At 40.0% G+C, this 136,454-nt stretch overlaps 10 protein-coding genes across 15 annotated transcripts in view; 3 read left to right on the top strand and 7 right to left on the bottom strand.

The window, feature by feature from the left end:
* The window catches only part of LOC308393733 (sushi, von Willebrand factor type A, EGF and pentraxin domain-containing protein 1-like), a gene marked incomplete at both ends in the record, with an annotated part of 20,808 nt that extends 14,692 nt beyond the window's left edge, over window positions 1–6,116 (top strand). Inside the window, 18 exons of the mRNA XM_080877688.1 lie at window positions 1–55; window positions 475–630; window positions 716–907; window positions 1,409–1,594; window positions 1,702–1,887; window positions 2,004–2,189; window positions 2,301–2,486; window positions 2,629–2,814; window positions 2,942–3,127; window positions 3,239–3,424; window positions 3,569–3,754; window positions 3,882–4,067; window positions 4,179–4,364; window positions 4,492–4,677; window positions 4,832–5,017; window positions 5,166–5,354; window positions 5,431–5,619; window positions 6,052–6,116. The exon at window positions 1–55 is cut by the window's left edge and continues 53 nt beyond it. Of these exons, the coding sequence (XP_080733814.1) occupies window positions 1–55; window positions 475–630; window positions 716–907; window positions 1,409–1,594; window positions 1,702–1,887; window positions 2,004–2,189; window positions 2,301–2,486; window positions 2,629–2,814; window positions 2,942–3,127; window positions 3,239–3,424; window positions 3,569–3,754; window positions 3,882–4,067; window positions 4,179–4,364; window positions 4,492–4,677; window positions 4,832–5,017; window positions 5,166–5,354; window positions 5,431–5,619; window positions 6,052–6,116 (3,078 nt within the window). The remainder of the gene's footprint in view (window positions 56–474; window positions 631–715; window positions 908–1,408; window positions 1,595–1,701; window positions 1,888–2,003; window positions 2,190–2,300; window positions 2,487–2,628; window positions 2,815–2,941; window positions 3,128–3,238; window positions 3,425–3,568; window positions 3,755–3,881; window positions 4,068–4,178; window positions 4,365–4,491; window positions 4,678–4,831; window positions 5,018–5,165; window positions 5,355–5,430; window positions 5,620–6,051) is intronic.
* A 1,878-nt stretch (window positions 6,117–7,994) lies between these two features.
* Window positions 7,995–18,431, bottom strand: lmx1a (LIM homeobox transcription factor 1, alpha). Its single transcript, XM_080879152.1, has 9 exons — window positions 18,085–18,431; window positions 17,950–17,995; window positions 17,408–17,588; window positions 12,169–12,389; window positions 11,589–11,767; window positions 10,912–10,989; window positions 10,463–10,544; window positions 8,693–8,872; window positions 7,995–8,521 (listed from the first exon to the last, which is right to left on the bottom strand). Exons 2-9 carry the CDS (start codon window positions 17,975–17,977, stop codon window positions 8,379–8,381), a joined length of 1,092 nt encoding a protein of 363 aa, XP_080735278.1. The 5' UTR covers window positions 17,978–17,995; window positions 18,085–18,431; the 3' UTR covers window positions 7,995–8,378.
* An 809-nt stretch (window positions 18,432–19,240) lies between these two features.
* rxrgb (retinoid X receptor, gamma b) lies at window positions 19,241–43,025 on the bottom strand. The gene is made up of 10 exons (XM_080876845.1): window positions 42,868–43,025; window positions 28,177–28,412; window positions 25,466–25,610; window positions 24,926–25,105; window positions 24,333–24,493; window positions 23,486–23,615; window positions 22,866–22,998; window positions 22,466–22,557; window positions 21,391–21,496; window positions 19,241–19,758 (listed from the first exon to the last, which is right to left on the bottom strand). The coding sequence occupies exons 1-10, from the start codon at window positions 42,896–42,898 to the stop codon at window positions 19,611–19,613; spliced, it is 1,362 nt and encodes a 453-aa protein (XP_080732971.1). The 5' UTR covers window positions 42,899–43,025; the 3' UTR covers window positions 19,241–19,610.
* A 6,779-nt stretch (window positions 43,026–49,804) lies between these two features.
* On the top strand, window positions 49,805–78,705 carry atf6 (activating transcription factor 6). The gene is made up of 16 exons (XM_080877746.1): window positions 49,805–50,037; window positions 51,110–51,198; window positions 51,547–51,625; window positions 51,889–51,986; window positions 52,643–52,766; window positions 53,048–53,251; window positions 54,800–54,969; window positions 64,092–64,277; window positions 64,373–64,464; window positions 65,955–66,104; window positions 67,600–67,695; window positions 67,783–67,885; window positions 68,646–68,716; window positions 69,491–69,602; window positions 72,717–72,801; window positions 77,992–78,705. The coding sequence occupies exons 1-16, from the start codon at window positions 49,938–49,940 to the stop codon at window positions 78,186–78,188; spliced, it is 1,956 nt and encodes a 651-aa protein (XP_080733872.1). The 5' UTR covers window positions 49,805–49,937; the 3' UTR covers window positions 78,189–78,705.
* On the bottom strand, window positions 78,597–88,805 carry olfml2ba (olfactomedin-like 2Ba). Of its 2 annotated transcripts, none has more exons than XM_080877744.1 (9): window positions 88,224–88,805; window positions 87,841–88,104; window positions 87,464–87,571; window positions 86,490–86,648; window positions 85,584–85,745; window positions 84,264–84,492; window positions 82,997–83,995; window positions 82,500–82,676; window positions 78,597–82,409 (listed from the first exon to the last, which is right to left on the bottom strand). In XM_080877744.1, exons 1-9 carry the CDS (start codon window positions 88,389–88,391, stop codon window positions 81,793–81,795), a joined length of 2,883 nt encoding a protein of 960 aa, XP_080733870.1. In that variant the 5' UTR covers window positions 88,392–88,805; the 3' UTR covers window positions 78,597–81,792. The 2 variants fall into 2 exon arrangements, with proteins under 2 accessions (XP_080733870.1, XP_080733871.1); XM_080877745.1 differs by having other exon boundaries at window positions 87,841–88,033; window positions 88,224–88,357.
* Window positions 88,806–88,949: 144 nt separating this feature from the next.
* Window positions 88,950–94,253, bottom strand: LOC308393768 (torsin-1A-interacting protein 2-like). 3 transcript variants are annotated; one of them, XM_080877752.1, is made up of 10 exons: window positions 94,139–94,253; window positions 93,442–93,517; window positions 92,849–93,022; window positions 91,621–91,755; window positions 91,435–91,515; window positions 91,299–91,346; window positions 91,042–91,200; window positions 90,624–90,770; window positions 90,321–90,449; window positions 88,950–90,214 (listed from the first exon to the last, which is right to left on the bottom strand). In XM_080877752.1, exons 2-10 carry the CDS (start codon window positions 93,473–93,475, stop codon window positions 89,451–89,453), a joined length of 1,671 nt encoding a protein of 556 aa, XP_080733878.1. In that variant the 5' UTR covers window positions 93,476–93,517; window positions 94,139–94,253; the 3' UTR covers window positions 88,950–89,450. The 3 variants fall into 3 exon arrangements, with proteins under 3 accessions (XP_080733878.1, XP_080733879.1, XP_080733880.1); XM_080877753.1 differs by lacking the exon at window positions 90,624–90,770 and having other exon boundaries at window positions 94,139–94,249; XM_080877754.1 differs by lacking the exons at window positions 90,624–90,770; window positions 91,042–91,200 and having other exon boundaries at window positions 94,139–94,249.
* Window positions 94,254–94,293: 40 nt separating this feature from the next.
* LOC308393769 (uncharacterized protein) lies at window positions 94,294–99,270 on the top strand. 2 transcript variants are annotated; one of them, XM_080877755.1, is made up of 8 exons: window positions 94,294–94,503; window positions 95,697–95,828; window positions 95,949–96,122; window positions 96,701–96,802; window positions 96,884–97,036; window positions 97,128–97,232; window positions 97,328–97,378; window positions 97,477–99,270. In XM_080877755.1, the coding sequence occupies exons 1-8, from the start codon at window positions 94,431–94,433 to the stop codon at window positions 98,274–98,276; spliced, it is 1,590 nt and encodes a 529-aa protein (XP_080733881.1). In that variant the 5' UTR covers window positions 94,294–94,430; the 3' UTR covers window positions 98,277–99,270. The 2 variants fall into 2 exon arrangements, with proteins under 2 accessions (XP_080733881.1, XP_080733882.1); XM_080877756.1 differs by having other exon boundaries at window positions 94,294–94,497.
* A 2,620-nt stretch (window positions 99,271–101,890) lies between these two features.
* Window positions 101,891–106,651, bottom strand: LOC308393734 (uncharacterized protein). The gene is made up of 12 exons (XM_080877689.1): window positions 106,512–106,651; window positions 105,031–105,214; window positions 104,728–104,870; window positions 104,558–104,649; window positions 103,831–104,419; window positions 103,666–103,719; window positions 103,496–103,558; window positions 103,187–103,270; window positions 102,998–103,089; window positions 102,853–102,911; window positions 102,572–102,715; window positions 101,891–102,476 (listed from the first exon to the last, which is right to left on the bottom strand). Exons 1-12 carry the CDS (start codon window positions 106,536–106,538, stop codon window positions 102,304–102,306), a joined length of 1,704 nt encoding a protein of 567 aa, XP_080733815.1. The 5' UTR covers window positions 106,539–106,651; the 3' UTR covers window positions 101,891–102,303.
* A 9,545-nt stretch (window positions 106,652–116,196) lies between these two features.
* On the bottom strand, window positions 116,197–117,664 carry LOC308394642 (chemokine XC receptor 1-like). 2 transcript variants are annotated; one of them, XM_080879049.1, is made up of 2 exons: window positions 117,527–117,664; window positions 116,197–117,430 (listed from the first exon to the last, which is right to left on the bottom strand). In XM_080879049.1, the coding sequence occupies exon 2, from the start codon at window positions 117,411–117,413 to the stop codon at window positions 116,436–116,438; it is 978 nt and encodes a 325-aa protein (XP_080735175.1). In that variant the 5' UTR covers window positions 117,414–117,430; window positions 117,527–117,664; the 3' UTR covers window positions 116,197–116,435. The 2 variants fall into 2 exon arrangements, with proteins under 2 accessions (XP_080735175.1, XP_080735176.1); XM_080879050.1 differs by having other exon boundaries at window positions 116,197–117,449.
* A 12,655-nt stretch (window positions 117,665–130,319) lies between these two features.
* On the bottom strand, window positions 130,320–131,345 carry xcr1a.1 (chemokine (C motif) receptor 1a, duplicate 1; the record flags this gene model as incomplete). The annotated part of the gene is made up of 1 exon (XM_080877690.1): window positions 130,320–131,345. One exon carries the CDS (start codon window positions 131,343–131,345, stop codon window positions 130,320–130,322), a length of 1,026 nt encoding a protein of 341 aa, XP_080733816.1.
* Window positions 131,346–136,454: the final 5,109 nt, after the last annotated feature.

A 136,454-nucleotide genomic window follows, 5' to 3' on the forward strand; every position in this document is an offset into this window, starting at 1 on the left:
GGAAGCCACATCTGCAAGTGCCATCCTGGTTTCCGAGGCCTACGCTGTGAAGAGGGTAAGCTGATAAGATCTGTAGAATATTGCAATATGCAATCCAAATATACAACTATTAAATTAAAATAACCAGCCGGGATTAGCCTGATATTTCATTCTGACCACCTCAGACTTATTTAATGAAGTTACCAGACAACTAAGCCACAAGAGTCCCCATAACAAGTGATTGATTTTGAATAATATTGACCATCTTTAAGTCTTCGTTTTATATCTGAATGGCATAGAACCTCACTGTAGCAGTCCATTTAGGGTTCGATTGTTATTAATTTGTCCCTCATTTGTTCCTCGGGAACTTCTGTATTTTAGTTTTAGCCTACTGACAATTGTTAAAGATATTTTTGCAAACCTAAACAAAAGACATGAACTAATTTTTATTTGTTTTATCTTCAGCGATCACATGCAAACCTTTTCCGCATCCAGATCAAGGGTCTCTCCGCTGTTCTAATCCCTATGGGTCTAATCATCTTAACTCTTCCTGCCATTTTCTCTGTGAAGTTGGATTTCGGTTAATAGGCGCGCCTCAACTGATTTGCCAAGCCAATGGGCTCTGGAACCACCCTGTTCCTCTGTGTCAAGGTATGGCAACAGGAAACCAGCTGTTTTTAAAAACTGATATTTCAGATGGCAAAGTTACAAAACATATTTTGACTGCTTATCATAGTTGCACAGTGTCCAAATTTGAAATACACCAACTTCAGCGCGAGTAGCATGAACTGCAGCCACCCCATCGCAGCCTTCAGCTACAACTCAACCTGTGAGTTCAGTTGTGATGAAGGCTATGAACTGATTGGGCAGAACCAGATCATCTGTGACCACACTGGCCAATGGACAGCCACTGTTCCAGTCTGTACAGGTAAAGTTGTCATTGCCTTTGAATTTAAATCATTCTGTATGGTGGTTAATTAGTTTACTCATTTTTATTTTTAGTTAAATTGATTATAGCTTTCATTTTGTGTGTCTGTGTGTGTATTTGAGTGTCACTTACTTTTCACAGAACTTGTGTAATACTTGAACCCTTTTTACAGATTTACTTTCGAGATATACTACTGCATAACTGCACTCAGTCCACTTTCACATCCTGTCTGGACTGTGCAGCAGATTAGCTTTAGGTCACGCCTGTCATCACTCCACTTCACACTCATTTAAGTCCGTGCTGGACAAACACTGATTTTTTTTTCATGGGTCGGTAAACTGTTTTTTTGTTTTTTCTTTGACCGTAAATGATCTCAGCATGATGATTAAGCTATGTTTGTGAAAGCACAGTCATAACATACAGTTGTTCAAACTGACATTTTATATAAGAGCACTGATCTGCATTATGTGAACTATGAGTGATATCTGTGTCTCACCACAGTGAGAAAATGCTCCCCAGTTTTCTCTCCTGCTATGGGCCACATGACCTGCGTTGACCCTGTGGAGCCTTTCTCTTATGGCTCATGGTGTAACTTCACCTGCAAGGAGGGTTACTATTTAACTGGGGACAAGGTACTCAGCTGTCTGACCTTGGGACAATGGAGCAAGCCTACACCTACATGTACAGGTGTGTCGCAAACTACTCTGCTGTACCACAAAGCAGCACACGCTTTCTGGATAGAAATAAAAATTGCATGCTGTGATGTTGAAAGAACAGTGTTTCCTCTTTTCTAGTGGTACAGTGCAACAGTCTTCAGGCTCCACCTCATGCCTATCTGCAATGCCATGACCCTATAAACAAGCACAGCTACACCTCAATATGCACTGTTCAGTGTGAAGAAGGATTTGATCTAATTGGTACAAATGTGACAAAATGTTCTTCACAGGGTAACTGGAGTCATGCACTTCCTGTTTGCCTGGGTATGACTAAATGCTGATATACATACTATATAATTTGAAAACTTTTTTTTTTTACTGTTTTGAATGTGAACCACAGGTTAAGAAGCTGCCTCTTCTTATGTCTGTCTTTCTTTAAGCTAAGAAATGTACTCCAATTAGTTCTCCTTCTCATGGCTCCATATCATGTTCTGACCCAAATGGTTCCTTCAGTTTTGGTTCTGTGTGCACATCAACATGTGATGAGGGCTTTCTGCTGAATGGGACGTCCAGCACTGAGTGCACCTCCATGGGCATGTGGAGTACAGACATTCCACCTTGCTTGGGTAAAGAACACGCTAAAAGCTTGTAGTCTCATGGTTCAGTTTGCATTACAACAATTTTTCACTAAATCAACTTAATACCTTGTGTACATCTTTCCTTTTGTTCATCTCCAGCTAAGAAATGCCCCACACTGAACTCTCCTGCTCACGGATCCATAATTTGCTCTGATCCTCATGGAGAGTTCAGTTTTGGTTCTCGTTGCACGACAACCTGTGATGAAGGTTTTATCTTAAATGGAACTGCTGTCACTGAGTGCACGGCTATGAGCAACTGGAGCACAGACATCCCACATTGCTTGGGTAAAAAACATTCTAAATCCATGCTTCTCAATTGTTTAGTTAATAAAAGAGCTTGTACTTTCAAGGTTCACAGAGGGTCCAATTACCACTTGATTAAAAAACGTATTGCTGACCGTCTATCCTGCCTGTTCCCTCCCTCCAGCTAATAAATGCCCCACACTGAACTCTCCTGCTCACGGATCCATAATTTGCTCTGATCCTCATGGAGAGTTCAGTTTTGGTTCTCATTGCACGACAACGTGTGATGAAGGATTTGTGCTGAATGGGACAGCTGACACCGAATGCACTGCTATGAGCAACTGGAGCACAGACATACCTCAATGTCTGGGTAGGAAAAAACCCTCCATCAATAATAAGTGATCAGACAATCAAAGATAAATGCTTAATTTAAAGGTTTCAATGGCATGATGCCTTTTCTTTGTCTTGGTACCTCTGTGTCTTCATTCCTCTTGCAGCTAGACGGTGTCCCACTCTGAACTCACCCTCTCATGGGTCCTTAGTCTGCTCTAATCCCCACAGAGAGTACAGTTTTGCTTCTGTGTGCACATCAACATGTGATGAGGGCTTTCTGCTGAATGGGACGTCCAGCACTGAGTGCACCTCCATGGGCATGTGGAGTACAGACATTCCACCTTGCTTGGGTAAAGAACACGCTAAAAGCTTGTAGTCTCATGGTTCAGTTTGCATTACAACAATTTTTCACTAAATCAACTTAATACCTTGTGTACATCTTTCCTTTTGTTCATCTCCAGCTAAGAAATGCCCCACACTGAACTCTCCTGCTCACGGATCCATAATTTGCTCTGATCCTCATGGAGAGTTCAGTTTTGGTTCTCGTTGCACGACAACCTGTGATGAAGGTTTTATCTTAAATGGAACTGCTGTCACTGAGTGCACGGCTATGAGCAACTGGAGCACAGACATCCCACATTGCTTGGGTAAAAAAAACATTCTAAATCCATGCTTCTCAATTGTTTAGTTAATAAAAGAGCTTGTACTTTCAAGGTTCACAGAGGGTCCAATTACCACTTGATTAAAAAACGTATTGCTGACCTTCTACCCTGCCTGTTCCCTCCCTCCAGCTAATAAATGCCCCACACTGAACTCTCCTGCTCACGGATCCATAATTTGCTCTGATCCTCATGGAGAGTTCAGTTTTGGTTCTCGTTGCACGACAACGTGTGATGAAGGATTTGTGCTGAATGGGACAGCTGACACCGAGTGCACGGCTATGAGCAACTGGAGCACAGACATACCTCAATGTCTGGGTAGGAAAAAACCCTCTATCAATAATAAGTGATCAGACAATCAAAGATAAATGCTTAATTTAAAGGTTTCAATGGCATGATGCCTTTTCTTTGTCTTGGTACCTCTGTGTCTTCATTCCTCTTGCAGCTAGACGGTGTCCCACTCTGAACTCACCCTCTCATGGGTCCTTAGTCTGCTCTAATCCCCACAGAGAGTACAGTTTTGCTTCTGTGTGCACATCAACATGTGATGAGGGCTTTCTGCTGAATGGGACGTCCAGCACTGAGTGCACCTCCATGGGCATGTGGAGTACAGACATTCCACCTTGCTTGGGTAAAGAACATGCTAAAAGCTTGTAGTCTCATGGTTCAGTTTGCATTACAACAATTTTTCACTAAATCAGCTTAATACCTTGTGTACATCTTTCCTTTTGTTCATCTCCAGCTAAGAAATGCCCCACACTGAACTCTCCTGCTCACGGATCCATAATTTGCTCAGATCCTCATGGAAAGTTCAGTTTTGGTTCTCATTGCACGACAACGTGTGATGAAGGATTTGTGCTGAATGGGACAGCTGACACCGAGTGCACGGCTATGAGCAACTGGAGCACAGACATACCTCAATGTCTGGGTAGGAAAAAACCCTCCATCAATAATAAGTGATCAGACAATCAAAGATAAATGCTTAATTTAAAGGTTTCAATGGCATGATGCCTTTTCTTTGTCTTGGTACCTCTGTGTCTTCATTCCTCTTGCAGCTAGACGGTGTCCCACTCTGAACTCACCCTCTCATGGGTCCTTAGTCTGCTCTAATCCCCACAGAGAGTACAGTTTTGCTTCTGTGTGCACATCAACATGTGCAGAAGGTTTTGTGCTAAATGGTACAGCTATCACAGAGTGCACCTCCATGGGCATGTGGAACAGAGCTGTTCCCCATTGCTTAGGTAAAAACACTCTTTGTATCAATATCCAGTGTATCAGAAACAGACCGATAAACTCCTTTTTCCATAATTTAAATTGCACAGCTACACTTTTTTCTTAAAGAAGCTAATAATCTGCTCTGTTCCTCTATGTGCTGTGAGTTTTTTTCCTTTATAGCTGAAAGGTGTCCTATTCTCACTCCTCCTTCTCATGGGACTTTAGACTGCTCTCATTCTCATGGCGAGTTCAGTTTTGGCTCTAGGTGCACATCAACCTGTGAGGACGGCTTTCTGCTAACTGGAATTCCTGACACTGAATGCACCTCTGCGGGCACATGGAGCACAGAAATACCAGGCTGTCAGGGTAATAAACCAAAACATGATACGGTTGCCATCCACATAAAGTCCTTCTTAATCTGTGTCCATACATTAAATAGTTCCAAACTCTACACCACCCGGAAAGTCAAAAGTGAAGCTGTACTGAGCCTATACTGTTTTTATGTTATCCACAGCACGCCAATGCCCCCTGCTGGCCAAATCACCACAGCATGGGAGGATGAACTGCAGCCATCTGAACTCTCCTTTCAGTTATGGCTCACAGTGTGACTTTAAATGTAATAAAGGTTTCTGGCTGAAAGGAAGATCTTCTATGATGTGCAACACCTCAGGCCACTGGAATCAGGATCCACCCACCTGTCGACGTAAGTGCATAGCAATACTTTGAATGTTATTACATATTCATTGATCTTATGTAATTGTAGTTGCTGTCCTTTTTAGCTGTGCAGTGTAAGGCCATCCGTGCCTTCTCCTCAGACCTGTCTATGAATTGCTCTCATCCTCTGGGGAATTTCAGCTTTAGCTCTGAATGCGTTTTCAGCTGTAAAGATGGATTCACCCTCAATGGCACAGCAGTGATGTTTTGCTCTGCCACTGGGATCTGGAATGACAGCCTGCCCAGCTGCACAGGTAAATTATTCTCTGTAGTTTAAAATGTTATTTCCCCCGTAATTTATAAATGACACCATTTTCTAAGATAGGAGTCTTCTCTTGCACACTGTGTGGTGTGATACAGGCAAAACCCAAACTAATATCAACATACACTATAAAACAATGACTTCTGCTGGCCATGAAGTATACACTGAGAACAGTTCCCTAAAGCTTCATTAAAATCTTTATGTGATCCCACGCCAGGTATGTCGATAGGGACTGCCATGTTGCTGTACACTGGCGCAGGGGCGGGAATTGCTGTTGTGATACTTCTCCTGATAGGACTGACTGTGTTGATCATGAAACAATTTAAGAAAACAGGTGAAACTTACTGTAGTGATGCACATTTACACATACAGTGTGGTGTAGCAGGGTGAGCACACTTCTAATCCCATCTTTTCATCTTTGTAGGAAATATGATCACTTCTGATGTCCCGACATGGGGTGAAAGAGAGAATCCAGCATTTGAGTTTTGACCTCTTGTTCCTTTTTTGAGATGTGATTTTACTTTTTGCTTGTTATTATTATTATTCTAAGAAGCTTGGTAGTTACTGCATCTACTTGCTCTCGCTTAAGCAATAGCAATTCATATGACAGACTTCATCCACGATACATAAAGTATGTCTACAGCTGTTGCATTAGGTCCTCCCTGAAAATTTCCAAAAGTCAATAAAATTTTAAAAAATCTCAGAAAACTGTTGTTTCATTTGCTTTTTCATTGTTTTATGTTTACTCTTCCCCGACTCATTCAGTCCCATTTTACTGCTGGCATTCTTTCAGCTATGTCCAGTATCATGTGGTACAATCTGGAATAACCCTGTCCTGTCAGGTCGTCATCAGAAATTCATATTTTACACATTTGGCATTTGAATGCTGTGGGGTCAATTGGGAATGTTCCCAGAAATCTCTAGGCTTGCCGAAATGCCGTTAACTGTCAATTTAGCACATTTGGTGACCAGAAAGCTCCCATCATAGGATATGGTGAGGAGGTGATCAACTCAGTGTCAAAATGGGCACTGATCCCACAATGACTACCCCCACCCATTACACTGATTATTGAAATGTGTGTCATATTTGTGAATATGTAAGTCCAGTGGCTGAAATGATACATTTCCATGGTATGGCTGTATCTACTGCATTAAACCTTGCTGGTCTATGTGTGCAAACAGACTTTATTTATAATCTGCAAGCATCCTTTGGAGTACGTTCAGCAAAGCGTGTGCATCTGTCTTGGCACTGCAACAGCATGAAGCCAATTATAGCAGTTAAAAGACAGAGGGTTTGTGGCCTGTGGTTGGCATGGAGCGTGCAATAAATAACCGCACTGTTGACAGGAAACTGTTTGGCTACCATCGGAATAATAATGAGGTTATTGCTACCCGCTGTGACCGTATGATCACAGTGTGAACTTTTTTTTTGGTCTTCTCACCTGCTACGTATGCCAACTGCACACAGACAAGAAGGTAAAAGGCTCCCCCAGGTGACCACCTTGGCTTTCTTCCCCGATATTTAAGCCTTTTTCCCCCTCTTTTCATTCACCTATAGATACAAGGAATACATTATGTTATGTTAGGCCCTACAACAAAGAGTGTTGTTCCATCTAACACATGAGAATGAACACATGCACATGCCAGCAGACGCTCAGAGCAGATACAGAAACAGATACTGAGGGACTGCGAAACACAGACGTACTGTAGGTATACTCTGCTGCTTGCTTCTTTAGCTCTGGTTGGCAGTAGTGTACTACGGTGACAGACAGTTAGATTGTTCCTGACCATTGACTTGAGCTCTCTGCTTTGCAAGGTCTGATTTCATAGTGGGAAATATGAGATGGGTCCAGGAGAGGGTTCACGGCTGGGGCAAGGAGGCACTCCATACAGTAGGGCTTCATATCTCCGTGTCACCCTGGGCATTCTCCCCTGACACAGCTTTCAGCCACTCCGTTGTCTGAAGCCCCCTCCATGGGTTTTTGCAACCTCCCTTCCCATGATTGGTGCATTCCAGCTGGGCACAGCGCCTGGGTGGTCCCCCACCTCCCCCTCCTCCCATCCTCTTTGACTGAAGGAAGGAAAAGGCAGAAAAATGCAGCAAAGGCCTTTGACCAAGAAAAGCACAATGTGAGCGTTGATGATGGCGGCGTGGATGTGATGCTTACCTGCCACTGACCCATACGGCTGTCATAGCCCAGCATTTTACAATCTGACGATCCATTCAACAGCCAGGAGAAGATGTCTCACTGACCCGTCACCTAGATCGGACTGATAAGCACTGAGGATGGACTGACCTGCCTCTAACCCTCAGCATGAATATCCCATTTTCATATGGACAAATCACCCCGTGGTTTGTAGTAACACCATAGTGAACAATCACCGTTTCATGTTTATTATTTTCTGATTATTGTTAATTCGATCGAGATGAACAGCATACACACACATTTGGAGAATAAATACAAATACACACCCAGTCAACTATTTACATGAGTAGATGCAGTTACGCTCTCATAATCTGGCATTCAAACATAATGAGAGTTCAGTGTCATGCACGTACAGGAGACTCCGAAGAGATTTTAAAGCATAAGAGGCAGGAGTGTAATTGGGTTTGTATAGAGGTGAACATGGTATAGTATTGCATGGTATCACTGTGAGTGTACCCCTGTCCCCTTCTAACATTTTACGTCCACGTACCAAATTACCACATTTCTGAGATAAATTCAGTCTGTCTGAATCTGATAGCCACCCTCACGAGGTGAAGTACGAGTCCTGCATGGAGTAGAGGCGGTCAATAGGAGTGAGTGGCGAGGAGTTGCCAAGAGAGAGGCAGTCGCCGTCAGCCATATGACACAGCGGGTCTCTGTCCACATCGCCATACAGGCTCTTGAAACCTTAAAAAGATATAAATTATTATTTTGTATCTCAACTACTATTGGAAGTTTAAATTAATACCAGCAATATCAAAAGTACATTTTTTTACTTTTAAAATTATGTTTATTTCATGTTTGTTTTACAAAAGGCTTAAAATAAGCTGAGGATTTGACTGCGTTGAGATCTTTTACCATAAGGATGCATGTGATCCCCTGGCATCTGAGGCGGGGTCAGGCCCTGTCTGAAGGGGTCCATGTCCCAGTCCTGCTGTTCCAGTGTGGTCATTCCCATCTGCTGCTGCTGCAGTTCAATATGGACATAAGAGGACCCGAGGTGCTTCATCTCAGAGGTCACACTGCCACTGGAGGGCGCTATGAAGCATAGGAAACCAAAGGAGATCACAGAGCTGTGTGTTTATGAGTTAATGTAGTTAAAGTAACAGAGTTCTCTGTTAATGATTTTAGCCTGTTTTAACTGCAGAAAGCCCTTCAAAACAATTAAAAGCTAAATTTTAGCTCTAAACTTTGGAGTCTTCTCACACCCCCGTTCTCTGCGGCCTGCTGGAGCGGGGGGGCTGGGAGGAGAAGTTGGCCGTCCGATTGGGGTCTGGAATGTGGGGCCTCCCTGCTGCTGCCGAGCCGGGGCAGTCTGCTTCTCTCCACCCCAGGGAAAAGGGTAACACTACCTGGGTCTTGGTGCAGTTTCCCCCTCCAGGGGCAAGGGTACCTAGACCTGGGGCTTAGAGTACGCTTGGGGAGTGTGATTGTGTGTACAGTTTCTCTTTATGTCTGTCTCCACGTTGGGTGAGTGTTGAGTAATTGCATATGAGAGCATGAGGGTGGGAATGGATGTTTGTGTCTGTGTGTGCCTGTATGTCTGTGTCTATATGTCAGATTGGGTATCAGACGCCACCTCTCTGGGGACATCTCAGGCCCTCCAAGGTTTGGAGGGCCTGACATCAGACATCGGTGCGTTGGTGGTTCTTTGTGTCTGTGGATGGGCGTCCAGGTACACACCGGCTCACTCCTTGGTGGCTGCTTGTCGGGGCCTGGAGCCTGGGGCTCGCTCGGGCCACTTCGGGGGTGGGGTGCCCTCGGCCTCTCGGCCTGGGGCTCGGTCACTCAGGCACAGCTGGCTGCCGGCAGAGCTCACGGGCGCGTCACTGCAACTCCCCCTGGCTTCTGCTCCGCGGCTGCTGAGTGACCCCTCATCTGGGGCTCTCCTCAGCTCTTTCTGGGACAGTGGCGCGGCTGCCCCTCTGTTGGTCTTCCTTGGTCTCTTGTGTTCTGAGGGTCTCTGGATGTCTGGAGTTTTGATCTCCTCCACACCTGCTTCATGCCCTGGAGGACGGGGCTGTGGCCCCCCCACACCCTCTAGCAGATCATTATTTGAAGGAACCTTTTAAATACAAGCGCGCTCATGATAACAGGTGTACACACGGGGACTCACACACACAAACTAAACCCTTTTTGACTCCTACCTCAAAGCATACTGTGTGCTGTCGATCTTACGTGCTGCACAATAATGTTTAATATTTAGTATTTACAGTTATATTCACATAGATCATCGCGATGTTGTTTATTATGTTGCTCTTTTTTCTTCTGCTTGTTTTCTCTTTTTTCTTTCTCAACAGGTGATCCAGGTGATTGATAGATGTATTTTTTGTCTGCTTATTTTGTTGTTGTTGTTTTGGGTTTTTTTGCCCTTTATCCCCGTCCCTCTTCCCCGCTGTTTTTCTTTCCCTCTTTCTTTTCCCCAGTCTGTCCCGTATCAAACAAGTAAAAATAAAATAAAATAAACAATAAAAAGGTAAAAAAAAAAAAAATTGAACTTTCTATAACTTAAAGGCTGAATAAAATCTTTAGTCAAGGTATTTCCCATTACCTATTAGAAACTGATAAATAAATAGAGAAAACGGTACCTTTTCTTACAGCGAGAACAAAAGCAATTATGAATAATACCTGTGTGATGCGATGGGTGTTCACACTGTTCCTGAGTCTGTTGCTGCTCCTGCTGCTGTTGTCTCCTGGCCAGTTTCTTCATCTAAAAACATGCATCGAGAGACATTAAAGCTCTTTAATGCCTCAGTGCAGTCAAATCCTCAAGTCTACTGTAAAAAACTGTCCTCCCACTCCACAGTCCATCTACCACCCAGGAGTATGCTTGTGTTCACTCAGTTGTAAAGTATCAAGAATGAAGTAGAGGGCAGCCACACATGAGCCCAAATTGTGAGGAAATATTGGGTTTAATCTACAGTGATCTCTCCATGAGATGTCATCAGTTTCCTGTATGAACAGATAACCAGGCTGATTTCCACTCTGGCTTACGAATACAGTGCAGAAAGAAGGCTTTTATTAGCAGTGCATGAGTGTGTGTGTGTGTGCGTGCGCGTGTGTGTACTTTGAATTACTTTGGCTCTTTGGTTCTGGAACCAGACCTGCACCACCCGGACACTCAGACCAGTCTCAGCTGCCAAGGTCTCTCTTACCTTGGATTAAGATTCAGGAGGGCAACACAAAGACAGAATGCGAGGGTAAAAAAAAAGAATGAGGAGGTCATTTGAAGGATAATAAAAATCTGCGTCACATCACAAATTTAGCAAAGAGGCAGAAACTGCTTAAAGAAACACTCATGATGCTTATTTGTTTTGTGAAAATAACTGCTATGTTTTCAAAAATCTTTACTTTGGTACTTTTAAAGTCAGTTCATGAGGAATTTAGCAATGTCACTTATAACAAAACTGCCCAACTACCCACCCGCAGTACAGTGATAATAATGTACAGAAGATACATGAAACCATGTCACATATTTTTGAATGAAGTTTTCTCCTTTTTTTGTTCATTCTGTCAAGGTGACACATGGTACAAGGGCTTTCTTTCACAATATGAGGTAAAAGGGTCTCTGGATTGTACAAGCTAGTAAAAGGCTTAGCCCTTGCACCTTGTTTTAAACAATGAATAAAATAAGTGTAAAGATGAGACAGTGCTGTATGAAAATTTCTAAAATGTCTATGTTAGGTCCTCATATGAAATAGATTCATAGTTTTAACTTGAATGCAAAGTAACAGAAGATATTTTTTTTGTTTACCTTTCGACAAGGCTTGGAGGAGACCTCAAAGGATGCTTTAAAGGTGCGTCTTTGCTGAGTGGTCAGAATAGTGCGAGGTCTTTTGGGGCGTTTGCTCTCCACATCATCTGATTTAACTTTTCTGCCTGCAATCCTTCCAGATTCCTCCTCAACTTCTTCATCTTCATCATTACTTTTACCTAGAAGACAGGCATAGATATGATTGAAAATATTCACATAAAAACAGGAAAATTCATGCCTGCTAATGTTTAAATATTTTTTTATAAGAATTTTAGTTTTTGTTTAAAATGCAGATACTTTACATCAACCTGGCTGATGTCGGGCTGAGTTTTGGGCTTTTCTGTGTCTCCCAGGATGATTTTTATGTCCCAACTTGAACTGGTATTTTACCACTTCACTTGAATCATTATTTTGGCAATGTTTTTATTGCACTGTTACAGTTAGTTACTCAAACTAAAATGTGCTTATTTTACCCAATGCTGGACAGAGTTTGAATTCTTAAAGTGGGATTTAATCATCAAAATGGATTGTGAATTTATTACAAATCAAAGAGCAGCATGAAAGCATGCAATTTCTGTACCTGTTTCAGAAGAGCTAGGACTGGCCAGACATTGGTGGTAGCCCTCTCTGGCACATAGTAGCTGTCCCTCCCTGAGAACGCAGCGATCTCCTGTCTGCAGGCGGCAGGAACAAACGCTGCAGGTGAAACAGCGCAGGTGGAACACAGCGGCCCCCGCACGCATCACCAGCTCTGCGGGAGAGATGGCTTCTGTGCACCCTGCACAACGCACTGCAAACAGACTGAACAGTGGAGGAAAGCAAGCGCACAGAGAGAGAAAGTGTGAGAGCTGAGTAAATAACAGAGAATAGGGATTTTGTTTTCTTTAGACACTTGAGAACCCCCTCACACATCAGTAAGATGGGACTCTATGAGAAAACCAAAAAATGCTGGGTAGACTTTGAGAATGTTGCTGAGTCGAGCTGTCACTCAAAACAACCGCCAGCCTGACTTCTCTCGCCTTTCCCCCCCTCCTGCCCGGACCACTCAGACACATACCCTTAGTGTGTCGGGTGTGTATCTTAGCGCCTGGCAACCAGCACTGGTGAGCTTAGCCTCAGAGACTGTTGCCGTGGCTCCGACTGCCGTGTCCAAGGCTGCGCTCCTGGGGAGGCAGGAGAAAGGCTCTCGGCAGGCCATGGCTCCAGGCAGAGGGGTGGAATCAGATCTCCTGGTGGGAGAGACTGAGCCACTGGTCCCAGGAATTATCCGTGGAATTATCCGTAAGTCTGCTTAACCAGAAGTAGACAAAGACAGAGCCAGCCCTCAAGCAGCAGGACCATTGTCCGCTGGCTGGCACCTCCGCATTTTGGGTCTGTCACGCAGGATGATGCGTCATCATTCTGGAGCTGGCGTTTGTCTCCAGACTTGACTAGGTCACCAGAGCAGTCAGCACAGAGGCATGAGAAAGTGACAGCTTTTCCCCTTTTTTGTTTCCAAATAAAAATACTCCATGTGCCTCATGAGAAAGTCTTTTTCTTGATACTGTGAAACCATCAGAAAATAGGAGCATTGGAGGTTATTCTAACACTGTGCATGGACACATTAATAACCACAATTATTATTCTGTATGTCCTAATCACATTGAATCTATTTTATTTACTTTAATAAGTTAATTTGAATAAATTGTGTAATGTTGTTTTTATTAACTTTCTTCTTAATAGTACAAAGATACTGAAATTTTTTACACTACCTAGAAAAAAAATACACCCAAACTTAAGCAAATTAATTAATTTTTGGATATATTTCAAATTCCGAATGAGAACAATATTTCCAAGCAAATAAATTTTTAAGTTGAAAATAAAACTAACAGCCATGTTGACATAAGATAAGATAAGATAGAACTTTATTAATCCCTCGGGTGGGTTCCTCTGGGAAATTCGACTTCCAAAAAGCACAGCAATGACCGAAGTTACAGTTACAGAATTGTTATATATATATATATATATATATATATATATATATATATATATATATATATATATATATATATATATATATATATATATATACACACACATACATACACACACACACACACACACACACACATATCCCTGTCAAAGGCTCCGGAGCTCGTACGTCCTAAAGCCAGACATTGCTAAGACCTCTTACTGTTGCTCTGGGGTCACTATGGCGATGGTAAGAGCCCCTTCCCAGAAGCTCAGGAGGGTCGGTCTGCTTGACCCATCTGAGTTGTCTGCCCCACAGCTTCAATGGTATGTGCTTTAATATGGTCAACATACCGTCTGTGGAATGTGCATTCCTGTGGCAACACAAGATGCATCAATCAAATATTTCAAAGGAAGTGTGGCAGAGGAAATACCCTGAATGTTTCTGGGTCTCTGAGATACCGCAAAGCATTTGATTTGACATCTCAGTATGATGCTAATGCCAGCGGAGAAGAAACTATGGGCATTAATGTTTTGAGATCATTCGTGTTTCGAGAAGCGCTTTTCCATTATACGCCTTATCCAGTTCGTCTAATTATCCCCAGTACTCTTAAGCGTCGTTAATGCAAAGGTAAGAGTACCTCCAATACTTATGGAGTGGCTCAAGGTGTTTAATATTTCAGAGTTTCCGCTGACATGATTGGCCCAGAGGCTCGGCCAGGAGAGCGGGAACACTCAGTCACGCTGGATTTAGACATGGCAATTAGTGACAAGATCATTACAGAGGAGTAAGTCAGCAAAATTTTGCACTCCTCCACACTGACATGGTCTGGGTGAGGCACTCCTAATGCAGAAGCACTGTATAAAAAGATGAGTGTTTAGCAGAAATGTACACAGACAAACTCACAGTTTTCCTCAAGTCCTCCTCTTTCATTGTTCTTGCTCTGACTTCAGTGCTGACCTTTGGCAGTCAGGCATTCAGACTGCTGGTCTAGTGGACAAGCAGAGAGGCAGATCTTGTTTCTGGATCAGGTTAACTTAGATCCATTGCTGAACGCACACACCAGCGGGAGCTATGTATCAGATACAGATCGTCAGGTCAAGTGCACAGCGAGTCACACCGAAGATCTGACGACCAATCTGCTGTCCGGTCCACCTGCCCGCTGAACCGTTTAGTTAACCTAAACCAAGCTGAAGACACGCTGTCAGACAGGATTCTGCATTCGGCTTCAGAAAACTGGAGTCACTACAGGTCAGACAGCCAATGTATAAACTATGGAATAAAACAAGCATTATTAAAAACAACTGCATTCAGTCGTCTAAATGAATCAGATTATTGTAAATTAATGATTACAGTTAGAAAAGCTTCAGCGGCTTCTCTAAAATGTGGGGAAATGACTGCAAGCTAATACAACACATACTGCCGATGACTTTATAATTAACGCTTAAATACTGTGTTTTTTCAATGCAACCCTCAGGTTGGATAAGAGGAAGAAAAACAGATGGATCCCCCCCACGCTTGAGGTGCAAAAACCCCTCTGCTCAGCTGGTCTTTATAAAAAATTTAATTCAAAGTGTTTTGATATAATCAAAAATTACATTAAAGAGGAAAAAATGACTATCAGAAAGTATTATGATATGAAAACATGTTGAATTTATTTATTTTTGTTGTGATGACTTTCTCAGATACTGAATGAGTTTAAATATGCTTAAGTTAGTCTTGTCTGCCACAGTAACTGGGACAGACAATGAAAATCAGTAAAGTTCTGTTAAAACAAAAATGTTTTTATGCATCTTGTTTGTTATATCACACATATTAGATCATCCAAAAAGAGATAAACTACTTTAATTAAGTTAATTTTTTAATTTTCAACCCTTTTTTAATGTTATTATTCCTTTGTGGCACATATATTATATCCTCATGTTCCTACTTGTTATTAAAAAGAAACATTTTAGATGCATAAATATATATAAAACTGAAATCTGTACGGTCCTCTGGTACTGGCAAATATTAGCATTATTGTCTTATAAACCACATGAATGGGCCAGGCTTCATGGTGAAACAAAGGTAAAAACAAAGCAAGATTCAGTCAGACGATGCAGCATGTGGTAAAAGACAAATGTTGTCACAGTATGGAATAATCACACTTGTTTTGCATCAGCCGAACGGGGGAGCAGGACATAGTTTGTTGGTGAGAAGAAAAAAAAAAAAACTGGCACAGTTTTAAAACCCTCATTGTGGTCAAAAGTAGTGCTCATGTGTTATTGGGTGTCGTAACTCCAGACAGGACAGCAGGGGTGGAAGGATGACGGGTGGACTCAGAGGTGGAGCTTTGGCACCAGGCCTCCTGCTAATTGATCAGGTCAGATAACTCACGGTCGGCTGGGCGTTGTCCCATTGCTCAACACAGGGGCTGCTGTGTGAAGAGCTTTCCAGATGCCACGGCGCATAACGCCAGGGCTCATGGAGCGCACTGTCCCCCAAAATAAGTTCACACCATCCTCACCGTCCCTCTTGTAGGGATGCACCAGACCTTCTGACATATGGCTGTGCACTCCTAATTACCTCTCAGTACAAGTCTTTACTACGTGTTTTCGCCAAGTGTTATTATCTCCACTGAAGACACTAAGTACATTAATTTTTTTGTTTTGTTTTACAGAAATTAAATCTACATATTTTTCTAAAACACTCCGTCTCCTTTAAAGGTATATGTCTCCAACATGAGTGTGTTGAAACATTTCCTTGCTTCCCTGTGTGCTTGGCAGAACAGCCATTACCAAATTGTTCAAAAATAATGTGAGTTGTTGCCTTTTAGGGTGTGCAGAGTGTATTTGGAAGCTGAGGGGGGATGAGCTGGTGAATGAGGTAGGAGGGCATGAGCAGTAGGTGATTTTTTTTTTTTGTGTGTGTGTGGATGGGTGGGGGACCATATGTTGTCCCCAGCTTGCAGTTGCCACGTCAGTGGGCCTCAAAATTTTAACACATTTTGACAATGTGTCAGTTGAGCCTTACCCCTGGTTGTGCATGAAGGTGTGACCACATTATTGTGTGTGTGCATGTGCATGTACGGACGAACGCAACACAATACAATAGTTTTCTTACATTCCAGCTCCCTTGCCACCCCTTCCTCCTACAGTCACCTTGTTCTCTCAGTGCACTGTGCCAAGTTTACTGGAAGTCATATTACGGCATATACACACATTTAAACACAACTGCACACAAAATGCATCCATGTCTACCCAATACAACACTAAGAAGGATTAGAAATATTTATGTTGGCCTTATGAGAAAGTTATTTTCTTTATCTCTCAGACACACACACACACACACACACACACACACACACACACACACACACACACACACACACACACACACACACTTTCTTAGTCAAGGTCAAGTCTGGACAAAGCTGTACTGTTGCAAAAATGACCTTAATGATACACCATCAGGTTTGGCCCTCAGAATAAAATGATCAAAACTGAAGTCAAATAACATAGTTGTTTTTTTTAATGGCAGAAAAGGTCATATATATTTTTCTATATCATGATTATATTTTTGCAGGAGGCTGCATAAAACGACTACTACCTTATTTAGAACTTTATTAGTTTAGTGTTGTGTTAAAACGCTTATTCAAACATTTTAATGGTTAGAGTCGTTTAATATGTTTTTTTTTCTTTTTTTTAACTGTATGAGAAATATTAGGTAGTTTTTTCTTAACATGCCTGCGTGTGTTGCATTATATGTGCCCAAGTTGCAAATTTTATTTTGTCACGTCTTGGTTAAAGTTGAAATTGGTGATTTCCCGTGAAAAAGGAACTACTACTTACGCCACCTATGAACCAAACAGTTATAAATAATAACTCACTCAGCATAGTCCCGTTTGCAGTAAAGTTTGCGGTCCCGCAGAAAGCAGGAGTTCGTGAGCGCGTCCCCGCACGCTGCGCACCGCACGCAGTCCTCATGCCAGAGGCCGTCAGTGACTCTGAGCAGGAATCTGTCTCTGATCAACCGATGGCATCCTGCACACACTGCCCTCCGATTCACATCTGCAATGCACGGAAATCCTTTAATTGGTAAATATTTTGGTTCAGCGAGAAGGATAAAACTGAAGAAATGAAAATTGGCAAATTTTGTTGTTTGCGTAACCAAGTGGCTGAACTAGACGAAGGTTGGCAAATTAACCAAACTTTTCCTCTTTTATAATCAGAGGAAATGTGTGCGTGTGTTTTATAAGAGCGATATACATTTGAACAACTATTTTAAAGTTAGCACTTTTTTAAAATTTCAAATTGTTAAATTCTAGCAACTGAGTAATTCTGTTGAGCTGATAAAAAACAACAACAAATGAAGTTGCTTAAAATAAACGAATCTAATCTCAATATATTGATAAAATACATGTTTACTTACCTAAGGATGTATCCGGTATATCCACCATTGCTGTTCCCTGAAGAAGCTGCGAAATATATTTTCACCAAGGTTTAATTTAAGGAAAACATTTTTCTAAGATTTTTTTCTTAGAGTTTTCTAAGAAGAGTGGCATACCTGTAAAATGCGAGTTTCCGGTCAGCAGCGAAGGATTTTGGTTATGAACTCCCAGTCCTGCTCAGAGCATCTCCGCCACTCAAAGTTCCCCTGCAACTTGCTCCTCGGAGCAGAGAGCAGCGCATCAAAGTTTCTGCTTAGTGCTTCCAGCGACCTCGCTGAGTCCACAGTTATTGACTATTTGGGCTGTCTATCAATTATCCTATTAGGGGTGAACGGGAAAGAGAGTGAGAGAGAGCGAGCGCGAAACAGAGTAAGACTTCCTCCATGTGCAGGTGCAGGTTACCTCTCTCTCTCTCCTTCTCTCTCCTTCTCTGCCAGGCACTCTCTCTCCTCCCTCGGTCACTTGCTCTCTCCCCCACGCTTGTGTGTCTCTCTCGCCAAGCCTCAATGCCAGTAGTATTCAAATTGTGATTTGATAACACAGTAAACTGCAGGTTAAAAGGTCACACACTTAAGTGATGATTCCCCCCCACCCCCAAAAGCTTTAAATAATCAGTTTGGTTTTTCTGCGAATTAGTGGCTTCACAAAGTTTCACTTTAGCCCAGTCTTGGCAGTAAATGGGATCATAGAGATTCCAATGATTTTTGCAAAATAACAACATCTATTTTTCCTATTGAAACATGTGAGCAAGATATGGCTGTATGCTATTTTATATTCTAGCTCCAGTTGCAACTATTGCGGACAACTGCAAACCCGTGCGGATTTTGTTACATATCAGCCAACATACTGACTCATTCCAGTATAGGCACATATTCCGACGTAGATTTATTTTCTTTTTTGTTCTCTCTAGATTCCTATTTCTTCGTGGATTATCTTCACCAAGAAGTCTTAATGAAATCAAAGGTCTTTGTGATGAGGTCCTGGCAGTTCGTGATGCTGAAGCCTGCAGAGGCCCTGACGAGTCATGTAACTCTGACAGACCGTAGCCACGAGGAGGATACAGGAATCCGTGCAAACAGCTCTAAAAAAAAAAAAAAAAAAAAAAAAAAAAAATGCTGTGAAGCAGCGTCTCTCGTCTTGATGGCACTCTGTGGACGCCATCTGGTGGACGAGGAGTGAAAATAGCAGGTTCACTTTATATTTGATACCAAACACAGCTAATAAAAGAAAATGTGATAAGGCATTAACACAATGCACAAAATATTTCATGTACATTTTTAAATAACTTTATTCTGTAAGAATTCTCAGACACGTTTAAGAAATTCAGGCATGGTTTTTGTTTTATACAATTCTGCTTTGAATAAAATATGATTTTTTTTCTTCAAATTTTGCATTTGGTGGCTTTTGAAACAAACACCTGAAATTAGCTATTTACAAAATTCCAAACCAACTTTATTGGAATTTATCGAGTTATGACTCCACCATCCCCACAACCACATTTTTTTTAAACATTTTAATTGCATTTTTTTTTTTAAAATGGGTACAAAATAAGCTGTTTTACATTTCAATCAAGTCTTTTTAATTCCATCATCATATTGCTTATGATGCGGGAGTATGTACAAGGGAAAGGGGAAGACGTGTGTCATGTGATCTGATGCGGAGCCTCCAGCATCTCCATCAAAAAGGTGTCAATAGGCGTGTCCCCAATTAGCTTGAAGAAGAACAGATGCTCCAAACATTTGAGGCCGATGGAGCGCAGGGCAGGCAGGCGCAGCAGCAGTTTGGCAAACCTGAGAATAATAAAAAGTCGTGCCAAATAGTGAGGCGAGAACAACTGAGCTTAAAACTCACTTCCACACATGTTCAAAGTTGTTTAAAAAAAAAAAAAAAAAGCCATATTTTACACACACTCACTAGCCACTTTGTTTGATACACCTGTTCACCTGCTTTGTAATGCAAATATCTAATCAGCCAATCACATGGCAGCAACTCTGCATTTAGGCATGTAGACATGATCAAGATGACCTGCTGAAGTTCAGGACGAAAGGTGACAATCATCTATACGGTTTGCAGAGAATAGTCCAAAAAAGAAAATACATGCATAAGATAAGATAAGATAAGATAAGATAACTCTTTATTGTCATTGCACAGTCATACATAGTACAGTAGTACAATGAAATTGGAAAAACTGTCCTGCATGGGAGCATCTCTGAATGCACAACATATTAAACTTTAAAGCAGATGGCCTACAGCAGCAACAAGACCACACCGGGTCACCTGCTAAAGGACAGAGCGCCACCTAAATTGAACCACAGAGGAATGGACAAACAATGTCTCATTTGATAAGTCACAATTTTTACTGTGACATTAGAATAATAGGGTCAGAATTTGGTGCAAACACCATGAAAACATGGATGCACTCTGCCCTGTATACAATTCAGGCTGCTGTTGGTGGTAGTGTGGTGGTAGTGTGTGTGTGTGGGAGATATTTTCTTGGCACATTTTGGGCTCCAACTGAGCATCGCTTTAAACATCACTGCTTATCTGAACATTGGTGCTGACTATATCATTATTGATCACAGTGTTCCCATTTTCCGCTTTTTCCAGCAGGATAAAACACCACAGTCACCGGATCTCAATCCAATAGAGCACCTTTGGGATGTGGTGGAACGTGAGAATCCCATCATAGACATGCAGCGATCATATCGATATGGCCCAAAAGGACTAGCAAGATGTTCCTAATAAAGAATATAGTGAGTGCATATCAAGATTTTTTTTTTAATATTGTAAACATCTCACTTTTCATGAGACAACATACCGTACACAGTAAGCCATTTCAAAGAAAGTCAAGCTAGTGTTACATTTACCTTTCAAAAATCAATTCTTTGCTCAGAGATTTATGATTTAGATTAATGAAAACAAACAAGAAAAAGTATTACATGTTGCAGTGGTGATCTTTTTCACTGCCGGGCTGTGGCATGCTAGTTTCACTTCAATCATGTGCACTTTATGTCATAATTTCACCATTAAACGTTTTTTCAGTGAGGTGAAATATTCATGGGGTAATAATAATAATAACTGTGATCTCAATAGTGACCAAAATATTCTTAAGCGTTCTTTCTGCATCTCAGCTGTGATGTGTTGACTTTTCAGGAAGTTTGCAGTGTCTGCTTTTACCTCTAATACCTGTTGCTCTCAATCAGCTCCCAAATAAAAAATACAGTCAATGGCAACAATTTGCAGTTACAAATAGCGTTATCAGCCTACATCCTTTTAAATGCAATGTTGTGGTTAGGCAAAAGTTTTTTACTTGCATAAGAGCTGTGTACTAATATAATGCAAGCTGCCATCCTTATTATTCTTTACATCCAGTGCAGCAATGTGTTTAAAAATGATCGATGTTGTAATGGAACAGTTCCTACCTGCCAGGCTGGTCCGGGTACTTCTGTTTTGTATACGACTCCAATGAAGCATAGACCTTTTCTCTCAGCCCCTCAACCTCTGCTGGGTTAGACAAACCTTTTGCATCTGGAAAAAAAGACCCAAAACAAAACACACAAGTCATTCTGCTAGTTTGTGATCGAATGGAGTCAATTTTCTGCAGTCTGTTTGTGATAACATGGCTGTTAACTGTGAGCAAAAATCATAAATCTTTTGCTGTCTAACAACACAGAAATTCTGTGTATTCCATTTGAAGCTGTAAGTCTGAATTTCAGCGTTCTCAACTTTCAATCTGTGAAAATACTGTTGTACATATTTGATTCGCTAAATAAGCCATATACAGAACACCGTGCAGGCTCGAACCATAAATGTGTTGCTGTTGTGTTTTTCAGTTAAAAAACAACAACAAACCCAAACAAACATCACCTTGTATCCCCATCGTGGTATGAATGGCTCTACTTGCTAAGGAACAAAATAAATCCTGTTTTTCTGACTTCACTACTGGAACACACTCAACTTGGGAGTGATGTCACTCCCAGCCCTGCTTCCAAGGGAAACTGAATGCATCATTACATTTAGAGTCCAGCCAGAACCTCATAAATTTTAAACAGAGATTCAGAAATTCCTCCACAAATAGTGACCTAATTGCTGCAGGATGGTTAATTGACTGATTTATATGACACAGGTGCTCAGCAAAGCTGTTTTCTTCTACCAAGACACCTGTGCAATTGAAAATGGTTGCTGCAACTACTTACAATCAGCAAAAAGAATCCGGGCAATCACTAATTTTTCTTGATATAAAGTAGATTACTATCCTATTTTTAGTCTAGTCTGACTGAGCCATTAGGAACGCATGGGTGCACAGTAAAATCTCTCCAACTAGCCATAATATTATGATGACCAACATTGCACTTGACAAATATGTTCACATGAATTTCATGAATCCAGTATAGTGATTCTGCAGTTACTAAAATAAGCAGTGAAATAACACAACTGAAATGTCGGTGAAAATGTTGTTTTGGGTGGTATGTAACAGTCTCAAGAGGCCAGACTGACCTGGATTGAAGAGGACAATTGCTCGCAAGCAGCCGAGCTCCGTCTTATCCATCTTCATATCTTTCATTTTAGATACTAACTCTGTGAGTACTCTGCAGGAAATCAAGAAAGAAACAATGACTAGTCACAAAAATAGGACTGAATTAAATCAGTACAAGAATTAGAATAATTTCTCAGTAAAGAATTTGCATTTCTATGCAAATATGTACTTAGCTTAAATGACAACACACTGAAATGAATGCAGTTAAGACATTAGTAACATTTACAGCCAGTTAACGGTGGTGTTGGGGGGGGGGGGTTGCCTCCAACCACAAAATATACAGAATTAAGAGGTTAATCATGAAGGAGTCTAAATGTCACATTATTTTATCTTTTTGTCTCATCTTTCAATCCTTCCTACCTGTCAAAGATGGAGCCAACTCCAGCACTGTGGGCGCTGCTTCTGTGGACGTGAAGACCTGTTGCCAGCAGGATACCGTCTTTTACCGTGACCGAGCGATGCGAGAATGATGCAATTAGTAGCTCGTTCCAGCCTGGACACAAAAAAGGAACAAGAAAAACGAGTGACATCTCGATCCACTCGTCTCTTTAAAGCCCGTCTTTAGTTTGTGTAAATTAAATACACAAAACATGTTCTGTGATTTCCCTGCTTGCTTAAAATTAATTATCCATTTTGTGACTTTTTCACTTTATCGTCCTGGCATGTGTTAAATCTCCTCCCAGCAGAGGTCAGCACTGGCAGCAAACTGCACTGCTGGGACTTGCAAATGGTCCAGTTATTTTGGTTTCACTGCTCCATTAAACTAGATGTTACAAAAAAAAAAAAAAAAGACTTAAATAGACTGCTTGACATCGGCTCGGCAACTATGCTGAATGAAAATACTACACAAAAAGTGAGGGGGGAAAGGGAGGATAAAGGACTGTTTACCCTTGCAGGAAACTGCTGTGTATGAGTGTGTGGTCTGATATTTGTGTGAGCATAAGCTTGCCGCATGCACTGGTTTGTGTTTGCGTGTCTACCTGCTCGTAGTAAGATGACCTGGTCATCGAGGGGGAGCTCGGAGAAGTGCGGGATCCTTTTCGCCCACTCCACCAAGGTGAAAAGCTGCTTGTCTGCTGCTTGGCAGATATTGGTGACGGGGTCATTGGTCTGGAGAAGAACATGTAGGACAAGTGCCAGACCGATTTAATGTGATTGTAGGCACTGTTAGTGACATCTAAATCTTTTCTAGCAACAGCTGGTAACCAGGTGCAGCAGTGGCTATTTTTGACTCTTTTTAAACCAACAATTTCTCTCGTTGCTTGCGGTAGTTTTAATACAATCCTAAATTCTACATACCAAAGAAGGGAAATATCTTGAAGCACAATTCAATTCAAGTTCCGCACAGCTTTTAAATTGTGGCTTTGTTACCCAACCTCTAGGTTTTAAAATTCATTTAAGTGCTTGAGCTCATACCCAGTAAATTGCTAAATCAGTGTTTACTTAATTTGTTTACTAACTTGTCAGATTTAAGAGTTAGTTTTGGACCAGAGCAACTCGGCAGCTCGGCTACATTATCTCAACATATTAACCCAGGAGATTATGACAACTGCACAAAGTAGCTTGTCAGAATTTTGGAGCAAAGCCTAGATTTATTCCCATAAACTCCTCAGCTTGTGTTATTTATATTCAACTGACCCAATTCCATCCGGTCTCAGCTTCACACTCAAAACTATTTAGCCAAGCTTGTGTGTTTATGTTTATAATAAGATCAGTATATCTTAATAGCACAGCACATCTTGGCATCTAGTTTCTCCCCAGAAAAACTGCCTCAGATTCATAATACAAACAGTGAAAGAGACATGGACCAGTGTCTGTATTAATTACCGAGTTCCCGGGGCTGCCGTCGCTGTACGTCTCTGTTTTGGGTTCTACAGCCAACTCAGCATCTAGGATCTTGTCCACAGGCATGTCCTCATTGAAACTGCTGGTGGATTCTACCTCATTCTCACCCCGCTCTTTCCCACGCTGCCTCTCCTCCTGCACCGCTGCACACAGACACACAAAAAAGCCACACAGCATTTAAACATCCTGAATTGTTGACTAGAAAATCCGTAATATTAGCAGATAACTCAAAACCCGTCCAACCGGTCGCGACAGATAGCCGCGCCTCCCTGAGCCTGGTTCTGCCATGAGGTTTTTTTCCTTCCCACTTTTGCCGAGTACTTGCTCACAGGGGAACGTCTGAATGTTGGGATTTTCTCTATTCTTGTAGCGTCTTCATCTTACAATATTAAGCGCCTTGAAGCGACTCTTGTCATAATTTGGCGCTATATAGAACATTCAATAAACAAAACTGAATTTACCTGAAAATTATAGTTTTACTACAAGACAAAACCACATGTGATTTTATTTTAACTGCAAAATGTCACATATTGTTAAAATTTCGAACCAACCTTTTTCTAACCCTCCATACACACCTTCTCTTTTCATGCCCATGGCCAGGCACTTCTGGTAGCGGCAGTATTGGCAGCGGTTTCGCTGGCGCTTGTCAATCAGGCACTCCTTGTTATCTCGACAAGTGTAGCTGAGATCTTTGCGCACGGTCCTCTTGAAGAAACCTTTACATCCCTCACAGCTGTATACACCATAGTGCTTTCCTGAGGAGAATAAAGCCACAGGATCAATATTGATTAGGACCACTATTCAGCTTGCGTCACAGTGCATAAAGCGTCGCACTGGCTTGTAGACTAATTTCTGGGCACATCTTTAGAATTAGGATTGGAAATGTGTTAACTATTTTCTGTATGATAGACAACCTACTTGTAACAACACACCGATAAAAGATATTTGCAGAAACATACGGCACAAATCCTGACAAAATACTTAACAAATGACTTCAAACAAGTCCGTCTTTGTCTACTATCTGTTCTCATCTGGGTGGGGGGAGTTGTGGTGGTGAGTGGGAGTGTAAATATGCTTGCCCATCCCTCTCCTCCGTCCTTGCATGCTAACATTACCTGAGGAGCGGTCCCCACAAATGGCACAGATGTGCTTTGACATCCCTCCCGGGCTCGTACATTGGTAGTTGATGTTTCCCAGATTCTGTAGGCCCGGCGGAGGCTTGATGTCCTCTGAGCTGCTAACACTGTTCATAGAGTTCATCTGCAGATGACAGGAAGAGAGAAGAGAGAACAAAGAATTAAAGCTGAGGTGGCCAGAGCTGAACGGAACAGAGCAGAGGAGGAAGCAGAGGGGAAGTAAGAGTGAAAAGTTTGTGGTAGTCTCATGACACTCTCTCCCTTCCCCTATTTTCTCATTTTGTCTTCCGCTCACTCATATTTTTTTGTTCCCCCACCCACACACTTTATTGTGAAAGTGTCTTGGTATGATCACATGCTCAGCCTGTAGGAGGGGCTGAGGCCTGTCATACAGGTTTTTTAATGTTTGCAGACAGGGAGAGTCGCAGGAAGGGGGAGTCACGTGGAGCAGGCGCAGTTCTCAAACTCAGCAGCAGAGGGAACTCATGGTGAATTTTATGCTTTGTGATGACAGTTGGCATTTCTGTTAGACCTCCAATGAAGGCCAAATGTATTTTATCTGCCATTTTTTTTATATCATAAGCAGTGCTTACAGCAGCTTTCAATCCCAAGTAGATGCACAATAATGTACACTTCAACTGACATGATTTATATCTCTTACTGCAGCGTAGGGTTTCGCACCTGATCCCAAGGAACCCCACGAGATATACGAGTAACTCCCAAATATGGTACATCAAGACTCCAAACCACTAAGTATGGCCAATTTAGAAATAATGTGTAATATAATATGTTTCCCAAAAAAAGAGCAACAAGTTAAGCCTCCTTTGATTTCTTCATATCTGCTTCTTTCTCTTCTTATCATCGTCCAGCCTGTCGATCCTCTCTCAGAGAGACACATGGAAAGCATATTTGCTTGATCTCCAGATTCCAACCAGAAAAAAACAAGCCTGGCCTACATATACCTTGTACTATATGATGCAGCATGATATACAGTATCGGACATCCTTCTGACAGATCCTATCACTTATTTACAAAGTGCACTCTCAATATTCTCCAATGGCAGTCTGAATTTGGGACTCTATATCCATGAATTTGCAGCAGAGACCATCACACAAGAGTGTTTCTTTTTGCCGTCATTCAGTTTAATGTCAGCATGCTGGCTGCCTGCAGGGAGGCGGTCACACCCTAAATAAGCTTTCAGCAACAGCGTGCTCGCTTATTGGCGTGTCTGTAGTGAGCAGCTATTCAGCGTAGCATAGAGTTTTCATAATTAATTTTGCATGATCTAAAAAAATAAGTGTTTTTAAACTGTCGTTTAGACAACATGCAGCTTTACACAGACAACAGGATGCTGTAGAAAACGGCTACGAGCACTGCATATGGATTATTGATGCTTCATACATTTTTTATTCAACACATGGTATGAAGAAAATACTGCATGAGACATGCAAGGTTTACTGAGTGATGCACGTGTTTGTTTTTTAAATCTATATGTAAAGATTTCTGTAAAATGAAATTGATTTTTTTTGAGTAAATTTTTGCTGATTGATGAATTCATTAAATCGCTGATTATTTAACTGATCAGAAAATCAGTTATCAGCTACTCCAAAGCAAATGTGATGATGTAAAACAAAGTCAGTCACAATCATCCAAATAAATCAAATTTACACATCATTTCTCCTTGTAATTAAAATAATGATTTCATGTTGCCTCATGTTGCTAACACTGTCATGTTCGTAATCTTCACTCCATGAAAAACATACATTACATGATAAAAAACCTGCCAGCAGCTTTGTTTTTGGCATGCAGCAAAAAAGCCAAAATCTCTATCATAAAATGTATATCATCGCCTGCTATTCCCAACAGCACGGTCCTGAATCTAGCCTTGAAAGCACCATGTGCATCCAAACATCTTTGTTTCTGTTTGTATGGCTGACTGTCAAATCACTGAGCTTAAAAAGTGCAACAGAGCTCCTGTGACGTAAAGAGCCTTGGTATTATTAGTATATGCCTAAATGAGCACATAAAAGTAAAACAAATAAATAGAAATATCCGCAAAGGAAGAAGGAGAAACCAGGAAAAATTAGGCTGCCCTTTCTCCGTCTTTCAGGAATCCATTAATAGTCATACTGTGTCTTATATGTCCAATTCTATGAGTGTAGTAATTCAGAACTCATGGATGACCTTTAGGGAGAAAAGTTTAAAGGTCAGCAGAAGGGTAAAAGAGTGAGAGTAAAGCCAAGCTATGCCTGCCAAACACATTGGATATGGCTAACCTTCAAAGTCCTGTCTGCTGGAGGAGATCCCAAGCAATAAAGGCACATGACCACCGAAAAACATGTTATTTAATACATGTGCACCTTGCCAAAAGTAACAGTTCTAGCAAGTAGTATTTGCATTCTTCACTACCTTAAAACACACAAACTCTGCTTCAAAACACATTCTCTGGCATTTCCAAATGGGGTTCTGAGTGGTGCATTTTTTTTTTTTTTTACTTACCTGCCTTAAGAGTTCGCTTTGACAGAGAATGGTGAAAGAAGAACAAACATTTCAAATATAAATGCAAAAATAATAATAATCCTGTCATGATAATTTCATGGATACATAAAAGCAACTTTATACTCGAGCCATTTAGGGAAATAACAATTCATTGTTATCTTCTGACGACCAAACACCCCCACATGTCTCACCTGTGGACTGCTGAGTGGTCCGAAGTTCATGTTGGGAGTAGACTGCAGCGATACAGAGGGCGAGCCCAGGGAAGATGTAATAACTGGATAGGGAGAGGCCAGGCCGTTCATTGGTGAGCCCAAGGTGGACATGGGGGACGGTAAGGGCCTGGAGGTGCTGATGACTGATGGGTGACCCACCATGCTGCCCATCAAAGGGGGGTGGGTGTGGGCTGTACTCATCGGCCCTGTAGAGTCTGGAAAGGAAGAAGGTGCATGTTGAAAAGAACAAGCAAATACTTTGGATTTAGGAGTTAGGAATAAAAGAATTAGGAAGGTACACCTACACAAACAAATGCATCCATGCTACCACACATGCTTTCTTTGCGAAGTTGTACTTTGAGCAGACACTATCTAAAGCCACTTGAACAGCAGACTATTCAAAGGTGATTCTAATATTTATGTATATACACAGCGGCAGAATAACAGAAACATTATATAACCCAGTACTGTATCTCTGCTAACTTTGGTCCTAGGAAGGACCTATTAATCTGGGAATTTTGTGTATTACGAAAATCAAAATATCCACCCAAGGCCAGTTTTTAGCTGCATCCAAAATAAACTGCTTGAATCTAAAATGCATGACTTTCGGGGTATTGGGTGACAGTGTAACAAGTTTGAAACCAATACCGACTTGTCTGACTTCATGAAGCTGAACTCGACACCACAGATTTGCTGAATCACAGATACAATAGACATAAAACTAATAAACAGAGGCGAATAAATTAAAATAAAATTCAACCACATCAAACCCTTGTTAGCTACCAAGTCTCCACCAACTAGGAGAAAAACGAAATAAATCTGGCTCCACTATAGTTTGTCATTTGGTACTGAGCCGATGTGTTCAGTGTTTTTTTTCTGAAACAATATTTATAGAACGAAGACCTGAACAGTAAAGTTGTGGAGGATAAAACCAAACTGATGATCAGGATGATGCTCTACAGTCAGATGACGGAAATCAGTGGATTGTTCAAAAAGGACGTCTCTACATTACCATTAGTCATTTGATACATTTGTATAAAAATTAGCTTCAAGGTTCGAAACAGTTTAGAGGTTCCACATGAATGGATACACTAAATAATCACACTTTAAAACGTAAAGTCTAGCAACTGTCAAAATGATGATATTATCTAATTAGAATCCAGGTTTGGGTTATATATTGTTGGCCAGTGGTGCCATGTGTCCTTTTGGAGTGTAAATTTAGCGACACACAGTGAAGCCCATCTGATTTTGGTCACAGGATGCTGACTTTGCTCAGCGGCCATTGATGTAAACTGACAGGCTGGCATTTACATAGATGACCTACTTAGAAAAGCTGTCAGTCAGCTGGGTAACAGGGCATGGTGTGTAATTTCATGCATGTGTTGTAGCTGCGAGTAATACAAATTCAGCAAATACCATCATATACATATGGTGTGTACGAGCAAGAGACCAAGACACATCTTTACACAAATGCCAAAGGCTATCATAATACAGACAGATGCAATAAGCAGTACCCCTCTGGGCTAATGGTGATGACTCAACGACGCGAACAAAACTGGGCTTTCTTGAGTAAAATGCTACTGATGAAGAGTGACAGACCACCATATGCACATAAATATTTGGATAAGCCTGCAGAAGTTTTGGCTTTTTTGTCAGTGTATATCCCCTGCCTCCATTTACACACACAAACACACACACAAACTCAGCGTGATACTGGGCTTTGCACCACTGTTCTTAGTTAAATGTCACATTCTTGTGTCCCATGTGCGTCTATAAAGCTGGGTTGTGGCATGATTGCACAGACACGCAATGAACAGCACCTGTGTTTTGGGTTTCTTATAATCTTCAAAGTCCTTTTTTTTTTTCCTGAATCAAAGCTGAACCGGGTGCCCGGAGAGAGCCCCAAGGGAGGGTTTGATGTCTTTTTGTCACAACTACTAATAACCTAGATCTCCAATGTCAAAAAATACACTTATTTAACTTAAAAGTTGAAAGTTTAAAAGATGATTATTGATTGTGCACTTTCCAACAGATAAGAATGGAGTCTTTTATCACTTGAAAGTTCATTTAGTAGAGATTCATGGTTGTAAACAAATCTGAGTTGCTAAAAATACTGTAAATAACAAGAAAATGCTAGTGATCAATTAAAATCATGAGTCAAAAACAGCGTGACTACAGCATGACCCTTGAGATGCTGGAGATTAGCTGGGCAGCAAGAGCTCCATGAGTTGATTTGTTTGCTTGGTTTATTGTGAAGTCTCATTTAACACAATAAATTGCAGGTTCTAGCTTCTCAAAAGTGAAGAATTTGATGCTTCCCCCTTTCTTATGTGACAGTAAACTGATTATGTCCAAGGATTGCGGGACTGTTGACCAGACAAAACAAGACATCTAGAAAAATCTTGCGAGATTTAAAAGAAGGGAAAGGGACATTTTCACCATTTTAAGAATGATTTACCACAGAAAAGATTCTGACAACTAATCAACAGTTCAAAAAAAAAAAAGAAAAAAAAAAAGGATCAGCTATGACCTAGACCTCGCTGTGACTAGTCTGTGTGATAATCTTAAATCTAAAGAGCCATCTCAGCTCCTCCTGTATGTCATAATTGCACAAAATCTGAATTGTATGTACTTGTCAGCACTCTTTCAAAAGCATGTTCTTTTTCCTGACTTAAATTTATTTAGTGCATTTTAGATTTCACCAAAAATATCAGCCTAAAACAAGAGTTTTCCTGCTCCCACTGAATGAAAACATCCTATACATATGGTTTGGTCTGTAATTATGATTTCTAATCTCTGCTTTTGAAGTTCGCATCATCTTATTTATTTTGAATTTCATTGCTGTCATCGCTTTTTCTGCAGGCCCCTTTACTAACATGGTCACTGTGACTTGAAATGGAACACACAAATATAAATTAAACTTGGTTTTCCTTATCTGATCTGATAAAAATGTGTCAAAATTGCTAAACGCTAATGCTGCTAATCTGTTTGTTTATCTGACTCTGGGGGAAAAACTGTCACAATTTGTTTTTGACCTTTTAGACCTGAAAAAGTTTGTGACTTCAGTTTTAAGGCTTTACTCAGAGCAACTTGTCAAACATTTTGAAACAGTTTTGAAATGTTGCTGTGATATTTAACCTTTAGCACCCACTTATACCACATTAAAGGAAATGGTGACTGAGTAATGAAAGACCATTGCGCTGAAATATGAAGAAATTGTGAAAAAGGGAATAATGTCATGTTGTCGGGCTGGACGCAGCACTTTCTGCACAAAGACACACAGTAAGACACAGCTGGCCATTCACTCCCTCTCTGTACGCAAAGGAACAGATGTTGTGCAACTTCCTGTTTAGCAGTGAAACTATATCCTCCACCCCCTTCTTTACTCGCCCACTTTCTCCAGCCCTCCACAAGTGATCCCTGGCAGGCAGAAATGGATTGGGGCCTTCCTCTCTCTCCCACAGAGCTGAATGGATAAAAGAAATATACTTCACACTCCAGGCTGTTACAAAATGCACTACATAGATTGAAATTCAACTATGCGGCATTGTTCCCAACTTTCCCGGGTGCATTTTCATCCAATCAACACTCTTATGTAATAGACGTCCACTGTACAACATGTTCTGTGTCTGATTTCGTGCAATGGCCCCTCTTTTATGTGCATGACAAATTCCCTTTGGGGTTCATAAAGATCCATTCTATTCTAGTACAGAGTGGGAGATATGGCAACAGGGTACTCTCCAGCAGCCAATAGTTTAGCAACATGCTCTGAAGACCAACAAGACTAGATGTAAAAGATAATATGAGGATGAAAATATGGAGAGAAATGAAAAGTAAAGTAGGTAGATCGGTGGATAGATCGGTGCAGTTCTATTTGTGACCTGAATGTTCAGATTTCCTGCTTGTCTGGAGACAGGGTCCGTTTAAACTCTGAAAAACAACATACATGTTTGACACAACACTAACGACAAATCTTCGCCCAGACCTGAGTGTGTTCGTGGCTGCATTACACAGGGGAAAAGAAAAGCACACGGACAGTCAGCTGGTGGGATGCCTAAAAGGGAATTGCTAGAGAGGTGAACATTTGGGAAGGGCGTGTGCGAGTTTTGTGTCCGTGTGTAAGAAGGCCAACATGCTCAGTGGAGGAAGCACAAATGGGCCCCGAGCGGCTCAAAGAAGCCTATCCTTGAATGACCCGCCTCAACTGGCAGTCCAATCTAAGTCACTTGCACAACAAAGACTCTTAAATGCACAGACTATATTTGACCATAATCCATCCATTCATTTCGTGGCACAGAAATGTACGTTAGCAGTCTGCAGCATTCACAAATATGTCGTTTGACTTTTCCCTCTCAGTCTTGTCTAAACCTATGCAACGCTTCAGCAACTCAAGCATCTATCTGAGAGCAAACAGAGCAGTGAAGGGCACCTTTGAACACTAGTGTCGCAAATCAAAGGTCACTTGTTACCAAACTCCTGAGCCAAGTTCAAAAGAGTTTTCTGTCTGCAGCAGCGCAGGTCTCTACTGATCGTTCCCAGAAATTACTGCACTGAGGGCGGATGCAGGACTCGCACAATAACCTGCTAAAATGCAGCTTGATCTGACTTTGCGATGAAAGGCTCCTAAAAATTGACCCAGTGTAAATCACAGCTACTTTTAGCAAGAAATGTAACCCATAGAGTTTTACAGCACATCAGCCTATTTTCATATTAGCTCCCTTTTGATATGCTTATTGTGTTTGAAAGATCTTTGAATGTAGAGTGATTGCACAGTTATCAACAATAACAAACCAATCGCGGTAGTGTTATATTAAACTAACCTGTGCCAACCATGTCCACACACATCAAGATTGACTCTTTTTGCTGTAGTCTTTGGAAAATTGGGATTAGTACTTTTTGCCTCCAAGGCATTTTTATAGACTAACCAGTTAACCAGACCAGTGAATACTAACAATAATTCTTAATATGACCTTTACTGAGCTTAACAACATCACATTATTCTGTTCCCTTGCATGCAAAAGATTCAAACATCCTCATCAAACTGCCTCTGCTGTGTCAGATGATCATATTTACTTTGAAAGCCAAAGGAAGGAATACCCAAAGCCACAAATACATCACATTGATCTGATGATCAACAGGTTTAAAAAAAACATCACAAACCACAAACCCTCTAAATCCCTTGCAGTTAATTACTGGGTTGTAACTGGATGGAGCGCTGCACTGAGTAGTAATTCAATAAGACCAAACTAATAATAGCTCCCGTCTGGAGAGCAGACCAGCACTGGGAGTGCACAGTGAGGGGATGACGGGGTGGGAGCAGCAGGAGCAGCACTCCTAAATGACAACATAAACTTCAAAATCTATCACATGAACCCCAACAAAAAGGAATCCTCAGCATGTGCATGGATTCGTTCAATAACCGTCTACTCTATATGTGTTTTTATGCAAAATGAGTTAAAGTCTGTAGATGACAGTGCCGTGACCAAATGACATAGAACAGAATGCATCCTAAAGTAATCAGACGGACAGCCTGAGGAGCTCATTAGATTCAGTGAACATGTAATTAAGAAATCTCCGCGCTGCCAGTCCGGCTCATTTGCGCTGGCTGCAAACCATCACACTCACTCCTTGCATGCGCACATACTCGCTCACACTAAAAGAGGGGGGGAGAAACCCCCCCTCAAATTGTCTGCACACACCAGCATAAAAATCACCACCCTTTTAACATTCATTTCTTGACTAAATGAGGTTGATATCTGATCAATTGTGTCAGTAAATCCTCTTATCCCCGGGTAAGTATGTGCAGCTCAGCAGGCCAGCTGTCAAGAAGGTGGGAGGCCCGGGGAGGAGGGGACTGAGAGCCGAATAGACCCAGGGAGGAAGAAGGTAGCAACGGATGGCTGGCTGGATGGCTGGGGGAGGGCACTGCTCTCCTTCTCTTCCCAGCCCTCATGACTGCACTAACACTACCACCACACACTCCTAATCGCCCTGCCTGTGCGAGGACATTAGATCATGAGTTGAGAAAAGCCCCTGTTTATTTTCTGCACAGCTGTGATTTTAGGAGATACGAATGGTTGCTGGTGATAGAAAATAAAGATACAGTCCACTGTTACATAAGCAGCACTCTGTCCAAAGCTGCTTCAAGGACACCTGTTCCATTTTCGTACTGCTTTGTCAGCCAAAATTAATACCGCTCATTTTACAAGCAGAACAGATGTTACAGCTGTGTATCATTCCTGTCTTGCTGGAAACATAAAGAAAAGTGTGTGGGGGGGGGGGAGTTGTGTCCATAAAGGCTTACGGCTGTGACAACATAAAGGCTTCAGATAGCAAACCTCTCTGACCCCAAATTCTGCCCTGTGAAACCCTCCAGTGAAATCAAATATACTTCTGAACAGAAGAGGAATAAACTCTTTCCCCCATTTCTTTCAGTTTCCCTATAGCAAGCATTCATACAAGCAAAGCAAATTGTTTGGAAAGTACATATATTGTTTTCCCACAGGCGGACCACGTTTGTAGTTCTCTTAAATCAAACACAGACCTGCCACTTTTGGTTTTTTTTGGGTTTTTTTAAACACAGGCCCACAGAGAATCGATGAGCCCATAACTGAGACAGGGACAAGATAAAGACTGTTTTGCAAGTGATAAAAGTTTGGAACTTAAACAACACGAGCTAACACAGAACAGGCTGACCAAGCAGTCCTGGAAAACAAACAAACAGCTGGGCCGAAAGTCCCAATGCAAATCGGGCATCCGCCCTTTTGGCTTCGCCTGCTGAGGTAACTCAAATTAGTTCCTAGAAGTAGTCATTCACTGTTAAAGGGGGCAATGGAGATATAGCCATGTGCTGTTGACATGCACACACGGACACACAAAACACACACAAACCCATTCATCTCATGCTGCGACCAGGCCGACCTGACCTCGTGAACTGAAGACAGATCCTAGAAAGAGGACGACACTTACACCAGCTTTCTGGATCCTAGAAAGACAGTCGGACTTACACCAGCTTAGCAGCTAGAGTGAACACAGACAGTCTGGTCTTGGGGTACCGTATCACATGAAAAACAATGTGTTCCTTGTGGTCATATACAGAAACATAAAAAGGCCAATCGGGAAATGAGAAGAAAAATGCTAAATGACAAGAAGCGAGGTAGTGATAGGATTAAGCTTCTAAGCCATAGCCATGCTAACGGCTTTGCTTTAAGTTAACTGCTAAAGTCAGGCAAGCTGCTGGTTATTCGGACATGATGCTAGGAGGTAGCACATTTAGCACAACAAAACAAAGTTTTCAAAAAGAAGGATTCGCTCCCTCAGAATAACTACACCGTACCCCTTTAACTACAAGAGGCATTTGACGATTTTCCTTTAATCTTCTAAAAATTATTCTTAGCTATGATTTACTCCACATTGCCAAAGCAACTAAAATGTGAAAATCAAACAACAGAAATATCTTTAAAGTTAACATGGGATCAAATTTATTTAAACCCAGTGCTTGGTTGCTTTAAAAGTTCCTATAAACTAATCGCTGTTTCAGACAAGGAAAATCATTATGAAACCATATGGTGGCTCCGGTTTAATGCCACATCTATCAATTTGTACTGGACTGTTGAAAAACATGCAAAACTGCCAGCATTTATTAAGCTATAGTCCTGTTGTTTGTTTAAGTTTTATTGAATTGCTCCTGATACTAAATAGGCAACACTGTATTTCATCAACATAGCTGAAGCTGAGCATAATATGGATTTAATCACAGCTTTGTCGAATGTCCTGCGGTGCTTTTAATGAATGATCAGAACAGAAAGAGCCAATAATAAGCATAACCATGAACATAAAACACTTTGACTGCCAGGTTTGAAAGTCGGTATTAGACTATATTACTGTCCTCAGACCATACTTCCACCCAGGCCAAGAAAATCCACTGAACAACTTTAGTATTTTCAGAAGAATTTGTTTCTCAAGGACACTCAAAAACACGAGGGTGCTCTAAAATGCACAATTTGCAGATATACATATTCTCTAGACAGAGAAGCCACTTAATGGCTCACACCAATGCTTCCCACACCTCTTCAGGAAGGATAGAAAGGAGAAAAAAAAAAGGAAACAAACACATCACTGAGGCTGTTGATGGAAAGGTGACAGGCAGTGTGACACAAATGGAGAAAGAAAGCGTGATGAAGAGGGCTAACAGGAAGGGACAAGTGTTGAGAGATAAAGAGACAGTGAAGGAACAAGGCAAAGAGAGCTGGAAGCATCCTTTTAAACTGAGTGACAACCCCGCTGAACTCATCTGAGAATTCAAGTGAGTCACTAGTTCTAGATCCCGATCTCCAACTGGAAAACCTTGTACCTGCCACAACTTGTTAAAATGACCCAGTGACGATAAAAGCAGGAAATAATCTGTTAACAGAGAATATCCTGGAAATAGATTTAAAGATGCAGTTCCTTGTTTAAAAAAATAATTAAATGTTTCGTTATTTTTTAGCAAGGGATATATACAACATGGGTGAGAGAAGAATATATATAAAAGAAAAAAAAATGGGTTTAACGATCTGCAGATGCAATTGCCATGAGAGTTGTTGGTGTCTCCTCGGAAGAAAGAAATTCAAAATAACTTCATCAAAGAGTGCACAGGGATTAGAGGCATTACTCAAATGCATCTGTGCACCACGAGCTTTTCGTGCTCAAGCTTCACTTCTGTTGAAACCAACAGAAGAGACGCGTTGCATCAGAATGATTCCACACACACACACACACACACACACACACACACACACACACACACACACACACACACACACACACACACACACACACACACACACACAAAAAACAAAACCCAGCTACTCACAGTGACCATAACCTATTTCCGTTCCAGGGCTGCCCCCACTTCCAGGTGATGCCACTGGATGCCACATGTCTTCAGGCCCTAATGGTAGTGCTGGAAGAACACGAGTCGCTCAGGACCAGGTGTCAGACTCAAAGTGCTGGCTTGGTGGGTGCTCAATCGAGCACTTTTCAGAGAAGAACGGGACGGAAGGGTCGGCGTGTAGAGGGAGGGATGGGGGGGCCTCCGTGAAGAGCAAAAGAGGCGGAGTCCAACAGCGCCGGTTATAGGATTACCCAGATTATCCTTCCCCAGAGATCAATCCCACAGGAACTGTTTGCTGCCCGACTGCAGCACAAATCAGCTCCTCTACCGCCCACTCAACTCATGTTTCTCCTCTCTCTTTATCTCCCCCTCTATCTATACAGAAACACCTGTTGTAGTGGTACAACCAGGAGGTCTGGCCAGAGGGGGGCGCGGTTGGGGAAGGTCATGGTGGAAGGGGTTGTCTAAAAGTACAGTACAACCAGACGTTTCCAATTACTTCCTCTAAAAAGGGTTCAGGGCTAAAGAGCAAGGGAAGACAGTATGAAGACACTAATACAGTCCAAAGGTGTGAAAACGTAGTAGAAAAAACGTAGAACGTAGTGAAGAAATGTTACTGACATATAATAATATGTCAGTAACATTTCTTCACTACGTTCTCCTTGTTTTTTTAAACATCACAAATTCTCTTTCTGTTTTGCAGGTTTTATAAATGACGTGTGTTGAGTGGGTGACAAGAAGTGGTCAGAGGTTGAAGTTCTATTTTGTCTTGCCAAAAATAACTTAACACCATATCACGCTGTGAAATAACTGTGCCAGCATACAAGCTTAAAGGTATTGTTAGCAGCATGTTCAGTTGAGTCGCCTCTGTGAATATGTTCGTGTGTTTAACAAGTGTGATAGCATTCCAGGAAGTCAGGAATTGTCTTTTTTAGGTGCTCTAGGATAGCCAGGAAAACACAGGGCAAAGTGAAAATCCAGATGCACACACAGGCCAAAAATATAACTTAAAGGCAGCGAGGAACAATACATGAGAAATCCTGAGGGAAGCTAAATAAACCATGCAGAGATGGATTTGATCTGCAAAAGTAACCCTTGGTGGAAGACTGCGTCTACTGTAGCAGGCTTTTAAATCAGGTAATAATTTTTAGACTTAAAAATATGCATGCAAGAAGTAGATGTTCTACTTGTTTAGTGATGACAGAGGCAAGGCAACATGTTATTATCACCACAAAATAGACCAACCCGTAAATGTTAAAGTGTTCCTTCTAATTTATCCTTCTTCAGATATTCAAACTGAGATATGGCACCAGAAACTTCCCATTTCTTGTGTCCATCCATTTGCCTTACACAACTCAGAGCCTTCTTGCGCAGACTACCCAGCAAGTGATTGGATCGACTACACAGTGTTTAAAGGAGAACCACTAGTAAACATATACTCTCAGTGACACTCGTTTGGCTTTGTCCTCCTCCTGTGACTCAGCGGCCCGACACATAAGAGGAGAACATGACGGAAGAGGAGAAACGCTAGCGTCTCTTTAAGAAATCCCAGAGGGAGAAATTAAAATAATGCAATCCTTCTGAAAAGCACGCTGTGTTATATTAGTGTGTCATGGCCCACATAAAATACATGAAATTAACCCCGAGAGCCATAATTAGTAATCACAGATGTATTATGGTTTGTTAAGGCGCGGGAAGAAGATAATTGGCAGCCCTAAATTTAGGCTACATTCTTAAATCTAAACTTCTAATAATGTAATCAGCGTACTGTCCCCTCAGGAGAAAGGTTTCCTTATGGCCTGCTCTCCCTGCCGGTAGTGATTTCTGACAGCACTGAGGACATAATCATGTGGCATATTCAGCTGTGTAGACATTTATAGGAAAATACAGTGGAAAAGCAGAAAAGAGAAGGGAAATTATGCTACATTAATGTGTGCTTCTGCTACATGTTGATGCTCTGTAGAAGTGAGACAGGAGCAGCACACTAAAATGGCACTCTCAAAGCATTAAAAATAACCAAGCGAGGTTTCCAGCATGTTCTTCATGGAGAGGTTTAATGAGATCTAATGTTCTTAGCTGCTACCTGTTGCTGCTATTTGTGCACCCACAGGACAAAAAAAGCACCATGAGAAATATTTTGGCTGGTCAGTCAAACTAGCATCTATTGAGTTATGAACTTGGGCTCATTAATCACACTCCTATAATAGTATAAATGAGTTCCACAGTGCTTAAACTTTCAAAGCCTGTGCTTGTTTTGGAACTGACTCCACATACATTATTCTGTCAACATGGGAACACATCAGCTAGTCTGCCGACTTGGCCTGCAAAGCCAACGGCCAATTTTCGCAGCTTCCTGTGTGGCGAGGATATCCAAACAGCGGATACTGGAAATCCGGGTCAAACCTTCCTGTTCATTTCACAGGTGATTGTATGCACACAACTGAAGAAAATGTTTAAAAGTTATTGAAATGCAAACAAAGTTGCCTGAACGTGATTGGTGAGAAGAACTTGGGGCTACAAATGTAAAGCTAAGAAACTTCCAGCACCTTTGCCTACAGAGTCAGTTTACAACTCTGTCTAAAAATGTGCCTAGAACTCAAGGTTATGGCTTCTATATGCCTGTTTTGTGCAAATACCAGTAAATACTTAACTGCAATTATGAATGACAAAGAAAGACAAAACAAAGAAATAATTCACATCATGCACGTAGTAAACTAGGGAATGTTTGGCCTATTTCCAGTGGAAGATTTTAAACACACATTTAGCATTTTTTAAATTAAATTGAAAAAAAAAAACTGCACAAATCCACAAGCAGATTACTGCATTTTCACTACTGAATCCTCAAATATTTTCCTGTGTGACTATTTTCTAATTCTTATTTGATTCCATATATTTATTACTATTATTCACTGCACTCCAGCCTTTTTAGCAGAGCAGTAAGAGTGAACCACTCTGCATTTCTCAAACTAATAGTAGCACTGCTGGCAAACAGTTTTCTATCAATTAAGTAATCAAGTAATGTTCCCTCTAGGAATAATATTGCAGATGCATCAACAGCTTTAGTTCTGTGTGCGCAGGTGCAACTTAAAGCTTGCACACACTGAGAAGTGCTGTTGCAGGAAATGACAATTTATTGAATATCAGATGGAAAAAGGAGCCAGATGTTAAGATGCCTTCCAAGCAGTGAACAAATTAAAAACTCAAATTAGATAGGTTGTTGAAATCAGAAATAGCTCAATGCATCTCATAACTAAACATTGCTTTAGCACATGAGCCTTTGAAGGTTCTCTGCTTGATTAAAGCTGGAATTAAATCAAGGATTTGACCTTCTTCACTAATGACTAATTACTGGCAATTAGCCCAGAGAATGGCCTCTTTTTGCCCCCTCTTTTCCCTCATCCTGCTCTCACAATTGGCACCCACTCAAACACACAATCAAGGCAAGCTGACTATTTTACGCGGAAACACAAATACGCACACGCTCACTTAAAAAGTGCCTGAAAATAAACCTTTTGTAGGTATTGTGTGCTAATGAATGTGTGAACACAGGGGTACTTCATGTCTCAAGCTGGGATCCTTGAGCAAATACCTGCAAAGAGCCACACCTTCTCTACCTGTGTGATGTATTTAATTCTGCCGCAGTGGGAGGGGAGGAGGTTTTATTACTGCAGGGACTTGACAGTCAAAAGGTAAAACTCACATTCTTTAAGTCACGTGCCATCACGGTCACAGTCTGTTGTAAAGGAGTTACTCATACAAGCTACTGCGCAGCTGTGAAGAATAGGCATGGGTGTGTGAATGTGTGTGGGTGTCCTCCTGCTTCTGTCTGTGCGTGCACTGGGAGGTCAACTGTTGATCCCTAGGAAGTGATGAGTTTTCAAACCACCCCCATCCATTCCCTCACCCTGGTTTCAATCCAGTTCTTCTTTCTGTCATGACCTCCCTGTTGTGTGAGCCAAATAAGTTCTCACCGTCAAATTTCCCAAAATACGCGCTCATCAGCTTGTCTAGAATCACTTCCACTGATGGAAAATAAAAAAAATGCTGAAGTGCTGAGAGAGAAAAAAAAATGCTGATTCTACTTTAAGCTCCGAGCAGGCCTGCATCAAACCTGCTGAAACATAACAAGTCTGAGAAAAGCCAAGAGGAGGAAGAGGTGGATCATGAAGCAATCTGCACATAATCACCAGACTGTTTTTTTTTGACTCCACACTGCTTCGCCTCAGCTTCACGCTCCTGACAGATTACAAAGGGTGACCATTTTCAAGTCAGAATACAAGTACTGTTTATGGCTCTGTTTTCGTACGTGCTTTGGTGCATCCTAAATCATAGCTGTGAGCCAACACATAGACAAAACAAGATTTGGAATGACTTTCAGTGGTTGTGGTTTTCATTTAGCTCTGTGGCTTTACTACCAACATTCAAAAGCAAATGCACCAGAAGAGGAGGATTCAGCTAATCCTGGTTTATGAGAACTACTTTAAGATTTATTCATAATACATTTTTTCATACCAAAAATTATGACTATTTCGCGTTTAAGACAGACCTCTAGCCTTTGCAGGTAGTGAGTAATGCTACAGCAGCATTACTGTGGAGAACAGACTCTCTGTTTAAACAAAGACCAATGCAATTTTGGAAAAGAACAGTGTTTAAATCGCACTGTGGAACTTCAATGCAGAAACACGATTGGCTAATATCTATTAATATCTAAATCTTAGGATGCCATTACTGCCCAATCATAACAGATCTTTAAAGAGAAAGAAGAAAGAGTTTAGCCCTGAGGGACTGCTCCATTACTTCTGTACACTGTGGGTTTCTCTCAACACACTCTCCTATCCAGATGTCATGTCATTCCCCTGGGAGCCACATTCATTATGGAAACAATACTCAGCCCCTCCAAATGGTGCAAAGATATCTGTGATAGCATAAACAGGCGGTACAGTTTTGCCTTCAAAGAGTTAGCCTGCTATTAGATTTTAAGGATAAGTGTGTGTGACTTAATGAGACTATATGCGCAAGCCTATTAGACCACATTTGGTTTCAACTAAACACTTAAATGGCACAGGGTATTTCTGTAAGTAGTGTGTCCCACGTGTTGCTCCAAGACGTCCTATTTCCTTGTCTCAGATGATTTTAAGCGGCCACAAGAAGGATAACAGAACAAATCCAATCCACTGGTTCAAGGGCAAAGTCACCGAGTCAGATCAGACTTCAGCTTTACTGAGCAAAATCACATCACGCTGTCATTCAGCTGAATATGGCCACGGCGGTGACCAGGGCGCGTCTAGCACGCTGCACTCCTTTCTACCACAAAGAGGGAGCCTATAAGTTTGTTTATCAGTGGAAATCCGCCATTCCTCTGCGCAGTTGAACGCTTTTCCCCTCTCTGGATCTGACGACCTACCCAGACCAATAAATTGTGTTTCTGTCTCAAACTGTTTAGCAAGAGACGCGCGACAAGCACCATAAATTACATAAGCGCAATTAAAGTGCCAACCTCTGACCTTGCCCGACCGGCACAGCCATGATCACCTGACTTTTGCAGTGACCGCATCTTTCGTTTCAATTCGCGCTGTTCTAACGCGATTATTTAAGAGCAAGCGTAACAACAGGATCCACACACAGCAGTTGGTGGTTAAAGTCCGAGAACACTTTCGCGCACCGCTTGCTGACTGGAGAGAGAAGACGCCATAAAACAAACGCGCTCGCCGCTGAAGTCACAACAAAATGCAGCGGCTTCGCGGGGAGCACCGCAGCAAGATCGGACCCGGGCTAAAATACGCAAGAGTACTCACTGAGGTGTAGATATGGATCATTGCTGTCCATACTGCGCGAGTTGTTGCGTCGATTTCCTACAGTCGGTGCTGCTCCGCATCCCAGCACATTCCTCTCCCAGCCCGACTGAACTCTCTCTGCAAGGCGGCTCTACACAGGGGCCCAGCGAGGGAGGGGGCGGCAAAAACAGGGCTTCTCCCAATGACAACAGTGGTCGATATCAAGCTCCAACACGATCATGACGAAACATCTCTCCTGCAGCGACACTGTGTTGCAATATTTTCATAGTAAAATGTTACTTTGGCGACAGAAAGAAAGAAATAAGGTGTTTTACAGTCTACACGTTGTCTTCTTCCTATTTATAGGCAGCGTAATCAGATCAATCTTTAATAGGCCAATGAAAATAAATCTAGTCGGTCTAGGAAGGGAATGCAAGCTGGATTTTATTGATGACAGGCGATATGTTTGGGCATGACAACCAGTTTAAATACAATAGGTAACGTTATCCTTATATTTTAAAATAATTGCTCCACTGACTTTAGAGTCTGTAGGTCTGTACTTATCTGACACAGATTCTTTAACTTCTTCTCATAAAATCACGCGATTTAAAAAAAAAAATTAGCTTTATTATTTGCAGCCTACACACAACTCCAAAAACAAACACCTGCTTCCAGCTCCTAAATTATCCGGTTTAATCTGTATTTGGTAGGTTATTAACTCCAATTAAATATCTCATTTGGCTTTGCTTAAAGCCTATTAAATCTGTGACTACAGCCTATAACAATTCCAAATGCAAAACACTCTTTTTAATCTCCTGCCGTCTTCCTGTGAAGGGATCTCTCCAGTGTTTACCTAATTGTTTAGTGTGAGTCCTGGTCTGGGTACCCCCCCGGAGCCCCCCCACACACACCCCTGTTCACAGTGCGGGGTCATGTAGGGGTGAAGCTCCCGGTACCTCAGAAGGTTATTTAGGAGTCAAGCCGCACTGAGGCATTCACAGTCTTGAACTGCAGAGCGGGCAGACGCTCCGTCAACGCCCGGCCGCTGACCACTCAGCGGGCCTTTGGGCTGCCCCGCTAATAGGACAGGCACCCCGGCACTCCCGTCCTTGTAACAGCGACCCATAAAAGAGCACAGGAGGATGCTAACCAAGATGAATGGGATTTTTTTCTCAGCTCATTCTACACTAATCAGAGCTTTTCATTTGTTATGGCCTTGCGCCAGCCCCTCAGCGCAGCCTTCCATTAGGGCCAGATAACATATAAATTCATTAAAGTCAAACAGAGGCATTAAAATGGTCATTTGTCAGCTCTCTCTTTGTGTGTTCCTAATGGTGGCACATGGTTCAAGGCATTGCAATGATTTTGGTAGGGCTTTTTTTGCACTCTGGCTCAAAAAGGGGGGACGTGGGAATTACATATACACACACACACACATATATATATACATATATATATTTATAGATAGATAGATAGATAGATAGATAGATAGATAGATAGATATAAGAGTCTGTGTGTTTATATGTGTATTTTTTTTCTTTAATGAAAATTTTGAAATTCTAAAAACATATGTTCCTACTGGTTTTTATGCTTTATTAAAAAATAAATTCACATTATAAAAATCTGCTCAAATCCACATGTATAGTTTAAAACCTTTTTTTAATCTATCATATTTTATTTATTTATTCATTTAATTGCCTAATGTTTTATTTTGGGGATCATCTAATCCATCCATCAACTTCAGATCTCATTCCCCACCCACCCATCCTGCTCACACACACACACACACCCATTCAAGCCCACTCAGTGAAGCAACCCTTTGCACTAATCCCTTTGTATTCACGGCCCCATTCCCACCAAACTGTCCTAAAGCCTAATCCTAAACCAAGCTCGACAAAGCTGGGCTACCTGCTAACAAGTCACAGTGCAGCTAAGAGGCCAACCGAAACCTTAACCAAACCGTCTGTTTAAGTCACCTTTAATCACCCCTTCGCATGCATTCATGTAAACAGCACCAGCTTATAGGTGCGTTCATTTTTTTCAGTCTTTCACCATTCTTTTGGCCCGCTTCCTGTATTTTCCCTGTTCCTTTCTGCATGTGTCCTTCTCTGGCTTCGGGATGGAAGTTCTAGCTGCGTCGTCATGGGAGATGACTCTCTCCATCTGCCTCCGCAGCCATGAGCCCATCTCCATCACGCTTTATCCGAGGGACTTCCACCACCCCCACCCTCCTGGACCCCTCTTCACCATTCTGACAACCCCTGCCCCCTGCTCAATAGCCTACATAAGCCTGCGATGATAAGTGTTCTCCCTCTTTGTGCGGGTTGGGATAAGACAATGCCACAGAGCACTACAGAACATCATCCATCTCATAGCTCATCAATCTGGCAGACAAAAGATGAAATGTAGCTCAAAGTCCCTTTCGCAAAAGGGGTTTTCTCTTTGCTTAGAAGAGGCTTGTAGCCCAACTTTCTCGCTCCTTTTCACTGCTAAGTAAAGTTCTTCTCCTCATGGCCACAGAGGAGGAAAGTATGGCTGTCTTTTCATAAAACACCAGTGCATAATTACAACTGCACAAAAACCCAATCAAATATGTAGACACAATTTCAATATCAAGTGACAGATGTACTCAGTGGCAGCAAAATTATCTTTTAGGCATGAAAAGCCTGACTGGAAACATGCTGTTAACTCACTAAAGCATGAGGCCTCTGCCACATTTACAGGAATTTGTTTTGTGGTAAATGCTAATTAAAGCCTGCTGTCAAATAAATGACACCATCTACTTTTGGTTCCTTGATTAAGTTTACATTGTCTCATGGCCAGCGTGGGGCTCTTTGTTCACTCACTGTGGTCTTTGTTTTATTTATGTGTTTATTTGTTTCAGCAATACATTCCTAACAAGATACTCCTTTTATGAGTAAATGTAAATTTACTTATACAGCATTTAGATCCATGTGAACAATAGTGTGTTGTTTCACCTCTTTAACCAGCATGACAAATAACAAGAGCATCAGAATGTAACCACCAAAGCATTAACTGTAACAAATTACTGTAAACAACCAATAAATTGAGTATAGTAACGTGCTGTAATCAACTTTTTCTTCTTTTTCAGTCATCAAGTCATCTGACTCGAGTCTTGCTCTGTTGCTTGTTTCTCATCTCATCTGAGCAAAATCCTGTTAGAGAAATCATGGGCACCGTCTACATCATAGGTGTCAAACTCTGGCCCGCGGGCCAGATTTGGCCCGCAGCCTAATTACATTTGGCCCACGAAGCCATACCAAATTATTATTAGAGCTGGCCTACTGGTATTATACAGCTAATATATATATATATTGTTTAGTATTAAGCTTTGCTTGTTCTATATTCAGTTTTTCAGCAAAACGTGTTTGAGTCCATAAGAAAAGATTCATTCTTATATCTGGAGGAATAAATATATTTCAATAAATATTAACGTTAGCCCGCGACTTTGTTCCAGTTTTGAATTTTGGCCCATTGTGTATTTGAGTTTGACACCCCTGGTCTACATCTTCCGTTATTGGTCTAAATGGAGTTTATTTAACCCTGTTTTCAAAAGTGTTTTGAGGAAGCAGTACGAGAGGAAACTTATCTTGCATTTAAAAAAAAGAAAATGAACTGAGAGACAAGAACACAGACTGAAAACCTTTTCTGCTTAAAAAAATGGCTTTTTTTCTACTTACTGATCTACAGTACAGTGAAACATCCTAAGCTAACCCTCGTTTTCCTTTATGTTGCTAGGGAAATTAGAAGCACTTACAATGATTTATTGAAATATGTTTCAATATAAATTGAAATAAAGTATATAAGGCAAAACCAGAGTTTATGCAATTCTAAAAGGCCTGAAAGTCAATATGTGGTATGACCACCTTTATAATCCACATGGCCTGAACTCTCATAGGCAAGCTTTCTTGTAATTTCTTTAAGTAGTCTTCAGGAAAAGTTCTCCAGTTTTTTGTTTCACTTTTGTCATCTTACATTGCTTCAATAATTTTTTGGCATACATCAGCCTTTTCTACCCATTTCCCTTCCTTAAGAATGGCTTTATGACAGCCACTTCTCCACTGAGACCATTTATGGTGACCCTTCAGTGAACAGTACATGGATGAGCTGAATGGCTAGCATCTCTCTGGTACTGATTTTTTTTTTTTGGTCCACTGTTCCTTTGTCCATTTTCCTCAGATTTAAGGAAACATTGCACACCATGCTGCAATAACAACCCGTTGTGCAATTCTAATAGCCAGTGGGAATTATTTTTATAGAGCAAAAGTACTATTTTATGTCTGTCAAGTTGTGCAGTCTTTAGCTTTTTTTTAATGAATTCAACTCAAGAGATGGAAACAAAGTATGTGTTTCACAGGCTGCTAATAGTAAAGTAACAAAGACTGGTTTCATAACGGGTTATTGTTTTATTCTAAGGGATTTTGTGAAGAACTAACAACAAAAAAAGCTTGTTGTGAGTGTGTTAAAGTGGGCATAATATTCAAATAACATAGTGTTCCTATTCTGCTGTGTGTTATTTATAGTGGCAACATACACTGTTTATATCAGCTGTTCATATTTGTATAAAATATATGTAACTGCTTTACCTGTCCCAAAATTACACAGGGCACCCTTAATTATCATCATTTCTACTCTGGTGTTCATTTAAAATTACTACGAATATTTAAAAAAAAATGTATTAAGTCTGTTTCAAACTTTAAAAAAAATTAGCAGAGCATCAGCATGAATGGTGCATTTCAGACAAAGGGAGGAGATGTGTTGTAGCAGCTTGTACACCAACAGCAGCAGCAATATGACCAAAGCCTCTAATCCATTTTACACAAATGTTCTGTTAAACCATTCAGCCAACATATCAGGTTAACCTGTTAATCTGCTCTTTGTGTCTGGCTCTCAGGGGCTTTTCTCACGATCAATATTATAAGTCCCAAACTGTCCACAGACTCCAAACAGACATGCTTGCATTGTTACCATAATCAAGACACCACAAAGTTAGCATTTTGAGTTCTGTTAATAGTAAAACCCTAGACTGGAACCATAGAGAACTATATCCTGCTAAGTAAACACAATATATTTTTAGACGTAGATGACCTCAATGTAAGTCTCCACCTTGAAGTATTAGGTTAAAACCAGTGGCTATTTCTTGTTGAGAGAAGCTTCAAACCAATCCAGCAGGGAATCAACCAGACCACCTCAGGTTAATCTCACTACGACCTGAAATGCCCATGAAGGATTAAGTCCAGTGTACACCTGCCGCTGATTTTTAGCACACAATGTCACTTAAAGTGACTGCGTTATTTTAAAATCACAAATTATAAACATAACTCTTAAGAGCTGATTAATTACCCGCGTTATTCAACGATACATAAATCTCTGATGCAGGACTGCTTAGAGTTTAGCTACAGAACTGATGACCCTTAACTTGTCCATATTTGCAGAGCACATTTTTAATGTCTTAACATGCTTTTTTTCCTTGTAAAATTGGAATGATTTTATATGATCTGATTTACGTCCACCTCTAAAAATAAAGTTTTACTTACAGAACTAGAAATAGGACTGAAAATGCACTCTAACATCTAGCAGAGTCTATGCGTGTCCAGCTATTATTGTAGCAGATATAATCTGTGTGAAGAGTTGTGTAGCTGTCAAGGTGTGTATGTGTGTTTTAAAAAAAAGCTTCACACCAAGATGAAATCTCTGACACTCAAGTACAGTTCACATCAGAATGGACCTGCACAGCAGCACAGAACCCCAGGAATTGGACAGAGTGGATAGATTCTGTCCATGCAATTCACACCTCCTCTGACCATTATTACAGCCAAGTTTGGTTGTCTTAAGAACGCTGCCCTATCAGTAGCTAGCTGGGGTAAAATGACCAGTCTAAACTGAGGAATCTGTCTTCAAAAAAATACCTTTATGTGTTTGTTTGTTTTTTAAAATTTCTCTCCCACAAAACTGACTCTGGCTTCAATAAGACCCAACATATGGGAAGTATCAGTGAAAATCTGGTCTGATTAGATATCACTTTTCACCTTATTTTTTGTGTTTCTGACAACTCTCATGTGACTACCATGTGCATGTGGCCTTAATGACTCATGGTGAAACATCATCATGTGCATGAGGCAAAAGGTTCCAATGCCTTGCCTCTCTGTCAAAAAAAGAGGGGGGAAAGCGAGAAAGCTGGCGGTGGATGTCAACTTAAAGTAAAGAACTTTAAACTAAGACGAATTACTGAGAAGAATACACTGGTGTCTACCACAAAGCAGACTGCGTTTTGTATATACACTTTGATGAACAAGATATTTTTGTCTCTTAAATGACCCCTTATGACCCCTTGCCAAAACATTACCTTTATTTAACCATATTCGGCCAATACAGGATTTTTTCGGTTTTTTTAAAACTGCAGAAATGCAGGTGTAGTCTTTAAAATTACTAGTTTGCTTTAGAACTTAACATAAGTGACTTACTCAACTTCTGCCTCATGATCTCAGCTCCTCCGTGTCGACAGAAATCAGCGTTTGAACACTAAACATTTCACGCCGTACCGTGGAGCCTGCAGTACGATCCTGCTGCCTAGTGGCGCAGTTAGGAACCACAAGCTGCGATGTCAATTTTCCAGCAGCATTAAAACGGTTGCAATTTGTAATACTTTTAGTGTCTTTGTTTAATGTCACTGTCGCTCTCGCATTGTTTGTTGTTGTTTTTGTTCATTTTTTCTTCCTATATATGTGTGTGTATTTATATATATACATGTCTTACTTGTAATTCTTTTAAGATCTCTTATTTTGCTTACTGTCATTTAGATAGCTATAACTCAGTCTTCTGTTCTGTGTATCTGTTACTTTTTTTCTGTTTTGAGAATCAGAGAGCAATAAAAGAAATTATTACAATAAAATTCCCAGCTGCGCGCCCATGCTCGCTGCGCGACGGGTCCCTCGGCGGCACCCGTAGACTGACGGTAAAGTCAGACGTGTATCTAAATGGGAAGTTCATCCCTAAACAGCCGCTTGATCAACAGTGGTATGATCGCGCTTTGTTACAGTGTGATAATATACTAATGAATTCAAAAGAGGATGTCATCCGACTTAACGTTAGACTTCGAAAATCATCGGCAATACCCTGCGATGGATAGTGAGGCAGGCATCATCTCCATCGATCAGGAGGGAGAGTGGGGTAAGCAACAGCGGAGCTCACATATTCTAGAAAGACCTATAGAGAGAAGCAGTGTAGCTGACCCAGGATATCAACAGAGACAACACGTATAAAAGAGGAGTGTTTATAAGTCGGTTGTTTTAAAGACACAAGTAGGAGGTTTATGTGTTGTGCTTGTTGTCACACTCCTAAGTCTAAGTTAGCCATTTAGCATTAGCCATGATGCTGTGATGATGTAACAGCAGGTAATTGGAGTTATAACCAGCACTGTAACTGGAGACAGGGCACACTTCACACTGCATTGTCTGATCATTATTACAGATATGTAATACTAAATATTGATAATATATAAAGTGCACAACTTACCCTAAAAAAACAAAAACACGAAGATTGTAGATTTTTTTTCTAATTTTTACTGATTTATTTTAATAATCGCTTTTAAGGTCTCGAAAAGTACAACTTGTTAACAATTTATATATTTATTGTTATCTATTATTATCATTATTAATGCTATTTTTTTATTAGGTTACTAATAATAGACTTGCTGTTTGCACTTACTTGTGTTTTATGCTGAGTTGTGTAATAACCCGAGGAAGAAAATGTAGAAGAAACAAATAAGATGTTAAAAATGAAAGTGAAACAGATTTGTTAAAGTGTGACCATAATAAACTTGTTTGGCCTGTTAGAGTTTATGCTTTGAAAAAGACAAAAAACAAAGATACATTTTTAAGGGTACATTTTTTGGTGTTAGTAGTTTTGTCTGTAATTGTGTTATGCTGTGTTGTGCGTGTTGAGCATGCATGTTTTTGTGGCACAGTCTGAACTGTATTGATTACTTTTCCAAATTACACATTGCCTGTATGGGCTATTTATTGAATATGGCAGAACTAACTAAATACAGTAAATTTGATCATACCAGCTTGTCTCTTTTACTGGCAGTTAACCGCAAGAAAAAAGCAAAAGCCAAATGTGCCACTTACTTATTTTGAAGATATTTTTTGTAATTGTTTTGTAATTGTCTTCTTCAATAATCTCATGATAAAGATTTCTAATGGAAAGCAATTGTCTGTGTTCTGTTCTCATTGACATACAGACTTAAGCCTGTTCGATGAGCTGGAGAAACTAGGCGATGAGCTGCGGGATGCAGATGAGCTGCTTGAGGCTCTTGATAATGCTGGCTATGTGAGTAACTCATCCTCTTAATATGCAAATACACGGGGAAGTGAAAGATCAGCCCAGTGGAAATCTGAAAAAAATTGACTGTGTGGTGCTGAAGGTAGAGCCTAAGATGGCTACAGCCACATTTTGTTATGCAAGGATAGATCATGCACCAAAAAAAAAAAAAATTCCACCTACATCGTGCATGCAAAAAAAATACTGTAGACTCAAATAAATGTCCCAGAATTCAAACGTGTTTAATTTTATCAGCTATAAATGACACATTGATTGGATTTCCCTACATGCATTTGCTTCCATTCTGCTTTCTCAGGAAGTCCATTTTTTTTCAAAACCATATGTTTGATTTCTCAGGCCAATGGTGTTCCAGTTCTGGACTTTGACATCGACATTCCTCCATGGAATGAAATGGATACATGCAGCATTTCCACAGGTACGTGGTGTCACACTGCAGCACAAAATAAGGACTATATAAATAAATCTAAAAGGGATATTACTCAGGGATAATATAGCTGTTTTACTACATGCATGTAACATTGGTGCGTCATTATTTTTCAAACTTGTCCACCATGCAGTAGGTTTAATGGTCCAACAATACAAAAGTATTGAATGGTTCAATACTTGAGAGACGCATTGGCTTATGCTGAATAAGACTCGCACATATTGCCCATTGTTTCCATGTCCTTGTGCATCCAGATGGTGAGGTGAGCGTGGACTCTCTGTCACCTGCCCACACTCTGAGCTCGGTGCCCTCTCCTGCCTCAGTGGAAGCTTTGTCTCCGTGTTCCTTGCAGGTAAGACACGGTTTTCAACTCTTTGTCCTTCCTGGTTTTTCTGCATTTGAATTTCATTTCCAATGCAAATTGCACTTTGTTTCACAATGTGATTATTTACATGCTTACATGCTTTGAGCAGTTGCAGCAACAAAAATTTTCATCCAGATGGCGTTCAAACAATGACAGCTGCTCTTTCCTTTTGGATGGTCATGCACACACTTGAGACACTTATTACCAAAAGCCTTAAACACCTTGTCAGATTAATAATTTGCCATCCATCTGAAATGTGCTCCAACGTCTCGTTAAAAACAGAAAAAAAGGTGCTGACAGCTTCAAGCATATTAGCATAATTTAGCAGGCAGATGTTTTCACAGCGTGTCAAAACAAGGACAAGGGTTACATCTTTTTCTGGCCTCAACACAGTCTGCACGCATTTGTCTGCTAAAGGAATCGTCCTGACTTCTCCAAGGACACATTTGTCTGCTGGAGTCTTTGAGTACTGATAAGGACTCTATCTGTTTTTATCTGGCGTGCCTTGAGCACACATAGAGTACAAATGGCTTCACAAATTAATTTATAGTGTCACGGGTGAAACGTATTTAAACAGTGATGTGACTACACTGATCATGTCCTTGAAGATACACGATCTAAATCTCATTTGTTTCTTCATTCAGGATGAGGCCCTGTCTCCACAATCGCAGCCGTCTCCTCTTTCAGTCTGCTCAGAGTCCAGTGGCTTTTCTGAAATCTCTTCCCCACCTCGAAAAGCTGCAAAGAGGACCAATCAGGTTGTACGAGGTGAGGCAGCTTCTGCCACCACACGTCTGCTAGCTATTCAGCTTTTCTCAATATTTAGACATTTGATTACTAAAACAGGGAAGATTTGCTATTTTTGCACCACAGTATGGGTTTGCAAAACTCTGGGATGTCGAGTCCTGAAAAAAAAAAGTCCTTTAAGAATAACTTATAACTGTAAATGCATATTTGTTTTCCTGAGCTTAGGATATTTATATGAATACCGTTTCCTTGTCTAACTACTTCCATCCCTGTCCTTTGACATATGCACACATGCACACCAGCCAAGCCAGTGCAGCCGGTCAAGAAGCCGATTCAGATTGGCCCAAAGGTTTCCATCCAGCCCAAACCACTGATTACAGCTGTGCCATTGGCTCAAGCAGCAGCTCCCATGCAGGCCAAGACAATCATCATCCAGCCCCTGCAGACCACTGTGCTCCCTGTGGTAAAACCAGCTCCAGTCAGCATCAAACCAGCACCCCCTGCAGGTCAGGGCTCACACTGCAACACATCAAAACATGCTTCTCCCTCCCTGCACTGTATTGCATCAGACCAATGCATTAGTCATATTAACTGGAAATTTGATATGTCTTACTCATAATACTTTGTAACTCATAATTTAGAGATGATATTCAGGATTATGTTGTCAGTGCTACTGAATCTTTTGTAAGCAATAATTTAATTGTTGTATCTTTGCCAGTAGGTGGTGCTTTAACAACAGTTTTTGCTCTGTGTGAGGCTGTTTCTCACTATTTTGCTTGATGATCAATACATAAGAATGAAATTAGACAGTAGATTATCTTAATCAAAATATGTCCATATTTGCCTAACATTTGGAAAAAAATATGCTCTTTTTAAATCATTATTTTTTAATAAATAGCCGAACAAACTTGCTTTCTAACCAAAAAGTGAGACTGTTTATGGGCTGCTATGTGTTTCGTGCATTAGAGTCATTATTGCTGTTGTTTCTTTCTGGTTTAGCCTTTCTGGGTGACCAGTCAGGCCCTCTGTGTTTGTTACATCAGCAGCATCTAAGCCAATGTAAATACTTATGTCATTGCTTGGGTCCCAAATGGGTGGAGCATCTGACCTCTCTCGAAGTGAATTTGAACTTGGCTCCGCTGTCTGCCTTGTAACGGCCAAGATGGCAGATGGTTAAGGCCAAGACATTCAAATGCAAAGCCCCAGATGGAAATTTATTCAAGCGTGCTCAGTGCTATGAAGGGTATTGTTTTATGAGCTCATCAACATTCACAGCTGAGGAGTAAACCTCCTCAGCAACGGGACGATTTGAAAAAGGAAAGAAAGGAAATGAAACTGTTTATTGATTATTTTCCAACAAATAAACATGCTGAACCAAACGTTTGACGTTTTTTTTAGGCCTATGACTTCTTACACATGGTGAACTTGGGTGCAGGACTTGGTGTTGGCACTGCACACATTCATTAGCAGAACTGGCAAACGCTTGCACAATTAGCATTGACAGGTTTAGCATTAAAGGGGAAGGTGGCAGGGTCAGCTTGATGAGTGGTTCCTGGCACACCGCTCTGGGAGGCTTCTGCATTAGTAAGACCTTAATTTATAGTGACAGTCTTGCATTATGTTTTCCTTGTTTATTGCATTTGAGCTATGTTGTACTTCAAGTGTGGGGACACGTGCACATTTATGTCTGTTTAAGCTGATAAGCATCACAAACCTATCACGGTGGAATGTGCAAGTTTAAGACCATGGGTCAAGATGGCAAACATCTTCTCCACCTGTAATTTAACAAAAAAGTCCTGTTAAAGAGAAGGAGGTGTATGTGGGTCACCAGAGGCAGGGAGGAGTTTGGAGGAACCTGCATCTGCATCATTTTTACAGGGCACATTGGGCTCATCTTTCTTTTGTGTATTGTCACTGTACAAGACGAAGGCTGGATGAAAAAATAAATGCGAAAGCAAAGTAATCTTCATTAGTCTATGTTAATCACACAATAAAAATATGATTAGCGTGGTTAAGACCTTTAATTTGAAAAAGCCTGTGTGTCTCTCTCTCAGGTCACCCTCTTTTGCTGTCTCAGCCAAGCCAGCTACTGCAGATCCAAACACCACAGGCCATCTCTGGGAGCGTGGTCACTATGCCAGCACTCAGCCAGGACTGGTCTGTACCCGTCGCTGCTCCACCAGTGGTTTCGGGCACACTTTTGACCCCATCCTCAGAGGATGATGTGAGTTCTGAGCATTCTCTAAGAATCTTCTTTTATGAGAGTTTCTATATAATCACCCAACACTGAGATGTTACCACTTCTGGTTTAAAAGCTCTTATCCATAAAATATACAGGGAAAAAAAATTCTTTCTTATTTTGTGTGTCATGATTATTCATCTTTCTCTGTATGCTGACTGTTAACTTGTTTTTGTGGGGATTTGTTGGGTGTTTACTCTAAAATCAGGTGCATTAAATGCAGGCACATGTGGTGATATAAGTATAAGTAGTATAATTCTTATTTGTTCCACTTTTCATAGACAGGTTACAAAGTGCTTTACAAACTATACAGAGTTGGAGTTAAAAGTAAATATAAAATTAAAAGAAAGCACCGGAGTAATATATCTGATTATCGTTCAGAGCAAGTTTACCAAAATAAATAAATAAATTACAAGCTTGTAAAACATTTTTATTTTTACCCTGTGTGTTTTAGAAGCATGCAGGCCTTTAATGAGTATTTCAACGACAGTGGAGGAGTATCTTAAGGATAGGTAGGATTTTTAAGCTCACGAAACGCTGTGATGGTCGTAGTCTTTAATTTGCTACCTAACTAGCAATGTGCCCAAGTTATTCACAGGAATAAATGGTGCCTTCAACACCTGTGTTTGTGTGCGCGTGTGTGTATCGACATGCAAGTACTTGCCTGTGTGCGCTTGCATGGAGCAGCATTGTTTTGCATCGTGAGTGTGCGTGCAGTTGCTCACTTTGTGATGCTGTGCTCCGGGTGTTTACGCTTGAACTGGATCCTGTCCAACCCAAACTCCCCCATTTAAACCTTTTTTTTTTTGGTATTAATTTTAATCTCACAAACCATTAACTGTGATTTTTGGCTAAAATGGTGGAAATGAAAAAGCATTTATAGCTGTTGTTTATAATAATGAATCCATTTTTCCACACTGAGAGAAAAGTTATTACTCTGCATGGACCATGCCAGTCACTGAAGACACAAATTGCTGCTTTTTTTTGCATAGAGAGTGAGTACCAGGCACGTTCATTTACTTTATACCAGAGGTGGGACCAAGTCATTGTTTTGCAAGTCTCAAGTAAGTCTCAAGTCTTTATCCTCAAGTCTCAAGTCAAGTCTCAAGTAATGTCAGGCAAGTCAGAGTCGAGTCTCAAGTCACTGGTGTAAAAGTCCGAGTCAAGTCACAAGTCTGAAACTTTGAATTTCAAGTCCTTTCGAGTCTTTAAAAAAAACAAACGAAAAAATAATGTTGCAGTTATGCTAAATGTAAATATTAGACCATGTAATTTTTAAATCTGTGTTTTTCTCAACACATGACAAAATAGTGAACTTAGAAAATATACACAAATTGTGAAATTGCACCTCTTTAAAATGCAGCTCAATTAAACCTAGCTCCAAGAATAATTTTCACCGACAGTTCTGAGATAAGCTGCATGTTATTCTTGGATGCGGTTGTAGGACCGGCTTTAAAATCGCATGACAAAAATATCATACACATTAAAAAAAACTGTATCACCAACGTAGCCTGGACAACATTTGCTAGTTAGATGAAGTCAGCTATCTCATCGTAGCATATTTATATGCATATTTATAATCATACGGTTCTTGGAGTGAGCGCATACACTCATGAAGTTTAGTAACTTCCGGTCACTGCAACAAGCCCAGGTACAGTTTACCGACGGATGGGTGCAGGACCTTGAAATGCACCGTGTAGAACGAAAGACCATCGTACGTATCATAAGTTTACCAGTCTCACAAATCGTCGTCATAAATACACATTCCTTAACCGTTTATTAATAGGACCTTTGAGCTCAACGGTAATTAATTAGCAGTGGAAATAATTTCTGGTAGCATCACAGAAATGTAGCAGTGACAATAATACTGTATGCTGTAATCGTACTGGGCAATTAGTGATACAAAAAACCTGTTTTATCCTGTGAATAAAAGTATATGTTTTTGTCAATGTACCATAATAACAGAAGCGAAACGCAATATTGTGTCAGGACAATTCACTATTTATGCACAATAAACAAAGGAGCATAGCGCGACAATTTCTGTTCAGCGCCAGACTTGCTTGTAACCTATATCACCAATTATGTTATGAAAATGACGTATTAACTACTAAAAAACACTGACCTTCCTGTAAATGCTTGGAGCAGACTAACCTGTGAGCTGGAGGGTTCTGGGACGTTATATTTGATCTTTGAATGGCTGCAATCCAGTCGCCTCTTTGTTACTTCGGAAACATGGCTCGAACAATTTCTCTTCAACGACGTAATCCGATAACAACCGATCTCTTTACCCGTCGGCTTCCCGTGGCTGTCATGCGACCGGCTATTGCAGTTAATAATACAACGGCTTCTTGACATTTTTGTGACATTTTTGCCACGAGTTCCCAGAATCCTTTGCGGTTCTACCCGTGAATGACGTCACATTTTCAATCTCTATATAATATGCATGTTAAATTTTATATTTGGGGTAAAATATCAAGTCTTTTCAAGTAAACCGGTTCAAGTCCAATTCAAGTCCCAAGTCATTGGTGTAAAAGTCCAAGTCAAGTCACAAGTCTTACAATATTTTTTCAAGTCAAGTCTAAAGTCATAAAATTAATGACTCGAGTCTGACTCGAGTCCAAGTCATGTGACTCGAGTCCACACCTCTGCTTTATACCAGGGGCACTCAAAGTGCCAGTGTAGGGAGCCAGTTTATGATGGAGGGCTATAGAAATCCACACGTGAAACACTTACTTTGCAATGTCACTGCTCAGAGGGTGGTTTGTCTTGGTGGTTGTCATTTTTGTGCGAGTTTTGTAGTTTTGGAGGGTTTTGTTTTGTTTTGCGGGTTTTTTAAACCACTGATGAAGTGGCATTTCTTGAAACCAACTCTGTTTCTTAAGACTTATGGTGGCTAGAGCAGAACTGAAAGTTACATGAACTTTTTCTTATGCAGCTCTTTTCTACTCTACATGAGCATTTGAAGTGCTTTATAGAACATGCATTCGCACAAGCACCTTTTTCTGTGCCTTGCCTCTAGACTAGTGCTTTCTCTCTAACGATCGCATACACCTACACTCTGGTGAATGCATCGGGAGCAACTCAGGGTTCAGTATCTTGCCCCAGGATTTCTTGGCATGCAGATCAGTACGCTTGGGCAACGAACCACCAACCTTCCCATTAGGAGACCACCTACTCTATCTCCTAAACCACAGCCACCCCTAAGAAGTTAAAACAGAAGAAAACTGTTCCTTTTGTCTCATTTTGCACCATTATACATAGTATGAAATGTAGAGAATCACATTCTTTCTTTGTTGTGCGCAGGGGCCGAATAAAATGTTAACAACGGCCACCATTTGTGACCACAGACCACACTTTGAGAACCGTGGCTTGAGACCACGTTATGATCTGAAAGGAATGATTTTCACTTTGTAATCAGAGATAAATCTTAAGGAATGCTGCAGAGCACTGAGACGACACAAACATGTAAAAATACAAATAGACGATGAGTGTTTTTTTTTTAATTTGCTACAGTAGAACAGATTACTTTGAAAAGGACGGGACATTGCTTTCAGTATTAATGGCAGAGGGTGTATTCTTTCGTGTGATGCGTTCAGGGGTGATGCCAGGACAGCTGCGCTTTCCCCACACGCATTCGTTTCTCCCTGGTTGATTTTTACGACAGCGTATACATGCAACCGAGGCCCCGTTAACTGCAGCAGAGACTGCCCCAGCAATTTAAAAGACATAAAGTAAACTTGTAGTATTTTTTATTGTTTATGGCACATTTTCTTGGTCTCTTCATAAAGGGTCACCAACTTTTACAAGTGCTTGTCTTATTTTGTGTGGGCGCGTTTGTCGTGATCTTTTAAAGACCTGAGGCTAGCGACTCGCTGGGACTTTTAGCAAATTCGCTGTTGTTTCGGGCTTCGGTCTCCAGCACAGCAGTTACTCATGTCTTGTTCTCATCTGACCTTTATTGGGTTGAGAAACATGTTCTCACTCTGTCTCCTCTTTCAGACTTGTCTGTTTTGTTAGCAGGACTTCCACATTCCCAGCATGTCTCCTTAGCATTAGGCTGAACAGCAAAGTTGCAAAAATGAAAAGTTAACACATTTTGAACCTTTGTTAATTATGGAAAACCATGTGTCACATTTGTGGAATGTCTCTAAAACCATGTGTAGTGATTTCTGTGGTGACAGTGGGAAAATGTATCCAGATTTCTGCTGTTATTATCTCATGGGGCAGTGATATATGTGAACATGGAAAAACAGTTCACTTCATCTTAATTAATATTAACTTGGTTAATCGGGTAATTAAAAAAAAAAAAAGATTCTGAAAAGCGTCTGGGTTTGTTGTGTTTTTTTTTTAAATAAAATGTAATGGTTGACCTCTAGCTGTAAAAGCCGCCCACCCCTAAAAGGGCGTAGAGGAACTTGTCCAATTATCGCGGGCATAATTCAGTCGAGAGAAGCACTTTTTGTGCCAGACATCGAGAGAAATGTCGAAGAATTCCAAACCTCAGAGGCCAAAACAAATACTCCTCTCAGCCATTTGTAAACCCAACCAAGTCAATAAAGTTTATAATAGGTGATTAAAAGAAAGGGTCTGTAAACATTTAATTGTGAGCAGGACAAAGAGATCCAAAGTTTTGAAGTTCACCTTATTTACCAAGAGAAAAAGGTAGTGGAAATTTAAAAAGCTCATCTGAAGAGCCTTTTAAAGGACAACTGGGGCAGTTTTTACACATTTTTGTTAAGGATGGAATGTTTTTATATTTAGAGCAATTTCAATGGAGTTGGTTGTTTCTGTGGCACAACAAGGAGAATGTAAGAGGCTCGACTCTTCGTGAGAGAGCACTGCAGCTGCGTTCACTCATCGTGGTTTGGCTGCAGCAGAGTGGTGGACTTGATAGGCTTGTGGATGTGTAAAATGCCTGTTAAAGATGGCATGCTTGTGCCAGGTGTTGCTGCATGTTGTACAGTAAGTCTGTGTGTGTGTCGCTGATTCTGGTCTCCACAGTGCTGTATTTTGGCCTGCGTAAGCCTGGATGTTAAACGGCTGCAAAGGATTACATGCTTCAGACAGGTGTTGTGCAGTGCGACAGCTGTAAATAGCCATCAGGGATTGGGTCAGTGTAGTGTAATGGGCTCCCAAATGGCAAGGGATTTAGATGTATGTGAGTGTGTGTTTGTGTGCATGTGCATGCATGCAAGGGAAACCAATCCCGTCTGAAATTGCAGGCCTCAACAAAGGTTCCCATTAGTAGGATGGAAGGATTTACAGGGGTGGGCCCCAGGAAGGCCTGGTGGTCCCTGCGTACAGCTAACTCAGATATTTAGGCATGTTTAACTTCTTTTCATCAGAAATATTTCTAAAGCTGGACAGCTGAGACTGAGCTTGATTAAAAACATTGAATCCACTCGCTGGCCACTTTTTTTAGGTATACCTTTCTAGTACTTGGACCCCTTTTTCCTTCAGAATGGCCTTAATTCTTCATGACATGGATTCAACAAGGTGCTTGGACCTATTCCTCTGAGGTTTTGCAGCAACATCACACAGTTGCTGCAGATTTGCTGGCTGCACTTCAATGTTGCAAATCTCTTGTTCCAATACTTTACGTCTCAGACTTAATCCGTTAGATTGAGATCTGGTGACCGTGGAGGCTTTTTGAGTAAACTGAGCTCATTGTCATGTTGAAGAGCCTTGTACCTAATTCTGTTGGAAGCAGCCATTGTAAGATGCATACACTGTGGTAAAAACATGTTCAGTAACAATAGTGTGGTAGGCTTAGGCATTCACACTTGGTACTAACAGGCCCACAGTGTGCCTCTGGCCTCTGACATTAACAGGGCATTTCCACCCAGAGAACTGGCACTCACTGTTTTTTGGACCATTCTCTAAAAACTCTAGAAATGGTTGTGTGGGAAAATCCCAGTAGGTCAGCAGTTTGTGAAATACTCAGAAGTCACTTAAATCACCTTTCTTTGCCATTAGCAGTTGAAGAAAGTAGGCAGTGAGTGAATAACACATGAACACTTAACTTAAGACCCCTTTTTGTAGTCTCACCGTACAAGCACTGTGCACTTCACACTGCATACTGCTGATGGGGAAAAATAGTAGTAGCTGTTATATTTTTTTCAGAAGCACAGCACGGTTAATCGCTCACTGTTTATATATAATTCCAAAATTTTGTCCTTAAACTGCCAGAACTCTGATCCAGGGTTATTATAGTAACTAAACTAAAATTGATGTGTTCATTGAGAGTCAGCTGATTTCCAAAAGTTCTACTGCCTGTACTAATTTTCCTAAATCTTGCCTCTGGCTCATGCCCTCCATACAATAATCATTACTAACTAAATTAAAGCTAAACATTTTTAAACAACAAAAAATCAACTGAAACAACCAAACGCACTCTGGAAACGAACTCAAACTAAACTGAATTAATAGACTTAAAGAAGTCAAAACGAAATAAACAAAAATCACATTAGAAAATACACGACTATAATAATGATCCACTCGCATCCTATTAGCAAACTTTATGGCTGAAGTAGGTTCATCATTCTGCTTGCTCTTTGCTCAACATATTGCAACCACATTGGCTACGACAGATCTGTAACTCATCACCTCTCTCCCGGCTTCCTCCTGCATTAGCAAAGATGTTTTCTTTGTCGGTACTGTGCGCATCCTTTCAACTGTTGGGGGACTTGTGATCTCGGCGACTGTCTGCGTCACGCTCGACTGAAATGTCACCTATGGAAACCATTTCACAGTTATGAGGGTTTATGACTCACAGTAAAATCATGAAACATTTACACCCTGACCCGTTAGAGGAAGCCACTATCATCTGGATAGATTAATGGTTAATCACAAACTTCCTTTTGGAATAATCCTTGAACTGTTGAACTGAATGAGGGGTTCCTCACTTGCATTGTGGCGATCAGACTCCTGTATGTTTTTCTCTCTTCACCCATATTCATCTGTTGAAGTGCTGTTGACCAGGAGTTGGGATGATCATGCAATTAGATGCATTCACACGGCGCTGATCAGTAAACCAACAGCTGTCTGCAGCTGTTGCTGTATGAGCTGTGCTTTGCTAATGGGCATTTTCCCCCCTTGTTTGCATTTCCCACTGGCATTCAAATAGTTTGAGTGTGAACAAGTATCACTGTTAGCCTCTCAACCCGCCAAGCTTCTTGAGAAATGCCACTCAGCCCCCTTTTTTTTGCCCCTTGCCCCACATCTTCCTCCCCAGCCTCATTGTGGACGCGACGTGAAGTTCCCCGTGCTCTTCACTCCCTGGTAACTGCTTACTTGCAGTGTTCCCAGGCTCGGGCTAGTGGCACGGCTCCCAGACCTCGGCTGGGAGACAGAAGAGTTTCTCAGGAGACAGAACACAAATACAGGGATCCAAATAACTTAATCACCAGCGGGGCTATTAGACCCTGGATCTTAGAGACTTACCCTTAGGAGGACGTTTGTGTTTGGAGAAGAGGGGCGGCGAGATGGCTGGGGAGTGGGTGGACAATGAAGGTGTTTGGGTAATCTGTGCCACTGGTTCTGCTAATTTGAGAGAGGTCATGTTAACATATGCACTATTTGGGTTAGCATGCGAGACTTTGATTTCAGTTCTCATCTTACTGACGTCAAGTGGAAAGAATCTAACAACTTGGGCGTGTCTTTATTTATTTATTAATTTGTTTATGTTGATATTTTTAAAGTCTTGATTCACACAAACGCCTCAGATAAACAAATCTGAACTGAAAAAAATGCCAGAATTGTATTTATTTATTTATAGTTTACCTTGAGAGTTAAAACAATAGATGCTGGCTGTGGCCGTTCTTATGTTTCCACATTTAGACCACTAACATATAAACTGTTTCTGTGTTTATGTGCCTGATGTGAACCCATTTATCAATGAGTGACACCTTTTCTAAACACACATATAGAATAGAAGCATTGCAGGTGACCTTTTATGTCCCTAGACGATCCTGGTGTAAATATTTTACTTAAAGCATACACTTAAGGGCTCTTTGGAGCGATGTTAATGCCAGGATTTGCTGAAGAATTGTCATTAACCTTACAATACATCCTTAATGTGTCTGTTTATTATTCTATCACTGAGGTAAACTAGAGCACCAGCAACAGAGGGAGTCTCTGGGTGAGAATAACACAGTCGGCACCGGCTTTTATGTTGGGTTTATCTTTCCTGCTTCCATTTATTTTCTGCGTTTCCTGTGATTTCTTTTTTCTCATGCCAATCTCTGCAATTCAAACCTCTGCCTTCTCCCACCTCTCCTTCCTCAGTATTTTTCAATATACCTCATGTGTTCCAAGTGTTAATGAATGAGTGTTGGTTCAAGAAATGGACAGAGCAGATGTCGGAGCACATGTATGTGAAATGAAATGGCAGTAAATACAAATGAATATAACATACGTCTTTAGAATTGACTGTAAAATGATGTTTAGTTTCCCAGAGACGCTGTGGTCAGAGTAATTATGTTTATGGGCAGTTTTTTTTTGTTTTGTTTTTATTTTGTGTGGTTTTTTTTGTTTCTTTTTTTGTTAATCCCATCCTCGGTTCTTGTTTGGACTTGATGGTCGACGTCACTGTGAAATCACAAAGCACACGTTCACACGCTTATTTCCCATAATTATCAAAAAAAAATACACTCGAAAGATTAAAGATCAACTACTCTGGGAAATAATAATGTTTTGCCAGCGGTATTCAGCACGATCACTCTGGAACAGAAAGTAAGTTCTGTACCGGTGGTGACTCAGTAGAGATGTAGTGATTGAGTGAATCTCCTCTGATGCTGTATTTATGATGTCTGTAATGCATATTGGATGAGACAGCCGTAACCTAACTTTTTGGAAGCACGAGATGTTTCTAGTTTTCTCCTCATTCCCAAGACACTTTTGGATCATTTTACTAAAAACAACTGCTCATGTGATTCAAAAGACTTTTTATTTAAGTCAGAAGAACCTGTGGTCTGCAGTCCAACGGGTGGCTTAGGAAGTAACTGCTTCTCTTTCCTGTTTGGAGTCGAGGAAGGATAAAATATTGGCGTAACTTCAATAATAAATGATGTCCTTGTTTCTGTTTTTTTCTCACATTCCCACTGTAGTCCAAGTTGTCCCAGAGACAACAGCGCATGATAAAAAACCGCGAGTCAGCATCCCTGTCTCGGAAAAAGAAGAAAGAGTATTTGCTTTCGCTGGAAGCTCGCCTGAAGGTGGCGCTGTCTGAGAACGAGGTGCTCAAGAATGAGAACGGCAACCTAAAGAAACAGCTGGAGGGCCTTCTGAGCAAGGTGAGATACGACCAGCGCTTCCCTCACAGTACAGGCACATGTGCACGTGTTGGAAGTCGTTTTTACTACAATGGGTTTCCTCGCTTTCTCTGCAGAACACAGCGCTGAAAGCAACAGCACCCAAAAGGAGAGCGGTGTGCCTCATGGTGGTCGTGGTGTTCCTCGTTCTTAATGTTGCACCAATGAGGTGAGCGTGGGACACTGAACAGATGAATGCTTTCACTTGCCATAAAAAGTCATTTGATACAGTGATCGATGGCTGAAATTCAATTCAAACCAAATGAGTGCTGATGACGCTGATATTGTCAGGCTGCATGAATATTTCTGCCATGATTATTGACTGAATAGAAATGGGAAGCCCCGTGACTCACAGTGGGAAGCACGCCCTACATGTAAGATATTATGCAAAAAACGTTTTCCTTTTCAGACGATGTCTTCAACTTTTTAACCGCCCCACTCCCTCAAAACGAAGAAAAATCTCTTTTATCAAGTATATTGAACAAAAAGTAAAAGGTGATCATCGGTTGAGCTAATATTTGTGTATATTAAAAGTCATTGACTTTGCATGGTAATACTTTTGGGGGTTTCCCCGTAAGACTTTACTACTATGCTCTGGAGCCAAGCACCAGAGCATAGTACTGAGTAGTATGTAGTCCATTAATGCACATGCTATAAAAGCCCACCTTTATCCTGACCAAAGCCAATCTCTTGGAAAAGAAAGTGGCGATTAATAGTTCATATGTGCCGTATTGTTCTTGTGTGTACAGTTCAGTCCTCTGATGTTGCTGCCAGAGTTTATAGGACTTCTTGACTAATGGATGAATAACTCTCAAAACACTGTGATGGGCTGGGGCAAAAGTAAACTGTTACCACTTGTGAAAGTAAAATAAAATCATTCTGGCTTCAAACATAAGAAAGAAATGCAAAAAGCATTTGCACATGGTCATTTTTCTTATCTCTGCTTGTAATATTAACAATTGGGACAAATTGTAATGAGTTATATAAAACTACACCAAAGGGGGGGGACTTGATTCCTCTCAGCTAGCAGATGGAGGGGTTGTGTAACTCAAGAGCGCAGTTCACCTCCAAGTGTATTGAAAAATTTTCTGTTCTCATTTTATAAAAATGTTTATTTCCTACTGGGAATTTCATTCTCCACGAGGATCCAAGCATATCTTTTCTGGATCTGAAACTTCTCTTTACTAAAATCCACTTTTTTCTTTCCTTTTTATCTAGAGGTTAAACATGGAAACATGCGAATGAGTTTGCTTTTGCGGTTGCATTCACAGTATCTGAAGTGTGTGTGAGCCTCTACCTGTGCTCACATCTGGGGCTTTTTGTGTTTGGGCTCTCCTCTGGAATGTAAAAAATGCCCGCTTTGAGGTTAGATCCCTTTGAAATGAAAATGCCACACAGCGTAGTAATACCACTCAAAGTAACTGTGTGTATTTTTGCTTGTGTGCATGCGCCCTTTGGGTTGTGCAGTCGAGATCAGAGTTCAGATTCTGCTCGTGGCTAAAAACAAAAATCCCTCCTGTGCACAGGATGTGGGTCACGTGCATTTCAGTCCAGCACCAAGTTCTTTTTTTTACATTTCTTTTCTAACTCAAGTGTCCTGATTTTACCTCACCTGCGGGTTTTTTGTTTTTCTTAACTGACTTTTTTCTTTGTCATCAGTCTGTTTCAGGGTGGCCCGGGCTCTTCGCTCGAAGTTGCTTCCACGCAGCACAGTGGCAGACACCTGTTGGGTTTCTCACCAGAGGCAGAAATTGAACGCCTGATCGGTCCTGACGCTCTTGGCAGCAGGCCGTCTGAGATGGGCGACAGGTAATGAGCTAAACCCCCTAACTGCCTTCACAACAGCATGTTTATCCAGTATGTAACTAGACCAGGATGCACCTGTGCTCAGTCTGAACCGGTGAAGCTCATTAAGGCCCATGTAAACACAAGTGGCAGCTGATCACCTACCTTGTCCAAACAGCCGTTTGAATGCCTCCAGCGTCCTTGCTGTAGTCTAGTAGTTGCGCTTTGAACTGCAAGGTGAGAAATTGGGGTCAGTTCTTGTTTGACAGAAAGCTGTATATTGTTAATAGTTTATTTTTCTATGTGCTTATGTATATATTCTTTGTTTTTTCTAAATGCACTCCAGATCCTGCAGTTACATTTGTAAATTGCATGAATAACATTCCTGTTTGGTACCATACCTGACTCCCCATGTCATGAAAATTATGTTTTGCAAGGTGGTCAAACATCTAACGTCTCCAAGGCATCCTGCGTTGTGTGTTAGATCTCTGCCTAGGCTTTGTCACATGTTAATGCAGACTGTTCTTGTGTAGTATCAAGTTTCTCAGCAGCATTAAACACAGCGCAGGCAGGAAGGAACACATTAGCCTTTGCAAAAGGGGTGACAGCACCAAACCCAGCAGTGAGAAGAATGATTGGGGAGATATGCGATCTAATCTTAGGGTCCCACTGAACAGGAAGCTGCTCATGTGCTTGAAGGTTAAAATGGGCCCCTCTTTTAAACTTACTATCAGGCCTCTTTGGTCTGACATGTTGTCTCATGGAACCATTTCCAGGACATTAAGAGACGGGAAAATGAGGCATAGTCAACAAATTGGCTCACGTTGGTGAGGCCCAGGGGAGGGATTACGTCGCTGACTTACATTTTTCTTAACAAAGCCCCGCACAGGTGGGCACTTTCTTTGGGTAGTCTACATCGGCACCTCGAGAGTTACATTCACTCTCTGTAACTCTCCAACCAGAGTCAGGGAGTAAAATCTGCAGAGTAAAGTCAGGAGGTGCTGCGTGGTGCTAATCATTTGAACTTAAATGTGGTAACGTTTGATTGTTTTCATCTGTCTGTGCTCAGAGTCAGACTATATGTGACCATTTGGGTGGCAGTGCTCAACTCTGTAGCATGTTTATGATAATTGTGCGCAGGATTTACAGCAGCATGCGTCGCTGCACTCGCCCCTTTGATGCAAGTATATGTCTTCATGCATGCATTCAGCGATTGGATCACTGCCACCTCTGCACATGTTGAGCAAAAAGAACCAAAAAATATTTTTTATTAGTTCCTAGTGTAATTATCACCACATTAAAGCCAAGATGAATTCCAATTTGGTGCCACTTTGTTCCCTGTTACTTATTCCACCATGGGTACTTTGCCTGCAGTGAACTGCATGCAGCCGTATTAGTTCTTGCTCTTTATTCACAATATTTGTAGCAGGTTGACGTAGATTTTTGAGTATCTTAGTGGCTGTGCAAAGATTTGGCTCTTTGGTTATTTCACATCTCTGTGCTTTTTATTCTGTTTTAGATCTGAAGATAAAGCCCTGATGGTGGTAAAGGATCCCATCTTTGTCAGACCGTCTCCGCCCTGCCAGCCTTCTGTCAACAGGACCAAGTGCATTGAGTAAGTAACTTTATTTCATATACAGCTTACTGTCCATATGTTTCCCCTCATGCTAAAATGCAAAGACGCACTGTGTTAATTTGGCAGGCTGGCCCATGAGTTGAGGGGTTGGGTCCACCGTCACGAAGTTCAGCAGACCAAATCGAGACGAGAGAATAACAGCAACCACAAACCCACCAGGACGATTCTGGTAAGTCACAGCAGCGTGTTTTGCAAAACAGTAAAACACACGTAATGGTCCGTGCACAAATTTACGTGATATTTGCTGCTGGCAATACATATTGCAAACTAAACCTCATTTGGATTTCAAGCCATTCCACTTTAAAAGTCTCTTGGCAACCCAGAGCCTGTCTTTCACCACTGTTTCACCTCCAGTCACACCTACCCCTTTTTCTGCCTCTCGTTTCTCTTTATTGGGCTGAATTTAATCCGGCAGCCCTGAGAAAGTAAACATAACACTTAGAGGGGAGCTATGGGATTAGTGCCCCCTGCTCCTTTTTTCCATATTTTTTCTTTTTTTTTTTTCAAAATCTGTCACAGCAGGTCCAGTCTACTAAAGCCAACCATCTGCCCACTTCATATATACACACATTGTTCTTATCTGTATTAACAGAAAAGGTGGAGGTGTTTATTGCCTGTCTGTATTCAGCTGTTTTACCCTTTCGGCCTTTGGAGTTGAACAGTAAATCTGCTCACTCTGATGTAACATGTGCCTGTGGATCACCACCTGAGTCTTTATTTCTTCATGACAGCTGTAAAATTTCTGAACGAGATGTCATTTATCAGGAGAAAACCTTGACACGTGTGTGTGTGTGTGTGTGGATCTCTAGGAGTTTTGAAAGGATAGTCTGCTTTTATGTAGGCAATACTGTTTATTTTTACTGTTCTCTTTCATGGGCATTGATGTGGTTGCACAGATTATAGCTAATTGTCTGGTTTTTCCCTGACAGAAAACAGGAAATAAGGAGGACGAAGGCAGCCAGATTGTGACGGTTCAATACACAGAAACTACTGCGGAAAAGTAAGTAAAGGCCGGCTACAGAAAATTTCAGGTGTTTGTGTTTTGTTTTAATGAAGGTTGATTAGTTGATGCACCTGTAGACATAATAACCTGCCATGTTTTGGTGTTTTAGTAGAATTTGACCAAAGCGTTGCTTTAAATAGAAACTGGAGCGTTTTTGGCATTTGTCCCCTTTTTTTATATTTTACAGTTTTATAATATTCGATTTATGATGCAGTGATTTTTAAAGGATGACCCTTGCACACCGCTTTAGAAGTTTGGCGATGAACGAGAAACTTTTCTGCTGCACAGTTTAGATCACACAGATGGTGTCAATGGCTTTTTGGCGCTTTTAAATCTGGCTACAAAATATCTGAGTTCATAGGAAAATGAAAGAAAATCACTTTCAGAAGTTAACCTCTTTAAGGCCAGATGAAAAAAACATAACACCAAAAATAGGAGGAAGTACTCAATGCTGCAGTGAGATAGCGAAGTAGCAGTTTTTAGGCTTTACTTTGTGCTCCAGCAGCAAATTACTGGGCAAGTCTGTTATACTGAGGCACAGACCACTGGGATGTTTTAGTAGTTGCTGTTTGAGTTGGTGTTTGAACAAGCAGAAATCAAATAGGACGCTGTGATATAAATCATATAGTTGAAATATGGATATATTACAGATTATCCTACATTTACTATCTGCAGTTAATTACAAGTATGCATGCTTGAATGTTTGTAGGTTTCATTGCTACCATATTCCTCTGACGAGTGTTTTCATAATTATCTGCGTTTCTTCCACAGGAGTCCTGGCAGTGAGCTGCAGGTGTACTACGCCCCTCGTCACACGTACACCGACTTCTTTGATGAGCTGAACCGCCGCGGCGACACCTTCTATGTCGTGTCTTTCCGTAGGGTAAGTTTGGACTTGTTTCTAGCTGAGGTGAATGGGGGAATTAGGCACATGAAGCAAAATGCAGCTGGAAGTTTTTACACATCAACACTAAACCGATTTCATTCTGTTTGAATCTGGTCAGATTTGTGATTAAACCAAAATTAAGCAAGGGATTCAAATTTAGTGCAATGTCTCTCTTCTTCAGCAGAGAGGTTTCTTTTGAACCAAAGGCCAGTTTTGAATTTGCAATATTTGTTTATACTCAAATATTACTGTCAGTTATCTTGATCTTTATTAATTGTTGCGCATTTGAGACTAAGTGCCAGGGGGGTACTGGTTATTACTGTTACCTCACAGCAAGAAGCTCTGCTCAAACCATTCTGTGTGGAGTTTGCCGGTGCCGGTACGGGCTTCCATCGGCCATTCCAGTTTTCTGGAAAGCGTGCTTGTTTGGTTTTATTTGTTTTAAATTGGCCTGCAAGTTTATAGAACAAAGCACTATATAAATGTATGGTTAAATGTGGCTTGTAGTCTTATCTTGATGATATTCATATCTGCCTTTCATCCCTTCGTTCTAACCAGGAAAAAGGGAAATTAGTTTGGTTCACGGTAAACTTTTTGCTTTGAGTTTTACAGGAGTTTTATTCTTTGCCATCTCACTGAACAACAAAAACGCACAGCGGCTTCCAAAGTGATAGCGCTGAGATATTATTAAATTTGCTATCAAAAACTCTTTTGAAGCTGGAAAACACCTTTTTGTTCTCTCTTTTCATTTTTTTCTTTTTTCTGTGGTTGGTGATAATTAAGCTGGACTGAGTCTAACTGGAAAGGCTAAGAATGTTCCTGCTCTAGACTGCTGGATAATCTCGGTGAAGGTAAGCTCAGGGTTAGTCAGGGCGGTGAGAATTTTGACATATGTATCCAAAGATCGAGACACAAAGGTTCGGCTTTAGGTTGGCATAGTGACGACAAGGACAAAGGGAACAATGGTGTACCCGAGGTGAAGGTCTTTGCAGGTCAAGTAGCCAGCCTTTAGTTTGTAGCAGCTTTGTGATGCAGGGGGAGGAGGGTGGTCTGCTTTCTCCAACTTCGTGTCAGAAACCATTAACATTACAGGTAATAATCTCTCTCCCTCTCTCTCTCTTTTTAACTTTCATTCACAAAAGTTTTTTGGCAAAAGGAAACTTTGTGGATATTTTACAAACAATTGAATAGTTCAAACGTAAATTTAGGGCAGCTTTTTAGTTTGATTAACCAGTCATTCCTTACAAAAAAAAAGGCATTAAAAAGACAGAAAATAACAATAATGAAGCGCTTCAGTGGATTTGTTAGATTTAGGAATTTGTTTCTTGGATTTTGAACTCTTTAAAGGTGAATTGCACTTTATTCAGGTGTTTCTCTTACACTTGCATTTTCCACATTTTAGCCCGTTCCTCTTCTTTCTGTGTGTTATCTGATCTTATCTTGATTTTATTCAACTGGAGATAGCATTCAAAAATACTTTTTTTAATGAATATGACAAAAACATAAGGACGAAATGATAAATAGACACTTCATGTAAAGTGTTTTAGTTACAGGCCAGTCATTCACTGTGACCTTCTTTTAATTCTCACAGACCTCGTTAGCTTTTCTCTCTCTGTTTATTTGCCTGTATTTGGTTTCCTGGGTTTCGGGGTGTGTGTGTCTGACAAAGCAGGAATGCTTTTTCTTTTTTTTGTTCCAGTTGGTATGATGTTATTACAAGACTGCCAAAGTTCTGGATTAAATTGTTTATATTTTAAAGCCAGTCACAAAATTTTTGAGTTTTGTCCCTTGAGACAAAAGTATTTTTTCATTATGGTCTGTTCTTGCACCTTCCAGCAGTTGAAGTCACTCTGTACAGTATGTACAGGTCACGTTTCGGTCAAGGCAGCTTAAGGCCGTGCAGATGCGTTACCATCTGTGTCTTAATTTAGGTAGTAAATGAGGTAAGACGATGGAAAACACAACTCTCAGCGAGCTAAAGAAAGAATCGTCCAGGTGTGTCTTACTCTGCCGTCATTGTGTGGCCCTGTGTCACTTCTGATGCTGTTGTGGCGCCTGTGGCTTTATGTAAGTGTGCATTGGGGCGACGTGATGGAAACACTGCCAGCTTTCAGCCATCGCTATGGCAGCATCAGCTGTCATGTGGACTTGTCAAGCCCCTGATGAGGAGCAGTAATGTGGCTGGTGTTTTCTGTTTTTCCTTCCACTCTCCAATCACAGACACGCCGTCATTTTAACACATAATTTCACCTTTTCAGCTTACATTTAGTTCCCATGAGCACAGATCACAACATACACTTAACCGAAACAAAATTCTTTATGAATTTTTGCACCATTTTGATGAAACGTTACAGAAACTACGAAGCACATTCTCGTATTCACTGTTATGAAATAGAAACTGTCATTGCCCTATCCTGTTTATTTTCTGTAATCCATCTCCTGGACCCATATTCCTGTCTACCGTCACCTTAGCAACCTTAATTCTTCATGTCACTCACACCAGAACCTCACAGTTACCTGCTCAGGTTCACTGTTGTTAACGTTACACCGGTCACATGATATTGTCTTCAGCAGGCGTCGATGCAGCTGTTTAGGTTTTCTCAGCCTCTATGGGTTCACAAATATGTTTTTGCCTCACAAACTGGGAAAAGAATAAGAACCATCTTTTGTCATCCTGTTTCATTCTTAGACTCTGTTTTGTCTTAATCTCCTCATTTTCTTTGTTTTTGTTATCATTATTATTAATATTAATTAATTAATTTGCTTTGCTAGTTTTACTCATCTGTTAAAATGTGCACTGGATATAGATTAGTTTTACACAGCAGTGGTTCTAATAGCTTTAAAAGTTTCAGCTTGGAACAAACGGCTTCATGCTCTGATAAATAATACAAGCAACTTGTAACGTCTCCCAGCTTCTTCCACCTATTATCTTGCCCGTGATGACAGAAGCCTCGTTAAGCTGCTGAAGCTGATCGTGTGTATTCTTTAAGAAAAGGCTCTAAACTCATTGTGAAAGGCCTCTTTATCATTAAACACATACAAGTCGGATGTTTTGTTTGCTTTGAGTTTGTTGCGTTCTCCAATTTCCAACCTTCTCTTCTTTGTTCTCAGGATCATCTCCTACTTCCTGCCACCAGCCACAATAAAGGAAGTCCACCCAAGATGTCTGTCGTGTTGCCAGCCATGAACATAAATGGTAAGAAGTGCAGCACAGACACAGTTTGGAAGTGCAGCGCGATGTGGCAGATAAAAGGCAGCCCAGGTTCACATTCTCAATCACGTTTGCCCACAAGAATGCATTACTTGTGGCCTCAGACATTTACAGAAAAAAAGGGTTAGAAATTCTATTAGAACAAGAGTTTTGTGTTTTACTTCTGTGGTTGTGTTTTCAAGGGTTTAGTTTAGAAGCAAATTAAACAACAGGCAGCAGTTAAGCAAAGAAATAAGTGAAGAACATTGGTTTCTTGCCTGGAGTGCATCAGTTGACTATTAAACCTACTTGAAAGTCTAAGCACTTTGCTCAGAGTACACTGGTCAATTCATTCATTGTTACTGAGTCACATAATAACTTGTCATTTCATAATCAAATAACTTAAAGCAAATTTCATGTCCGCTTCAGATGGGAGAGCAGAGACACAGCTCATCTGACTCAATTTACTCTTGAAAACGCTCTTGCGGTCCACAGCTGTGGACAGAGTGGGTGGCAATCAGAGCGCGCTTGGTTGCGTTCTGGGGGCTGCTTTCCAGCTCATGTAGTCGCTCATTTATTCTCACCACCTGCCTTCAAAAACAAACACTGGATCAGCAGAAAGCGTAGACTTGCACTTGTGCATATTCTCAAATGATTGACAATTGGTGTATGCGTGTTTTTGACATCCATGACGTTATCGAGACTTTGCTTCACGGCTGTCAGATCTGCAGGATTATCAGTGCGTTCTATCAAAGTCAGGTCATTAGATGCTTCAGTAACAGGTGGCCTGATTTTCACAAAGCACGTGTAGAAGTGAGCTGAGAGAGAACACGCTCAAGAGGGGCTGTGTTTATGTCTGATGTAAGCAAATAGGAAGACACCACACTGTTGTTAACAGTTGAACTGTCATTTTTATTTGAGAACCTTTTTGTTTTCCTGTTAACTTCATACTTGTGAGTGGAGAAGCATCCAATTTGGTTAATGTTTCAGCAGCTAACCCTGGGAGGAGTGAGTGGGTGAAATGTGAGCCGCTCACTCAGCAGGAGAGACGAGGCCATTTAGATTTTTTTTTCTGTGAGATGGGTGTTAGGTGAAGATAGATGAAGGTAAACATTGTTCTCGGTTGGTCTTGTCAGGGAGGAATGTTAAGGTCCAGGCCAGTCAAATGAAACCATTGAAATAAGCAGTAAATAGTGAAATCCAAGATGTGCTTGTGAGCTAATTGTTGAAATGGCCAAACAAAGGTGGCATTTATAAAGAAACGTCAGGTCTGGAAAGATTCTCGATTGCTCAACAAAGGTCTCAAATTTGCATGATCTGTCATGGACGCTTGAATTGAGTTACAAATTCAAAACAGCGGGTTAATGCCTGTCTGTTCGTGTCTTTGCGTGTAATAAGTTGGCTCGATGATGTGGTAGTTCCTAGGGAGAGGGCTAACACCCGTTTTATGTTCAGAAATAACACAACTGCTCCTGCCTTGTGACTGAAAAGTTAGGACTAATGCAAAACCAAGACAGGGAAGGCTGACAAAGCAAAGGTTGCAGTAATTCTCCTGAAGCACAATCTCCACACGGCCCTCTTTCCTTTTAGATATGGAGCCCCATGTGCTGCACAGATAGCAGCCTTCAAGTAGCATTTTAGATTTATGCTGTCCTTGTTTGGACCTTTGAAGTGATTAAGTGCAAATGTATGCATATTTAGTTGGGTGAGACCCTTAGAGAAGGAGAAACACTGTCCTCTTACTGGAGAGTAATACTGTACTGGAAGATAATTCTTTCCAGCTCCCTGTTGCTGCTCTGCTTTAAGAATGCCTTCCTTCTCTAGTCACTAAATAGTTTTCATCTGGAGGAGATGGAGAGGCTTGGCTAATCTGGAGTGATCATTTAGTCTGTCTTGGTCAATAACTGAACATTAAAGATGGAGTTTTTGATCTAACGTCCACACGTCATAGAGTTATTTAATCTAGACATATTTGGTTTTCTCTAAAAATGTATCAGCCACAGCAGTGGCTCCTTATAAGGGCTGTGGGGTGTGTTTATTCAGTAATCCTCTGAGTTTGAAAGTAGCTCAATCAATTGAAAGCGACGTGTTTGAAAGGGGGGAATTTTTCAGGGTTGACATCACTTACAGGTGGATGGACGTATGAGACGCACTGCAGTCTATTTTTACTTCTGTGAGATTATACATGCGCACTGTAGCCAACAGGCTGCCTTTCACTGGGGGTTCAATGTACAGCTCTATACTGCTGATTGACTTGAGGGTCAGATTTTCCTACTTCCCTAATCTAAACAGCAGGGCTCAGAAATGGAGTTCACTCTCACCAAACCAAATGTTTAACTCAAGCCACTCCAGAAAAATAAGACTCCAGTGACTATAGTGATTATGTGCCTTTAGAAATGACTTGTTTGGTCCATCATTGAGCGCTGCGGTTCAGATGAATCTTAACCACTTGTTGGTTGAATTCAGTAAGGCTTCAGTCATAGAGACCAGTCAGTGATCCCCCTGGAAACCTCTGGTTGCTAGGGAAAAATGTGGATTCCCCAACTTGAAAACTTGAAATATTAGGAAATGGAGAACATTTCCCTTCAAAATAAAAGTTTTGCTGTCCCACAGCAGCCAACACATTTTGAAAGGTGCAGCTTTTTTACTTTGAATGCAGACAGACTCTGTATCCAGGACGGTTGGCAGAAATGGCATTTTCTATGGAAATGACCGCAGCAACCTGCTAGCGGGTTAAATAGGAGGATTTCGCTGCAGCACCACCACAGCACTACCAGCAACCACTCACAAACCAGTTGCAGAATATAAACGTTTCCCTAGTGATCAACAATGGCCAAGGGCTCACAGACTGCAGGCCTCCGTGATCGGGGCTTTAGCAATTGATTTTGCAGCTACTGCTAGCAACTTCTCACCAGACAGTTTTTCCCCCTCACAACTGGCAGTTACTAAGTCAAATCTAAGCGTATTATTCTTTATTTCTAATGGTGAGCATTACTTTTTTTGCTTCTAATTGGCTCTTACATTCTACTGTAGAATGATAGCTTGTAGTTTAGTAAGTTAAAGCCGAACATACTGGAAAAGTTCATTAAAACTGGACTGATGGTTTGTGTGAATGTGACCCTCCATTTATTTTCATTGTCCCAAATCACATTATTTAGTTTGGGACCATACTTACTGATGAATAATGCTTCCTTTTGATGTAAACAAAATAAAAGGCCTTCCTTCATGAACATATCCTTAGAGTTTGTTCCAATCTGGCAGCCAACGTCCTCCTGAGATGCACTCTCAGGTTTCCTCAGATGCACCGCTGCCAGACATCGGGCCTTTATCAGCGTAGACCAGCTCGCTGTGACGCTGAAGGTTTCTGAAACAGATCCAGATGGTACCAGTATAAGGAGGAAATGAGACCACGCAGAGCAGGATGGCAGATCTGGCAGCCTCTTCAAAGACTTGCTATTTGAAAGTTGTGTGTTTGTGTGTTTCCTCTTTCACTGTTCAGGCCTCACAAGCTGTTAGTTAAAAAGACGTTACACAGTTTGGCATTCTGGTGAAAGACTGATGTAAACAGAGTCGAGTATTACATGTAAGTCCTGAGTTTGGATAATGGTTTAGGCAGTAGCCCAGAAATGACAGGGTCATTGCTGTACACTTAAAAAGTATTGATTTCATTAAGGAATAACAAAGTGCGACTGAAATAGTGAGTATTTGTATTTACAGGAGCACTATTTGGCAAATAGAACTAAAATGGTAAACACAGCATGTTAGCAGGCTGTTTTTAGCATTTAGCTCAAGTAACCGCTTGGCTGAACAAAAACAGTATTTATTCATCTAATGTCTGCTAACAGCAGCTGAACTCTGCAAGCAAGTGGTCACATAAGTCCAAGTGTAGCAGCAAAAGCCGCGTTCCTTGCCATGGGTGGATTTTATTGCTTTTGAACGTAAAAGGCGAAAAATGTGTAAACTCACTGTGATAAGTCCAGCCTCTCAGAGGCACGGGACCTTGAACCGATCCAGCCGCAATATACATGATTCATTTTTCCAGTCTCCTTCAGACCTAAATTGAGAGGGTCATAAAGCGACAAATCCAGATGCAGAGAATGACTTCCAGAGATGTCTGCTGAAACACTGAAGCTATTGGAAAAGCTCTGGTTTCAGTGCAGGTGCAAAATCGGAGGTTTATCAGCAGATGAAGTCAGAGTTACCGGTACTAGCTGTCTAATGTTATGAGCATCAGTGGAATCTTCCGTCTTGAGAAGGAGCTATTTTATAGCCTCTGTACAATCAGATGAACTCCCACTGCCTCCAAATGTATGTCCTGATGAACGATTAGGAAGCTGATGGCTTACACAGGTATCTGGAAAAATGACCAAAGCTTTTTAAAAGATCTTTGCAGGCTGTTTGGATTGGGTGTGATGCATATGGGGAATTTTATCTCAACCCCCACACAAAAGAAGCCGCAAGTTATTTGTTAGTGTGAATATATAAGCGATCCTTCAACATGTTTTAATTCCCATTTCTCCCCAGAAAAAGTTTATAAGAATGTCCACTTTAAAGGGTGTTTTTTCCGCCCCAGGCTGAGTGTAGATATCTTGCTGGATACCACAAACCATGAACCACTTGTGTGAAGTCCAGTATCTTTTTCCAAGTTTAAATTTTCCAAAATAAAAGCAGATTGCTTGTTTGTAGGTCAAGCTTTCAGATGACTCTGTGAAACATACAGTATTTAACGTTGTCTGCACTGTACACCATCTGCTTTCCCCGGGTTTCTTCTAACACAACAGCCTGACTCATCAGCGGCAAAAACTTTCTGACTTTTCAGCTTTGCCAAACTTTCTCTTCGTCTCTCAGCCCAGCAAGAAGCATCCTGACTCATCATCTGCAATCACTCTTTCTTTCTCCCACACTCTCGCCAGACTTTTCTTCTTTCCAGTTCGCATGTCCTGCTCTTGTTTAGAGATGTTTTGTTTATCTCCACGATGGAGAAATCCAGCGTGTGACTCACCTCTGGACTCCATCTGTGTAGCCCAGCCTCCACCCAAACTCCCTGCAGTTATCCCCCCTACCTAATGTCAACTGTCTCAAACAATACTCGGTACACTTCCACTCGCTCCACTCGAGCAAACACCAAAATGAAGGTACGCTAACTTTATTTGCAGATTTATTTCACAACCTTCTTCTCCCTTTCTTGCCTTACAGACAGCATTATAAGGGACAAAGACTTTGAGGTGATGATGCAGATTGACTGTGTAGTAACAGACACCAGGATCCTCCACATCAGATCTTCCACCATCCCGCCTCTGCTCCGGGTGAACCGCTCTGACACGTTTTACCAGAACTCCCCAGCAGAGAACAAGGTTGCGCCTCCTGTCGGCGTGCTAATGGGGTCTGCGTAAGATCATCAGCGACTCCTGCGTTCTTTACACCTCCTCATTAAAACTCATAAACGGAAGCACAAGATAACACCTCAGTTAATAATTTTTCTCATTTTTATTTGTATGAATGTGCTCTGCAGAAAACTAGTCATTGGAGGTTACAGAGGAAGCTCAATTTGTCCTCACCGTTCAGCCCCTTTCTGGCTGATTTCTGGAGCTGGACTGTAATAGGGTCCAAGCAGCAGCAGACTAGCTCCTTGTGTGGCAACATTGACTTACCCGTGTAACCCCAGATGCTTTATGTAAGGGTAATTGTTTAGCGGCAGGGGGCAGAGCATTGAACCTTGAGTTACCCCATCATAACACAAATACTTTTACCCCTTACAGCTTACTTTCAGTCGGCTCTTTTTTTCTGCACAAGCTCCAAAGCTGTGTGTGTGTGTGTGTGTGTGTGTGTGTGTGTGTGTGTGTGTGTGTGTGTGTGTGTGTGTGTGTGTGTGTGTGTGTGTGTGTGTGTGTGTGTGTGTGTGTGTGTGTGTGTGCTTAAAAAACATTAAATACATTATAAAAATGCATTTTTATTTAAAATGACCTGTTTGTTTGTATCTGATTGCTATAAAATGGAGTGCTATAATCATTTCTTTCTGTCTCTGAATAAAGCAAATCTGATCAGTGATGTATCAGACATGACAGATGAGTTATCTGCAGCAACAGAGGCACAAACTCAGGAAGTTAAGTGATCTTTGAACCCTATCTGGCTAATTGTTCTGTTATCTGCTGGTTTCTATTGCTGTTGATGAAGATTTTCACTAGTTAATTTTTTCGGGTCTTCGCTGTGTTTCTATATTCATGGACAGGTTTGGATATTGTACATATTTATTGCTGTTATTATGTAACAGCACACATCTGTGGTTTAATCCAATTCCCTCATTTTTTTTCCTTTGAAAAATTCAGTAGTCAAGTTTTATTTTCTTTCATTTTTATTTTGGTGATTTTTTTTAAAAATAGCTTTTTTTGTTATTCCTGTTGACTCCAAAAAACATGTTTTTTTTATATATGAAATAAAAAATGGCAGATAGAAAATCTATTTATGCATAAAAACTAGTTTCTATTATCCCGGAGCATAAAAAAAAGCTTCATCATATCTTATAAAAGCTCGTTTTTGCCACTGAATTAAAAAAAACATTCAACAAGTTTCAGTTTTCTGTATCAAAATTTCAACTTACTAACTCGAACTTATGAGACGATAAATCCTAATTGATATAATGGCAAAAAATGCCTTTTTCAGTTGCATAAACACTTAATAGTTACACTAAAGGCCTGATGTTTAACCTCTGGTTTCAAAAAACAAACTGTGAGTACTTCTCCGTCCACACAGCTCCTGCTTTTATTTACTGCGTTTGAGAACAGTTGCATTTTTGTGCAGAATTATGATGGTCTATGATCTGTTTTGCTAATTTGAGGGTAAAATTTGCACTATTAATGCAGAACATTGGATGTACTGTTCTGGCTTTTAATTTCTTATTTGTTTTTTGTCAAGCTATGAATAGAGACAGATCTTATATAATAAATCACATATAATAAATATGGCGATAAAGCGAAGTCGTCTCTGTATCGCTGTGCGTTTCTTGTCGTTGCAGGATTGTGCTGTGCTTCTTTTCTTTCTTTCTTTGCAAACAAAGGCCTTCTCTTTGTCTGTAAATTCCTTTCTGCTTACAGAAGTACATTTGGGTCACCACAGTGTTTTCGCTGCATCTCTGCTGTATATGGGGGCAAAGAAAAAGTACAATAAAAAAACTTGTTTTATTTTTATTTTTTTGTATGTGCAGAAACCAAAATAAACACTGGATTTTCTGTAGCCGTGTGTTCGTACCTGTTGAGCTGTTAGGGGAAACCCTAAACAGAATACGTTTGATTTTTTTTCCTCAGGTAGAAAAGCTGTTCCAGGGTATTTTCGCCCACAATAACTTTACAACCAGTAACAGTGGTTTAAATTACAGGTTTGAACAGTCATTCATTTTATGTCTGTATTTATGTTCTTTTCTTTTTAGTCCTTTCCTGCCTGGTTTCCTTCTATCCTCACAGCATTTGACTTTAATTAATACTTGCAAGCTATGATTAGAGCCAATTAGGTGTTATCCGTGTTTAGCCAGACAATGAAGACATTTTCTGTTAGCATCTCAAAACTTTATTGCAGTCTCCTCAAAGCAGTCTGATATGGAGGGAGTAAGCGCTTTCATGTGAGGAAGGATGTGTGGCGTATAAGGCTGAAAGTTCAAAAAGGATACAAAACCGTGTATGAATTCTGTTTCTTTGAACAGAGCTGTCGATCAGAAACATTTCGACATTATTCAGCTACTCTTTTATAGCATCCCGATGTTCATTCACCGGCCACTTTGTTAGGTACACCTGTTCAGCTGCTTATTAATGCAGCCGATCAAACTGCAGCAACTGAGTGCATTTAGGCATTGGGGAAACGACCCTATCCAACTGGTGAAACTGAACATTACAATGGGGAAAGGTGATTTAGGAGACTTTGCAGAACTTGGCGTGGTTGTTGTTGCCAGGTTGGCTGGTCTGTATATTTTTGCTGAACTACTGGGGTTTTCCCACATAGGCATATGTAGGCTTTATAGAGAATGCTCCAAAAAAAGAGGAAATATCCTGTTTGCAGCAGTTCTAAATGCCTTAGCGATACCAGAGATCAGAGAACTGTATGAGCTGTTGGACGGCATCAGTAACTCAAACAAACACTCATTAAAACCGAGCTATGCAGAAGAGCATGTCTGATTGCACATGTTGTAGTTTGAAGCAGATGGACTACAACAACAGAAGACCATGCTGGGTGCTGTCAGCAAGGACCAAGAAATTGAGGCTACAGTCTCCACAGACTAATCGACATTTCACTATAGATAAGATTGAAAAGAACATTTCTTAGTCTGAGCCTCCATTTCTGCTGGAACTTTCAGATGATTGGGTCAAAATGTGGTGTAAACAACATGAAGGAGCCAAAAGGCTCTCTTCCACAGCTCTCTTCCAATTATGTGCCCCTGAGTATTATTACTCACCATATCCATCTCTTTATGACGCAGTGTACCCATCCTTTGGTGGCTGCTTCCTGTCGCCAAGTTCAGATGAACTCAAAGTAGTTTCTTAAACATGACAATGAGTTCACTGTTACTTCACTGCTCACTCGTTAACTTGAAATGGCATCAACAACCACCAGATCGCAATCCAATAGAGTGCCTTTGAGATGTGGTTGAATGCCATCATGCAGGTATAGCTAATAAATGTTCAGCAACTATGTTGCTACCGTGTCAATATGGACCAAAATCTGAGGAATGTTTCCAGCATCTTCTTGAGTCTGTGCCATGAAGAATTAAAGCAGCAGTGTATACCTAGTAAAGTGGCTGATGAGAGTATAGAGCGCAACCTCGACTGAGGAGTAATTCTTATTAATTTATTTTAAGTAGAAATACAAAAAAAATCTTAATAAGAACAATTTTGAACACAATATATTGAATTTTATACATTTGGCCCCTCGCTTCTCTCCATACATGAAGCCATGTGGACTGATCTACAATCCATAAACCATAGTATTAACAATTACACTTAAAACAGATCCTTACTGAGCATCAACATAGGCAAACTTTATGTTGTATGTGACTTGGTGTCCATTGTCCCATGCGTACAAAACACCCTCCTTAGGATTGTAGTCAATCTGTGTGGTGTAGGTGTAGTTGTTGATGAAGGGCATTCTGGGAATCATTTGAGTGTTTGTGTGTGTGTCGAAGGCATATTCCAGGTTGGCGTCTCTTTGGTTATAGCTGTCAACAGCATACAGGACGCCACACACAACGAAGCAGTTCCCGAAGTGGTTTCGCTTGAGCCCCGTTCTCCAAGTGGTCTCCCTTTGCATGCTGAGGTCTGAGGGGTCCAGTCGACTTAGGACAACCACTTCCTGTAAGAAGCCCTCATCATCCAGTGCCGGGTAGATGATCCACAGGCCGCTCTCGTCCACAGCAAAGTCGATGTCCGAGTGGCTACGCCAATCCCAAGGCGACGATGAGTCTTCATACAGGGCATCGTGCAGCATGGTCCAGGCAGCCACGTAACGCTGTCGTAGGTCAAACTTGATGATGTCACGGGAGAAGGCGCGATTGTAATAGAAGGCCCCGCCATAGACCACATGGCCTGTGCCAATCCAGTTGTAAGGAAGCTTGTAGGAGTTACTGAAACGGCCTTGAAAAGATACGTAGACGATGAGATTTATGACATCAAAAAAATGTAAAATTAAAGCTAGTTCTAACTCCAAAAAGCACACATTCTTACCTTGCTTGAAAACTTCCAGGTTGCGGAATTCCAGAAGGTTGTTTCCGTAATAGAAGTTTGTCACATAAATTTTGCCATTATCAGATTTTGGATCCTTCATCCATGCTCCCTCGTTTCTGCCATAGGTGTTGTGAGTGACTGGCTCGGAGATTGTTGCCAAAGTGTCCTTGCACTCCTCTGTAAAGAAGACAGAGCTCTGAGGGAAGTTTTAAAGGCACTTTAACATCATCCAGACCTACGTCAAAGGGTCTGAAAACAATTAAAGGCTTTTGTTTTAACCAGCTTGAATCACGGAAAGGGGAGGGGTAACACAGAGAAGAGAGCCCTGTCTTGTAAAGTTCGGTCATTCACAAACAAATATCAGTTTCTGTTTCTCTAAATGAAAATGTGAGGTAAGTCCGTACATTTGAAGTGACATATGCTGACAATAATTTCTGGCTATACTCTGGCTCTGGCTGCAGGTGGACACAGATGGCACAACGTTCTTTATTATTTACCGGGTTTCTTTGGCCTGGATTCCTCATGCCTCTGCATCGGTTCGTCTAGTTCCATGTGTCCTTCCTCTTCCCAGCTGATTTTGTATCTCTGTTTGACCTGAGCAGCCTGTTTGGTAGTGGTAGTGGTGGTAGTGGTGGTAGTTGTGGTGGTGGTGGTTGAAGACGAGGTAGTTAATGCTGCAGGAAGCAAAGCTGTTGGTGTCTGTGGCAAATCTGAGCCTGAGAAGTTGGTGGATGTTGTTTCTTCTGGTTGTTTTGTAGTAGCAGCCTGTGTGGAGGTAGCAGTTGTGGCAGCTGTTGTGGGATGTACTGGTGCTGTGGTCGGGTCAGCGTGGGTTGTGAGGGTCATAGTAGACTCCAGGCTGGTAGTTAAAGGCTTTGTTGTTGGATTTAGTTCAACAGAGCCTGGATTAGCTGAAGTACTGCCAGCTATGGTTTGCAATTGGTCTTTTAGCTCCAGACCAGAGGGTTCCTTCACACTGGTGGGTGTATTTGTTGTTGTGAATGCTTGCGCATTTTCCTCCATCGTTGTATTTTCAGAGGCTTGGACTGAGGTTTTGTTCTTTTTCTGCTGACTAATACTTAAAGAAATGTTTGCTGCTTCAGTCAGCGAAGGGACTGGTCTGTTGGTGATTCCAGCAGTGACTGTTTGAGTGGTCTGAGGCACGAAGTTTGTGGTCCTTTGTTTGTTTTCTGCAATAGGCGGTCCAAGGCTGATGCTTCTCACTGTGGATGTGTCACTCGGTGCAACTGAAGACACATCCACTGATGTGGTTCCCATGGCACTGATAAACCTTTGATGAGTTTTTAAGGGCTCAGTTTCTTTTGTGTTTTTTGATTGGCTGGTCTTCTTAGGTGCGTGCAAAGGACCTGTTGTTTTTGTTCGAAACAATCTCAGTCCTTCTCTGGTCCAGGGCCGAGGAGATCTGGGTTGAAGCAGATTCTCTTCGATAAAGAGGTTATCTGGGCCGTCACCGCTCAAACCATGATACTCAAAAACTAAAAGAAAGAGAGGAAAAAGATTTGAGTACCACAAGAAAATGTTAGAAGCAGAGTTGAAATACAATCAGAGTTCTGCTGTTTGTTAGCTGAGAGCCAGCAAAGCTTCTGTGACCATCTCTCACTGCTACGACACATCCTGAACTGTACAAATGAATATAATTATACATCCAGAATAAACACTTCTCTCTTTAAACACTTTAAACACTAATAAACACTTCTCTCGTTGCTTTAATGCCGCTTAAGGTAACAGACAGATTGCACTCACAGTTCTCTCCAGGCTCCCCATCATCTGCCACCATCGGATCAGGCTCAGATTTATAAAAAGTCATTCCTCTGATAATCATTCCAGATGATCCAGCCTTTGACACCTGAGAAGCCTCCTTATTAGCGCTACTTTTGAGGGTCACCTGAGGTCTGACCTCAGTGATCTGACCAGAGCCGTCTGTGTGTAAGAAGGGTTGATTTTCCGCAATGACCTTCCTGTCAAGCTTTTCCTGTTAGACAACAAGGTACACACAACTTCTGAGGAAATCGTTCACTCTGTATTAAGAAGAGATCAATTACGACCCTTTGGCTATAAACTGTACAAACAGCTGTCAAGAATTTGGATTGGTGTAAGAAAGACATTTGTGAAATCTTGAATCATAACATGTTATTCAAAAAGTACGTTATGTTTTTTATTTTTTACTACCAGCAAAAGAGAATTTGGAGTTGTGTAAATAATGAGTCGGTGTGTGGCAAAGAAACTGTGTTCAGATCTAGTGAGGAGAATAGCATAGAAGAGCTGAAACTCCAACAAGCTACAATGATCCCAAATGATCCCACAGTGCAGAGGAAAGTTTTAATCAAAAACCTAATCTAAAACATTTGCCTTGTTTTACTGTCACTTTAATAACCTTGTTGGATGTTTCCTGTAAATTTTCTAGTGAATCAACTGTGTTTAAAGTCCAAGACCATGCAATCCTCCTGGATGGGCTCTCAAGTTTATACTCAAGCTGTCAGGGACCAGGGCCCAGCAGTATGCTCTGTGGTCTGAGGTCTGCTATCGTCCTGCCAATCCTTTCAATTACATCAATAACTTTCTTTTACACGTTTCTGGGCCTTAATCATGGAGACAATGATTTTTATGAAGGACTTTGTGGAAAGAACACGTAATTGTTCCTTTTGCTTTGGAGGAATGTTAGCAGGCTAAACAGAAACATCTGACTGTGATCACTTCTTTGATACGTGTTTCCTTCAGCCAAAGCCTTGCATTCAATATGAAATATCAGTGGTGCAAATTAAAAGTGACTCCTGATACAATGTTATCTCAGTATATTACCCATGATGGCTTGATGTACTGCAATCATGCAGTACTTGATGCAATACTTACTGAACCATGTAGGTATTCTCATTTTTAGTAACAAACATTTGCAGTTGAAAATAATTTTATTGTAGCTGTATTTAAATAGTTAATAAGAAAACAGTTATTTCACTAAATACAGGGAAATAATTACCTGTAGAACCCGGTAATTGTTTAGTTGCTACTATGTTATTACAGCGTCTCCATAGATTAAGCCTGTGATATCAGTATTGTCACACTTACCTCTGGGTCTTGATTGGCTGCTGCCCTGCTGACCTCACCAACTGTCTTCCCATCCTTATGCTGATTTGGAAGAGGAGTAGGTGGGCTTTCAGTCACACTTCCTTGAACAGAAGTACTTTCCCAAAACTTCACCTCATCCACAGATGGATTCAGAGACACCAACTGCATGCAAACATGGTGAAAGGTAAACAGACTGGTTCTTATAGAGCGCTTTACTCTCGAGTATTCAAAACACTTTATACACTTTGCCTCATTCACTTTTCTCTATTTTCTAACATTTACACACATCTCTCTACAAGTGACCTATTCATTTGCTATAAATGAAAATAATTGCTATGAATATAACATTAGATGTGCCTGAGTATAAGCCATCAGGCGAGTAAGCTGTTTGGGGCTGTATTTCTGGAGGTAGAGCAGGTCATCTAATTAAAAGGTTGGTGGTTTGATCCCTGGCTGCTCCAGTCTGCATGCCAAAGTAGTCTTGAGCAAGATACTGTACCCCAAGTTTCTCTTCGATGGGTTCATTAAAGTGTGAATATTAGACAGAAAAAAACGCTTGTGTGAATGAAGCACATCGTATAAAATGCTTAAGTGGAGTAAAAAGTGTTAGTTAGAGATAAATGTACTTTATGTAGGCAAAATTTGTTGTCTAATTTAATGACAAAAACTACAAACTTTCTTGGTTTGTGAACTGAATAGGGAATAGTTAGTTACAGTATTTTGTTTTCCCTTCAATAATATTCACATTTTGCACCAATTGTTACCAAGCAAAGACAGAGTTTGCTATGGTGCTAAAGACAGGCAAATACTTATCTGTGGAACTCAGTAGTTATGTAGTTACTATGTTATTACAGTGTCTCAATAGGTTAAGGCTGTGATATATCCATGTTAAGATGTTACACTTACCTCTGGGTCTTGATATGCTGCAGCTCTGCTAACCTCTCCAACTATCTTTCCATCCTGAGGCTGATGGGGAAGCGGAGTCGGGCTTTCAGTTAAACCTGTTTGACTAGTAGGACCTTCCCTGGGCTTCACCTCATCCAAAGGTGGATTCAGAGACACCGCCTAAATGCAAACATGGATACATCAAGCTACTAACATAAGTGTTATATTTTTGTTAACGATCAGCAATCATAACACTAGCAGAGGAAGAAAAAGTATTTTGTTAATATATTAATATGAATTAAATCAGGAAACCAATCAAAGTTTTAAAGCAGCAAAAACAATGACACACATAAAAAAACATCTTGTAGCCAGTTGTAGACCTCGTTTCAACTCTGTGGTTCAACTTTGGTAGGTGCAGGCTCCTATCTTTATTATTTGGCGAACAGACTGACAGCACGCTCTGACAGGTGTTTTCAGTTATGAGAGTTGTACTCTCGTCTGCATAAGCACGCAACCCTCTGGTTCATTTTGCTGCACCTGTTCGAGGGGAAAAACTTGATGGTTTATGTTGCTATTGGCTCATTTCAGTATATGGAGTTCAGTGAGTTCAACAAACTCCCAACTGCTTCACTCGAAGTCCATGTGAGAAGAGCATAAACATTCAGGTAATGTATTAAATGTGCTGCTTTTAGGTAATTTGGAACTTCTATATGTTCGTGCTGTAATTACAGTTTTGCTCTTGTGTAAGTTTATAGACTAAAGCCCAACAAACACGTACTGTATAAAAATCTCTGGTAATTTACTGACTAAGAAAAAGGATCCAAAGATCCAAAGAAAAGCTCTGGCAGATAAAGTTCCACATGTAACAGAAACTCTGAGCACTGCTTCCTGGTCAAGCTTCTTGTAAATCTGAAAACAGCACCTAAGGGAGTCTTTAACAGGACCTCCAGAAGCCACCACTACACGCACACCTGTTGTGTTTTCTGTTGCGCTACCTTTTCGATGTGATCCACGCGATCAATGAGCTTGTTGGTAACGGAGTGCAGCTTCAGTAGATCCATGCCATAGAAGGATCCCTCCAGCAGCTCAAGTATGGTGGACAGCTAAAACAACAACAACAAAAAATGATCAAGTGAATTCCGTCAAAGTTAAAGAATTCATAACATAGAATGCATGAAGTAGGTACATCCCCAGTCCATTCAAACTCTGGTTGTGGTAAAATATTGATTATCCTTTTCGGAAATTGATAAATATCAGACATCCATGCCACCAGGGGTCCAGGTCCATCTACAAATCAACAGTCAGATGTCGCTGGAGCATGAACACCTGCGGGGAGGCTCTGGCATGATAAATGGTCAGGAGGAAACTTCACCTTGACATTTTCGTTCCCAGCTTCCCTAAGCTTTTTTAGCCTGTACTCTCCCTCGCAGGGGTTGACCGCTGATGGTGGGGCGATGCAGGCGCACTTGCACTCCGGTCCAGAAGTGATGGTCTCCACGGTGTAGAAGTCCTGCGCAGAGGCGCTCCCTTCTTCTATCCGTCGACAGGCGCTCCTGCTCAGGGGTCTGACAACACATTTACACCGACAGTCAGAGCCTTCCGACAGGGCTTTCACTTTGTCATAATCACCCAGCAGCTATAAAGAGAAGAGGACGGATGTATTTTCCACCAGCAATCGGGAACTTTTCAATTTTTGCGCACAAAGTGTAAAATGCAGGATATAAGGAAACACATTAAATGAGCTATTTATCCTACCTTGGAGAGAATGTTCTGTCGGCCTTCTATCTCCTCTTGCAGTCTGTCATTTTGCTCTGCACTGCTCTCAAGTTGGGACCTGGGATTTTCAGCCAGGGGCTTTGGCGCTCCAGATCCCCATGGAAAAAACGCGCAGCTTATCACGATGACAAAGCCTAACTTGTACATTATGTGAGGCTCACAGTGCGCAGATAAAAGAAATAACAAATAGCCCGTCACCAATAAATTCAGGTGCACGAAAAAGTCATAGCCTACCTCTGATTTTAAAAATCAGAGAGTGCGTGAAAAAATGACATCAAATATCCGGATTAGGTTCTATGGGTCATCTTTTTCAGAGTCACAATGAACGCAGACTGATGAGACTGAAGAAAGAGTGCACCCTGTGGGAGAGCAGCCGGCATCTGGTGCTGGAGCTACGCTGACAGGAGGCGGGCCTGATCAAACTGGCGAGGAGGAGTTGAACTGCTTCAAAAGACTTCAGAGACATGATGTGCAGCTTGTTAGTGTTAGTCATGATTAAAATGCAACCCCCAAACTCGGATTTTATTTCAGGTTCAATTTAATTTGCAGTTCCAGATTAAAGAAGGTGTAGTTTGACTTCATATGCAAACTTTATGCTGCTTTTCAAAATGCCACCAAGCCTTTTCACAGACGCTGGAGACAAGTTTCAGATGTGGATTTGCTGCCCTCTGGTGGCAACAGTGTTCATTCCAGTCACAAAAGACATTTAAAATTCTTCAGCGTTTATTTTTTACTTTAAGGCACATATAATTTATGTACTTATCTTCATTCTTTATCCCGTAGTGTAACGTGTACATATACATATAGACAAAAAGGACTTTGTATGTTCAGTTAAGGCATGTTGGTGCCATGCAAGTTTCCGAATCACAGAAGACATTTGCAATAACAATTAAAAACCCCATTGCCGTGATACCAAAAGAATTGTTCTTCCTTCTATCTTGTGACTCCAAGTATTTATTAAAATGCAGAAATTACCTTCAAAATTTTAAATATAATGCAGAGACCAAATAAACTTACAATTATCTGTTCATAATTACATCTGATCAGAGAAATGACTTTAAATCCCATACCATAGTGATTCTCATTCATTCTGGAAGTCCACATCTGTATATTCAATATCCTTGAGGTCTACTACCTCCCAAATGATGAATTACCCAGCTTAGTGCCCAGATTAAAAGTTCAGACTAGAATGAATGCTTCTGCTCTCTAGCACCCTTCAAGCTCTATTCTCTGCTCTGCTGCCACGGGGAGGATAAGGTGAGAAATACGACTCCACAGTCCACCATATTTGTCCAGGTCCATCATGTCAAAAGACACTGGGTGGCCATGAGTGAGGAATTTTTTTTGAAGGTGGTCATCCACCATCTCCTCAACAGCACACAAGCTAATCTTAGCAGGAATCTCGTCTTCTTCCCCCAGCAGTACAGTGAAGATCAGAAAAGTTTTCTTGTATGCGGCATTCTCGTGGTCGCAATAACGATAAAAAATTAGCGTGGAGCCCGGAGGTAGCTCTTCAAAGCGATGAATGACGGCTACAGGTTTGTCTCCATCAAAAGCTCCCTGCAACTTCCTGTCAATGTCCAGTTTGACGTGGTCACTGTCCTGGCTGGCTTTGCTGGCTCCATCTATGTGGAGGACGGAGGCGTTCAGGGCAGAAGAGTAGGCGGAGGCCAGGTCCCGAGCTAGGCAGTTCAGCGTCTTCTCAGCTCTGAGGCCTGCAGTGAGAATCAGACTCACGGGCTCCGTGGGCTGTGTGGTCTGAAGGTGTCTCTTAAGGTGGATCCTGCCCCTATTCCAGAGCTCAGCACGCTGGTTAGGAAACCGAGTCTTTACTTTTTCCAGCTGCCTGAGGAAGACGTCTATCTTCGGTACATCATTCGTCTGAGGCGGAGATTCTGGCTGAAGAAAATGCAGCGCGATAGCAACAATTGCCACTACTATAGCAACTGCTAGCAAGTATTTTCCACTTCCTACGGAGAAAAGGCCTGTGTTATTTAAACATCTACTTCATAACAAAAAGAATTATTTAAAAAAAAAAACTATTACAAAAAAAAAGAACAAATGTACTAAGATTACCGCTAGTAACTTGTGGATCTTCAGTTTGACTAGCCTCTGGGGTGGTAGGACCGATGTTTTCAACATTATTACCGTGGTCATCTAACTGCTGTGTTGGGCTCTCAGGTTCTTGCCGTCTTTCCTCTGAAGCTGAAAAATTGTTCACAGGGAAAAAACAAGTTTACACAAATAAAAGATGGTAAAGAAAAGAAAAAACTTACACACTTCCAGTTTCCTCGTGGAGTCATAGAAAGTCAGCAGACTGAAGCAAAAAGTTTAAGGAACAAATTCTAATCCGTGATGTTCCAAAAAGTTCTGACTCACCATCTCCAAATTTATTATCTGAGTTGTTCGGGGCTGAAATGTTTTTCTTTAGCTCAGGTTCCGGTTCATCGCCCTGGTCATTCGCTTTGTCATTTGGGATTTGTAAAGTTAATTCTGATGGTTTGTTCGTTGTGACGCGACTTTCATCTAACGAAATAAAAACAGTTTAACTTTCACAACATCCTAAGACTTTGGATCTTTAAATATTTCTGATTCTTGTGTCCCATAAGATTAAGCAAGTGCTTCATCTTTAAATATGACTAGAAAACTTTTATTACAGCAGTAGTTTCCTTTTTAATCTTAGAACAACGAGGCTAAATGTATGTTTTAAACCAAAGTAAATATAGACTTTGTCTTTCAAATAAATCCATAATAATATCTGAATCAGCTGTTACAATACTCTGACAGGAACACTAACCTGATTTTGGCGCTATCGTGACTTGTTTCTCATTTTTTGATAACAATTGTTTGCCATCAGTTTGACTAGGATTGCTTTTCTTCTCCGTCTGTGTGCTGTCCTTATCGGGAGAATGTGCTTCTGCAACAGGTCGCACCTCTTTTTTAGACGAATCCCTGTCTGCAATAAGCACGTGACTCATTTATGTTAATTGCCCATGAAATCTGTCATATCTATTCAAGATCCCACACGTGGTCTCTTTAATATTCCTTCCTTACCTTGAATAGTATCGCTGAAGTCAGCACGTTGAGATGGTAAAGCTGTGGCTGATTAAACAGGATCAAAGCAATTTTTGATCAGTAGAAACATTTGGTAACAAATGTTCTCTTGACTCTGAACGGTTGAACAATTTACCTGCTGTAACTGTGTGTTCCTGAAAATGAGCCTGATCACTGTCTAAGTTCTCACAGGATCCGTCTTCACCTTCACTGAACTCTGTAAAAAAGAAATCACAGTTTTGTTTGTGGAGTCACAGAAAGTTAGCTGACTGAAGCAAAAAAAGAATTCTAATCAGTGATGTTTCAGAAAGGTCAGACTCACGGTCTCCAGGCTGACAGACTGAGACTGAGATTTCTTTTTTCTCACTTTCGCCTCCATCTATCCGATCATCTAGTTTATCTTGGGTTGGTGGAACAGTTGTTTCAGATGCTCCCTGTGTCGTGGTTTGACTTGTGTCTGTTGAAATAAAAATAGTTTAACTTCCATAGCAACCTAGAACTTCCGATCTCTACATATTTAATATTACTGTGCCCCAAAAATCATCTTGGATCAGGCATCTGCAGCATCCTTAATGGAGATTTCTTTTAACAAAGCCCAGGGCAACAGTAATTCCCCTTTTAATCTTGGAACAATAAGACTGACAATAGGTGAGATATGGAACATTCTCAGAAAACTTGACCTCCGACCTTGACCTTAAGTTGAGATCACTGAGATTCAAACTCATCCAAGGTTTTATTAGATGCACCTATGGTACGAATTCCAAAATCCTATGTCGCCTCATTCTCGTTATCACATTCAAAAACCTGGGTGCTAGCCCCGCCCACCCGGCAGGGTGCCGATGATACCCCATTAGCTTTTTATGGCTGAGGGATAAAAATCATCCTGATCATTGAAAATCTGTTCTAAGTCCAGCAGCAACAAAAAGAAAAGCTGCGATATGTTGGAACACAGGAAGACAGAGTCCTGCTTTTTCTTCTTTTGTCTTCCACTTCTTCACCTTACAAGAACACACTACACACCATGCTGAGTATCCCAAATTTGATCCCAACAGTTCTTTGGGAATCACCTGTTTTAGTGCAAAATGCCCATCTTTAGCATATTTTAGAGCTCAGGTGGAAAAAATTATATGTTTTTAGCAAAGTAACAAAGATCCTAAAATACAATTCAAAATCAGTTCTTTGTTGTCTGTTACAACAGCGGCTCATCCTTGAAAATGAGTGAAAAAGCACTCAGTGTCCAAAGAAACGTTTTAAAACTCCTTCAGAAAGCCCGGAAAGCTCTGTCATTGCTATTTAACAATAAAGCCTGCCTCATTGGAAGAAAAAAGAAAGGAGGAAAAATGAGGGGTGGCTCAAGACTTATGTCTATAACAAGATTTGTAAAATGAATATGGCCATTTTAGAAGCACAGCAGTAACAAAACTTACAAATGACTAATAACTAAGACAAACAATGCTGGTTGATGATGTTCCAAAGTGGGGTATATAATATAACTGATTGTTGACTAATATCTGAATTATGTGCTGTAACACTTGGACAGAAACACTGACCTGAAGCAGTCCCTTCTGTTGTGGCTAATTTCTCTTTTTTTATTGTCTCCTTTTTGCAGTCACCACGATTTATAACATCAGCTTCACTTTCTTCGCTTTTCTCCTCCATCGGTGGGCTGTCCTCACCAGGAACATGTTCTTCATTACAACATTGTACCTTATTTTGCACCCTTTCTGCAAAAAACACGTTTGAATTTTCATTAATTATTTTACATTGGTGCAATAAATATATGTGCTATCCTTACAATGCTTACTCTCTCTCTCTCTCTCTCTCTCAATCTTTTCAAAAGGTTCAAAAAAGTAAAACTTAATAGTGATAAACATGTTCAAGATAAACATATTTGTTCTATACAGATCTTGGTTATAACTGATTTTTTTGTATTTATGTACATTTCATCACGAGAAACAAATAACATTTTAGTTCAGAAACATGCTATAACTGAAGTAAATGCCAAATATTAACCGTACATGTGTTCAGTATTTCTTGAAATAGAGATAAACATTAGTTATGTCTGTACTGCTTTAATAATGCAGCGAGTCGACCACCAAACAGCAAACACTGGCTGAGCAACGTAGAAATATTAGAATTTTACCTGCTGCGTTCGGACTGGGGACTTCCTTTTCCATGTCTTTAGGTAGATGGTCTTCCTTTTCTTCACTTAGGGTTCACTGGATGGTTCAAGCGTGAATAAAACAAATAAACATTACATGTTTTTCTTTTTTATGCGAAGCCACGAGTTACAGTTTGTCGTCACATGTTCAAAGGTCCAAACAAATAATGTAAATCTGCTTACGTGCATGTCAACAGAGCCAAGCTCAAAGGCAGTCTCGCTAAAGTTAAAGAAGAACGAGAACAACCATTACGCTCCTCAACTTTTCAAACTGTCACTAAATAAAAAGGAAATATGTACATTGCATTTTGGAAGTATTAATTTGTGGCTGTGCTTTCGTGGATTTGCTAAATAACGTTTTGCTACTAAATCGAAACTGAACTTGCTGCGAGGTGACAGTAAGCAAGCCGAAGAAAAGCTAGTATAAATTATTGCGAGAGAAATAACTACTCGCCGGGAACTAAGCTCTAATGACATGCACGAAACGTAAATTGTTGGTAACCATAATTAAAGAGAACTAGCTATTTAAGTGACAAAGATAACTAAGCTAGCCCAGCCAGAGTGATGCTAATTTAGCCAACAGTTACCAAAGCATTACTTGGGTGTTATTGTAAAAAAAAAATGCCTTCGTGTAACTCAAAAGTCATAACGATACGCTTTTCTGATTACTGCTCCATACCAAATATGTCACGGATCATATCGCCGTAGATCATACGCTTCCTTAGCTTTCAGTTAGCATGTGTGGCACTCATAGCAGACTAAATTCTGAAGCGGAACGTTTAACAGTGCCTTTGTTTCTATAGAGATAACTAAACGTTGCACTATTTTCCGGGCGGCAACGGTGTCCTGTCAAGAAATGTCCCCCCAGCTACAGGGAAGTCCAGTGATTGTAGCTTGTTTGTACGCGCGATGCTACGTCGCATTGTTTAGTTGAAGTTGTTTGGCATCGCTCAATTGAATTTGAGTTACAAATGGATACCAGAGACTCTGAAGATAAGCTCTCTCGTCCCATGACTAGATCGACACGACGGATGTCAGGTAAAGGTGAGCACTGTTCGAGTGGTATGTCAATTAACTAGCTTAGCCATCGGAATTAGCTCCCTCATACTCACAAGTTTAAAAGAAAATCAGATTTGGATCGGTGCTTTGGCTAATGTTAGCAGGCTTCACCGGTGTAAATGATCCTCAGATAGGAATCTGTATTAAAATTAACTTAATGTTTCAGTTCCTGGTACGAGTTCAGGCACAACTTTAAAACCAATGAGTTATCTCCTTACATTGAAATGCTTTGCTACATATTAGCCATTATCTATGTGAGGGTTTTTTTTGTTGTTGTTTGTTTGTGTTTTGTTTTTTAGCGCTGTGTCTCGAAACAGTTTACAGCAGCAGCGAAGTTAAAATCACAAACTGACTTTCGCTTTTAGCACTGGCGGTCAGTGACAGGGATCAACGTTTCATTAAGCCGCTAAACACACTGATATATGGGCAAACTGTGAAAAGCAAGGTTGGACTGACTTGATATTGAGTGCAACTAGTCTGTGGAAATATGAGTTTTCCTTTTAAGAGCATTCTGAAGTCAATGACAGAGTAGTTCAAAAATGAAAATTCACAGGCTTTTACTGTGAAATCCAAAATAACATGGCATTGACGGGGCTACTGGAGTACACGGGTGTGTCATTTGGATGTAACATTAGAGTGTGTAAACAAGACTAAATGATATTTGTTATGTACTTAACATATCTGCAAATTAACTCGAAGCTTTTATTTTGCAATTAGGTTTCGAATGCTTTTATTTTGAAATGATGGTTAATGTTGAAGCTACATTTACTTGAAGGTGGTTTTTATTTTGAAATCAGGTTTCCGCGTCTCTTGCCGTAATACTAGAATACATAGGGAACACAAAGCAAAATGGAGGCTGGCTGGACACCAGTTCTGTTTCAGGGTTTTTTCTTCTTTTGGCTGCTCCTGTCAGCGGTCCCCACAGGGGATCATCTCCGTCTTTTTCGCCCTGTCCCTAGCTCTGCATGTCCTCCTTCACATCATCCAGGAATCTCTTCTTTTGTGTTCCTCTTTTCCTCCTGCCTGGCATTTGCATTTTCAACCTCCTTTGCCCAGTATATTCACTATCCTTCCTCTGCACTTGTCCAAACTATCTCAGCCTTGCCTCGCTATTTCTCTAAATAACTTATCCTGAGCTGTCCATGTGATATACTCATTTCTAATCCTGTCTTCCAAAGGGTCGAGTTTTGAGGCAACTCCTAGGCAGCCTATAAAGAGGACCAAAAGAAAAAAAGCACAAGCTGACGCTGCTGATGCTCCTACATCAGTTAATGGTACCAAAGATGGGGAGCCTGACTTTGAAGATGGAGGTTAGTTGCTGGAATTAAGTATTTGCCTAATTTTAATGGCTGATTACCCTTAGTTACCCTCACTGTTCAAGGCACTGTTAAAAAACAAACAATCCGTGTCTATTATTTATTACCTAACAGAGTCCCCTAGCAAGAAGAGCCGACTGGATGCTGAAGAAGCAGTGTTTGACGAGAGCGCTGAAAGTAAGATGGATGTTGAGGAATCATCTGGAGACATTCAGAAAAATGAAGACCAGGAAATGGATATTGAACGGGATTCCTTTAAAGTCACTTATGTGCCAAACATACACAAAGGTTTGTACTACAACTAGTGAACATTCATTATGAAATAAATCATAGAGATTAGATAATATTCCCTTTTAATTTATTTTTATTAAATGTAAAGAACAAATGGATAATACAGTAACTTAAAACATAGGGAGGCTGTATAAAGTGTAAATAAAACAGGACTGAATTAAGTTATCAAAACACCACATTTAAATGTCCAAAGATTGATTCTGTTCATCAACCTGTTCCAAAATCTTCTACACAGTACATTTGCTAAATGACTGAAACTATGACTATGCAAATGTACTGTTTATAAGGTTGGGGAAACCTGCAGTCAGCTGAGATTGGAGATTCTCCCTCTGAAAACACTACGTCCAGATGAACAGAATCAGACTTTGGAGATTTACTTACCTGGATGATTGAGAATGCATCACATTTAAATAAAAAAAAAAAATTAAAATAAAAACAAAGGCAAATATCTTGGACCAATACTTTATTTTTACTATATAAGCCATATAATAATATACAAATACACTTTGTGTTAAGTTACTTTTCTTTTATGACTTTATTAGGATTTTATCTTAAAAATCTTCTGCTTAACACAGATGCTCTCGGAGATAGGAACTTAAATCCCCGTGTAGTGCTTGATGAGCTCTACAGACCCAGTCTTAAGACTGAGGATCCCAACTTGATGAAATCCAAGAAAGGTAGAAAAATGCTCCATCTTCCTTGACATTCAGAGTGTTAAATTATGGTCTAAGTTATTTGACCTAACCTATTTTGTTTAGTTTCAGCAACACCAGCACCTAAAGCACCTGCACCCCCCACCAAGCCTGTCGCACAGATCAGCGCGACAGTGAACAGACATCATTCACCGGCTCTCAAGCCGTCCAGCATGGCAGACTACAAGAGGACGATGATGCTCAAAGCCCAGAGCGCTGGTATTGTGCTGCTCATATTCTGTATAGAAAGGTTGAGCGTCTGCGTGATGACTTTTGATCTTTGAAAAGATGTTTTCTTTTCTAAATTTAGCCTCATCTTCAGATTTATCCAAAGTTAACCACCTTACCCCAAGTGTGCATCCGAGACGTGTGAATAACGTTCCAAGAAAAGAGACTATTCATTCCAAAGAATCTGGTATTGCTGCTTTATCTCAGTATTCTCTCTCTGCAACACCTGCTATAGTGGTGACATCTGTGCATTAATATAATCATGTTTTCTTTTATTAAAAGACAAACAGAAACCTGTTGCTACCAAGACACGCCCCAGAAATTCCTCTAGAGGTAAGTTTGTCATTTTAATTATTATCTTTAGACCTGATGATGCTTTTTAAACATTATTTATTAACTTTGTGTGTTCTTTTGTTTCTGTGTTATTAAAGGGTTCACGTGGTGTTTGTGGGGTTTAGTTCGGCTGGTAGTTCTCCTGTTAGTTCTCCTGGTACTATTTGTGATCGGGACATTGCTGATATACAAGATCATCCCATTACTCCAAGACATGAAACGTGGTGGAGGGCAGTCATCCAGGGCTGTGAAGCCAGAAAGGTTTGCTGATCAATTGTCTGATCTTCAGACTCAGTTCCCCAGTCAGCGGCCTGAGTTGTGGAAGTTGAGCAAAATCCACCTGGAGAAGCACCTTAAAACAGCCCATCCCTCTGAGCCAGTCAGTCTGATTTTCACTGCAGGACAGAAGGCTGAGAGGACACTGCAGTGCCTTGCTCGGGGTCTGGCTGCTTCCTTCTCATCTGCCCTCAATGCCTCTTTCCTTGACATTGATGGAAAAAGCAAAGCAGGCCAGGACAGTGATAAGGTGAAGTTAGACATTGACAGTCAGCTGCAAGCAGCGTTTGAGGGAGAAAAACCTGTGGCCATCATTCATCGTTTGGAAGAGCTGCCACCAGGCTCCACTCTCATTTTTTATCGCTACTGCGACCACGAGAATGCCGCATATAAGCGGGTTTTCTTGTTGTTTTCTGTGCTGCTGCCTCAAGATGAGATCCCGAAGGAAAAGGGTTTAAAAGAGGTGGAAGAGATGGTGCAAGACTATCTTAAGGAGAGGCTGGTGGACACCAGTGGCAAAACGTATAATATAATGAATAATGATAAGTTTGGTGGTCTGTGGAGTCGCATCTCCCATCTTGTCCTGCCTGTGGTGTCTGAGGTGGAGAAGAAAGGATGCTAAAAAGACCAAGCTGCCTGATTCTTCTTTGCACTGTAGAAGGAGCTACGAGAAAGGAAAAACGTGGAAGTATGATGTGTGCTGTGATAATTCATTTACAGCATTCGATAATTGTGTTATTCTCTTTCTCTCAGAGATTACATTGTACTTAAATTGAAGTCAAACGCATATGATTTGGTTCGACTGCACAAAAATTTAAACAGTTTTTACTCATGCATGCATGTTAAAAGAGGTTACAGTGTTACACCATCATTCCACTTCACAAGTGTGGCGATAATCTTTTCTCATGTGCATGCAATCTACGAAACACAGACTGACTGAGCTGTTTAATTTTTTGTTGCCTGTTAAAGCCTGCATCGTTTCTCAGCAGCTTTTAATGACCATCTCATTTTTTCCGTCATCCTCAGCTTTTCTTTACTGGAACTAAAAAAAAAAAAAAAAAAGTTTTGTTTTCAGTGAAAATTCATATTTCATCTTTTATTCTGCTGTCCAAGACAACCAGGTGACTTCATTTAATTCTTTATTTTTTGTGTGAGTGCTGGAAATGCTTGGTTTTGACTTAAGTGTCTGTCTTTTTGAGCAACAGCTTTTTAAGGTGAATATTTTATATTCTTTGCTTTTTTCTAAATATGTATATTTGTGTCATGTTTCCTGGATTGAGGTATTTTTTTTAAAGCTGTGTATATGTGGATTTGATATTAAATGGTCTTTTGAACATGTTGTCACTTCACATTGTGAGCTACTCGCAATGTGGTTTATATCTGTAAAAATATTTTGGATAAATACTGATTAGCTCGTCCCAGACTGTGCCTTAAACACATATGAAGAATACACTGTATTTAATTAGAGTAAAAACTTTCTCCAGTCATTTATACTAGCGCACATGACAACATGTGAACTTGTTTGTGCTGTTTCCTGTCATACATCTCATTCCTCTTGTTATTCTGAGCACTCATAAACACCTGAATATTATCAATAAAGATAATTTTGATACATAGAGGAGTGAATTGTCTAATTGTTTATGTTAATAATGAGCTAGGCTACTACTGTTAGCTACAAATATGAAACTGAGGCTACAGTTCTTACAGGCTCAGCAAAACCAGACAACTAGACTGTAAAAATGGTGCCTGGTCTGATGAGTGTATTGTAATGTTGTGACAGTAGGGTCAGAATTTGGTATAGACAACGTGTGAGCATGGATCCATCCTTCTTTCTCTCAACGGTCAAGGTGTTGGTGGCGACATAATTCTTGGCATATTTTAGAGTCTTAACACTTGTTGAGCATTGTTTAAATGCCACAGTCTACCTGAGTGTTGTAACTGTTTATGACCACAATGTAGCCACCTGCATTAAAAAACACAACACACCATGTAACAAAGCTGTTAACCTCAAACTTGTTTACTGTACTCAGATTGCCTCCACAGTTACCAAATCCTGATCCAGTCCAGGACTTTGAAGGTAAAAATGTTCTAAATGCAAGAATGTGTGGGGGAAAAGTGAACTTTCAGTTTTCATCTTCACACACTTGTGTTTTAAATTTACAGTTACAGAAAAAACATCCACAAATGTTTAGATTGATATCTACACAAATATACCGAGAGCTGCAAACTGGTAATTCAAATTAAATATTTGGGGGGATGTGATGAAATGAAATTTAGATTATGATAAATGTGTAGCAACTGCGTGAGGCTATGATGTTAATATGGACCAAAATCACAAAGAATTAAGACAGCAAGGACTCTAATAAAGCATCCACTGGGTGTAACCTGTCCTTCTGTTTACTAAAAATTAAAGTCTCCAGCTGTGAAACGAGGACTTGACATCTATTCAGCACATAAGAAGTCAATCATTTACTAAGCAGGAGTTACGACTCACTTCTTAAGAAACCTGACAGTTCAAAAGTCCATTTCAAGATTATGTTTACAGACACTGTTTTGTATCAATAACATTAAAATTAGGTTTGACACCAAGTATGAATATTTCTTTACTTTTATTTAAATGTGTCCAAATGAAGATATACATTGTAGCTGCTAGAAGAGCATTAGTACGGCTCTAAGAACAGGAAGTTACAGCAAGTTTAATCATTTTCTAAGCAGTTGATAAATGCATCTCTGTGTCTTGGCAGAGTTTAACTGAGTGAGTCACCAAATGGACCACAGACATAGACAAAGGCTACCTTTTACACAGCAGTGGGTTTATTGTTTTGAACTCAAAGTGAAATACCACAAAAGAAAAGCCATTTTACTGCTGAATCATGAGACATCAGTTTGCAGCTCATGCTGTAGTTTCATGGGGACGAAACTTGTGAGTGAGTGCTCCACTTCCACTTCCTCAAGTGGTCTTGATGAAAAGAGCATTTATTTGAAGTTTACACAGCTACATTCTGGCCTGAAAATATCGTAAGAGGTTTTTTTTGTGATCCAGACAGAGTAATATTAAAACTAAGTAGCTGCCGCCATTGTTGGAAACTGGAATTGGCTGAGCCGCGCTATGAATTCTGAGATATGGTGGACCACGAAGGATACACCCAACCCCTCCTTCAAACCTGTCAATCATACACAGTACAACATGCAGTGAAACGCTTACTGCTGTGCAATTCTCGACCATTAAAAATACAAGAATGACCTCAAATTAAATATGGAAATTAAAAAGGTTTGCAAATCAGCAGTGTGCAGATTTACAGTGAACAGTAAAAAAAATTATTGAAATACATTATTTTGTTATTGAGTGCATGTACAGTGATGTGATATGCAGTGTTGGGAAGGTCACTTTGGCTCTGGATGGTGAGTAGAAGTTCTTGAGCATCTTCAGAGTGTTTGTGTGACAGGTCCTGTGTGATGTCAAGCCCCGGGTATGTGAAATTGTCTTCTCTCTCCACTGTTAAATATATACTGCCTAATAATGTCTGTTCTGTGTGGCTTTTCATTAGGCTTTTTTTCTTAATCTGACTGCAAGAAAATGCCTCCAAGACACGGCAAGGCTTTGAAATGGCAATACACAGGTGGATCTAACTTCATCCTCGAAGTACTGCTTAACTTTGATGAGAATTAATTTAACCTACGTTAGGAAAACTTCCCTTGAAAATGAAAAACAAGCTATATAGTGTGCCAGGGGCGTTTTTAGCCCAAAGATTTACTTTTTTTTGCTGTTTGTCTGTCGCACTACTAAAAATATAAAAATATTTTAAGGACTCTTCTATTTTTGGAGTGTATTTTTTTATGTATCTGTATTATATGATACACACACATTAAAAGTGAATCTCTGTCCAGAAAATACACTCAGTTTACTTTTTGCTCACTGTGAGCATCATTCATTATTCTCCCCAGTAATTAAGGTTAGGATATTTTTTTTTAATTCCAATCCATTCTTCTTTTGCAGCATTTAAATAACCTTTATCAGATTTGTTACAGACATTTCAAAAAAGTGTTTTGCTTTTCTTTTACAAATGTGGGGATTAAATTGAGTTAAAATGTACAAAACAGTGATGTCATGTTTTGTGACGAGGACCCAGGCACAGAGAGACTTGATGAATTTAAGAATTTCATGATTTAATAAAGAAATTTGCAGACTTGCACAGAGATGGTAAAATTATGATGACTGATAACAGAGACGAAGACAACAGACGATGAGGACAGGGAGGAACAGGGGTTTAACTGCACCAAGGAGACAGTCAGAGAGAACTCAGGACAACTGGAGACATTTAGGGATGCAGGGACTGACAGAGACGGGGAAGAAGTCTCACTGTGACGAGTAAAGTTTATCTTGCCTGGCTGGGCAGCTCTCTGGGTGCTCAGCACCCCCAAAGCTCTGATCCTAGAATCGCCCCTGTAGTGTGCTAAAGCAATATGCAGTCTGTGTAGTCTGCCTGGTGTATTGAAAAATTACGAGATACAATAAATAAGACCCTCAAGCACTACTTGCATTAAATGAGGAAGCAGCAGGTAAACAGTGTGATATGATCAGTGTGATGTAACCATACTATATATAAACTGTAAGAGAAATCTGATTGTGATTCAAACAAACCACAAAACTATTGTTTCTGACAAGTAAATATACCAACAATGATGGCTATAGAAAAAGAAATGGCTCCAGCGAAGAGGATTACTGACACAATATTAACAACAACATCTCTGAGTCTCCTCTGGAAATGAGAAAAACAGACATGAACTTGCTGCTTGTTTCTCTCGCTCGTTCCTAAATGGCCTGTAACAGAAAAATACTAATATTATTATTCCTCATTAGATTTGATGCTGTATCTGATGCAGATTTTTATATTCAGACAGGCACAAGGCATTCACCTCGTTTTTCACTGCTCAAAATGACAATCCAGATTACATTCAGGAAATCCCATACTGTGAAAGCAATCATCACTTTCAGAAGCCAAGAGTCCCTCACGTTATTTCCGCACTCATTCTCCATAACACCAAGAAATATGACAGCAACTGGCCCAAAACAAACATGGAAATAATATCAGAGCAATGTAAAGGCAGTGGCAACTACTTCCACAAAAAAGTCCAAACTCTTTTTTGATGGTGTAAAGTTAATACTCTTAAATTTACAAGTATAAGAATTTTCTTACTTGTAAATATATTATGGATAACAAAACAAACATTGGCAGCGTATTCACAAATCTTCCTTCTTGAAGAGAACATGAAAAATGAAATAAACATTTTGCACAAATGTCAGTTGATATGTTTGCACATGCAAAGTGAAGTTAAACGTACCTTTCAGGACCACTTCTAATCCCCAGAGACAAAATTACTGTTCCAGTGAAATTAATCACTATCATCACACACACAAGAGCAAAGAAGATGACCTAAAAAATACATAAACACACACATTAAAAATACATGTGGGAAAAATTAAACAGATGTTGTTAATGAGACGGGTTTTACACCACCAGTTGTTCTCACCTTGGAGGAATCACCGATACTAAACAAGATCAGGGATGAGATTTCAACAGCCACACAGAGGACGTTGCCTGCTACCTTACACACCTACAAAATTTAAATAAAAACAACAGTGCATATAATAAATTAGACAGCCTTGAAAGCCCTGAAAATCCATATTTTACCCTATGAAAGCAGGGGTAAGTTCCAGCACCCCGTGAACCCCCGGCTTTCAAACTAACTACATACTCAAAGAATTTTTGGAAGCAATACAAAGATGCAGGACAAGAAGAAAATAAAACACTGTGAGCACCAAAGGCCCCCAGCTCTTACCTTATTTATATGATGAAAAACAGCCTCACTGGCCAGTAAGACTTTGCCTATATTGGATATTACCTAACAAGACATGAAGTAGAACACAATTACATTTCTTTTTGTTCTTTTAAGGTGGGGCTGAATAGCATTTAGTGCGTGTCTTGAGTATCGTTAAATATGCTACTTACTTTCATCTCTGCCACCAAAACACAATCAAAACACATCAGTGCAATACCTGCTCGCTGAAAGTAAATCAGAAACAGGGAGCAGTGTTGTCAAAAAAAGCTCTTGCAAGGTTAATGAGTCACTTTGTGTACAGTGTTACAAAATCAAATCCACCTGTGGGTTCTTACTTCTTCTATGTTGGTGTTGCCCTTTGTGGTGCTTGGTGTAGTAGTTGTTTCCGGTGTAGCAGCTGTTTCCGGTGTAGTAGTTGTTTCCGGTGTAGTAGCTGTTTCCGGTGTAGTAGTTGTTTCCGGTGTAGTAGCTGTTTCCGGTGTAGTAGCTGTTTCCGGTGTAGTAGCTTTTTCCGGTGTAGTAGCTGTTTCCGGTGTAGCAGCTGTTTCCGGTGTAGTAGTTGTTTCCGGTGTAGTAGCTGTTTCCGGTGTAGTAGTTGTTTCCGGTGTAGCAGCTGTTTCCGGTGTAGTAGTTGTTTCCGGTGTAGCAGCTGTTTCCGGTGTAGTAGTTGTTTCCGGTGTAGTAGCTGTTTCCGGTGTAGTAGCTGTTTCCGGTGTAGTAGCTTTTTCCGGTGTAGTAGCTTTTTCCGGTGTAGTAGCTTTTTCCGGTGTAGTAGCTGTTTCCGGTGTAGTAGTTGTTTCCGGTGTAGTAGCTTTTTCCGGTGTAGTAGCTGTTTCCGGTGTAGTAGTTGTAGTAGTAGTGCGCTGAGGTAAGATGATATTCACATTTTCCCAGAATTTTACCCTTTGCTGAAGAAATGTTGCTCTGAAATATGTTAGAAGGGAATGAATGCTGATATAATTCATTTTCTGTTGCATTGTAATATTACAGAAATCTGAAGCAGGTCAGGTTCGATTTTCACCGTGGACGTCAGCCATAGAATATCAGAAATTTTAAAGTCACCTGAACATGATGTCCTGCTCTGCTTCTGTCGCAGTCCAGTTAACTCGGATCAAAGTTTTTCTGTGATTAAGTGTGTGACTAACAGCTGAATCCTGAGAAGAGTGGCAAAACATAAGAGAGCTTCAGATTTACAAAAAATGAAAACAATAAATCAAATTCCAACTACTTACTTCCAAAACACCGCATGTCAGGAGTTGAGTCTTGTCAGGCTCAAGTAGAACAAATCTTCCAGTAAGACGTGTTTCATCTGCAACCTCTCGAGCCTCTAACATAAACCCTCTAAAATATGTGGATTCCTCGCTCTTGAGCAAAACTTGAAAATTGTTTCAAAAATTCATCCGAGCAAAGATTTGGGAAAAAGAGAATGAAGAGAGATTGTAATAACTTGTAAAAAAAAATGTAAATTACAATTACACCAGACATTGCTGTGATAAACAAATTTAACAAAATAAAAACTACAGCGTTCCCTGTACCTGTAACAGGCTCTCCAGGATAGCTGCCGGGCACATATTCAACCATGAAGGGGGGGTTTGTGGTTTGAGGAGCTGCACCATTATGATCGGGTAACATTGAGTCACATGCTTCTGGGAAGTAACCCCCTGAATACCCATGCAGCTTTGAGATGATGTTAAGACTAATCAGAATCCACATCCACATCTGTCAAATAAATATCACAGTGATACCCAGGTCATCCATTGGCACTCTAAATATTTATTTACTTCTGCAAGTATTCATATACTTCCAGCATGTAGACTTCTAGTGGCAGATTACACTGAAAGTGTTTGCTTTAAAGATGCTTGAGAGTATAATGTCATTGTCATTCATAGATTTGCGAGTATTGAGCAGCCGACACATTGCTGGACATAAATGTTAGGTTAAAACTTTTTCGCCTTTTAACTACTGTTTGATTACAAATGCAGTTTTGGTGGACAGAGCCAGCATGAGGTGTATGTGGATTTCTCTAGGAAAACTATTAGGGGGGAAAGCCGTTTTAGAGAGCTCTCAGTTTTATCCATTAAACTTTGATTTGATTTGATTTGATTTTATTGATTAGCATTCAAATTCAAATCTCAGTGAAAACAGTGAGAAAAAAAAAAAAAAAACCCCAGTGAAAACAGAACAAAAATCTACCATAAAGAAAGAAAGCATGAGACAAGGCTAATCAAAAGGTATTGGCTGAAGCATTTGCTTATTACGCCAACCCTTTTTACAAAATATCTTTTTGTATGCAGCTCCTGTACACAGGGCTTGAAGAAAATAATAAAACAAAGCAAAAACCAAACAAAACAAACAAACAAACAAACAAACAAACAAAACAAAGAAAAAAAAAACTTTCCACCTTAGATAAGTAACTACATCAAAGTAAAGAATCAAGAGGTTGTTGTTTTTTTTCTCCTTTTTGTTCTTTTCATTCTTGATATATATATTTTTCTAATACTCTATTTTTAAACATGTTTTTAAACAAGGAAAATGAACTACACCTTTTTAAATCACTGTCATAACTATTCCACAGGTTAACTCCTCTAACAGAAACACATCTCTGCTTTATATTTGTCCTCATCTTGTTTTTCTTAAAGAAATCTGTTCCCCTTAAGTCATATTGACTCTCTCTGACTTTGAACAGCTTCTGAGTACTGGGGCAAAGCAAGTTATTTTGTGCTTTATACATTATCTGTGCCATTTTATATTCAACTAAATCATAAAATTTCAGGGTATTCAGATTAATAAACAAAATGTTAGTTGGTTCTATATAGTTTGATTGGTTTATAATTCTTATAGCTCTTTTTTGTAACTTGAAAATATGAAGAGTGTTCGTTTTATATGCATTACCCCATATCTCCAGACAGTAAGTCATATATGGTAAGTCATATAAACTTGAAAAGGATTTCAACATTTCTCTGGCAAATATTAAACACAGACTGACAAAAACAACTGAGTAAGAACAGTTTCTTACCTTAAAGTAAATGTTTGCACACCACATCTAATAATGTGAATCAGAAAGCTAAGAGAATCAAAATAAACCTGAACATCTGAGTTGACAAAGAAAAATATCTCCTCTTTGAAAGTCCCTCTAAGAGAAATAGAAGAAACCCTGCAAATGTCTCAGAAGAAATGAGTCCACCCTCCAGGACAGTTACAGTTGTTGCAATGTGTGTTAGTGGGCGGTGCTACAGCTGTAATTGAGGAAGCTGGAACATTGTGATAAACAAAACACATTTCCCTTCACTTGTGAAATGAAAGACATATCCTGGATTATTTTCCTAGTCTCTTACTTCCTCTGTGTGTGTCACCATCCATATCACTAGTTCAATTAATCTGGCTCAGTGAGCAGATATACTGTGATGTGTAAGGCTTTGGATTGACGTTATTCAGTCCCATTGTCTTTAGTGGACCCTACTGGTCTAGGGTCCATATATATTGTGCTATTGTACTACAACCAATCAGAAAATTATGAAGGATCTGAGCTATGTAAATGTTGTCATTGTAGATGTGAGTCAGCCAGATTATGATTATCAGTGTGACTCATAGTTAATCATGAACAAAGACAGGACCATACAGGTTTCAATCTGAGGTACATGAAGCTTCTTGATCCACACCTCAGATCAAGCAGCCGTCCAGTTTAAAGTTAATCCACAAGAAGAAAGAACAAACAAAAAGAAACATCAAAAAATGTTTGGCATGAAATTTCCTTTATAACAACCCAAACATACACCGAAGCATTTTCAGGAATACAGCAGTGCTTTAAATCATAACCCATCTAAAGCAGCGGTCTCCAACCTTTTTTGCGCCACGGACCGGTTTATGCCCGACAATATTTTCACGGACCGGCCTTTAAGGTGTCGCGGATAAATACAACAAAATAAAACCAGTACCGGTACCGAAAAAAGAAAATTTATTCATAACACACGTGAAAAGACCCAGGAAAACCGAGTTAACGATAAAAACGATAACAAAATAACACTGAAAACCGATAAAACCCTGAAAACTATACATTTCACACCTGAGCCTCAACTCTCGCGGCCCGGTACCAAACGACTCACGGACCGGTACCGGTCCGAGGCCCGGGGGTTAGGGACCGCTGCTCTAAAGGTATTTTTCATGATGTGGTAAAACATGAACAAAGGGCAGAAAAACACACAGATTGCATTTTGTTTGTGATGTGGAAGCATAATAGTGGTCAATCAAAAGTGATTATTGTGCAGTCGAATTTCTTTGGAAAGGGTGTGTCGAGATCATAATGAACACTGAGCTGTGACTTGAGATGGTGCCTTCAAATGCTACAACATGCCTCGGTGTTCGCCTCGGTGTTTGGGGGTGACATCCCTTGGCATTGCTGACTGTGGATATGACATCCTCGACATTTTGTGGGTGATGCCTGTGGAGGTCATGCCGCTGCATTTGTAGATGATACCACGGGTGTTTAAAATGGTGCCATTATGTTTGGGGATGATCCCATTGCTCTTTAGGGTGATGCCACAACCTGCTGCAGTGTTTCGAGGTGAAGCTATGAGCTGCGTCTTTAACGTGATGACACAACATACCATTGTTGTTGGTGCTGTGACTTTCCATGTCTGTTTGAGTTGATGTCACAACCTGCAGTTCTCTTACAAACAGAAGTGACCTCGTTTTCTCATATATGCTACAAATACTGCTAAATACTGTCACAGAGTGTCACAATCAAACCTCTGCCTGAAAAAGCCATTAATATTTTTTCTCTAAATAATTTAGTTGCAATGAATATTTAATTTTCAAGACAGCCAGATGCAGTGCCATGATTTGTGTTATTCCTGGCAATACTTTTATGCAGTTATAGTGTCTTTTAAACAGAAATCTAGATCCACTAGAGAACCTTTGTGAAGGTAAAAATGTTGTAAATGGTAAATGGCCTGTATTTGTATAGCACTTTACTAGTCCCTAAGGACCCCAAAGCGCTTTACATATCCAGTCATCCACCCATTCACACACTGGTGATGGCAGCTACATTGTAGCCACAGCCACCCTGGGGCGCACTGACAGAGGCGAGGCTGCCGGACACTGGCGCCACCGGGCCCTCTGACCACCACCAGTAGGCAACGGGTGAAGTATCTTGCCCAAGGACACAACGACCAAGGCTGTCCAAGCCGGGGCTCGAACCGGCAACCTTCCGATTACAAGGCGAACTCCCAACTCTTGAGCCACGATCGCTGTAAATGTGAGAATTTATTTTTAAAATTTCACTTTCAATTTTCATCTTCACACACTTGTGTTTTAAATTTACAGTTACAGAAAAACATTCACAAATGTTTAGATTGATATCTAAATATACTCAGAGCTGCAAACTTGTAATTCAAATTTTACTCATTTATTTTTTGGGGGATGTGATGAAATGGGAGATTTAGATCACGACAAATGTGTAGCAACTGCGTAAGGCTATGATGTTAATATGAACCAAAGTCTCTGTTACACGCACCTTGTTCAGTCTGTTTCACAAAGAATTAAGACAGCAAGGACTCTAATAAAGCATCCACTGGGTGTAACCTGTCCTTCTGTTTACTAAAAATTAAAGTCTCCAGCTGTGAAACAAGGACTTGACATCTATTCAGCACATAAGAAGTCAAACATTTACTAAGCAGGAGTTACGACTCACTTCTTAAGAAACCTGACAGTTCAAAAGTCCATTTCAAGATTATGTTTACAGACACTGTTTTGTATCGATAACATTAAAATTAGGTTTGACACCAAGTATGAATATTTCTTTACTTTTATTTAAATGTGTCCAAATGAAGATATACATTGTAGCTGCTAGAAGAGCATTAGTACGGCTCTAAAAACAGGAAGTTACAGCAAGTTTAATCATTTTCTAGGCAGTTGATAAATGCATCTCTGTAGCTTGGCAGAGTTTAACTGAGTGAGTCATCAAATGGACCACAGACATAAACAAAGGTTTCAGTTTGCAGCACATGCTGTAGTTTCATGTGGATGAAACTTGTGAGTGAGTGCTCCACTTCCTGTTTACACCATTTATTAATACTTGAGTTATAAGTGTTTGTCTAACCACACCGTGACTTTCAGAACATAGAGATGGGCTGGCTGTTATAGCTAGAAACTCCTTAAACATGTCATCTAGTGAAGACCCCTTCTTTTAACTAATTTGATATTCAGATGAAGAAGACAAATAGCACTAACCTTTTCTATCTGATATTAATCTATAGACCACTTGGATTAGCTAGGATTTTCTTTGTGGAGTTTGGGGACTTTTTATTGTCCACCATCAAGCTGGAAAGAATCCTGCTGCTAGGGGATTTTAATTTCCATATTATTAAATTTAATTTAGTGACAGAATCAGATTCACAGAATCATCTGATTATGTCACCGGCTCTGGATATCAGACCACTCTGTCGTGAGGACATTTTTATAAGCGATCATAAACGTCTTTTATTTGATCTCTACTTTATCTGTGATCTGAAGAGAAAGAAGGAAAATAAAAATATATTTCTATTTCCTGTGTGCCCTTTGTTCATGTGAAGCATTTACAACTAATTACTGACTCTGTGGTGAAAGAATTTGGAATTATTTGATAATAATCTACCTGAAACTGATGATATGGAACAGCATGTGGCCTCCTTCAGTTCACAATGTCTAAAAATTCTTGAAATCAGGAAAGGTGGCACTGTTAAATCCCCACCCTGGTTCACAGAAACTATCCCCAGCTTTAGGTTAATTTGCTGTAAAACTGAGCACCAGTGGAAAGCCACAAAACTTGAGGTTTATAACCTCCACTTGAAAGAACTATTATCTACCTTTAACGACATAGTGAAAGATGCAAGAGCCACTTATTTCTCTAAATAACCTGCAGTAGGAAAAAGAAACCCTAAGGTTCTCTTCGATACAGTGAAAAACATCATCTCTTCTCCAACTCGCAATGACTTTTTAAGCTTTTTTCAAGATAAGATCAGTAGCCTGACAGGACATTTTACTCCCTTAGATAGCCCCTTCAACTGTGATCTCCCAAACCCCACAATTATGGAATCTTTTCACCCAGTTTCTTTAAAGCATCTATTGAGTACTTACTCAAATGAAACTTTCAACGAGTCTGAAGAAGATGCTGAAACATTTTTCTAATTTTTAACCTTAGAGAGCTTTGTATCACATCTTGTGAGCATCTTAACAACGGAAAATGATGAAAACCAAAAATCCCACTGTTGACATTTAATCCTGATATTATATACTTTTCTTTTTCATTTTAGTTGTTAAGGGTTCGTGTTTTCCTTATAATCTCTCCCAAGTATTAGTTCATCAGTCTGTGGTTGTGGTTTCCACATCAATGGAAAAGCCATACACAAATCAGTCAAATCATATCAACCCGGATTCATACATATACACATTCAAAACAACAACAATAAAACCCATCACAGCATCTCATTATTCAGTATGTGGGGAAATGAAAGCTAAGTTAGGACTAAATAAACATGAAACCGATACTGATCTGGTGATCATATTTTTAAAACTATATTAAAGCATTCCAGGGTCTCGACTATAATCTTTAAGGCTACTGTGAATATTTGAAATGAACTTTGACTGTACTGTTAGACTTTAGTGCAACCACTGCTTGAATTGTAAATGATGAGTCAGTCTTACTCGAATCAGGCAAAAATTCCTTTTAGACCAAAGTTCTATGAGAAGGTTCTCATTGTCCTTCATGATCACCATCCCAGTTCTGTAGGCCCTTCAGAGTTTGTCCCTCTTTGTGATAGCATAACAAGATGTTGGTAATTTTCCCATTAAAACAGTTATTTTAGCGACAGCCACGCACACAAAATTTCCTATTATTTTGACTTACTATCTAATATTTAATATATAACAAGTTGCAACAAATCTCCTGTCAGAGCTCCAACAGTATATTCAAACTTCATGTGTCCCTTGAGTGCAACAAAGCTTTCATGTTTTCTATATTATCCTTTTTTACATTTCTGTATGTTTAACATGTTCTTTCACTTTGGCATTATTAATAATTAATTATACTTTACATGCAAGACATGCTTCTTGCAAAATAATCACTTAAAAAAAATCATGTAAGCTAGCCTCAAGGGTTACCATTTTATTTTAAAATGTCTTGTTTCTGCTCAACTTCCACCAGGTGTCACCTTTGAGCACGACAAATGAGCTCTGCAGCAACAACAACATTGCAGGTGTTGTGCGTGTCATTTTAACAATAAAAGTGAATATTTTTTTCATCAAAAGAGGTTTTTTTTGTGTTGCAGAGAAAACATTAGTGTTTTTAGTGGGAGAAATGTTTTGTCACTCATTCAAGAGACTTATTCACTCTCAGCAGACTGCAGGTTTCCCCAACTTTATAAGCTTCAACTGTGGCTTCTTCCCAGAGTCTGAGACATGCGTGGGATTAGGTTAATTGATGATACTAATTTAAGGATGAATAGTTATCTGTTTCTATATTTTTATCTAATTTTTTTTAAATCTTTGATGCTTATATACCTCATTATTTTATATTCATAATTGCCACATCTTTTTTAATCACACATTAATATTCTATCTTTTATTACACAAATATGTATTATACTTTATTCTTTCATGAGTTACTTACAAGTTTCTCTTTGTTCACAGCCATTGACATGTTGAAGAGGTTAACATGTGAGAAGCAGATCAAAATTGTGTTGATATCTGGTGAACGCAGTAACCGGGTCATTGCAGCAGATTTCAATGCAAGACACCCTACGAGACCACCCATCTCCCATGCTACAGTCAGCAAACTGCTTGCTAAGTTTCGTGAAACTGGTTCAGTGTTGGATTTGCCAAAATGTGGACGCAAGAAAACTGTCACTAATGAAGAAACATCAGTGGCTGTCCTAGCTTCATTCAGCAAGAGCCCACAGCGTAGCACTCGCCGCATGTCACTGGAGAGTGGCACTAGTCGAACATCCCTTCGGCAGATATTAGCTACTCACAGATGGCACCCTTACAAACTCCAGCTACTGCAGCATCTCAACGAGGATGACCCAGATCGGCGCACAGAATTTGCAGAATGGGCAAAACAAAAATTGGAACAGGACCCTCAGTTCACGCAGAAGATTTCGTTCAGTGATGAGGCAAACTTTTATGTGAATGGTGAAGTTAACAAACAAAACCACTGCTATTGGTCTGACACTAACCCACATTGGATGGATCCCTCCAAGACTGTTGGACCAACAAAAGTGATGGTTTGGTGTGGTATATGGGGCACAACGATAGTGGGTCCATCCTTCATCAATGGAAACCTCAAGACCACTGGATATTTGAAATTGCTACATGATGATGTGTTTCCCTCTTTATGCACTGAAGCTGGCACGTTCCCTGAGTTTTTCCAGCAGGATGGTGCACCACCACATTATGGGTGCCAGGTCCGAGCATTCCTAGAAGAACAGTTTCCTGGAAAGTGGATTGGTCATCGTGGGCCAGTTGAATGGCCCCCAAGGTCTCCCGATCTGACCCCCTTAGACTTTTATCTTTGGGGTCATCTGAAGGCAATTGTCTATGGTCTGAAGGTATGAGATGTGCAGCACCTGAAACTACGGATACTGGATGCCTGTGCTGGCATTTCTCCTGTGGGGTTGCTATTAGTGTGTGAAGAGTGGAAGAAGAGGGTTGCATTGACAATCCAACACAATGGGCAGCACATTGAACACATTTTATAAGTGGTCAGAAACTTGTAAATAACTCATGAAAGAATAAAGTTACGTTGAAACCAAGCACACCATTATTTTTCTTGTGACATTACCAATAAGTTTGATGTGTCACATGGCCCTCTTCCTATTGAAAAAACAAAAGTTGTATCCAAGATGGCCGACTTCTAAATGGCCACCATGGTTTTTGATTGATTGGTAATTTATTTCAACATGTGAACAATATACAAGTACATTTAGAAAAGAAATGAGAGAAAAAAAATATACTATACAAATTACATACAAAAAAACACTCTGATTAATTTACATGTTGAAAGGGAGTGGGAAGAAGTATACACTTATTTAATCCCACCCCTGTCCCATAAATTATCAGTGAATATTTAGTCAGCTTCCTTACTGATATAATTTGTAATAAAAATAGTGAACAGATTTCTGATATACTATATACTATAATATCACATCATGAATTTTTTGTTTGTTTGTTTTTAAATAGAGACATTCACTTAATTTAAATATTTTCCTTTTCTTTATAGATCGAGAAGATCATATTTTTATAACTCTTTTTGAACAGTTTTATGTTTGGACATTGCTTTAATTCCATATTCAGTTTGTTCCATAGTTTCACTCCTTGAACAGAAACACAAAAGCCTTTTCTTGTAGTACGTACCTTCATTGTTTTGAAGTTACAAAAACCCCTTAAATTATAACTTCCTTCTTTCAAAAAAAACATACTCTGAATATTACCTGGCAGTTCTTTATTTTTTGCTTTGAATAGAATTTGTTCTGTTTGGAATTTCACTATATCGTCAATTTTCAATATTTCATACAAAAATAGTGAGTTTGTATGTTCCCTATAACCTGCATTGTGGATGATTCGAATTGCTTTCTTTTGAAGAGTAAAAAGTGAATGTAATGTGGTTTTATAGTTATTGCCCCAGACCTCTGCACAATAGCTTAAGTATGGTGAAACCAGTGAACAGTAGCGAATATGAAGTGATGTTCTGTCGAATACCTGTTTTGCCTTGTTTAGTACTGCAATGCAGATGTGGGTTTAAAAAGTTTGTTATTTACAGTTTTCAGTTTTAAACAAGTTTTTTTGCTACAGATTTCTAAAATATTTGTGTTTTCTTGTTTTTATGACTGGTAGTCTATTGCATTAGTTAAACACGCTACTAAACTCTGTGTTTTTTGTGTTTATCAATGAATATTTCTGGAAAGTTAGATATCATTTGAGGGAAATCTGTGTAATTTTATTTATTATTCTAAAGTCATAGATATAATTGACTGACCTACACAGGATTTCAGGACTAACTCTAACCCCCGGCTTCATCACACTCATTTTAATTTACCTTTTGACTTTTTGATGAGCTGCCTCAGCGATGTACACTTGTAATAAAATTATGTCTGTAAAAACAAACAAAAGAACAAACTAAGGTATATGTAAACATTTGATGGTTACATTCACGTGTTCCTACATTTCTAGAGTCTGAACCGACACACGTATTGTCTGTCTCACACAAAAATATGTAGAATCACTTTATTTCTTCCATGTGTCACCAATAGGTTGGATGCCAGTTTATTTTCAGGGACAAGAAGTAAATGTGCTGAATGCTTTACCTCTCTATGGTGAAAATGAAAAGTATTTTTCGGATATCAAAAAATGTTCTGTGTGATGATGTGGCAAATGTATTTATTTTTTCTGTGGATGAAAATACAGTAAAATAACTGCAGTGCTACAACAACAACAGTCTTTTTAAGACTCTTTTTTTTCCCACACTCTTTCGAACAGGAAGTCTGCAAATCTTGAGATGCATCACCTTTCAAAGGTTAACTGTATACCACAGACTTCCTGGACCTGAGAAAGGGATGCGTACTTGACTCCACAAAGTGCTGAGATCACTTCCACTTCAGTGCTATTATATTGACTTTTCCTAGACTCTGAGATTCAGCTCATCAAGCTAAAGGATATTTTGGCCATGGTCTTACAATTTTGTAATACTGAGAAAATACAGATATTTGTGGATAGTGGTTTAGCAGATATAATAACAGAATATATTATGTATATATATATGATAAAAACAAATATATGATTAAAATAAAGAATTATATTGGTTAAACATGAAATAACGTAAACTGTTTCATGGTAAATTAGTATGAGATCACAAATTATAACAATACCAAATGAAAAGCTAATGTTGACTCAACCTAACTTTGTGTCATGGTCCTGAGTCTGTTGAATCAGTGTTTTTGTTTGGATTAAGAGTGTCTTATGTTATGGATAAATTCTTATTCGGAATTGCTATTACTTAGGTTCTGGTTTCTGTGCTCCCTCTGTTTAGTGTCTGTGTCTCTGTGCCTGCACTGAAGTTATCCCTGTCCTTGTGTTCCCTGTGTACTGTGTCAGTATCGGGTCTCTGAGTCTGTAAGTTCTGTTGGTGTGCTTCCTGTTTTACTTTGAAGGTACGTGTCTGTATTCTGTGTTGCTTCCCTTGTCTCATCCTGTGCAATTAGTCCCAGCTGTGTTTCCTTTCTGTGTCCTGTTTGATCACCCCACTGTGTATTTTAGTTCCGTCATGGCCTGAGATTCAGTTTCAAAGCTGCTACTACATCCCTTGAGTTTTTGCAGCCTCAATAAAGCTGCCTTCTTTAGTTCACTCCTTCATTGTCCATGAGTCCAGCATTTGGGTCCAATCTCCTGCCTGTCACACAGCGATTCATGTCCCTTTCTGTCCAATTGTTGTGTGCTTTTCATTGTATTCCAGCAGATTATTGTTTTTCACTTTATATAATGTCTATTCAAACGGTTTTTGTTTTTTGTTTTTTACAGAAAAGATGTTTCTACATGACCATCGGTCATATAAAAAGTTTCTGGGCAACTGCACCTCATTGTCTTAACTGGGGAGATATGAGTCGGAAATTTCACTAAGAAACAAAACACAAGGATACAAAATGCAATAACTAAGTTTACTAATAAACCCCACATCATAAAAACAACACAGGGACAAATAATTACTTCACACTGTGTGACACACGCACACACACACACGATAAAAGCCTTGAAATTGATTGCCGGGTGCAACATATGACACATGGAGCAGTTCCTATTTTTTTTTTGTAATTAGATAAATTTGATATGAGATATGCAATTTTACTAAAGGCACACTGGGAGAGAAAAACAATTAACAGGGCAAATAACATATGCAAGAAAATCAACTGAGTAGCTAGTACATTGTTCTACGTGATATGAGGTTTTCCATTCTAACCTGCAATAACTTTAAATGACTCCTAAACTTCACATCAACAAATGCATAACAGATGGGATTCAGGCAACAGTGGGAGAAAGCAATGAGCCTGCAAGCATAGAATGCATAGTCAAGCTGGGTGCTTGCTTCACATTCAACTAATGACGGGACCACATGAGCAGGCAAGACCCTCAAAAAGATTACAACATTGTACGGCACCCAGGCACTGAAGAATAGAGCAACTCTGCAGAAGACTAATTTGACTGCTTTGTTGCTTGTGTGAGATCTTGTTCTTGTGATTCTCACAATTATTATGAAGCAAAAAGTCATGACTGCAAAAGCAACTAGGAAGAAACCATTCTGTTGGATGACACCAATGGTTTCCCACAGTGGATCAATATATTCACAGCCCTGTGACTCTTTATCTTTGTGGTGGACCTTGGTGATTGAGCTGAAGAGGAGGGAGGGCATGGCTGCTCCAGTGCTGATTATCCAAATCAGGACAGACAGAAACACCCCGATGGAGTGTTTCGGTGTGCTGAGGTCAGACAGAGGATGGACCACAGCCAGGTATCTGTAGATGGTCATGATGGTCAGGAAGAGAATGCTGCTGTAAAACCCAGTGAAGAAGCTAAAAGTCACAACTTTGCAGAGAATTTCAGAAAACACCCATCCCTGGACGTGGTAAATGGCCCAGAAAGGAAGACCGATGGTGAAGACGAGGTCAGAGATGGCCAAGTTGAGGATGAAAATGTTGGTCAGAGATTTAAGTTTTTCATACAAAGCCAGGATTATGAGGACAAGAATGTTCCCGACCAGGCTCAGTGTGATCACAACAGAGAAAATCGGAATGGCAAAGGATCCAAATATCACCACTCCACTCTTATCACAGATTTCATCCTCGTAGTAATAGTCATAGCTGAAGTTACCATAGGTTAAATTGGCTGGATTTGCCATTTCTGTCACACAGGAATCTAGGAGACAAGGGTATGACTTTAATGACACGTTGCAATGGATTTCTCTTTATAAATACAAAAGAGTATTGTAAAGACAATAAATAAATAACGTACCTCTTGCTTGATGAAATGCCAAACGTCTGTTGGTTGAAACGACTTCTGCGGTTATTTTATTATGTATTTATTTATTTTTTGCAGTAGTACGTTGGGATGAGACACTCGATGCTGACGTTTCTGCAGTGTGTCGAGCTACTTAAGCGCCGATGTTTCTAAACACTACTTCCAAGTGTGAGTCAAACACCCGCATCACGTGACCGTGTGGCGACGTGGTGCTAAACGCAGATTTTGGTGCGTTTAGCCAGGCTTTCAGCAGATGACTTACCTTGACATGAATGACTGAATTCACGTTTTAATACCATCTCAACTGTTTGCACACGCGCATGCATAAGGGTAAATAACTGTGTCGTTATCATTTTTGCCGTGTTGTGAAAACTAGTGTGGACTTTCCGCCCACTTAATTACACAAATTAGTACAAATGAGAAAAAGAGGCGAACTGCTGGGTGAGCGGAACGAACTCAGATCAGCGGAGAGAGCGAGAGCGGCACATTCATTAAGTTACTGTAATAGAAACCTGCTGTGCTTTCAAAGAGCAAAAATAAAGCAGGAAATCATTTTCAGCTCTTTATCCCATCTATTCTCTTTTTCTCGACTTTCAACAGAAAATATAAAATATTTTGCTGCATTAAGCGACTTCATCTTGAGCCAGAAACTGTTGGAAAAAAGTGTGAAAGCCTAAAGACAATACAAGAAAAGACACATTAACCTTCACATACACCTCCTTTTTTAATTGTCACTGACACATGTGTTGTAAATATCTCACAAACAAAGGTAGGTGAAATCAAAACCTGAAACTCAGACTGAGTCTGGTACAGCATCCGCGGCAACAGAAATGACAAATAAAGTGAGGGGAGGCTTCTTTATCCTCCGATGAGCCACTTCTGCACCATTCAGATTTAAAAAGGAATTGACCAGTGTGAAATGGACTGTTGTAATTGGTCAGAATAAGCATACCATAACATAATGAAACGGATCTTTTAGTTATTTAGAAGGAAAGCAAATGTAGTCTTGTCTATTTAAATATTTATCTTTGAAGAAACTGTGACCAAACCAATAAAACCAAAAAAATAAAACAACAGGGCAGCTTCTAGTTTTATTTAACAGTGTGAGGAACAAACCTAACGAAACTACCAGAAAGCTTCAGTTAACCATTTCTTTGAGGATTGCAAAGTTCGGGAGTTAACAGCTGAAATACTGTTTTTTTTCTATCACAAAACATATAGCAGTGTTTGTGCAACTGAATTACTAAGCGACTGAAACAGCCTCTAATAGCGGGAGAAAATAGTATTTCTGATGCACATTTTCATTACAGTCACAGTTCGTTTTCTTTAACAGTCTCATTGTTTGGTGCTTCTCCAAAACATCTGTCAATCGTTATTATTTAAAGCCTGGTTTTTTTTTGTTGGGTTTTTTTTTTTTTTTTGGGGGGGGGGGGGGGGGGGGGGGTTAGCCCTCTTTAGAATTATGCAACGCTTAAAAACCACACCTGTGTAAACTGAAAATTCTAATTGTAACTCTTAAGCGTATATTTATTATTTTCTTCTCTTTTTTTTTTATATCTAGCTTGTTTTGCACTGATGTAACCGGAGGCTCGTCATCTCGTCTCTCTGTATGCTGCACTGGATACAGCAGAGATGACAATAAAGTTTACTTTGACTTTGACTTAGCTTGTGTGTGTCATTGCTTCACACAGCAAAACTGGCCAGTAGGTGTCACTGTGGAAATTGATTTCAGATATTTGGGAAACCTGGATACAACTTTAGCTTTAAATGTTTCGTTGTTTCACAAAGTCTCTCTTTGCCCATCACTGCTAGTTTGATTCTCATGGCCACACCAGCTTTGCCTCCAATCCAAAACGATGATAAAATCAAATTTTCTTGTATGAAAAATTAGGCATATATGGTGGTGCTGCTTTGTCTTCCCATATGGAGTTTTTGGTAGTTTTTCGATTTATGAAATTAATCATCCTCAATTTGCAAACACTGAACACATTTTAATGACCACCAAATGACTTTTATTTTTAGCAATAATTAGTTAATACAACTAGTTTTTGTGTATTTTGAAACTGTTTTGTTATATTGTAAATAAGCCTGTTTCTAATGCAGTTTGGATCAACATTTGCCATTAAATGTGGTACAGGCTATAAATAAAAACAACAAAAAGGTTTTGACATTTTTCACAATGCATGTTTGAGGTATGCTTTATTATTTTCAAATAAATTATTTTACTTCACGCATACTTCAAATGCAAGTTGCTATGTACAATGAGATGGGAGGCCATTTCCATCTTCTTTTAATGTAAGAAATTTTTACTAAAGGCACATGTTGGGAAAAAACAAAAAACCAATACATGCAAGAAAACAAATGAGCAGGCAACACCCTGCTCATTTGGTCATTAAAATGTGTTCAATGCAGAGAGAACTATTAACTTATAGTGAGAAAGGTGACTGGAAAGGAAAAACGCAATGCATCATGGGAATCCCCGGCAGCCTACATCTATTGCAGCATAACTAAGGGAGGATTCAGGGTCACCTGGTCCAGCCCTAACTATATGCTTTAGCAAAAAGGAAAGTTTTAAGCCTAATCTTGAAAGTAGAGATAGTGTCTGTCTCCTGAATCCAAACTGGAAGCTGGTTCCACAGAAGAGGGGCCTGAAAACTGAAGGCTCTGCTTTTAAATACTCTAGGAACAACAAGTAGGCCTGCAGAGCGAGAGCGAAGTGCTCTAATAGGGTGATATGGTACTACAAGGTCATTAAGATAAGATGGGGCCTGATTATTTAAGACCTTGTATGTGAGGAGCAGGATTTTGAATTCAATTCTGGATTTAACAGGAAGCCAATGAAGGGAAGCCAAAACAGGAGAAATCTGCTCTCTTTCTAGTCCCTGTCAGGACTCTTGCTGCAGCATTTTGGATTAACTGAAGACTTTTCAGGGAGTTTTTTGGACTTCCTGATAATAATGAATTACAGTCGTCCAGCCTGGAAGTAATAAATGCATGAACTAGTTTTTCAGCGTCACTCTGAGACAGGATATTTCTAACTTTAGAGATGTTGCGCAAATGGAAGAAAGCAGTCTTACATATTTGTTTAATATGTGCATTGAAGGACATGTCCTGGTCAAAAATGACTCCAAGGTTCCTCACAGCGTTACTGGAGGCCAAGGTAATGCCATCCAGAGTAAGAATCTGCTTAGATACCATATTTCTAAGATTTTCAGGGCCGAGTACAATAACCTCAGTTTGATCTGAATTAAGAAACAGAAAGTTAGCGGCCATCCAGGTCTTTATGTCTTTAAGACATTCCTGCAGTTTAACTAATTGGTGTGTGTTATCTGGCTTCATGGACAGATAGAGCTGGGTGTCATCTGCATAGCAGTGTAAATGTATGCTATGTCTTCTAATGATACTGCCTAAGGGAAGCATGTATAATGTAAACAGAATTGGTCCTAGCACTGAACCCTGTGGAACTCCATAATTAACCTCAGTGTGTGAAGAGGACTCTCCATTTACATGCACAAACTGGAGTCTATTAGATAGATATGATACAAACCACTGCAGTGCAGTACCTGTAATACCTACAGCATGTTCTAATCGCTCTAATCGATTATAGTCAACAGTATCAAACGCTGCACTGAGGTCTAGCAGGACAAGCACAGAGATGAGTCCACTGTCAGAGGCCATAAGAAGATCATTTGTAACCTTCACTAAAGCTGTTTCTGTGCTGTGATGAGCTCTGAAACCTGACTGAAACTCTTCAAATAAACCATTCCTCTGCAGATGATCTGTTAGCTGTTTGACAACTACTCTTTCAAGGATGTTTGATATGAAAGGAAGGTTGGAGATTGGCCTATAATTAGCTAAGACTGCTGGGTCTAGAGATGCTTTTTGAGTAAAGGTTTAACTACAGCCAGCTTGAAGGCCTGTGGTACATAGCCGATCATTAGAGATAGGTTGATCATATTTAAGATTGAAGCATTAATTAATGGCAGGACTTCTTTGAGCAGTTTTGTAGGAATGGGGTCTAAAAGACACGTTGATGGTTTGGAGGAAGAAATTATTGAAGTTAACTCAGAAAGATCAATTAGAGAAAAAGAGTCTAACTTAACATCAATGGTACTAAGAGTAGCTGTAGATAATATTACATCTGTGGGATGATTACTGGTAATTTTTTCTCTAATGATAAAAATTTTATTTGTGAAGAAGTTCATGAAGTCATTACTAGTTAAGGTTAAAGGGATTGTTGGCTCACAAGAGCTCTGACTTTTTGTCAGCCTGGCTACAGTGCTGAAGAGAAACCTGGGGTTGTTCTTATTTTCTTCAATCAGTGATGAATAGTAAGATGTTCTGGCTTTGCGGAGGGCTTTCTTATAAAGCAGCAAACTATTTCTCCAGGCTAAATGATGATCCTCTAAATTTGTGACACGCCATTTCCTCTCCAGATTACGAGTCATCTGCTTTAGGGTACGTGTTTGAGAATTATACCACGGAGTCAGGTACTTCTGATTAGAGACCTTAGTTTTCACTGGAGCTACAGTATCCAGAGTCGTACGTAGTGAGGAGGTGAAATTATTAACAAGATGATCGACCTCTGTTGGAGCAGTGTTCAGATAGCTGCTCTGCTCTATGTTGGTACAGGGCATTGGAGATGATAACAGTGGGTGGATTATATTCTTAAACTTAGTTACAGCGCTTTCAGAAAGACATCTACTGTGATAAAGTCTACTCTCCACCGCTGTGTAATCAATTATTGTAAATGTAAATGTTATCAGGAAATGATCGGACAGGAGAGGGTTTTCAGGAAACACTGTTAAATGTTCAGTTTCTATGCCATATGTTAAAACAAGATCTAGAGTGTGATTAAAGTGGTGGGTGGGTTCTTTTACATTTTGAGAGAAGCCAATTGAGTCTAATAACAGATTAAATGCCACGTTGAGGCTGTCATTCTTAGCATCTACATGGATGTTAAAATCACCCACAACAATTATTTTATCTGAGCTGAGAACTAAATCAGATAAAAAGTCTGAGAAATCAGACAGAAACTCTGTGTAAGGCCCAGGTGGACGATAGATGATAACAAGTAAGACTGGTTTCTGAGTTTCACAGCTGGGGTGGACGAGGCTAAGCATCAGGCTTTCAAATGAATTAAAAGTCTGTCTGGGTCTTTGGTTAATAGGCTGGTGTGAAAAATTGCTGCCACACCGCCCTCTCGGCCTGTGCTTCGTGATTTCTGGTAGTTAGAATGACTCGGGGGTGTTGATTCATTTAAACTAACATAATCATCCTGCTGCAACCAGGTTTCTGTAAGGCAGAGTAAATCGATTTGTTGATCAATTATTAAGTCATGTACTAACAGAGACTTGGAGGAGAGAGACCTAATATTTAATAATCCACATTTCACTGTTTTACTCTTTGGTTCAGATGTGGATACTGTATTGTTCTTTCTTTGTAATTGTTTATGTTTAAGTTATTTATTGCTGGTTTTTAGTTTGTTTTTTGTCTGCTTGGGAGCTCTTTTCAGGAAGAGAATGCTGCTGTAAAACCCAGTGAAGAAGATAAAAGTCACAACTTTGCAGAGAATTTCAGAAAACACCCATCCCTTGACGTGGTAAATGGCCCAGAAGGGAAGACCGATGGTGAAGACGAGGTCAGAGACGGCCAAGTTGAGGATGAAAATGTTGGTCAGAGATTTAAGTTTTTCATACAAAGCCAGGATTATGAGGACAAGAATGTTTCCTGTCAGGCTCAGTGTGATCACAACAGAGAAGAAAATCGGAATGGCAATGGATCCAAAATTCATCACTTCACTCATATTACAGATTTCATCCTCATGGTAATCGTAATAGCTGAAGTTAGATGGATCATAGCTGAAATTGACTGGTTTTGCCATTTCTGTCACACAGGAACCTAGAAAATAAACACAAGTGTTTGTTTAAGTGACATGTTACAACAGATTTCTGTTTATGAGTACAAAACGTTACTGTAGAGATGAAACATGAACGTACCTCCTACTAGATGAAATGGATAGGCTGCTGGATGAGACTGTAACTTAAAGCATGTCCTTATTTAAAATCTTTTCTAATTTGTCTGTTGTAAGTTTTCCCAAAGTCATCTAAAAATATAAGAACATTGTGTTGAGAAACAATTACATGTAAACTGCTTTGGTGTTGGAAAGGCTGTATGTATTCCACATAATCTGGAAATATACACAGAAAAGGGTAAAACAAATGTAAATTAGGGTGTACCCCGCCTCTCGCCCTATGACAGCTGGGATAGGCTCCAGCGACCCTGAAAAGGATAAGCGGAAGCGAATGGATGGATGGACGATACTGAGACTGAGTTTATGTTTTCATTTATTTATTGCAAAGTAATAGGTTTATAGGTTATATAGCTTTATGAAACCTGAAAATAGGCCAATGCTCCCACATCTAAAACAGCTGGTCCTCTGATTACATCAAACAGAAAACAGACAACCGGGGTTTAGAAAAAAAAAAAAAAAGTCAGAGCACGCAAACCAGAGGCAGCCACATAACTTGATCAAGAACCCCAGGGCATGTGTAATAAGTATATTCATTTATTTCTTGATCATAGTGACTGTTTTTTATGCAGTTATATCCACATACCTAATTATGATTATCTAGATATCACAACTTGAACTAACTCATCTCATGATTACAAAACGTTTCATTAACAATTTTAAATTAGTCTTTTTCCATAAATGCATTTTGAAGAAGAATGTGATGTAGTAAAACTGTCACAAAGCGTCCTGGGTCCTTGATGTTAATCAAACCTGTTGTGGAATTGGGTGATTAAAATTTTGAGTTGTTTTGATACAGATTTTAGCAATTATATAAAACAGCATCAAAAATAACAAGAATATGACATCTGTGTTTATATCAACAGAAGACTCCATTGATCTAATTAAATATCCTTTGTTCTTTTGCTGTTGGTGTCTCTAATGAGGAAAAGAAAGAAATAAAAAAGCTCTTAAAGAAAATGAAATAAGACTGCCTCATTCTGCTGAGACCGTGGAAAGAGTCCCTTCACAGGCCGGTGGCAGTTGAGAAACCAAATCCCACAACTTCAGAGTCCTAGCTTACGCATTAATTTTTAACCATAATGGACACTGGGTGCCGTCATTTTGCCACGGCCCTGCTTCAGCTCCTCTGACCTTTCACCTTCTTGCACGAATGACGTGTCACTCCTCCACGTCACCTCCTGACAGCACTAAGTATGACGACACTTCCACAGTTCTGATTAAAATCCTCACCCAACCTTGGTCATACCAGCCATGACCATTGTTAGTGCTGTGGATGGCATGACCTAACAACCCAGGTTTAGGTGACCATTATATTAGGTGTGCTGGATGGAGGGTGTTTGTTTTTGTTTTTTAAAAGCTATGAGAAGTTGTTTGATAAAATTATGTTTTAAAATTAAGTAAACATGTTTGTTCAGTTGCTTTCCTTCACCTATTTTAATTAAATAAAATATTTTTATGTTTTTTTTTTTTTTTTTTACCAGAAATGCAGACACAAATGGAAACAATCCTACATTACATCATTCTGTGATCAAACAAGACCTGATGTCCACTACATGCTTCATGTTTCTTTCAATCCCAATATTTATAAATCTATAGCAATAAAAAAAAATCAAAAAAGACAAAAAAATCTTCTGCTTTTTTAGAGACTATACCTTACTATACAACAGAGAAGATGTCAAAAACAAAGAGAGAATAACAATGCACGCTCAATCATCCAGGTAAAAAAAAAAATCCCATAAGTTGATCCAGTTCATCTGGACGTTGTGTTTTCAGTTGGAGAAATGTTTTGTCTCTCATCCAAATGACCTGCTGTCGAAGAGAGGATAAAAGAACTGAGAGACACAAGAAAACAACCAAAAAATCTTCCAGGTGAATTAAATAACTTCTTCAATGAATTGAACACACAGAGAAAAAAATACTTCCTACTTCTTTGGCCTTGAAAGAACATGGCAAGAGAAAAATAGCATAAATGCTTTAACTATTGATAACCACGAATGTTTTGATCCACAATGAATCTCTGAATATGCTTTCAATTTCTTTTCTAAATTATTTTAACATCTTACTCACATGGGAAGACTTTTTACTTGATAGCTTTTAAACAACACATCTCTCAAATTACCAAAGAGTTTAAAGACAGATGGAAACCTGAGTTTTGCATGAAAGAACTGGAAATCAAACTCATGCCAGAATCTTTCAGCATGAATGGACAGCAGAGGGCAGCAACACCAGAGAGGGAAGAGGAAGAGGCGACAGATCCAGAGAGAGGAGAGGTGGCAGCCACTTTGGAAAAAAGAGAGTAAAGTGCTGTAGCTCTAAAGAGGAGGATGGTGCAGCTGCAATGTCAGGAGTCATAGCTTGTGAATGAGCTAAAACACTTTTTAGTATTGCTTAATGTTAAATTGCTTTAATGGCTGTTAAAGTGTAATTATTTGAACATATAGACATAGAGCACTTTTATTTAGATGTTTCCAATTCAGACAAAGACTTTGTTATGGCACTGATGAAATGGGCCACATCATGTGGTATTTCTATGAGTAAGACAGATTTGACAGTATCTGTCGTAGTCTAGTGCCTCAGGTTCATTGTTATGCTAAAAAATGAAGCCGTTGCCAATCATTCTTCGCTGCATACGAGCTGTCGCCACTGATTTCCAGTCCAGCTTCCTTGTTGAGTTGTTTGTTATGTGTAGAGAAAGCGCTGATTTACCCCCAGAGGTGCTGTTTTTATGCTTGGATGACTCATAGGTCAGAGTTAAGTGGCTTAACAGACAAAAAAAAAAACAAAGTCTGGCTCCTTGAAATAAAATATAAAGAAATGAGGGGTTTCTGGAGAGTTTTGCACAGTTTTGACTTTATAATGCAAGTTAAGCATTGGAAAAACTAACAAACAACCTCAAATCCAAAAAATAAGATGGAGGCCACATCAGCAAAAGTAGGAAAACCAGCTGACAGTTGATATTAATTCCACCAACTAGACATGAAAATCAGTGATCTATCTTTTTTTCTATTCTGCAACACAAAGTGTTTGATAAAAAAGAATGCATAACCAATGTCTGTTTTAACTTAATACACCCAAAGCTGAACACTGAATATTTGTGGCTTTGGTTTTATTTTTGCTTCGGTATATTTCGATGTCACGTACAAAAAACAAAGAGGCATAATGTTGCCATGGATACGGTGAGACATACTACTCAACCCCTGTTTTGTATCTTTTAATTAATTAATTAACATTTTGAAAATGTCAAAGATAACACAGTTTGAGAGGCATTAGTAAGAAACACGAGAAAATTCAAGACTTCAGGATTTGTACTGCCTTTTTAGATTTACTTAAATGAAGCGTTCAATGAATGATCATCATATAAGCCACATTGCTAATAATCCTTAGTTTACATGATGGGCAAACCAACAATTTTTACGTTAATTACGCAAGTAAAATACAAGGCTATTACATTAACAGAATTGGAAAATGATCCTTAAACTTTGTATGGTGTTTAAGGCCATTGTATTATTGTAGGCTCTACCTACGATATCAGAATCAGAATCAGAATCAGAATACTTTATTGATCCCTGGGGGAAATTATTTTTTGTTACAGTGCTCCATTTTAAACCAACATTAAGACAAGACAGACAATACGCTAACTAAGAATAGTACAATATATACATATATATACATACATACATACATAAGTCACTTATAAATATATATATATATATATATATATATATATATATATATATATATATATATATATATATATATATATATATATATATATATATATATATAAAGCGCATTAAGACAACTGTTTTTGTGATTTGACACTGTATAAATAAAATTGAACATTCAGTGTATAAATAATTAGAGATTATAAAATAAGATATTAAATACATAAAGTAAAAAAAATCCGTCTGTTTAAAGTTAATAGGAACCCTTCGTAGATGATATAAAATACTGTGTGGTAAAAATACCCCAAACATTGTTTTTAGCAATATAACAGTGTTTTCTATTACAATACATGTAAACGTAGTGTTGCTCTTTATTTTGCAGTAAAACTTGAGCACAGGGCCATAGCAAAAAAATATTCATTTTTTTATTTTGAAAGCATGACTGTGACTTGTTTTGATCTTGATATTGATTCGGCTCTATAACAGTCATTAATGGACAGTCCAGTTTCTTTGCAAGTTCAGATTTGCAATCTGAATGTTCTAATGTGATGTATCTTCCCACCTGAAGATCCACAACCTGCAAATTAACGAATCACACATTACATCACACTGCATATTATGGAGTACTATTTAATAGGTTATTTTAAAAAATACTTTAATCTGACATTCAGTCCATGTCTTGTTATTTAAATATCTATGTCATGGTCCTGGGTATTTTGACCCAGTGTTTGAGTTTTGCTGTGTTTCTTGTAATTTTATATTATGTTTAAGTCCACTCGTTGTTCTAAAGGTTAATTCTTTAGAGTCTAGGTTATTCTGTTTAGATTTTGTTTATTAGATTTCCCCCTGTGTTGCTGCCCTCTGTGTGTCTGTGTTTATATAGAAGTGTAAGTCCTTGTGCCCTGTTCCCCCTCCTTGTTTTATTCCATCCATGTTTCCCTCGCTCTCTCCCTCTCATCAGCCTCTTCTCCACTCCCGCATCATGTTTCCTGTTTTATTGTGAAGGTCCCGTGTTTTCATGTTCATTCTGTTCAGTCTGGTTTCCCCGGTCTTGTTATGGTTACTAGTGTCAGCTGTTTTCGTCGTGCGTTCTCACTCCCTCGTTATCTTTCTGTGTATTTATATCCGCATCTCCCTCAGTTCCGTGGCGCGTCCTCCCTCTTAGCTGTGTGACACTCCCTGTTTTCTTACCATTAGTATTTTCCCAGTTTAGTTTTTGTAGCATTTTGCCTTTTTCCCAGCAATAAAACTGTGTTTTTGAGTTCACGTACGGTTTCCATGAGTTTTGCATTTGGGTCCTTCTCCTGCCTGCACACAGCTAGTTCATGACAATCTATAGAAGTTTATGTGACATAACTAAAGTTTTATCTGTCAAGTAGAAAGAAGAGTCTCACAAACATGCATTTTGTTTGTCTTTAATAGATACACATTAAAAAAATTAACAAAAAATATACTTTGGCTGTTAATACTTAATACACACAGAACTGTCCAAATGTTCAGCTGATCAACTCTTTGACAAAAGTATTATTATTATTAAAAAACAACAACAACAACAAAAAAACAACAATCGCTAACTAACAACTATGTACAACAGCTTTTATTTGCTCCTTTGCCCCAGGTGGTCACCACAGCTGGTAGGTCCATTTGTTTGATTTGGCAGAGTTTTACACCAGAAGCTTTCTTGACACAGTCCCAGAGGGATTTGTGAATCTGAATTTTTATGGCTGCTAAGCAAAGGTTTTAACCACTAAAACACTAGAGGTGCTAAATAAAAAATAAACAAACAAACACAAAAAAACCCCTAAAAATCCCACACAGAAAACTATTTGCTATTGTTAATATAGTGAAATGAATATATGAAGTGAAGTGAAATGAAACCATTTGATAGCAGTGTAGTAGTCGGGGGTTAGGTTTTGAAGAAGCCAAGTGAAAAACTAATCCTAGAATATGGGATTATACTCAGATCTTATTATACAGATACAATTTTTCTCATGCATATATGTGTGCATTTTTCATACTGTAGCATTGAAAAGGAGAGTAAACACTGAAGATGCCTTGCAGGATTTAGCTACATGTGTCAGAAGTAACAGTTTTTATGTGGTTGTTACTACACAGGAATAGAGCACAGCAGAGAAGCAATCATATGATAGCTGTTTAGACTGTGGTTGTTTGGAGCCTCTGCAAGATCTGTGCTGTTTTCAGTCTGTTGTGTTGGGACTAAACAGCTGATTTAGTTTTGAATGATAATGAAACATGAACAGGACTTTTGTATATCAGATAATTAAAACTGAGTTTGTGATTTAATACATGTAACTCAGAGGTCCTTAATGTTAGAAATGTAAAAATTCCCTGACTGTGTTAGAAATCTTTCTTTTTTTTATTCACTATGAGAGGGAGCACACTGTGTGACAGTGCATCAGTTAGATAACAACATACGTGTAGGTCTTGCTTGGCTTCCTCAAATTATCGCCCCAAAATAATATCGCACGACTCTACTGTTTGATAGAGACGTGTAAAGAAAGAAAAACAGGGTGGTTAATTAAAATGGTCACTGGTATTTGTATTAATTGCATAAAAACCCCTTAAAACACGAATCGACTGACTTTGTCTGTAGTTTCTATATGACATGATTTTCTGACATAATGATTATTGTAATTATGCACAAATTTGCATGTAAAATACCTGCTGATATTTACCTGCTGATCACTTTACTATTATTATATACAAGGATTTTTGCCAACATTACAGCACAAGGGTTTTAAACTAATCAACTGCATTAGCTTGTTCTATACAAAGAGTTATTGCATGCATTCAGTATTGGAGTATTAAATGCAACATCTGTTTGACTAAATTTATTTTACATAAAAAAAAAACACATTTAGGTAACTATCCAAGTACTGTATGCTATAATGAAATGTTACGAAATGTTAACACAGATGGACACACAAGTACAGCTTGCTATGTGCCGTGCTGTATAAAACAAAGTTCCTCTCTTCTGTAGATTCAATGAATTTTGTGAAATGCACACTGGACTTATAATTATATAATCAGGTATATTACAGTGAATGCAAGAAAATGAACTGGGCAGCTAGTACATTGATCCATGTGAGACTAAGTTTTGCATTCTAACCTGTTGTTCCTCGACTGGACTTTGTCGTCGGATGAATCGATGTAGCATTAACTTTAAATGACTCCTAAACTTCACACCAACAAATGCATAAAAAACGGGGTTGAGGCAACAGTGGGAGAAAGCAATGAGCCTGCACACGTAAAATGCATAGTCAAGCTGGGTGCTTGCTTCACATTCAATTAATGACGGGACCACATGAGCAGGCAAGGCCCTCAAAAAGATTACAACATTGTACGGCACCCAGCCAATGAAGAACACAGTAACTATACAGAATACCAACTTGACTGCTCTGTTCTTCGTGTGAGATCTTGTTCTTGTGATTCTTTCTAGTATTTGAATGTAGCAAAAAGCCATGACTACAAAAGCAACTAGGAAGAAACCATTCTGTTGGATGACACCAACAGTTTCCCACATGGGATGATTATATTCACAGCCCTGTGACTCTTTATCTTTGTGGTGGACCTTGGTGATCGAGCTGAAGAGGAGGGAGGGCATGGCTGCTCCAGTGCTGATTATCCAAATCAGGACAGACAGAAACACCCCGGTGGAGTGTTTCGGTGTGCTGAGGTCAGACAGAGGATGGACCACAGCCAGGTATCTGTAGATGGTCATGATGGTCAGGAAGAGAATGCTGCTGTAAAACCCAGTGAAGAAGATAAAAGTCACAACTTTGCAGAGAATTTCAGAAAACACCCATCCCTGGACGTGGTAAATGGCCCAGAAAGGAAGACCGACGGTGAAGACGAGGTCAGAGATGGCCAAGTTGAGGATGAAAATGTTGGTCAGAGATTTAAGATTTTCATACAAAGCCAGGATTATGAGGACAAGAATGTTTCCTGTCAGGCTCAGTGTGATCACAACAGAGAAGAAAATCGGAATGGCAAAGGATCCAAATGTCACCACTCCACTCTTATCACAGATTTCATCCTCGTAGTAATAGTCATAAGTGCTGTTTAATGGATCTTGGCTGGAATTAGTTGACATATTCTTTTCTGTCAGACCACTACCTACAAAATAAAAATAAGTAGATGACTTTAGTGACATGTTACAATAGATTTTTCTCCATGAGTAAAAAACAGCATGGAAAAGATTTGAAATAAAGTACCTTCTGCTTGATGAAATCAATAGCTTCCCAGATGAGACACCTTCTGTGGCAGCTTAAAAAGAGAATCATTTATAAACTCGTGACATTTTCAGTTTCTGCTTCTGTTTTTGTGGCCACACCTGTTTTCGCATATAGTTTTTTTTATTTTTTATTTTGCGTTTACTTTTTTTTTTTTTTTCTCATATAGTAAATAGGTGACCTGTGTGCTTTTTTGGTTGTAGCATGATCCACATATTTGTGAAATGAAATTTGCCGACTTTATAACGATGGAGCTCAAAATTCTGCAATTGTTTCTTCTGTGTCTATTTTCCCCCAGAATATATCATTAGGTAAAACAAGGAAATACACAACTCCAGGATACATTTGTTTTTTAGATTTTACAACCCCAATTCTAAAGAAGTTGGAACTGAAATGTTCAGTTCATTTTTATTTCAAACATGTGCGTTCACAATCATTACAAAATATCATTCTTTTGTTTGAAAAGGAGTAGGCAGACGTATACACCTCTGTTCTAGGATGCCCTCTGGACCCAGTGGAGGTGGTGAGTGACAGGAGAACGGCGGCTAAGCTGTCATCCCTGATGGACAACATCTCCCACCCCATGCAGCAGACTGTGACAGCACTGAGCAGCTCCTTCAGTGGGAGACTGCGGCACCCACGGTGTGGGACGGAGAGATTTCGCAGGTCTTTCCTCCCCACTGCTGTCAGACTCCACAACAAAGACTTTAACTGAACAAACACACACATCCACACATGTGCAATAACACTAAGTGCAATAATCTTTTCTGTCATCGTTGTATTTTTACTCAGTTGTATATAGTATTTGTATTTGTATTCTATTTTTATCTTATTGTATATTTATTTTATTTTATTCTACTGTATATAGTATTTTATTTTATTCTATTCTGTACAGTTGTGTACTGTATTTATTCTTATTGTATTCTAATTTTTGCCTCATAACTTTTGCACTGTCCACTTCCTGCTGTGACAAAACAAATTTCCCACGTGTGGGACTAATAAAGGTTATCTTATCTTATCTTATCTTACACCTATTAGTCCCTACCACCTCAGATTTGACCTCTCATTGATTTAATTTTCTTTTAGCCTTAAATTAAACAAACAACATATGAAGCAAATGTAAAGCAAAGACAAAACAAACAAATAAACAAACAAATAAATAAAACAAATAAACAAGCCCCACCACAATAATGTCAATAAAAGAGAATGCAGTTATTTGCATTCACAAATATATCTGAAGTGAATCAGGGGAACCAGGAAACACTGTTGGAACACTTTATTTTATTTATTTTTTTGTCTATCCTGTTACCTATTTAATATTACCTTATTGTTAGGGCTGTTTTTTGTTGTGCATCTGCACTTTATTGTTGTCAATGTCTACGCATGGGACAGTGTGAAACGTAATTTCAATTCCTTTGTATGGAAGTACATTTGAAGAAATTGACAAATAAAGTTTTCTATTCTATTCTATTCTATTCTATATCAAAGGTTTCAGACTGAGAAAATGTACGGTTCTAAGAAGAAAATATAGGTCCCTTTGAATTTGATGGCAGCAATACATTTAACAAAAAGTTGGGATAGGACCATGTTTATCACTCTGTAGCACCCCTTCTTGTAACAGCAGTCAGTAAATAAGTGAACACTATGGAGACTAATTTCTGGACTTTTATGAGAGGAATGTTGTCCCATTCTTTTCTGATATAAGATTCTAGCTGCTTAACAATTCTGGGTTGTTTTTGTGTCATGATTGGTCAGATGTTTGGTGAAGGACCTGAACTGCAGGCAGTGTAGTTCAGCACCTGGAATATACGTAGATGTGGTTCATTTAGCATTGCCTCGCTAAACTTTTCCAAAACCTTCCCTGAGAAAAGATGTCAATTGTCTATGTCTTTTCCTTTCCTATCCCCCAGTCATGTCTGTTCCAGTTATAATAACTTAAAAGTTAAGAATGAATGAAGGAATAAATAAATATTTTTTAAATAAATAATAATAAACATCAATCAAGTGGACCAGTATGGTAAAGCCATACTTTTCAACTTGGAAAAATGAATCTGCTGGGCATTTTTCTTGGCCTGCAGATAATAATTCTGATTGCTCCAAGGCTGCCCGCTGGAATCGCAATGGAACGAGGCGCAACCTCTCACAACGAACGTAATATGGTCAACACCTTGGAGACGCTTACAGCTGCTGTGAAGGCTCAAAACAACACCATTGAGCGCATGGGGGGGATACATCAGAGAGAGGCCTGCTCAAAATGAGACCCTTGAGCGACAGTTGGAATACATCGCGGAACGGATCACTGCAGTTGTGAGGTCTCAGAATCAAAAGAATGACAACACCATGGAACAGAAGTTTGATACCATCATGGGGAGGCTCGCGACTCTCCAACGGGAGATTGAGAGACCAGCGTCGGAGTGTTAAAGAGCAGCCTGAAAATTCCCCTGGGCTGCTCGCATGGAAATTAACAAAATCAACATGAACATTGCGGATCCCCATCACGGCGCCAGCTGCAGGCCCAAGGCTGGAGCCGAACAATCACTCCCTGATAACGACTGTGTTACGGCTATTCTTCCCATCCCATGCAAGGACACCTGGATTGGCTGGAGGACTGTTTACTTAGCCTGATAGGCCGAAGGACACTGTCTCAGCTGAACTATGGACACGCGCACACACATACACTTACACTGATAGGCACTCACTCATCCCCCCTCCCTTTCCAACACCTTCGATGCTTGTTTCCTGCGAGGGAACACGGCGGGTCTGTGTGCCGCGCTGGAATGGTAGCGCTGTGCAGGGCGGCTGCTGTGTTCGCTTCGGATTACTCCTCACCCCCCACCCACCCCTGTGGCTTGTCATGTCTTCACAATGTTGTGCTGTGGACATTTATGTGCTTTTTTGTGCAGAGGAGTTTTTTTGTTTCCTGTTCTCATGCTGTCCTACCATGGAAGCACAGCATGAGTAGGGGTCTCTTTTTTTCCTCTTGTACTTTCCCCATTGTAGTGTACATTTCAATGTTTTTTCTCTGATTCTACCAATCTCCGACCTGTGTCCCCATGTAATGTTTGTGCTATATGTGTAAGGTCGGGGGGGTCCCATTTCACTGCAGGGCAACCTGCATGTGACGAATAAAGCTTTGATTGATTGAGGAGGTTCAAATAGGGATGGGTATCGTTTAGGTTTTATCCGATACCAGTACCAAACCGGTACTTTTGAAACGGTGCTGGTGCTTAAACGGTGCATTCTGGGGCAGCAGGTTCAGGGTCACAGATGCCGACAGACTTAACAAACTGATCCACGAGCTCAGTAATATTGTGGGGTTGGAGCTGGACTCCCTTAAGATGGCGTCGGAGAGGCAGATATTGTCCAAGATAAAGTCAATGCTGGACGATACCTCCAACCTACTCCATGACGTGCTGGCCAATCACAGGAGCACGTTCAGTGAGAGACTGAGATTACCCAAATGCACCACTGAACGACACAGGAAATCATTCCTGCCTGTGGTCATCTCTCTTTACAGCTCCTTGTGAAATAAGACCTTTTTCCATTGGTGCTTACTCAGATTGACTCAGCACAGTTCGCCATGGTTTTCAATTAGGTCATAGTACCTGGTACCAGGTACTTTTTTAGTAGCTGCTCACCCGGGTTCCAGGCGATCTAAGCAGGCACTTAAATGTGGTGTTGTCAGACTGCATGCCACCGACTGACTGGTCAGTGGTGTCACTCAACGAGTTATGAGAGCGTCTCATTCAGGAAAATCAAATCCGCCATTTTTGAAACCTGCACATGAGGGAAATGCCTACAAAAAACAACACAGTTTTCCCCCGAAAAGCCGCAGACTGAGCAGCCGGTATATTCTTGCCTCAATGTCCACATTTTTTGTAGTATTTCTGTCACATATGAATTAAATCGTGGGACGAGTCGTGGAGATCCATGGCGAGTCAATCCAAGTAGGTACTAATGGAAAAGAGTCTATAGTTACATACTTTTGCGCATGCTCTACAGTGAAAATAGCAAATAACAATGACAGGACCACATGAGCAGGATTTTGATTGGTTGGCGTTTCTCCCTTTGTCATCCTGTGAATTCTCCCTTCAAGTTACCCTCACTCGTGTTCAGGTTTTGTTGTTTAAGTTTTAGTTTTCCCAGTTTAGGTTTAACTCAGTTCTGTTTTTGCCACCCCCGCCTTTGTTGTTTTACCACGTCCCTTAAATAAAGCTTCCTCACCTCAGTTGTGCCGCATCTTGGGTCCTTTAATAAATCCATACGGCTCGCCTCGCGAACTGTGACAAAACGACACTTTTAGAAATGAGAATTGATACTCACTAAACTTTCACTTCAATGTTCAGGCACTTCTTGAAAGTAGTAAAATTAAAGCAAGTTCTCTGGCTTCTCAAAGAACAGAAAATCCAAATTTTGCATTCACAGCCATAAATAGGGAGACAAACCAGAATCTTCAGGGTCTTTTTGTTTGTTTTTTGTTTTAAGATAAGATAAGATAAGATAACCTTTATTAGTCCCACACGTGGGAAATTTGTTTTGTCACAGCAGGAAGTGGACAGTGCAAAAGTTATGAGGCAAAAATTAGAATACAATAAGAATAAATACAGTACACAACTGTACAGAATAGAATAAAATAAAATACTATATACAGTAGAATAAAATAAAATAAATATACAATAAGATAAAAATAGAATACAAATACAAATACTATATACAACTGAGTAAAAATACAACGATGACAGAAAGGATTATTGCACTTAATATTATTGCATATGTATGGATGTGTGTGCTTGATCAGTTAAAGTCTTTATTATGGAGTCTGACAGCAGTGGGGAGGAAAGACCTGCGAAATCTCTCCGTCCCACACCGTGGGTGCCGCAGTCTCCCACTGAAGGAGCTGCTCAGTGCTGTCACAGTCTGCTGCATGGGGTGGGAGATGTTGTCCATCAGGGATGACAGCTTAGCCGCCG

Source organism: Rhamphochromis sp. 'chilingali' (assembly GCF_963969265.1).
Source record: "Rhamphochromis sp. 'chilingali' genome assembly, chromosome: 3".
Lineage (NCBI taxonomy): Eukaryota > Metazoa > Chordata > Actinopteri > Cichliformes > Cichlidae > Rhamphochromis > Rhamphochromis sp. 'chilingali'.

What these genes read in the sequence shown, in the direction of transcription:
- atf6 (XM_080877746.1), top strand. Translation starts at nt 49,938, where the DNA reads ATGTCATCCGACTTAACGTTAGACTTCGAAAATCATCGGCAATACCCT. An exon ending in TACATGCAGCATTTCCACAG is followed by an intron (nt 51,626 to 51,888) that starts GTACGTGGTGTC and finishes TTGTGCATCCAG; the next exon opens with ATGGTGAGGTGAGCGTGGAC. An exon ending in TGTCTCCGTGTTCCTTGCAG is followed by an intron (nt 51,987 to 52,642) that starts GTAAGACACGGT and finishes TTCTTCATTCAG; the next exon opens with GATGAGGCCCTGTCTCCACA.
- LOC308393768 (XM_080877752.1), bottom strand. Translation starts at nt 93,475, where the DNA reads ATGGAAAAGGAAGTCCCCAGTCCGAACGCAGCAG. An exon ending in GGAACACACAGTTACAGCAG is followed by an intron (nt 91,347 to 91,434) that starts GTAAATTGTTCA and finishes CTGTTTAATCAG; the next exon opens with CCACAGCTTTACCATCTCAA. An exon ending in CACGATAGCGCCAAAATCAG is followed by an intron (nt 90,771 to 91,041) that starts GTTAGTGTTCCT and finishes TTATTTCGTTAG; the next exon opens with ATGAAAGTCGCGTCACAACG.
- lmx1a (XM_080879152.1), bottom strand. Translation starts at nt 17,977, where the DNA reads ATGGTGGATATACCGGATACATCCTTAG. An exon ending in TGCAAACGGGACTATGCTGA is followed by an intron (nt 12,390 to 17,407) that starts GTGAGTTATTAT and finishes TCCACTGTTCAG; the next exon opens with TCTGTTTGCAGTGCGTTGTG. An exon ending in GGATCACATGCATCCTTATG is followed by an intron (nt 8,522 to 8,692) that starts GTAAAAGATCTC and finishes TATCTTTTTAAG; the next exon opens with GTTTCAAGAGCCTGTATGGC.
- LOC308393734 (XM_080877689.1), bottom strand. Translation starts at nt 106,538, where the DNA reads ATGTGGTGTGCAAACATTTACTTTAAG. An exon ending in GAGCAGGACATCATGTTCAG is followed by an intron (nt 104,420 to 104,557) that starts GTGACTTTAAAA and finishes AACATATTTCAG; the next exon opens with AGCAACATTTCTTCAGCAAA. An exon ending in GCAACACCAACATAGAAGAA is followed by an intron (nt 103,720 to 103,830) that starts GTAAGAACCCAC and finishes ATTTACTTTCAG; the next exon opens with CGAGCAGGTATTGCACTGAT.
- LOC308393769 (XM_080877755.1), top strand. Translation starts at nt 94,431, where the DNA reads ATGGATACCAGAGACTCTGAAGATAAGCTCTCTCGTCCCATGACTAGA. An exon ending in GCCTGACTTTGAAGATGGAG is followed by an intron (nt 95,829 to 95,948) that starts GTTAGTTGCTGG and finishes ATTACCTAACAG; the next exon opens with AGTCCCCTAGCAAGAAGAGC. An exon ending in GCTCAAAGCCCAGAGCGCTG is followed by an intron (nt 97,037 to 97,127) that starts GTATTGTGCTGC and finishes TTCTAAATTTAG; the next exon opens with CCTCATCTTCAGATTTATCC.
- LOC308394642 (XM_080879049.1), bottom strand. Translation starts at nt 117,413, where the DNA reads ATGGCAAATCCAGCCAATTTAACCTATGGTAACTTCAGCTATGACTAT.
- rxrgb (XM_080876845.1), bottom strand. Translation starts at nt 42,898, where the DNA reads ATGGACAGCAATGATCCATATCTACACCTCA. An exon ending in TTGTGGGGACCGCTCCTCAG is followed by an intron (nt 25,106 to 25,465) that starts GTAATGTTAGCA and finishes TATTCTCCTCAG; the next exon opens with GAAAGCACTATGGTGTATAC. An exon ending in TACCCGGACCAGCCTGGCAG is followed by an intron (nt 19,759 to 21,390) that starts GTAGGAACTGTT and finishes TATTATTCTCAG; the next exon opens with GTTTGCCAAACTGCTGCTGC.
- olfml2ba (XM_080877744.1), bottom strand. Translation starts at nt 88,391, where the DNA reads ATGTACAAGTTAGGCTTTGTCATCGTGATAAGCTGCGCGTTTTTTCCA. An exon ending in CTGGGAACGAAAATGTCAAG is followed by an intron (nt 87,572 to 87,840) that starts GTGAAGTTTCCT and finishes TTGTTGTTTTAG; the next exon opens with CTGTCCACCATACTTGAGCT. An exon ending in CAGCCAATCAAGACCCAGAG is followed by an intron (nt 84,493 to 85,583) that starts GTAAGTGTGACA and finishes GTTGTCTAACAG; the next exon opens with GAAAAGCTTGACAGGAAGGT.